The following is a 144,179-nucleotide window of genomic DNA, read 5'->3' on the forward strand; positions in this document are numbered from 1 at the left end:
CAATTATCTGGATATAGTGAGACGTGTCGTTTCTCTGCCTGTAATATGGGTGCGGCATCAACCAATTAATGTCAGCAACTTTTTTTGAAAGGAATGAAAGTTAACATCATGCATTATTACAATGTTAGGGTGCCCAAAGCAATTTTCAGCCTATGATTTACTTCTGTAGTGTAGTGAGTTTTGTAGGGAAAATGGTTACCAATTTGTTTTCAACAAGATTTGATACACCATAATTGTTAGATCAACTACTTTTAAGGTTTTATTTGAAAAGTTAATTCTTCTCAGGCAGGTTCTTGGGATTGCTTTGAACTCTGGTTTTGTGGGTTCTGAGGTGGGACGTGTGGGTACCGCAGATTCTTCCACAGATAGTGAACGATGTGGATGTGTAGGTAGTTGGTGAGGTAGTACACTGCTGCTACTGCTTACTCAGAGCTTCTACATGCTTCTGGTGCATGACCTAGTGATTCTCAGCAACATCCTGAATGCTCCTGCACTTTGAATGGTCATGGGTTAGAAGTTCCCTGGAGTCAGAAGGGATGTTGCACCTTATGCACATCCCTAAATCTTTTCTTCTGTCCACCTGGTGAAATCCCATAACAGAGCTTGGAATAGAGTGTCTGTTTTAGGGGTCTGGCGTTAGGCATGTAAATTATATGATCTGCCCAACATTGCCAACTGATGTCAGTGCTGGGGATGTTGGCCTGGGAGAAGGTACTGACGTTGATTCACGTAGCCTTGCAGTAAATTTGGAGGAACTTGCATAGATAGCATTGATGGCATTTTTAAATACTGCCAACATTTAGGGATAAATACCAGAGAGGAAAACCCCCCTACTGTTTGAGTAGTGTTGTGGGATCTTTTATGCCCAGTTGAGAGGGGGAATGGGGTGCTCAATATAGTCCCATTGGAGAGGTGGCAAGTAGGAAGGTGCAACATCCTTGCAATCAATACTATATTGAGGTGTCACTTTATGCATTGACAAGCGTGTCCCGAATTTATGACCTTCTGGCTCCTTGAATAGCAGGGTGATAGAAGTGGTGGGGAAGGGGAAAGAGGGTGAGTTGTGTCATTTGTAGCTGCTGGAAGTGCTATGGGGCTGGAAGGAACATTCTTGTCTGGAGCATCTGCAGTTTCTCGTGTCTCCATTCCCTTTTTTCTGGATCTACAAGAATTCAAGTGAAGTTATTTGAACTCACCTTCTGATATCCGGCAGCTTACTATCCCACATTCAGATCCAGGAAAACAGAGTGAAATTAGGCCAATGATACCTGCTGACAGGAATTCTAAAGCAAATGTTGATTCTTTTATTAGCATATAACCCAAGTCCCATACTACCATGCCACGCTAGATGCCAAAAAATACATCCTGGGCCTATTTGGTACTGGGCATTTTTCAAACATCCATGCATGTTATAGTCGATCCCTGGCTCATTGCTCTCATTCACTTCCTCTTACATTCCTCCAGACAAAACAACTACAATTCCTTTCCCTCTTTGATGGCACAGAAATTGATTGTATCACCTGACAACCTTAGTTTACATATTATTATAAAGATTTCCTTTGTTCTTACCAACCGATCCACCTCCACCACTTAAAACATGCTTGAGTTCTCATGTTTCCAGTTATTAGTTAATCTGAAGTGTTCACTCTTTGGCTCTCCACAGATACTGCCTCATACACTCAGTATCCCCAAAGTTTTCTAATTTTTTTTCAAGTTTCCAGTATCTTTTTTTTGTACAGCCTACTATTGAAACATGAAGTGCGGCTCCTGAAAACAAAAGAATCAAATGTTATCAAGTGTGATTTATACCTCAGAATTTCCCACCTCCTTTAAAAAGATCAGTATCATCCTGGTGCCAAAGAAAAATAAGATAACATGCCTTAATGATTACTGCCTAGTGGCTCTGACATCTTTCATCATGAAGTGTTTCAAGAGTCTGGTCATGGCACACATCACTCCAGCCTCCCAGACCACCTTGACCCACAGTAATTTGCCTACCACTGAAATAGATCCATGGCAGATGCTATCTGCCTGGCCCTACACTCATCTCTGAAACATCTGGATAACAAAGACACCTACGTCAGGCTCCTATTTATTGACTATAGTTCCACCTTCAATACCATTATTCCAAACTCCTTGACCTAAGACTAGGCACGTCCCTTTGCAACAGGATCCTCAACTTCTTGACCAAAAGTAAGGATAGGCAGCAACACCTTCACTATGATTATCCTCAACATTGGTGCCCTGTAAGGCTGCATCCTCAGCCCCTTGCTTTACTATCTATACATTCATGACTGCATGGCCAGATTCTGCTCTAACTCCATCTACAAGTTTGCAGATGACACCACCATAGTGGGCCAGATCTCAAACAATGACCAGACAGAGTACAGGAAGGAGATAGCCTAGTGGCATGGTGTCAAGACAACAACTTTTCCCTCAATGTCAGCAAAACAAAAGAGCTGGTCATTGACTTCAGGAATTGGGGCAGAATACATGCCCATGTCTGTATCAATAGTGCTGAGGTGGAGATGATTGAGAGCTTCAAATTCCTAGGTGCAAATATCACCAATAACTCATCCTGGTCCAACTACATAGATGCTATGACCATTAAAGCACACCAGCACCTCTGCTTCCTCAGAAAGCTAAGAAAATTCAGCATATCCCCAATGGCCCTCACCATTTTTTTTTACAGATGCACAATAGAAAGCATCCTATCCAGATGCATCACAGCTTGGTATGGCAACTGCTCTGCCCCAGACCATGATAAAACGCAGAAAGTTGTGAACACAGCCCAGTATATCATGAAAATCAACTTCCCCTCCATTGACCCTGTCTACACTTCCCGCTGCCTCGTGAAAGCAGCCAGCAATATTACAGACCCTTCCCACCCCAGTCATTTTCTCTTCTTCCCCCGTCCCATCAGGCAGAAGATACAAAACCTTGAGGACGTATACCACCAGGCTCAAGGACAGCTTTATCCCGCTGTTATAAGACTCCAGAATAGACCTCTTGTGTGATAGAGAACTCCTGATCTTTCAATCTACCTTGACATGGTCCTTGCACCTTATTTGGCTACCTGCACTATACTTTCTCGGTAAATGACACTATATTCTGCATTCTGTTATTTTTCCTTCTGTCCTACCTCCATTTACTTATGTATGAAATGATCTGTCCGGATGGCATGCAAACAAAGCTTTTCAGTACCTGTGACAATAATAATAAACCAACAAATTATTAAGCAATACTTAGTTGACCACCCACTGGAGCATTAATTGTACTTTCCAATGAGATAGTTCCTAAATCTTGTTGTTTGCAGAATTTTTTTTTATTTGGAGATACAGCATTTATGGAATAAGGTATAAAAAAAAGTAACAAATGCTTCACAGACAGTAATTTGAACACTCACAGTAACACAATGGTTTAAGCATGACACAAACCGAGTAGCAGATACAAAGGGAAAAAGTTACTTTCATTATGGTATTGTATTTTTCCTGTAAATGAAAATTCATAAAATGGATTTTATTCTTTTTGGAGACAGGTTCTTGCATGTGAAACTGAGGGATTCTAGGGTAAAACAAGTCGGGAATACAACAAACTGTCGCAGTGAAGAACAGTACTTGTAGAGCATGAACAGGGAGGAAGTGTGACCAGCTTTCTAATTTAGGAGAGTGTCGTCTGAGATGTGTGAACAGCTAGCTTTTGAGAGAAAAAAAAACACTTAGCTTTTTTTGCCAATTTTTCTGAAAGGCTTCTATATTTTAATGGTCGGATTTCAGGGACAGATAACTGGCAGATCCCTAATTTCATGCAATATCCATGATTACAGGAGACAGTTTGGGTCAACTATGCCTGTGCTGCTCTCAATATCTTCAGTAATACAGTTGAGCTTGTGCCCTGCCCAAATGTTTCACCTATTGTCCTTTTCCACAACCAACCCAGCCTATAACTTGTTGCAATACAGTCTTGGCAATTTGGATTTTGGACCAAAGGGAACAATGACAAGCAACGACATGTTTCTCCAACTAATCACATTGAAGACTCCTTACTGATGAATGCAGAGTCTAAACCGGGTATTGAAAGTATTTAATTCAATCGGAAACCTTGCATAGACTGAATTACAAGATAGAAAGATAGGATTAAAGAAGAGGTTAAAAAAGATAAAGAAAAGGAAAGTCCCCAACTATAATCGAAGTCTGAAAGAATGAGAATCCATCTTTATCAAAGTTAATTTTTAGAGCCAGCAAAGCTTGAGTAGCCGCAACTAATTCATCACGTCATCTGGGGCTTTTACTGGGTTATTATTGCTACTTCATGAACTTCATGTTACAAGAGACAAGAGAAATACCACCGTGGCACAGTTTCTATGTTTCACTGCACTGTTTCTAATAAATGTTGAAACTAGTGTAGCAGTACTTGGCTGAGAGACACAGCACCGCATTGTTTTTAATCCCACACTCCCGAGGAAAAGTCAAGATTTGTCCATTGACAGTCTTTGTAATTGTTCTAACATTGTGACTACGGAAAAGTAGCTTTTTGCAAGTTTTATTTCTTTATAATCATAGTTTTTGAAGATATATTCTTTTCATCATTCATCGCACTTTTATACCAACCCATTCTTTCTCTCTCCATGATGCTGTGTGTGCCTGATTTGATATGCAAAGACTATTCTAACTGACACTTTCTAATTCAAACTCTCGCTATGGTTAATAACGATTCAACCAGTCAAGGGCTATAAAATGGATCGCCCTGTTCACACAAGTGCCAGATACTCTGCAAAAAGTAATGCCTGTCCAATTTCTTGCAGCTTGGTGCAAAATCCCATAGAATGTATCTGGATCCCTGGAAGTATTTAAGTGCAGAATGCAAAACCTGGTCTTTAAAAAAATAAAATCAAACAATGAGATGGATTATTTTGAATTGATCCGTGAACCACAGATTTAAACAGCTTTAGACGACTGTTTCGTTACGAGCTGGTATTTTACTGATAAGTAATTTCCCTTGCGGAACTGAAGAACGATTTCTTCTGATGAAAAAGCCACGCACTTTTACCCTGAAGGTTCTCATTTTAGCCACCATGCCGTCCCTGGCTACGAAATAAATGAATGGATCAATGCAGCTGTTTAAACTAGTCAGCCCCCTGGTAATCTGGTAGAACAAGTAAACCGATCTGGTATTGCGAGTACAGAGACCTTTCCATTGAACATGTCTGGACATTAAATTGAGATATCGTAAAACATGATAAGGTGCAAAACAAACCGAAAATAAAAGCATAATAATGATCGCAAGGTTCCGGGATCGTTCCTTCGGACCTGTGTCGAGGCTGTGTTTTTTGCTGAGGACCACAGCGATTCGACAGTAACACCCTATGATGAGGAGGAAAGGGATCAAAAATCCAGTCACAGAAACGGCCCGAACATACAATAGGTAAGAGGTTAATTCTTCACTCCTTGTAGTATCGTAGCACTTTGAGCTATCGGCGTTAGTTTTGGTGAAATATAAATCCGCCCCGGTTTGAATCAGGACCAGCGCCCAGACCAGAAGACTGATCAGTGCTGAGTGACGCGTCTTCCACCTGCCCAACACCTTCATGGGATGCACGATGCCAAGGTAACGCTGGACGCTGATGCAAGTGAGGAACCCGATGCTGCCGTACAAGTTCAGATGGAAAGCGAGCCTGCTTATTCGGCAAACGCCTTTCCCAAAAATCCAGCGACCGTGGCCGGCATAATAGACCACAAAGAACGGCAGGGTGATGACATACAGCAGGTCAGCCAGAGCCAGGTTAAAAACGAACAGATTCCCGCTGACCCATTTCCTCCGCCTCAAACACAAACAGGCCAGCACCAAGGAATTCGTGGAGAAACCCACCAGGAACACAACAGCGTATGTAATTGAGAGGAACTTGTACTGAAAGATCTTATTGACTTCACATTCGGCAGTTTGGTTCAGTTGTATGGAGGCAGGTACCAACGAAACTGCGCTCAGAGAGCTCATCTCCGTCATGAGGACTGAAACACCAGGTGGCTCGACTTGGCCCGAAGCAACCGCCACATTAAAACTTCCAAATCAGTTGTCCCGTGAACCAGAAACAAACGTCTAAATCCGAAATCCCCGCAATTACAGGGGTTAAACGCTATTCACTGGATAGGTCAATATGCCAGGGCTCAGAATGTAGGAGTGGGCGGAGAAGTCATACTACTCACTAAGGATTAAAGCCACACCCCAATTGCTAAAACTTGCAAGATCTTGTTACAGAAACATGAACATGCAATCTGTAAATGATACTTAATCCTTCCTAATTACAAATGCCACTGTGCACGTAAACAACGCGCCGAATCTGGGGCCTCCCGGGGAATCGGCACCCACGGGCTCCTCACAGCCGAGATGTGGAGAACCTACCTTGCAGGGCATTTAACGGCACACCGAAGAACGGGCTCGAAGATCTTAAGAGCCGGGAAAGCCCAAGCTGTGACATCCAGATACATTTGCAAACTATTAAAAAGTCAAATGTATTTAAAATATCCATTTAAATAAAATTAAATTATTATCCATAAATAATGAAACATTTTACATAAATAATGATAAGAAAACTTGCCTTTTTCTTTCCCTTATGTCCAATTCCCCTATATCTCCATTGAAATCAATGTAGTGTTTGATCCTGATGCAAGATTTGAGAACTGATTCACTGGTGTAGAGGCTGAGGAATCTCAGCATGAGGAAGCTCCATTGCCACTCTCCCAACTTTGGCACTTCCAAATTTGACAACCTAACTGCCGGAGTCCAGACTTCCTTTAATGGCCAAATATGGAACCACCAATAATTCCGATTGGAACTGCCGGTATAAACCTGGAGCTTTCACCCCTTTCCTTTCCACCGATCCGGACCCAAAAAGTCTTTGCGGGTGAAGCAACAATTCACTCACACTTCTTCCAGTGCTCACATTGTGAGCTTCTCTACATCAGAGAACCCAAATCCAGAGTGGGTGACTGCTTCGCAGGGTACCCTTTGCTCACTCCACCAGGGTAATCCTAAGATTCCAGTTGCCTATCACTTTAATTTTCCATCCCACTTCCTCCAGTTTACATTGACCTCAAAAGAACAGAGCAGGAAATCTCAGAGACATATCTGTCTGTGGCTTCCTGCACTGTTCCACTGAGATTAATGTAAATTGGAGGAAGAAAACATCATCTTGCATCTGGGCATGTCGCAGCCTTTGGGGCTCAATATCAAACTCAACAATTTCAGGCAACCCACTTTCTCTGTACCAAAACTGGTCAATTCTGCTGTAAGGTCAACCATCTGTAATATTAACTCTGCTTTTACCTCCCTGCCTAATCAATTGGTCATGTCCAACATTCTCCTTTTGGCTTCAGTCCTCAGCAACAGCTCTAACCTGTAAGCTTTACTTGTCCTTTTGTTTGTGTTCTCACTCTCTCTCTTTAACTGCCCTTATTAATTTGTTAACCAAATAGTTTTGTAAACAGTGTTATCACCAAGGCAAACCCATCCTCATCCCATGATAAATGCTCCCTTTGTCCTATCTCCCACCACCACCCACTCTGCAACCTAAAACTCACTTGCATTCTTACTTTTCCTGTTCTGAGGAAGGGTCTTTGACATGAAGCATTACCTCTTTTTCTCTTTCCACTGATGCTGAATAAGCTGCCGTTTACACTTCTTTTTTAGTTTTGAGCCCATTGTGTATAATTGTTGGATATATCCATAACCACATCCAGAAGCTGGTCATGAAGCACACCTTCATTCAATTTCCCATTCTTTTTTCCTTTCGGTACACTTTCTTAATATTCTGCAGTCAGGACTTCAATAATTGTGTGTACAAACAGGCAGTTTAACTTCTGAGCTTTTGGAATAAGATTACAATAGGGAGATATTGCATATTTCACTGCAATATAATTCACAGAAAGTTCAGCACCCATAGTGAGAAATGGCTTCCAAACAGCTGATGTTTGGTTTCAAAGCTATGCACATAGTCAGTGCTGTGCAACCTGCTGCATTTTCTTTTGCAGCATATTCCCAGTGATCTGTAAAACCCATTAATCAGACAAGGACCATCAGTCATGCTTCATTACAGTGTTTCAATCGGAATCCATAAAAAAATCTTGATGTGCTCAAATAATGGTCTGTATGAGTAGTAATGTAGAAAAATGATTCATACAGTACTATTGTTTAAGTGAAACAAGTTCTTGTACTGAAGGCTCAAATTCTTCAATAGATCTCAAAGCTATAGCCTGTTTCAGGATATGATGCTGCTGGAGATAATACTATTGTCAGAAACAACTTGCTGTTATGTAAGTTTTATTATATTTTATCAATTAATGATTTCATTTATAGACTTCTAAATAGAAATCTGAATGACTGTCCTCAGTTAATTAAACTAAGAATTTACATTGTGTCATTTTTATGGCTGACAGTAGTGCAGCTGATAAAACATAGAACAATGCAGGAAGAGGCCCTTCAGCCCATGGTGTCTACATTGAACACAATGCTGAAATAAACTAAATTTCTTCTGCCTATACATGATCCAGATGTTATTAAAATAAACTAATGATATGCAAATGTTGCCATGTTATTAATGTGTAAATCAGACAGAAACTGTGGGTGAAGAAAAGTACAAGGCCTATTGCCATGTTGCCTTTAGCTTCATGAAGATGCTACAATTGCCCAGAAAATGAACAATTAAAACTGTACTAGGGATTAAGGATGCAGGAAAATGTAATAAATGCACACATCATGAAATGGTTGACTTCAGCAAGATTTGATTGAATGTTTTAATCCTAAGGTACGTAAGGTTTCTGATGTTCATGCAGCCACTAAGCAATGAATTCCTAAAGAGCACTGTGGCAAGTTGATTCTGTTTAAAATATGTGCAGGGCAATTGATTCAGTAAGTATCAAAGAAAACAGAAAACCTTACACCATTTATTGCTAAAATATAAAGTTACCAAAGAACTTTCCACATGTAAAGACATGTGTTAAGAAGTATTTACAGATATTAATTTGTGAAAAGATCAAAAATCATTTTAGAATAAGTTCGTATTGCAATCTATTTGTTACTTCCTAAATTCCATTTCAAAAGTTCTACACTTGCACATACAAGACAGATAATGAATGAAAAACTAAAAAAAAACTTAAGCTTGAAATAAAATTAAAAGACGGTGGAGATAATTATACAATAGGATGCAGTTGGCACATTTGTGCCACAAGTGCAAGAATATTGGAAACTCCTTTACATATATTCTGTGCTCACATCAGAAAAATTGATCATAAATTTAAATTCAGTAGTTCGAGGCTTCTACATACCACACATGCTGAATATCTCCCAAAATTAGATGCAAAGAAGGAAGCACAATGCTGCAGGCTGGTGTCACGAACCAGCAACAAAAGAAACACACTAAGCATGATTTAGTGTTAAAAACTATTTTATTAATCACTACTTATGATAATACGTAAAATAAAAGTAAAAATGTTAGTATGTTAGAATTCAAAAATGTTAAACCTCGAATGTTAACCCCAAAACTAAACTCGTCGTGTGTGTGTGTGACAAAGTCCAAAACTCCCAGTTCCGGAATGGTTCTTAAAGTTCAGTTCCGCAAGCCATAAGGTGAAACATGAGCAAGGGCTTCTTCAACAACCACCGTTGTCTGAAGATAAGATGTAGATGTAGAAAAACATAGAGAGAGTACATACGAAATCCAAATGTTCCACAATGGAACCCAAACGACACTTCAGTGTTTACTCGGTAGTGACTTCCTCACCCCGAAAAGCATCCGAACCGTGGTCGTCCACATACAAATACCTGTTTCCTTCTACAGGTCAGCAACAAAGTGAACTCCACCGGATTACTTCCAACTTCCATACATGGATTTCAGTGGCAAACACAGTTATTGTTTCTCATCCATCGATAGAGAAAACAAGCAGGCTGGTGTCTCTCTCCCTTCTCTCTCTCTCTCTCTTTCTTCTTCTTCTTACTTCTTCAACAACGTCATTACGTCCTTTATCTTCTATTGACGTAAGCACGCCCCACACACACATACACACACACTCTCTATCTTAAAGGGACTTTCACTGAGTCCGTAACACCTCCCACCTAAAAAAAAATTTTTCCCAAGAAAAATTTAACCGCGCATACAGTTAGTAATGTTAATAATTATCAAGCTACACAACTACAGACTATCAGATTAGTACAGATACATGTTTCCCATTTAACATCGGGAAAGACAATCAGCAATCACATTATCTTTGCCTTTAATGTGAGTTATCATGTGATCAAACTCTTGCAAAATTAAACTCCAGTTTAACAGCCTTCTGTTCTTGTTTTTGACTCGGCTCAGAAACACCAATGGGTTATGATCTGTATATACAGTCAATGGTTTCTGAGCGGTGCAAACATATACACTGAAATGTTGCAAGGCTAAAACAAGCGACAGTAATTCTTTCTCTATGGTGGAATAATTCTTTTGATGCTCATTAAATTTCTTTGAAAAGTAAGCTACAGGATGGTCAATATCATCAAGGTCACCCTTCTGCAACAACACAGCTCCTGCAGCTTCATCACTGGCATCTACTGCTAATGAAAATGGCTTTTCAAAGTCAGGTGTTTTGAGCACAGGATGGTAGCATAAAATGGCTTTCAGCTTCTCAAATGCTTCTTGACAAGAATCTGTCCAAACAAACTTTACTCCCTTTTTCAGAAGATTAGTTAGGGGAAGAGCAATATCAGCAAAGTTTTTACAAAATTTTCGATAATATCCAACCATTCCCAAAAACCTTCTAACAGTCCTCGTACCTGTGGGAATAGGGAACTCAGATATTGCTTGAACTTTTGCCTGAACAGGAGCTTGCTTGCCTTGACCTACAACATAACCAAGATACGTCACAGTGGCATGGCCAAGTTCAATTTTAGCCAAGTTAACTGTAAGGTTAGCCTTGGAAAGTCTTTCAAACAACCTTTCTAACGCAGAGATGTGATCCTCCCATGTATCATTCCCAGTCACTAAGTCGTCAATGTAGGCATCTGTATGTTTTAACCCATGAATCACTGAATTAATCATTCTTTGAAATGTTGCCGGAGCATTTTTCATTCCAAATGGCAAAACATTGTATTCATACAATCCAGAAGGGGTTACAAAGGCTGAAATCTCCCTTCCTCTATCTGTTAATGGAACACACCAGTACCCTTTTAATAGGTCAATCTTTGTAAGAAATTTTGCCTTTCCCACTCTATCTATGCAGTCATCCACCCTAGGAATAGGGTAAGCATCTGACTTTGTTACAGCATTCACTTTCCTGTAATCTGTGCAAAATCTAACAGTTCCATCAGGTTTAGGTACAATAACACAGGGCGAACTCCAATTTGAAGTAGAATGTCTAATAATATCATTTTCCAACATGTATTTTATTTCCTGATCAACAAGTTTACTTTTTTCCACATTCATTCGATATGGGTGTTGTTTGATTGGTTTTGCATCCCCAACATCAACATCATGGGTAATTATCGATGTTCTGTTTGGAACATCTGGGAACAGATTTTTAAATTTTAAAATTAATTCTCTCATCTGTTGTTTTTGTGAAACTTGTAAATGGTCCAACTTCGTTTCAAGGTTCTCCAGGATATTTTGGTTTTTTAGTTTTGATGGAACAATATTTGGTCTAAATTGGCCTTCCTCAACATCAACATCAGGCATTCTAGAAACAACCTTTACACCATCCACCAAGGCCACAACTGAATCCCTCTCATAATAAGGTTTTAGCATGTTTACATGACAGAGTTGTGTTTTCTTGCGTCTATCTGGTGTTTTGATTATATATATTAAATCAGTCACTCGAGATTCAATAACATAGGGTCCAGAAAAACGAGCTTGCAAGGGATTATTTTGGCTAGGGAAAAATACCAACACCTTTTGCCCCACTGCGAATGTCCTAGGCCGAGCACGTCTATCAAAATATGTCTTCATTCTTATCTGGCTTGTTTTCAGATTCTCTCTCGCTAGCTGGCAGACTCTTTCCAACCGAGTTTTAAATTTTTTGGACATGGGGAGGTCTCCATTTCCTCCTTAACACTCCATTTTTGACATAATATCCACTTGGCACTTTCTCAATCTCCTCACATGAGAGAGCTTTTTCTTTCAATTCTGTCAACTCAGGGTCCTTTGTCTGTTCCACCATAAAATCCTTCCTCGACAAAGACAAATCTTTAAATTCAGGCTCACTATAAGGATGTTGATCCTCCAGTGAAGACAGAAAAGTCTCAGATAAGGCATCATAATTTTCTTCCTGTTTAGGACTGTCACAAGGAACCACATCAGACTGCACCGGACTGTCTGTCTTGGCTAATTCTCTAGCTCTAGCTCGAGTCACCGCACATGATGGGTAAACATCTGGATCATTCTCAGACTCATCAATCCTTGGTTTGGTTGTTAACCGTACCACAGGATCACTTTCTCCATCTGCAAGGTCATTTCCCAATAACAAAGAAACTCCTTCCACTGGCAAACTAGGTCTTATCCCTATCTCGACTGGTCCTTCTACGAACTTTGACTTTAAAATCACCCTGTGTAAAGGGACAGACATGGTCTCACCTGTAATGCCTCGTACTAGATTTACTTCACCAGTGTCACTTTCTTCACCAAAATTTAAAACACTGTCCAGCAAGAGAGATTGACTAGCCCCAGTATCTCTAAGAATTTTCACTGGCACCTGGGGTGACTCATCATTCAGTGAAACAAAACCCTCTGATACATACGAACGGAATTCTTTTCTCACCTCCTCCAACTTTTCCGCTTTTCCCTCTTGCAAGGACTGATCTTTAACAGCATCTCCTAAACCTTTTTGATTTTTAATTGCCTGAAAGCAAGCATTGGGCACAGCTTCCTTCTTTTTCTTCAAAAGGGCACAATTAGATATCACGTGGCCAGGTTTCCTACAGTAATAACAAGTACGCTCAACAGGTTTCTCCAGCCCTGGCTTCTTTTCATCTTTTCCTTTTTGATTACCTCCCAATTTAATCTCTGGTTTACCTGGATTGTCTTTGTAACTCTTTTGAAAGGTTTTAGGTTGTCCCCATTTGGATTTATGGGTTAAAGCATAATCATCTGCCAACCTAGCAGTTTCTTGTAAAGTTTCCACTGCCTTTTCATTTAAATATGTTGTTAATTCAGCTGGAACACATCTTTTAAAGTCTTCCACTAATATCAATTCTTTCAATTTATCAAAATCCCCATCTACATTTTTAGCCAGGCACCATCGTTCAAAACATATTCTCTTTCCATTGGCAAATTCCATATAAGTCTGATCTGCAGATTTCCTCAAGTCTCTAAATTTTTGTCTGTAAGCTTCAGGTACCAATTCATAGGCCTTCAATATAGCTTGTTTTACCTTGGTATAATCAGCTGCATCCTCAGCAGACAAAGCAGAATAAGCTTTTTGAGCTTTACCTTTAATCACACTCTGTACCATAAGAGCCCATCCTTTCCTTGGCCAGTTTGAACTCACAGCAACCTTTTCAAAATGTTGGAAATACTGATCAACCTGATCTTCTTCAAAAGGAGGGACTAATCGAACCTCCCTGCTGGCTGAAAAACCATCATCAGAATCAGATTCCACACTCTTTTGCATCATTTGTAAATCATGCTGCCTCTGTTTCTCCTTCTCCTCACTATCCAGCTCCATCCTCTTCAATTCCATCTGCTTCATTGCTAGATCAGCCTCTATCTTCATCCGAGTTATCTTTTGTTCTCGTTCAGCTTCTAATTTCTTTTGTTCTCGTTCAGCCTCTATCTTTAACTGGGTTTGTTCTCGTTCAGCCTCTATCTTTAACTGAGTTTGCTCTCGTTCAGCCTCTAATCTCTTTTGTTCTCGTTCAGCTTCTAATTTATTTTGCTCTCGTTCAGCCTCTATCTTTGCCAGCTGCACCTGTGCCTCAGAAATTGCTATTTCACTGCCAGGAAACTGTTTTAACACTTCCTTCTCAAACACCTTCTTTTCCACATAATGGCCAGCTATCAGTCTCTGAATATCTGCCTTCCTCATAAATCGCGTTACTGCCTCAAGATGTAACTCTGCAGCAATTTTCACCAAATCAAGCTTCCTCATCCCCTGCAATCCTCCAGGAGAGGGTTTTTTCAAAAATGTATCCATTGTTGCTGGTTTCCACACACACAAGCCAATTAGAAAGAATTTATCAGACCTCCCTCAACAATCTCTGGATTGAATCCCGAACGAATCTCGTCAATCTGGGGAACGATCCCAGATGACACTCGTTAATCTTTGGATTGGATCCCGGACGAGCCCCCAATTTTGTCACGAACCAGCAACAAAAGAAACACACTGAGCATGATTTAGTGTTAAAAACTATTTTATTAATCACTACTTATGATAATACGTAAAATAAAAGTAAAAATGTTAGTATGTTAGAATTCAAAAATGTTAAACCTCGAACGTTAACCCCAAAACTAAACTCGTCGTGTGTGTGTGTGACAAAGTCCAAAACTCCCAGTTCCGGAATGGTTCTTAAAGTTCAGTTCCGCAAGCCATAAGGTGAAACATGAGCAAGGGCTTCTTCAACAACCACCGTTGTCTGAAGATAAGATGTAGATGTAGAAAAACATAGAGAGAGTACATACGAAATCCAAATGTTCCACGATGGAACCCAAACGACACTTCAGTGTTTACTCGGTAGTGACTTCCTCACCCCGAAAAGCATCCGAACCGTGGTCGTCCACATACAAATACCTGTTTCCTTCTACAGGTCAGCAACAAAGTGAACTCCACCGGATTACTTCCAACTTCCATACATGGATTTCAGTGGCAAACACAGTTATTGTTTCTCATCCATCGATAGAGAAAACAAGCAGGCTGGTGTCTCTCTCCCTTCTCTCTCTCTCTCTCTTTCTTCTTCTTCTTACTTCTTCAACAACGTCATTACGTCCTTTATCTTCTATTGACGTAAGCACGCCCCACACACACATACACACACACTCTCTATCTTAAAGGGACTTTCACTGAGTCCGTAACACTGGTATGTTGTTTCAGAACTTGCATAGCGTGCGATAGTGATCCCTGGAACAAGGCAGAGCAGGCAGATTATGAGGTTAATTAGCAGTCACATTTTGAAAGTCAATGCTCTAGATGAAGGCTTCTCCTCTGCTTGCACAACCTGAACATGCCTTTGAATTCATAAAGGACTACCAAAAGCATTATTTAAAGGGAAAAAAATCAATTATTTTGAGTTGGGTTGGTGATTGATTATTAATGACTGTTGTTGTGATTATACAAGTAGTTGCCAGTTTCTAGCAACTTTGCTAGTTTAGTTCTAGCAAACTAGAACTAGAATTTAAAATTCCTAAATTGTGGAAAGAGTGGTCTGGCAGGTGCTGAAGGGTTTAACAAGCTATCAGCACAACTCAGTTGTTTCCAGATAAGGGAGTAAAGCATAAGCAGGAGAATGAGTAAAGCATGATAAATTCTCAGGGAGTGAAGAGGAACAGGAGGGATGAGAAGGACTCCCGATAGAATCCACATCTGCTCAGGGTGTTCATGCTGAAGGATCTATTTTCGCAGCTGAACTTCAGTGGGGAACAATGCTTAAACATTTGTGAAAAACTGAAAAAAAACTGCAGCTGCTGGAAATCTGAAATAAAGTAGAAAATACTGGAAATACTCAGCAGTCCGGTGGCATCTGGAATCTGACTAATATCTGGGATATTTGACTACTCTAAAGGCTGCTGTTGTTATATTCAAGCATTTAACATGGAAAATATTCAAGCTGCATGACAAATGGAAGATGACATGTTTTGCATTTAAAGTTCTAATTTTAAAGTGGAGTATTAGATGTGACAAATGAGTCCGTTGGCTAAGAAAATGGAGCATGCAATGCCATATCTTTCTCAGCACTGTAGCTGCTCCTTTGATTGTAAGCTTGTTTGTCAATCATGAGTGCATATTTGCAGCATGACACTACTTTTCAAATTGAGTAGTATGATCCCATGTGTGCTACACAGGTTTAGAAAAGAATACAATTGGTGAAGTGAGTCGTCAGGCACGTCTGGTCTCTCAAACTGGGTTGTGTCCATCTGGCCAAATGGGAAATTTAGTCTAAGAAGCATGAAGAAAATTCCTACCTGCAGTACTTGAAGGGGTCCTCAATCACCTGTGGTTTCATTGGGTACTGAGTAGAGCGCCAGGACATTTATTAGATCTGTGATGACTGTGCAAGACAACTTGAGGTGTAAGGGTGCCCTTTCTATCCAAGAAATAAACATTTTACTTGCACCTCTGCTGACCCTCAAACATGATTTTGGTGAGATGGAGAGAACCTGAAGACAAGAATATATTTCCAGAAGAGGCAAGAGGAGGGTCAGAAGGGTTCTGGCTAGTGGAGCCTACCCTCCAACAAGGTTCAGGGAGCACTGGTCACAGTGCCACAGAGGTTGGAGCTGGGGAGTCGATCTTTGACAATATATGTAAAAGACCTGGATGAGCATTCTGTAGCTTCCATATCTTTGTGATCTGGGTTTGATTTTGACCTTGGGTGCTGTGTGTGTACAGTCTGCAGGTTCTTTCTGTGTCTGCGTGGATTTCCCCCAGATGCTTTGGTTTCTTTCCAGGCACGTGCTGGTTGGCTACTAAATTGTCCCTTGGTATAGGTGGGTGGCAACAGAATCAGTTGGTTGGGGGGGTGGTGTGGGGTCATACAAGGGGAGTTGATGGGGATGTGGGAGGGAAAAGTGATCGGTATAAATGAATGCTTAATAATTGGTGTGGACAGTGTGCACAGAAGAGTTCTTTCCATGCTGCATAACTCTGTGGCAGTGAAAACAAAATCCCTAAATATTTTTAAGGCCGTTGTAGATAAGGTTCTTGATAAGCAAGGGAGTGAAGGGTTACTGCAGGGAATGAGGAGTTGAGGTTACATGTTTTTAGTAAATGGCAGAACAAGCCCAAGGATCTGAGTGGTTCACTTCTGCTGCTAATTCATATATTTGTAGGTAACAAAGATGCCAGTGTCCTGAGGCTAAGGGTCAGTGATCTGCTACATGTTACAAGCAGAACCCCAGCCACAGAGCTCCATTTCCTTGCTGTGGCCTCTGCTACAAGGGATCAGCCTTCCTTTCCCTTGCCACTTCCCACTGAGTAAAGTGGGAATCTTTTTCTGAAGTTTGTGGCAAGACAGAAAATTTGCCTCCCCTATGTGATGCAGGTTGCCAGCAAATGTGAAAAATAAAACCTAAAACCAGCAGTATTAATTTGGATTAAATGTATACCTCCTAGTGGGTCTTGCCGATTGCAAAACTTTGTCACGCGAACTGACCACTTGGTAGAACTTAAAGTAAGTGATCCAGTAGTTCAGCATTACTTGTAGTTCAGCTTTTAACATAACCACAGATGACTCTTTTCTCTAATCCATCCAGATTCTCATCAATGTAAACATTGGAAGAAGATATTTAAGTGGAAATGAAAAAGATTTTTAAGTGATGTTTCAACTTCAGCTCTGGAGTAGGGGTTGCCTTGTTAAAGATGCTCTTTCATTTTTTTCATGGTCACAATAATCCTATGTAACACAACCTAGCATTAGAGCAATACTTGAGATAAAGTTCATTCAAATCTGTCTTTAAGGAATCTGCCAAATTCAGGGTCCATGCAACTTTGCACAAGCTTTCTTAGGTCAACTGACAATTTTTTCTGACAATTGATATCTCAGTGCTCTACTGTAAAAACTGAACAGCTCAAATTCTGTCTTTTTTGCATTATTGTCTTTCAGGATTTTCAAACATGTTTTTCCCAATAGGCAATGATGTTTTCTTGTCTGCAGTGTGTCGTTTTTGTGACTGGTATAAGGGAAAGTATAAGAGAAGGTCATCATGTTGGTGTTTGACTTATTAAGTCTACTCACTCCAACTTAAGAAATTCAAAAGTCTCCCTTAAGTTTCCTGCTCTGAAACTGAAAAGCAGCTGAAAATCTTGATAAACAATCTTCACATGAAAGATCATTATCAGTAGCAACTTTAGCAGAGTCAAGGACTTTTTTTTGGCAGCTGTTAGCCCAGTATTTACTTATTTAACCAACTGATAGACTGAATGGTGTTTTCCATAATTCACACTGGCATGTCATCACAGTGGGGAAAGTGAGGATACAAGTTAAGGCTGTTGATTTCTAGCACATTTATTACCTTTGAAGTTCCAACGGGTGAATCATCATAGTCAATATGAAAATCCATTATCTATTAAGCTATCAACCAGCACTTCTCTGGCAAATGCTACATGATACTCCATGATATTTAATGGAATTGTTTTTTTAGGCATAAGATCTATGCTTCAAAAAATTATCCAGGCAGCATCTTGGCAAGCCTCTTCTGCACCGTCTCCAATGCTTCCACATCCTTCCAATAGTGTAGCAACCAGAGCTGTACCCAGTACTATAAATGTGGCCAAACCAAAGGTCTATACAGCTGCAACATGATTTCTTGACTTTTATACGCGATGCCCCGATTGATGAGGGCAAGCTTGGCGTGCACCTCCTTTACCACCCTATCCGTGTGTTGCCACTTTCAGGGAGCAATGCACTTACACCCCAAGATCCCTCTGAACATTAATGTCCTAAGGGCCCTGCCATTTACTATATACTTTCCTCTTGCATTTCACCTCCCAAAATGCATCACCTCACATTTGTCTGGATTAAACTCCATTTGCCATTTCAACGCCCAAATTTCCAATTGATTTATATTTGGCTGAGATCTTTTCCTTACCACTGATGTAAGGCTCACTGACCTATAATTTCCTGGATTATCCCTGTTGCCTTTCTTAAACAAAGGAACATCATTGGCTTTTCTCCAGTCTTCTTGGACCTTGCCCATGGCTAAAGAGGATACAAAGATCTCTGTCAAAGCTTAGCAATCTCCTCCCTTGCTTTCCTCTATATCCTGGGATAGGTTCCATCGGGCCCTGGGGACTTATAGCCCACACCTCTTCTTAATATCAACATGCCCTAGAATATCAACATATCACTCCCTAATCTCACAATCATCTATTGCCTTTTCCTGGACAAATACTGATGTAAAGTACACATTTAAGACCTTGCCCACTTCCTCTGACTCCATGCATAAATTCCTTCCTTTGTTCTTGGAGTGGACCTACCCTTTCCCTTGCAACCCTCTTGATCCTAATATTTGTATAAAATGTTTTGGGATTTTCCTTAATCATAATTGCAAAGGGGAGATTTCATGGCCCCTTTTAGCCCTCTCAATTTGTTGTTTAAGTTCTTTCCTGCTTCCTTTATATTCCTCAAGGATCTTATCTGATTTCAGCTTCCTAAACTTTATATTTACTTCCTTTTGACTAATCGTACAATATCTCATGTCATTCATCATTCCAGAATTGTGGATTTTGTATTCACAGGAATATGCTATCCTGAACTCTTAGCTGGCCTTTAAAAGACTCCCACTTGTCAGATGCGAATTTGCCTTCAAACGACCATCCAAAATCTACTCCCCTGTTCCTGCCTAACACTGTTCTAATTAGCCTTGCCCCAATTTATTACTTTCACCAAGGACCAGTCTTATCCTTGTCCATAACTATCATAAAACCTGTGGAATTATGGTTCTCAAAATGTGTATGTGACAACATGTTTGCATGATACTTCATTGTCAGATCTGAACTGATAAGTAGCCTGTTTGTGAAATCTAAAAATCTATAAGAATGTGCATATTGGCTTATGCAATACAGTACAGCTAACTCTGTTGCTGTACATCTGCCTGATATCTGGACAAACATTTGCTTTGCATTTTGCCTACTCTGAACGCTTCTTGAAATCTTCACCATCTCATCCAAAATCCAATACCTTTTCTGTATAAACTGCACAATGCTTTAATCGGATCTACATATTTCCAAACCCACACATATGATCTTTTTGAATTTATACAGGTGCTTACCTTCTTTTCCTTGGTGGAAGTATAAGAACCAATGGCCCTTCTTTCTCCAATTCTGATATGTCACCAACAAGTATTTCCTTCAATTTTGGAGATTTCAATTGTACATAACAATAGAACAACATTTAATTGAAATCAAATAATGACATCACCACCACCAGTGATTCATACCTTATTTTCTAGTTCTGCATGTTTCTTCAGCCTCCTGGGAGTATGTGGGAACTGTAAAAAGTCACATTATATAGGGTAACTGAGATGATGTTATATTGGTGGCATGAACCTACATCATGTGTTATTCATTCTGGGGCATTTGAAACTGAAATGTTTCAGTGGTAATTATGGAAGATGTGTGTACCCGACTCCAGCAGATTTCTGCCATTTGCAGGCAGGAAGAAATGTTAAACGTCTCTCGGCGATCTTACTGGAACTTATGAGATGCTGAAGGGCCTTGAGAAGATAGATGTGGGAGAATGTTTTCCCTTGTGGGCGTCTAAAATTAGGGGACATGGTTTTAGAATTAAAAGTCACCCACTGAGATAAGGAGGAATTTCTATTCTTTGTATCTTAGGAATTTGCTACCCCAGGGTGCAGCAGAGGCTGAATCATTGAAGATACTCAGAACATTTTTGGTCTACAGGAGAGTCGAATGTTGTGGGGAAGAGGTAGGAAAATGGAGCAGAAGTCAAGATCAGAATTAGATTTACTGTGATCTTATTGAATTGCAGAGCAGACTGGAAGGTCTCTGTGGCTCACTTCTGCTCTCATGTTCCTAGGAGTGGGACTTTGTGCTCTGCTCTTCTGTCCTACTGATCAGCTTTGACAGCTAAGGCATGTTTATCACCAAAATGAACATACCACAAGATATGAAAATCCACAGATGCTCCCTGACCTGATGAGTGTTTCCAACATTGTCTGTTTAGATTTCAGATTTCCAGCACCTGCAGTATTTGTGCAGAGGGAGAACTGGGAACCTTTGGGAGCAGTGCCATGTTATGTGTTAAGAGAGATTCCATCATTTTCAGCTTTAACACTAAAGGATATAATTGAATATAAGTACACTAAATCAATTTTATTAAATTACATGACACATGCAAACATTATAGGCATTCACAGCTGGCTAGCGATATTTAAAACTTCTGTCTGCCTACAAATGACAGGAATCTGATGCATCATGTAACATTAACACAACTGCTCCCAATAGTTCACACTGTTTCCTCTGCACCTGCATACTCAACTAGCATGGGAAATGGATGGCAGAAGCCACCTTCACCAACACTAGCATCCTAATTTTGGAATTGGACATGGAGATGAAAATGATATCAAGAAATATTCAGAGTCACAAAGCAAATGTTGGTTCCGATACCAGGCAGACACTGGTTGGCCTTTACTGGAAAATAAATGACACAACTTAAAAAAGAAATGCTCAGCAACAGAGTTAGCTATGATTTACTACACAGTCTAATGAATTCTTAGACTGCACAAACTTGCTAGTAAGCACCAGTTAATCAGTTCAATGAAATATAATGAGTGGGCACCTGTAAGCCAATCAGTGGGAGCACTTCTGCATTACGGCCAGCAAGTTGGAATTTGAAAGCAACTGGACTTACACAAACTGGAGAGGTTCTGTCAGGGCTCAGTTTTACAGAAAAAATTCTGTCCTGGAGTTATTGTATTGGTTCAAGCTCATCCCAAATGTATTCTAGTCCCAGCTGGGATGAGAACAAATTCATAACTAGCTTGAACTAATAAAAGTGGTAGGTCACCCCACTGGTGTTTGGTAGCCAGTACTGTCAGGTTCAGACCAATCTGTGTACGTGTATTTTTTCTCTCCTTAATGACTGCACACGCTCTCCCTTCCCAATTTCATGCACTGTCTCCAGAAACCAATGGCATCTCCTCCAGAATATGCTCTGCAGCCTGACTATCAAGCAATAAACTGCAACATTTCTCACAGATTTCTTATCATTTTGAAGGCCATTTGCTGTCCACAAAACAATACTCTTTCCATGGAGTTGTATATTGATCCTGAACAACATTAAAGGGCAATGGGCTGGATCATGCTGGATCTGTTCCTTGCCTTTGTCCCTGTGCTTCTCCTGTTACTGCATCTAATTTTGTGTCCTACCTCCGCCAACTGGCTGCTGTCAAAGGCCTTTGAACTAGTTTCATCAGAAATACTTACAACCAGATTTAAGTAGTTCTACAAATTTATTACAAATCATAAAAAAATGCTTACTTGTAGAATCATGGAAAATTCACAACACTGAAGAGAGGGTAGGGAAGGACAACAAATACTGGTCTTGCCAGCAACTCTCAGATCCTTGAAAGTGAACAAATTGAAGAAAGGAGATTTAGCTGCATCAAAAACCAACACTGTTATTGAGTCCCTATGACTCATAATGATTGTAACATGATTTCAAGCAAATTGTCCCAGTTCCCTAAGTTTTAAATCTGAGATTGATAATTTTTGATAACCAAAGGTGATAAGGAAGAGAGCAAAATGAATTTGGTCATCAACAGCCACTGAATGGTGAAACGGGTTTGAGGGATTAAAAGTCTAACTCTATCCATATATCCAGATGTAGTATCCTGTTCTAGATGCTGTGTACAGCCAGCAAAACGGAATGTACACAGTGAGTTCTCCGGTGTTTTCATAAACCTGGAGCACTAATATTGCATGATCAGTGTAAGTCTGGAGTCCTTGACTAATGCAGCTGAGTAATATGTTGTGAATGATTTTCTGTTGGGTTTGTGGAGAAGACTTAATTTTTCCTTTTCAGTAAAGATAATTGTTTGGCACAAGCTTGTGAACAGTGTTCGTGAAATTTAAATTCCAAATTTTCCTTAATTTATTGAATGGTTTGCATCTGTAATAAAGTGTGGCATTTATATTATAGGTGGCATATGGTGTGTAATGTTTGGAATGTGCCATCTGAGTGTGAAAGACATGCACTAGACACAAGATGTTTATAGACTCACTAGCTGATCTGCCATGATGCTACTCCCAGAAAAATTCAGATGAATGTTTTGCTCTCTCTCAGCAGAGGATTCCCTATCTCCCTCTCTTCCACCTCCCAAACCTGCCCTTGATGCCTCCTCTCATACTGCCAACACCACCACCCCCACCTCCCCGTTCCTCCTCTCCAGCTACTTTGTGAATTTGAATCGTTAAATTTGGAGGGGAAAGGGATGGTGTTAGTAATGAAGGAAAAGGGTCAAATGCAAGACTCAAAGGCAGAATGTGGTTAATACTGGCCATAACACAACAGCTACGTGAGCAAAGTGATCGGAAAATGCCCAACTAACTGAGACTTTCATGATCTAGCAGGTTTAAGTGGGGGACTGGAACATTAAAGACCAAAATGTGAGAGATGATGGATGAGGAAAACCTGTAAGGGGGCCTGAGTTAGGAAAATATAGAGATTCAGAAGTGAAAAATAAGGAACATTTAAAAAAAATTCCTTTTCTTTCTTTTTCAATCTTTTTATTAGTTTTCAAATTAATACAGATTAATATATCAATGTTTATACATGTAATACAAAGAGATCAGGAGAACAATCATGACATGGATAATAATAAAGAACAATAAAGTATAAAAAAAATCTGTAAATCCAATGATCTGTTAGTGAATGAATATAATATAAAAGAAAAAGATTTATTATAAAATATAAAAGAAAGAAAAAAATCCCAAAACAATAAGAAAAATTATAAATGATATATCAAACCAAACTAAGCAAAAGAAAATTTTTTTTAAAAAAACAGAAAAAAAACTGGACTAAAATTTCTCAATAGAAACAGAGCAATATTATGTCGTCAATTCCGTTCCTCTAAATCGAAAGGTTATTATAAGGGGATCTATATCATATGAAAATATTGAATAAATGGACTCCAAACTTCCTCAAATTTAAGCGAAGGATCAACAGTACCACTCCTAATTTTTTCCAAGTTTAAACATGATATTAGTTTGAGAGAACCATTGAAGAGTAGTAGGGGGTATTGGATCCTTCCATTTAAGCAAAATGGATCGTTTGGCCATTAATGTAACAAAGACAATCATACGGTTAGTGGACGCAGATAGATGGCCAGACTCTATCCTTGGTAATCCAAAAATTGCAGTGATAGGATGAGGTTGTAAATCAATCTTCAATACATTTGAAATAATGTTAAAAATATCTTTCCAATATTTTTCCAAAAGAGGACAGGACCAAAACATATGTGTCAAAGAAGCCACATTCGATTTACATCGGTCACATATAGGATTTATATGTTGATAAAAACGAGCTAGCTTATCTTTTGACAGATGGGTCCTGTGAACTACCTTAAACTGTATCAAAGAATGTCTGGCACACATTGAAGATGTATTAACTAAATGAAGAATTTTCTTCCAAGTCTCTGTAGGTATAGATGTCTGGAGTTCATTTTCCCATTCATTCTTAGTTTTGTCCAGAGGGTCTGAACGAATTTTCATAATTAAATCATAAATTATTGCTATCAAGCCCTTCTGACAAGCATTAACACCAAAAATTTTTTCCGTAATTTCAATTTTCTAAGGTGTGGGAAAAGAGGGTATAGTAGTTTTTTAAAAATTTCTAATTTGCAAACATCGAAAAAAGTGTGATCTAGGCAAATTGTATTTGTTAGACAATTGTTCAAAAGATGAAAAACAGTTATCAATGAGTAAATCACGAAAACATAAAAATTTCCTTTTCATGTTTCCTTTTCATGCCATATCAATATTGAAAATCCAGTGATTTTCAGATGATCAGTTTATTTTCAATAGGCTATGACAGGAAATGTAGCTGCTGTGCAGATGGATGACTCATAGATTTTGTTGCAGCAGAACTTCCAGAGTTGTTTGCTGTTAGTTACACATGAACCGTTTCTCTTCATCTCAAAAGCTTGTTTGTGCAGGAAGCTGCTGTAAGGGTTAGCTGGTATTGGTAAGCAAGTAGCACATGGGATGATAGTGATCAGACCACCATTAAACTATCTCCTATCAAATGAGATTAAATAAATCGCAGATAAATGCCGGAAGGATAATGGTTTATGGGGGGGGGGGGGGAAGAGGGGGGGTGCGGATTTCAATGAAACTGAAGTGCAGGAAAAGAGATTGAACAAGAGATAGAAAGAGAAAGAGTGACTGGATTAAGGGTGATGAAAAAAATGGCAAGAAAATTAAGCAAAAACATAAAAATAAGATATTTATAAAATCTTCTCAAATTCAATACCTGTAAGAATGAGAGTGCACATTTGTAATAGTTAAATGTCAGTGCCAGAGAAGTTAGCTCATTCAACAAGTGACCTGCCCTTGTCATGTGCAATATTTTCATCAATTTTTCTTGCAACAGTATGTAGATAGTCCAACTAGAGGAGAGGCCATACTGAACCATGTGCTGGGAAATGAGCCTGAGCAGGCGATTGGGGTTTTCAATAGGAGAGCATTTTGGGAACAGTGATCACAACTCCTTAAGTTTCAAGATAGTTATGAATAGGATAGTTCTGGACCTCGGGGGAAAGCACTAAACAGGGCATATTTCAACGTTATTAGGCAGGAGCTAGGCAGAGTAGATTTGGAGCAGCTGTTATTGGGTAACCACATCTGGCATGTGGGAGTCATTTAAAGACCAGCTGGTCAGAAATCAGACCAGCATGTTCAAGCAAGGAGGAAAGACATGGACGGCAAAATTTAGGAACCTTGGATGATGAGAGATGTTGTAAATTTAGTCAAAATGGAAGCATATTTAGGGAGCAGAAATCAGACATGACCCTGAAGGAATATAAAGAAAGCTGGAAAGAACTCAAGCAGGCGATTAGGAGGGCCAAAAGGGGACATGAAATTCCTTGGTGAGTATGATTAAGGAACATCCAAAGGCATTTTATACATACATTAAAAACTAGAGGGTAGCAAGGGAGAGAATAGGACCACTCAAGGGTAAAGGAGCGAATTTATGCCTGGAGCCAGAGGATGTGGGCAAGGTATTAAACAAATACTTCGTATCAGTATTCACCAAGGAGAAGGACATGGAGGATAGTGAGATCAGTGTAGGGAATGTTGAGATCAAGAAGGAGGCAGTGTTGGGTCTATTGCAGAACATTAGTCCCCAGGGCCTGATGATATCTATCCCAGATTAGCAAGAGAGGGAAGAGAGGAGACACAAGAGACTGCAGATGCTGGAATCTGGAGCAACAAACAATCTGCAGGAGGAACTCAGCTGGTTGACCCAGGAGATTGCTGGGGCCTTGACAAAGACCTTTGTATCTCCTTTAGCCACAGGTGAGGTTGCAGAGGACTGGACAGTAGCCAATGTTGTTCCTTTGTTTAAAAAGGGCAATCCAGGACATTCTAAGCCAGTGAATCTCACATCAGAGGTAGGCATTGGAGAGGATTCTTAGGGATAGGATTTACTCACATTTAAAAAAGCATGGCTTTGTGTGGGGCAGGTAATGTATTACAAATGATTAAGTTTTTTTTTGAAGAGGTGACAAAGATGATTGATGAGGGTAGGGCAGTGGATATTATCTACATGGACTTTAGTAATGCATTTGACAAGGTCCCTCACAATAGGCTTACCCAGAAGATTAAGATACATGGGAACTATGCTCACTTGGTAGATTGAATTCAAAACTGGCTTGACAATAGAAGACAGAGGGTAGTGGTGGAGGAGTGTTATTCTGACTGGAGGTCTGTGACCAGTGTGGTATTCCACACTGATCAATGCTAATATCTCTGTTGTTTGTGATATATACAAATGATTGTGGTTATGAGAGGCCAGTAACAGGAGGGAGCTTCAGTCCGGGGAATTTGTGATATTTGGGACCTTGAGGGTCAGATCTGAGAGAAGAGTTGCAATCAGCCAGTGAGCAATGTTCTTGGTGGCAATCGGCTGTGGGAAGATAGGGTTTGGGCATTGGGTCAGGGCACATTGTTGGAGGACCTACAGAACACCTACAGTGAGGTGAAGAGTAAGTAGAATCCTACAAGTAGACTAACCTTTAGGAGGATCTGCAGACTCCACAGCCAGTGACCTGGTGGCTCAGCAGAAAGAGACTGTGTGAGTGACCTGTGCCATCTATTGCCCGTTAATGCACAAGTGTCATCAAAAAGCTTACTGCCTGCTCTGTGTTGCTTACACCTTCATATGTATGCACAATATATGAACAGACAGACTGTAACAATATGGCCTTCTACAAGAGCTACCCGGCATGCCCACTCATGTTTAGAAATTAGTTTTTTTGCACAAAAACGCTGCATTATGCAAAAGAATTTCTAGGCTTCCTTTTTCTAAGTTAAGCTTAAAAGTGTTGTAGAGGCATTGCCACCTGCTGGCAATATTTTACAAAGCAGCCTTAATGTACTCCGGAGGGATGTCTGATATCTCCAGGTCGCTACAGGGGGCCTTGGAAGACCAAGGTGGTGTTGTTGATAAATCCAATACACAATCCATATACTGCTAGTGTGCATAGGATAAAGCCAAGAAAGCACAGGAGAACCGCTGGGGACAGGTATATCAATGATTTGAATGAGAATGTACAAAGCATGGTTGTAAGTTTGCAGATGACACTAAAATAGGCAGTGTCATAGACAGTGAAAATGGTTATCAGGATTTACAGAGGGATCTTGATCAGCTGGGTAAGTGGGCTGAGGAATGGCAAATGGAGTTTAATTTGGATAAGTGTGAGGTGTTGCACTTTGGGAAGACAAATGAGGGTAGGACTTTCACAGTGAATGGTAGGGCCCTGGGGAGCGTTATAGAACAGAGGGGCCTAGGAGTACAAGTACATGGTTCCCTGAAAGTGGCGTCACGGGTAGACAGGGTGGTGAAGAAGGCTTTTGGCACACTGGCCTTCATCAGTCAGGGTATTCAATATAGAAGCTGGGATGTTATTTTGCAGTTCTACAAGGCCGAGGCTACATTTGGAATACTGTGTTCAGTTCTGGTCACCCTGCTATAGGGAAGATGCCATTAAGCTGGAAAGAGTGCAGAGGAGATTTACAAGGATAATGCTGGGACTTGAAAGATTGGATTATGGAGAGAGGTTGAGCAGGTTGAGATTTTATTCACTGGAGTGTAGGAGAATGAGGGGTGATCTTATTGAGGTGCATAAAATCATGAGGGGCATAGATAGGGTGAATGCACTCAGTCATTTTACCAAGGTTGGAAAATCAAGGACATAGGTTTAAGGTGAGAGGGGAAAAATTTAGTCGGAGCCTGAGGGGCAACCTTGTCACCCAGAGAGTTATCAGTATATGGAATGATCTGCCAGAGGTAGCTAGTTGAGGCAGTTACATTAACAACACTTAAAAGACACTTGGACAGGTACATGGATAGAAAAGGTTTAGAGGAATGTGGGTCAAACATGGACAAATGGGACTTACTTAGATGGGAATATTGGTCAGCATGGACCAGTTGGGCCAAAGGGCCTGTTTCTGTGCTGTATGACTCTTTATGCCTCCATAATGTGACAGATCGGGTGTCAATATTCACGGTGTCTGCTACATGCTTCACAATTGTACAATCACGAGGGTCAGCCTTTGCTGCTATCTATACAGTGGGCAGCTGGATAGGGAGGAGTAGGAGGGACAGAAGGAGAAGGAAGTGGAGGATAGAGAAGGCAAAAGGTGAGCTCGTCAGCCTGATTTTGCCTGCAATGTCTGTGAAGAGTGTATCTGAGTGTGATTCCAGTACCCCATCTGTAATCGGCATTCATCAGTATGTCCACACTGTGCTTCTCCTCTGTCACTGACCATTACAGTCCATCTGGTTACCCTGCAAAAATAAAGGCCACCACAAAATAAACATTTAACTCCCATTGACAGATGAAATCATGCCATACTCACTACAAAGCCAAACAAATCACTATCTGAGAACCCTTCTCTCCCATGTTCCTGTGCACTGCTCCTTCAGTGGCTTCTGCATCGCTGGTGGAAGATTACTGACTTTCAGTGGAAGAGGCCGCAAACGATTTTGGAGAACTAACTCCAGCCCGGCTTTAGATTTCAATATCCCAGCAGACTGCTGGATCAACAGAGTGGCAGGATTGAAAGGACAGATGCTGCCTTCCTAAGTGAATTGTAATACATTGAGCCATGGCCACTGCACTGGGGGCCACCTCAGTCATCCTAGAAATCAGTTTGAGGAGACTTGTGTATGGTATTATACATAATGGGCAAGGATTAAACATGTATCTCCATTTTCAGGCATCCAATTACTTATTGGTCGGGTTAGGGTTGTATGAAACTATTATCCCACTAAATGGGGTAGTTTCAGAATGAATCTAGCACCTCATAACAGAAGTGATGTGTGTCTTCTGCAGCAGGAGAATTATAATCCACCATAACCTGTAATCTTGTGGCCCAGCATATCTCTGTAATAACACTCTGCCATCATCTCCAAGTCAGGACCCAACTAATTTAAAGATCTTATGTGAAAGAACATGCCGGGACAGCCAGTGCACCTATAAATAAGTTACCAACTTGGTGAAGCTATGACACAAAACTGCATGATTGCTAAACAGTAAAGACAGTTATAGAGAGAACTAAGCAAACCCACAACCAAAAGATCATATAAAGCTCTCCACAGTTGTTCTGAATGGTAACGGCCAAGTAAACAACAAATGAGAAGAGCAGGATGATTCATAAACATCCCCATCCTCAGTGATGAGGGAGTACAATACATGAGTATAAAAGATAAGACTGAACTATTTGCAATATCTTTAGGCTAAGCACACGATTGATCTCGACCTCCTAAGATCCTCACCCTCAGAGAGGCCACCCACTTAATCTATTCATGATTATCAATAAGACAGTTAAGCACACCAAATACAGCAAAGGTTATGGACCTTGACAAGATCATGGTTTTAGTGCTGAAGACTTGTGCTTCAGAATTGGCTATGCCTCTGACAAGCTCTTCTTGTACAACTACAGTATTGGCTGTGGAGTGGAACATTCTCCAAACCTACAAACTAATGGCAGCCCACACACCTCTTGGCTGACTGTAGTCATCGCCAATCACACCCTGGTAACTGACCTGAGCAATCAAGTGTCAGGTTTCAAACTTCCTATGTACCCTGGGCAGACCTCAATTGCAGGAAGACAGGAAAGAGAGGCCTCTTGCTCCACAAGTGGAAATGATGAACAACCCAAATCTTGCCTTCGGCTACCCAAGGCTATTACTGGACACATACCGAACTCCTGCCTGAAAGATTCACTTCTTAGCGTCTCAGCCCTTCACACTGCCTTACCTGAGGCAACTGAATGGATTGTTAAACTTGACATTGAACAGTGATTGCTTCCCCAGCTGTGCAATTATGGATGGATGAAACTTGATGCTAACACACATTGTTAAGCTTTTCTTTTATTACTTTTTATACTAAATGAGTGGCATCAATTTTAGGGAACATCTTTCCATTCTGTTCAGTGCCTTACAGAATACCAACCCCTCCATGTTTTATCTGACAATACATTTTAATCCCAGACTTAAAAGACCACCTCCTTCTGATCTAGTATGACATTTCCATTTCTGCATTAGCTCCACCCCAACCTAATACTGAACCAAACTGCTTCTCCCTGTAGCTTCTATACTGAAATTTTGAAGAAGTCTTCAAGACGGCATCATACTGAAGTTGTGCTAAGTGTAGCGTAAGTACTGCCATTTGTCTCCTTGTGTATTATGGAAACAATTTAGTATGTTTGAAAGTGTTAAGATATTGCCAACTCTCTCATGTAGAGTAGATAAAATGCACAGAATGTTCTTTTGGCAAATTTTCCATTTTGCAAATACCAGTTTCCATTTGATTGTCTGCAGTTTAATTCAACAAGACTTGAAGAAAAATAAGGGAAATAAAATGTTCCTATTCTGGTTCAAAAACATATCAATGAATTTAGTTTCCCTTTCCGAGTAGATTAGATGATTCCTTTCCATGATTAGATATCTCACTTAAAAATATAATCTGGTTCGTAAGTACCATGTGGGAAAGAGATATGAAGTTCATACTGGTTTCAGACAAATCCATTAAAATATGTCAAGCTCTTGGTAGTCTTTTCTCACATAACTTACATTTATTTTTAAACTGTTCTCTTCAGCTACTTAACACTAATTCCATTTATGGCATTATGACATTTGTGGAATATATCATTTGCATTTGCATCAACACCTCCCTAAGATATATTTTGTACTTTTGAAGAATAGTGGGATAATTGCACTTATTTTGTAGAAAATAATCATTTTGCTTTCAGTTGTTTTTCTGGAATACATTAGGCTGAGCAATATAAAATCAGATAACATCTGAAAATCAGATAAGTAAGTCTGTAATTCATATTCATTTCTTAAACATTTCATTGTCAACTAAACTGTGCAGATCATGAATCATTTGTAGATCCAGATAAAATGTGCCAAAATCAAAGTGCTGAAGGAACTTAGAAAGCCGACTTTAATGATTACAACATATCAATCCTTAGTGAATTGTACTACGAAAATTCTTTAGCAAATGCCCTAGGAACATACTCTAGACTCCAAAGCTTCCCCAACCAGTTCAATTTACGGTCAGCCCTTTCCCGGACCTGGAAGGAATTGACCATAGATTGCTCCAATTTGTACAAGAGAATTTTTATGACTTGTAAAGTTTCATGACTTTAAGGAAGGAATTTAAGGATAAAAGAAATGTTTGTAAGTGAATTTCACACTTTTGCAAGTTTGTGATTGCTCATTTGACCCCTTGCATCTAATTTTTAAATTAAATGTTACCTTCAGAGATTGTACATGATGTGAAAATAGAACTGCCTGATGTTCAGAGAGAAGATTACACATCCCTTTCTGATGCATAAATAGAATTGAATTTTTTCACAAACGATTGGAGTATTTTTAAAAGAAAGTTATGGTACTTGTGTCCAGGTTTTACATGGAAAAAAGACCTTTGGCACTAAAAACTTATTTTTCATTCCTTTGTGTAAGAAAGTACTGGCTGTTCAGTTTAGGGAAGGAATCCGGAATATGACATAGTTCTCTGTACCCGTAGTGAAATTCCTTGTGGTTGTAAACATCTGGAAGGCTTTCATTTTCCAGCCAGCAAATCATTTATTTAAGGTTACCCTGTGTATAACATTGTTTTTTCAATATTTATCAGCAACAACAAAATGATTGTTTGAAGAGGAAATCATTGCATTCCATGTATTCTGCATCTAGCTGTAGACCATTTGGGAATGGATTTTATTTTTATGTCATCTTTCATGCAGTCTTGCTGGCTACCACCTTCTGAGTAAATATGTAGCTCCTAATCCATTTGTAGTGATATGGATTGCGTAGATGTTTAATGGGCACGGTAGCGTAGCGGTTAGCGCGACGCTATTACAGCGCCAGCAATTGAGGTTCAATTCCCGTCACTGCCTGTAAGGAGTTTGTACATTCTCCTGTGTCTGTGTGGGTTTCCACCGGGTGCTCCGGTTCCCTCCTACATTCTAAAGACATACGGGTAGGTTAATTTGGGGTTTAAAATGGGCGGCGCGGACTCGTTGAGCCGGAAGGGCCTGTTACCACGCTGTAAATAAAATTTTTTAAAAATTAAAAAAAAATTAATTAAAAAAAATTATTTTGAATCTTAGATGGTTGCCCAGAGCATGGATAACGATCTGAGCCCCACGGAAAGGTGCTTCATATTAGGAATATCATGAATCACAGGATTAAGTACCAAACTACCATAGGGCACCTAAACTTGAAGTATCAAAATGAAAATACAACAAATAAAAATTGAACATGGAAAATTATTTCGAGCTACATGCCTCTAAAGTGAACAATTTTACATGGAATGCAGACGGTTTTTGTTCAGCACAATTTTCTTCACTAGTTTCCCTCACCAATGCTTTTAAGGTGTTAACCCTTTATGAAGATACAGTTTTGACAGCACCAGTCACCCTCCAGTTCTTTCTTGTCTTATTTTGTTAGTATTAGGAGATTATTTAACCACAAAGACATCACAACTGACTCTAATCCTGGATTTAAGTAATATTTGCATTCCAAAGAGCCCTAATAGATTTTCTCTCCTCTGTGAAACTGAAGCTAACTGCAAGTTAAAATTTGGGCAGTCACCAGGAATACCACATTTTATCATGTTCAGGGGTTTCTTCATATTCAGGTATTCATGTAATCGTGGTTAATATTGGGCCTGATGCTACTAGACCCAGCCCATTGCCTGGAATTGCCAGTTGAGATCCCTGTGCTCACCTTGGGCTGACCTCGTTGACCCTCTGCATTCTGGACTTCAGGCAGTAAGGTTTGGCAGTAGAAAGGCCTCAAGCAGCACAGTCCAGAGGCTCCTCCCCCCAGAACACCCCTGACAGACTCTGGCAAAGACAGAGCTGATGGTGGAGCTTTGTCTTCTGTCAATTCTGTGAAGCACTTTAACAGTCTTTTAAATTTCTCTGACATTTAGGGAAGTTTAAAATCCATTAAATTAATATTATTAATCAAGGACTAAAATTAATAATTGTTTAAGTAATAAATAAAGTTGATTTAAATAATTAAAACATTAATCTAAAGCAATTTTGCCTCCTAATCTGCAGGCCTAGAATACTTATTGAAATGTATGGTGTCTTAAATCCTATACTGTATATGACCAGATCTGGAGTAGGATCTGAGTGGCAATTCTCTAATATAAATGCATACATTTTCTATTCCCTTCTGCTGTAATTTCTTCTACATCTAGGGATCAATACCTTAAGAACAAAAGTGAGGAAAACTGGCAGAGAAAATTGTAAAAGCTGCAAGCCTTGCAAATTATTCACTTTAGTGACATTTGTCTAGAAAGGATTCTCTGGTCAGGATCATTATAAGGCTTCTCCGTACTTCTACTGCTTGGTAAGGCAGGAATCTCGTAGGTTAGGTCAAAATTCAGAAGGTCACAAAACTCGTGAATTCCCCTCAGTCACTCACTGAGAATTCAGGGTTCCTGCATTGAAACACCTGTTGAAAAGTTTTTATGTTTGGGCACTGGATGCAGACAATTAGGTGTAGTTGTACTTCTCAAGCCCAAATAATCCACTAATACCACGAGCCTAGCATACACAAAAGAGCCCATAAAATCATATGCAGGCATGAGTTAGTGCCTTCATGCAGAAGAATTGTGCGGCAGGATTATACTGGACCATTGCCTACAGTCGGCCCCTATGCTAATACCACTTCTGCACCTACCAAAAGACACCCACAGGATGAGCCTTGCTTCAGACCTCTGATCCTTTCACAGGTGGGAGCAGGCATCACGTGGTGACCAGACCTCAACAGAGAAACGTGATGCCCTGCCCCCAGTAGCCCTGACTGCCTTGACAATTTACTGCTCTGAATGTTTTCTTTCACTGTTTTAAATGTGCTTAATGTTCAGAAACATTTGGCAATAATTGAAATGGATTCAAAATAATAATATAAAACATATGAAATAATTAAAAATAAAGTAACAAATTTAGTTTATAGCACTTTATGTAACTGGTAATTAATGAAAAACCAAGCATATAGCAAAATAAAAGGAAATAAAAAGTTAGCTGAACTTACCTTTTTACTTAAAGTATGTGAGTCCAGTCCTTCTGGTATAAAGTTGAAAGGTTAGGTGCAAAGTGCATCCAGCCCCTCAGCTCAATATGTCATGAGCTGCTGGGCAGACTCAGAGGTGAGTCCAGAGGTTGACTGGAAGTTCAGATGCACCTGCATCTACTGAACTGGTCCCCACTATGAAACACGATCTGGCCCTTTGATTGTGAAGGAATCATTGCATTAAATGAAACTTAATAGAAGCAAAACTTTAAATCTATTGCACACGCCTAACGACAAGAACATAAGAAACAGGAGCAGGACGAAGCCAGCTGGCCCCTCGAGTCTGTTCAACCATTCAATGATCATGGCCCATTTAACCTTGGCCTCAAAGCCATTTTCCCACTCTCTCCCCATTCCTCTTAACTCCCTTGTTGTTCAACTATCCATCAGTCTCCACCTTGAATATATTCAATTACTCTGCCTCTGGGGTACAGTTTCAATGAATCATAATCTTCTGAGAGAGGAAATTCCTCCTTATCTCTGACTTAAATTGGCAGCTCCCCATTCTGAAACCATGCCCCCTAGTTCTAGAACACACACTGTTAGACCCTCTCAGAATTTTACGTTTCAGTAAGATCATGTCTCACAGAAATAAACATAACAAATAGGAGCAGGAGTATGTCAATCAGCCCCTTGAGCTTTCTTCACCACTCAATGCAATTATGGCTGATCATCTATCTCAATACCATACTCCTGTTCTCTCCCACTGTCCCCTGATGCTTTTGTGCCTGGAAAATTATCTAACCCCTTCTAAAAATATTCAGTGACTTGATCTCTATAGCCCTCTGTGAAAGTGAATTCCATAGGTTCACTACTCTCTGAAGAAATTCTTCCTAAAAATCTTGTCCTGTAGCCTGAGATTGTAACCCCTCATTCTAAACATCTCAGACAGGAAAAACATCCTCCCCACATCCAGTGTGTCTAGCCCTGTCAGAATTTTGCAAGATTCATTTTGATCTCCTCGCTTCTTCTAAACTATAGAGTAGAAACCTAGGCGACCTAATCTCTCCTAATACAGCAGAACTGACATTCCAGGAATCAACCTGGTGAACCTTTGTTGCACTCCCTCTGTGACAAATATATGCTTTCTGAGGGAAAGAGACCAAAACAGCACACAGGACTCCAAGTGTGGTTTCACTAAGGCCCTGTATAATGGTAGCTAGATACTCTTGCTCCTGCAATCCTCTTGCTATGAGGACTAACACACTATTTGCTTTCTTAACTGTGCTTCACCTGCATGTTTGCTGGTATAATAGGACACCCAGGTCTCTGTGCATCAACACTTCTTAATCTAAAACCAGATATAATACTCATTCTTCTAAACACCAAATAATATAAGACCAATTTGCTTAATCCCTCTTCATACATCAGGCCTGGAATCAACTCAGTGAAACGTCTCTGCACTGCCTCCAGTTCAAGTATATCTTTCCTTACGTATGAAAACCAAAAGTGTAAGCAGTACTCCACGTGCGGTCTCACCAGTACCATGTACAGTTGCATAATGATTTCCCTATTTTACTACTCGACACTCTTTACAATAAAGGTCAACAAACACATTAGTTGAATGACCTAAGTGTGAAAGTACATAGCAGACTTTTCATTTGTCACTACTCAAATGGCCATTCCCATAATATTATAACATGGCCTTAAGTAGTCACTTTTCATTGATGTTGAAACAAACAGACCTATCCATTTGAAAGCCAACTTGTCAGGTTAGCAGTGTCAAATTCATAAACTTCCTTTTCAGTTCTAAACTATGCACACTCTGAAGATAATGGCAGATATCTTGCATTTTACAAACATTTGAGAGACATTATCATTTTTCCCCTGTTTTTGAATCAATGGTTTAGAAATATTTTCCAAGGTTGCAATGACAGGTAAAACATCTGAAGCAAATCTGGCTTCAAGATCATTCTTTCAGTGCACTTCACATGTTAAATCTCAAATGCCTTTACCAAGTTTGCTTGGCACTTGGAACTCTATACATCAATATCAAACACATTCCATAGTTTCTCTCCTCTCACAACACAGCAACTCATCTTGGGAGTTGTTTCCATTGATTCCAGTTGTATTCCCCCAACAATTACTCTTCCCAGGAGGAGCTAGTGAGGCTGGTCACCATGCTACTTACCAGCAGTCCCTTGTGACCAACATACACTTGCACTTACACAAGAGATCACAGGACAGTGATGATAAATAAGAACCTGCACCAATGTTTTCCTCCATAATGAAGCTATTTCTGAGACAGTTACAGCTACTGCAGCTGAGATGAACTAACTCTGAAAAATGACTGAACAGAAGAAAACACAGTGGAAGGAGAGGTTATCCAGCCACTTCGGGTAGCTCATTCCAAGAAGTGCACACAATCTATCACATGCTCTACCTACGTAAACCTCAAAGGTGCATGAAACTAATCATCAGTTTTGAAATATATCACTGATTTTTCATTGTTACTGGGTATAAATCTTGGAACTCTATCCATCGTCACTGTGCGGTTACCTTCACCATGGCTATAGCAGTTCAAGAAAATGGCTCACCACCACCTTCTCAGGAGCAAATGGAAATAATAACTCCCCTTTTCCCAGATCTTGAAAATGAATTTAAAAAAGGTTAACAGCAGGTGATTGGGAAAATCCCTGTAGAGCTTCTGGCCACAACTATATTTTCACAGATTCATTAGAATTTGCAAATAGCAAACTGAATATTCATTTTCTATGTGAAATCCTGAGGAGAGAAAAATAGTCTTTTCGACTGTATTGATAATTCAGTCATTGATGTAAGTTGGTGGACTGAGTGAACTGATCCCTAAGAAAGACAGAGAGAAATTAAAAGTTAACTTTCTCCAGTTTGTAACTGTTCTGAACAGAAAGGATCGGTGATGATGCTACTTCAATATCCTTTAGTGATAAACTAATCAGTCCCATTCATTTCCCAAGATATATTTATGCACTATTGGTTATCAATAAGGTGTCATTGATCACAAATCAAAATACTGCAGCTCCTGGAAATTTGAATTAAAATGAGAAAATGCTGTAAACTGGTCAGGCAGCATCTGTGTGGAGAGAAAAACATTTCATGTTGGTGACCTCTCATCATAACCGGGAAAAGTTAGAGATTAAACAAGTCTTAAATTTCAGATGAAAGGGTAAGGGGAAGAGAGAACAAGAGGGAAGGTATGTGATAAGGTGAGCCAAGGTGATTGTTCACAGCGGTGGCCCTGAACTTCCAGTTACCTGTCACTTACAATCTCCGTCCCAATCCTGTTTTGGCTTCTCTGTCTTTGTTATCCTACACAGTTCCAATAATTCTCAAGTAGACTCAAGGACCTGCACCTCATCTGCTGACCTTCAGGACTCAACATTGAATTCGTAGATTCAGATTTTCATCCAAAACGGTATTAAGTTTCACATTTCCAACATTCAGGATTTTTCTGCTCTTCTCTTTTGCTACTTCACATTTCATTCACTGCTTCCTACATACGCCTCCTCTAGACATACCTTCCCCACTATTATTCACCTGACACCACCATGGCTACCTGGGTTATTCATTGTCTCCTGATCTCCTCCCTATCGCCTCTCTTTCTTTTTGTTTACTCTGCTAGCACCCCTCCCAACACCTCACCACTACCACCAGCAAATTTCTCAGCAACTTAGAACTTGTTTCATTTCTAACTTTTCCTCTTCTGTTTTTCTCTGCAGATGCTGCATATTTCTAGCATGTTTTGTTTTATTTAAGAGGCCATAAGTGATACCGACAGCACATTGAGGAGCCACACCCTATGCCTTCTACTGTGCTGCAATTTACTTTAGATGTTAAATTTGGGTGCTTAAAAATTATTTAACATTTAAGCTACAGCTCCTGTCTTGCCAATGATCACACCAAAAATGGTTGAATCCTCATCTATGATGCAGAAGATGGTATGTTTGCAAAAAAAAAATCCAAAGGAGAATAAATGTGAGGAGTTTCAATTTTATGGGTCCTCTTGGAGACTCACCTGCTCCAATCTCCTCAATCCCTTCCCATCCACAGGAGTAAGGAAAAATTATCAGACATTAATGATTCCCAAACTATGCGCCGATTCTGGGATCCAAGTCAATAAAGTGTCTAGTTGCACTGAAGCTGAATTGTGGAAGGTGAAATAGGGTCTGTGTTGAGAACAAAATCTGGAAATGTCAGTGGAGATGGCTTGGAACTAGTTCATAGTTGATTTTTGAAGTGCAAGACAGATGGCCAGAATATTGACTTTGGTTAGCCTGTCTGTATCTTAGCATGAAGCTTAATGCCTTTGGCCATGGTATTCTCCAGGGATTTCTTTGCACTATCCAGGAAAATAGCATCTCATCAGCACGAGAAGACTGATGGATCCATGTTGTGCAACTTGGAAATAAATACATTCTTTCACAGTTATTCTCACATATTCTGCATAGCATGAGACACTGCAGTTATTAAACCAAACCTCATTTTTCATAGATCAGAGACAAAGTAAGACAAGTATCAGTTTAGCTTGTTTTATAATAAAATACTGCATTTGATTTGAAACGTATGAAGGCCGACAGCTCGTTACAGCTTAACTTACCTCAGACCAGCATTGCAAATGTGACAGATTTGCAGCAGCCCAGCACAGCATGTGGTCAGAAGCCAATGAGCCAGCCATTATCTGGTAGCATGGAACCATCATGATTAAATGACTGGACCAGGGTCAGAGTTCTGGATCAGTGATCTAGAAGCATGAGTTTGCATTCCTCCTCGGCAGATGGGGAATTTAGATTCAAATAATTAAATGAATATGGAATTTAAAGAAATATCTATGATACCACAGGATTGTAGCAAAAACTCAGCCAGTTCAAGACAAGACAAGATTTCTTTACTAGTCACACGTACATTGAAACACACAGTGAAATGCATCTTTTGTGTAGAGTGTTCCCAGGGCAGCCTGCAAGTGTCACCACACTTCCGATGCCAACATAGCACGCCCACAACTTCCTAGCCCGTACGTCTTTGGAATGTGGGAGGAAACCAGAGCACCCGGAGGAAACCCACACAGACACGGGGAGAACGTACAAACTCCTTACAGACAGCGGCCAGAATTGAACTCGAGTCACTGGCGCTGTAATAGCGTTACGCTAACCGCTACACTACCTGTGCCTGCCCTTAGGAATAGCAAAGGGAAAAAATAACTGGTGGGAGTTGTCTATAGGCCACCAAATAATAACATTACAGTGGCACAGGCAATAAACCAAGAAGTAGATGTAGCAGATGATGCAGAGAGTCTACAGAGAGATATAGATAGGTTAAGTGAGTGGGCAAGGGTCTGGCATGTTGGTAAATGTGAGGTCATCCACTTTGGAAGGAAAAATAGAAGGTCAGATTATTATTTAAATGGTGAAAGATTGCAGCATGCTGTTCATTAATGTTCAGGAAATCTGCTATCCTTAACCAGTCTGGCCCATATGTGATTCCCTAGCTACTGCCCCAAATGTTCCTTGAAAATTTGGCTTGGACAATAAATGCTGATATTCCCAGTGATGTCCACATCCTGTGAATAAAAAAAGCCAGAACCCCTTCCTTAATACATGAAGTTTAACTGAGAGCTGCTGCAGCTCAGTGACTTATCGTTCTCCAATTGCTTCTTATACAATCAGCTGGAGTTATTCCTCCTCATACTTTAAATTTTGGGCTCTTTGTTCATAGTGCTTGTTGCTAAAAGATATTTACTGCCAATATACTGTTCTGTACCAAAGGCTCTGGATAGGAGTCCCTGCCTCTATCACAGGGTACAGATCTAAACTATGATGCAGAAGATGGTATGTTTTCAAAACAAAAACTGGATAGAATAACTGTGAGCAGTTTCAATTTTATGGGTGCTCTTGGGACTCATCTGCTCCAATCTCCTCAATCCCTTTCCATCCACAGGACTAAGGAAAAGGGTACAGAAGCCTGCAGAGCACAGACTGCTTTGAATACAAGATCCACGTGTGGTGTCACTAAGTCTGAGTCGCAGGTCTTAATGAGAAGGTAAGTAGAAGATGGGAAGTTTGATGAGCTTCACACTGATATTTGACCATTCTTGCAGAATTTGAAGGAAGTTCTACGCCAGAACAGGATAGGTTGGGTGTTAAGTCAAAATGGTTAATATGATATGACTCAAATCCTATGGGAACTTCTGTACTTCTGCTTTAATGGTGGTGCATTTGCTGGTCCCTCCCTGCCAACTCCCCTGTGGTATTCAGACAACCTGAGATCTTCAGAGCCCTTGCAACCTGCATCCTGCAACACACCCTTATGATCTTGATCTTCTGGATAATATTCATTTCTTTATCAACTTAAAAAAAGATATAGATCTGAAATAAGAGAAGATACAACAAAAATAATCCATTGCCTGACATACGTATATAGGATGCTTGTATTAAAAGTAGGGTCTGCAAGTTCTGTGTAATGAAGTTATTCAGCTAAGACTAGCTACACAGAGACACAAGAGATTCTGCAGATGCTGGAATCTGAAGCAATGCACACAAAGCGCTGGAGGAACTCAGCAGGTCAGGCAGCATCTGTGGAGGGAAATAAACAGTCGACGTTTCGCGTCAAGACCCTTCATCAGGACTGGAAAGGAAGAGGGCAGAAGCCAGGATATAAAAGTAAGGGGAGGGGGAGGAGCACAAGCTGACAGGTGATAGGTGAGTTCAAGTGAGGGGGGAAGATAGGGGGGAGGGGGAGAATTAAGAAGCTGAGATGTGATAGGTAGAAGAGGCAAAGGGCTGATCAAGACGGAATCTGGTAGGAGAGGACAGTAGACCATGGAATAAAGGGACGGAGGTGCAGAATGAGAGGGAGGTGAGGGCGGGTCGTGAGGGTGGGGGAGGGGAAAGAGAAGGAGTGAGGGGACCATAGGCATGAGGGAAAAAGAGGGAAAACGAAGGAGGGGGAAGGGGGAAAACAGTATTGCAAGGGGAGGGCTTACAGGAAATTAGAGAAATTGATGTTGATGCCATCAGGTTGGAGACTACCAAGGTAGAATATGAGGTGTTGTTCCTCCAACCTGCGTCTGGCCTCAATGTGGCAGTAGAGGAGGCTGTGGATAGTCAGTATGGGAATGGGCAGTGGAATTGAAGTAGCTGACGACTGGGAGATCCTGCCTGTTGTGCAGATGGAGCGAAGGTGGTCGAAGGAGCAAACCCCCAATCTATGTCGGGTCGGGTAGAGGAGGCCGCTCCAGGAGCACCAAATGCAATAAACGACACCCTCAGATTTACAGGTGAAGCGCTGCCTCACCTGGAAGGACTGTCTAGGGCCCCGAATGGTGGTGAGGGAGGAGGTGTAGGGACAGGTGTAACACTTTGCACGGTTGCAGGGATAAGTGCCGGGAGGGTCATTGGTGGGGAGGGATGAGTGGACAAGGGAGCCATGGAGAGAGCAATCCCTGCAGAAAGCGGGGTGGGGGAGCTGTGGAGGGGAAGACGTGCCTGGTGGTGGGATCCCCTTGGAGGCGGCAGAAGTTCCAGAGAATGACGTGTTGGATGCAGAAGCTCATGGGGTGTCCCTGTTATGTCGGAGGTGGGGGGTAATGGGGTGAGGGCAGATGTATGGGGAATGGAGGAGATGCGGGTGAGGGCAGTATTGATGGTGGTGGAAGGAAACCCCGTTCACTGAAAAAGGAGGACATCTCGGATGTCCTGGAATGGAAAGCCTCATCACAAGAACAGATGCAGCTGAGGCGGAGAAACTGGGAGAAGGGAATAGCATCCTTACAATTGACAATGTGGGGAGAGGTGTAGTCAAGGTAACTGTGAGAGTTGGTGGGTTTGTAGAAGATGTTTGTGGATAATCTGTCTCTGGAGATGGAGACAGAGAGATCCAGAAAGGGGAGAGAGGTGTCAGAGACGGACCAAGTGAATCTGAGGGCAGGGTGGAAGTTGGAGACAAAGATGATAAAATTGACGAGTTCAGCACGGGTGCAGGAAGTGGCCTCAATGCAGTCGTCAATACAGCAGAGAAAGAGTTGGAGAGTGTTACCAGTGTAGGCTTGGAACATGGACTGTTCCACGCAGCCGGTGAAAAGGCAGGCACAGCTGGGGCCCACGTGGATGCCCATGGCTACACCTTTGGTTTGGAGAAAGTGGGAGGAGCTGAAAGAGAAGTCGTTGAGGGTGAGTACCAGTTCTGCCAGACGGAGGAGGGTGGCAGTGGAGGGGAACTGGTTGGGTCTGTTGTCGAGAAAGAAGTGGAGAGCCTTAAGGCCTTCCTGATGGGAGATGTAAATGTACAGGAACTTGACATTCATTGTGAAAATGAGGTGGTCAGGGCCAGGGAACTGAAAGTTGTTGAAGTGATGGAGAACATGCAAAGTGTCACGGACGTAGGTGGGAAGGGACTGGACCAAGGGGGACAAAATGGAGTCAAGATATGAGAACACGAGTTCAGTGGGGCAGGAGCAGGCAGAAACAATGGGCCTACCAGGGCAGTTGGTTTGTGGATCTTAGGTAGAAGGTAGAAATGGGCAGTACGGGGTAGGGGGACTATGAGGTTGGAGGCAGTAGAGGGGAGATCTCCAGAGGTGATGAGGATGATGACTGCGTGGGGGACAATGGTTTGATGCTCCTTGGTGGGGTCCTGGTTGAGGGGTAAGTAAGAGGAGGTATCCGAGAGTTGACATCTGGCCTTGGTAAGGTAGAGGTCAGTCCGCCAGACTACAACAGCACCGCCCTTGTCTGCAGGTTTGATGGTAAGATTAGAATTAGTCAGAGAGAGTGGAGGGCAGTGCGTTCAGAGGGAGTGAGGTTGGAATAGGTAATGGGAGTGGTGAAGTTGAGACGGTTAATGTCCCATCGGCAGTTAGAGATGAAAAGATTTAGAGCGGGCAGAAGGCCAGAGCGGGATGTCCAGGAGGCTTAAGGCAGGAGACAGGATCATCAGTGGCGGGTGGGGAATCCTTGCCGAAGAAGTAGGCCCGGAGACAGAGGCGACAGAAGAAGAGCTTGGCGTCATGGTAGCCAGGAAACTCTTTGAGGTGCAGGCGCCGGGGGACAAAGGTAAGGCCCCTGCTGAGGACAGGATGTTCCGCCTCAGAGAGGGGAAGGTTGGGGGGGGTGGGATAGTGGCCAGGGTTGCAGCTGGGGTCAAGGGAGGGTAGAGGGTTGGAGGGGTCAGAGGAGGGTTGGAGGGGTCAGGGTAAGTGGGGTGAGAGGAAGATAGGGACAGTGAAGGGGGGATGAGGGGCAGGGGGACACTTGAGAGTCCAGGGGTGGGTGGGGAGCGGTGGTGGAAGAACAGGAACAGTAGGACCCAGCGGCTGTGTGAGAGGTCTCGACCCGGAGGTGGCGGGGGCCGAGGTCGGAGCCGGAGGCAGCGGGGGCTGAGGTCGCAGCAGGAGGCAGCGGGGGCCGAGGTCGGAGCCGGAGGCGGCGGGGCCATGACCTGGAGGCAGCTGGGGCTGAGGTTGCTACATCCTGCTTTGCTTTTTGCTCTGCAGATGACTTGGTGCAGTTATCTTCGGCTAACTGACATTCTCCACGGTTGAATGCATTTGAAGTGATGTCTGGCAGAGGCAGGTTGATTGATGGTACATGCAGTGAATGCATAAAACTCTTAAGCAGATGAGGTTGGCAGCATTTATTCTTCCTCTGCTGCTTCTTCTGACTGTCTGACTTCAAAATGGAAGAAGAATGATCATGAAGGATTTCAGAGCAGCACAGTTTACATGTGACTCGCATAGTCTTGAAATTCGCTGATACAAAGTCTGAGAAGTTACATGCAGCCCAAAGCATGAACGAGAAGAGAAGCAATTTAGAAAAATAAACTGCTGCTGGGTTATGGTTTCCAACTTCCCTTTCCTTAATTCCTCCTTAGCTTCTCTGGCATTTTTGGTATGAACGAGGCTTGAGAGAGGTGGTGATAGATTCTTCTTCAATAACTTTTCAATTTAGAGGAAGGGAGTTGACATAATATTGCTCTGTTTCATTGAGAAATTTCAGTCCAGTTTTTTTTCTTTTTTTTTGTCTTTTTTTTGTCTTTTTTTTTGAAAGTTTCTTTTTAGTTTGGTTTGATTATTTACAATTTTTTATTGATTTGGGGATTTTTTTTCTTTTCTTTTATATACACAATAAATCTTTCTCTTTCCTTTCTTTTACACTATATTCATCTACTAGAGATCGTGAGATCTAAAGATTTCTTTATATATTTTATTATTCTTTATGATTATCTATGCCATGATTGTTCTCTTGATCTCTTTGTATTACATGTACAATCATCGATGTTATATATTAATCTGTTGTAGCCGAACGTGACGCATTCCCAAAAGGAAAACTCGGAGACGTTGTGGCTGAATTGGAGCAGTTTACTGTGTGAAGCAAAACGCGCACGCGCACAAAGATACCTGAGAGCGCCTCTGGTGGATGTGGCGTCAGGATCCCGCCAGAAGGCCAGCCCCATGGTTAGCTCGCGACGCGCTACTGCGCGTCCTCCCGCAGCCGCCGATGGCGGTTCAAATCCTGTAAGGACGGGCCGCTACACCACCCCCCCAGAAGCGTCCATCGGGGGCGTTGGACCCCCAGTCTGTGTGTCCCTCTTGGGTGGCCTGCCCCGTCGGCGCGGTGAGGGAACATTCACCAGCTGTTCAATGTCCAAATGCGCCAGTTTGAGGCGGTCCACCGTAAAAGTCTCTTCGCAGCTACCCACCTCCACAACACACATAGATCCATTGTGTCGGAGCAACCTGAAGGGTCCCTTGTACAACCTCTGCAGCAGTGACTTGTGTATGTCCCTGCAGATGAAAACGTACTCACAGTCTTGGAGGTCCTTAGGGATAAAGGACGGTGTAGTGCCATGTCTGGAGGTGGGAACTGGTGCCAGGGTCCCCACCTTATCCCATAGCCTTGTCAGCACTTCCGCCGGCATCCCTGCTGGACCTTGGGCCTCTGGCACGAACTCGCCTGGGACTGTCAGGGGAGTGCCGTAGACTAACTCTGTTGAGGAGGTGCCCAGGTCCTCCTTGGGGGCTGTGCGGATGCCCAGTAAAACCCAGGGGAGCTTATCTGTCCAGTTGGGCCCCCTGAGGCGTGCCATCAGGGCTGATTTGAGATGCCTGTGGAACCGCTTGACCAAACCGTTGGACTGGGGATGGTACGCCATGGTGTGATGAAACCGAGTGCCCAAGAGCTGCGCCAGTGCTATCCACAGGCCTGACGTGAAGTGCCCCTCTGTCGGAGGTGATGTCCGCTGGGAGTCTGAACCTGGCGATCCAGTTTGCGATGAGCGTCCTGGCGCAGGATTCGGCAGATGTGTCTGTTAGCGGCATGGCCTCCGGCCATCTGGTGAACCTGTCGACCATGGTAAAGATATACCTGGCGCCCCCGGAGACGGGCAGGGGGCCGACGACGTCCACATGGATGTGCTGAAACCTCCCGAGCATCGGCTGGAACTGCTGGAGGGGGGCCTTCACATGCCGCTGGACTTTGGCGGTCTGGCAGTGTATGCAGGTCCAGGCCCAGTGTCCGACCTGCTTGCGCAAACCATGCCAAATGAATTTGTCCACTACCAATTTGATAGATGCCCAGATGGACGGGTGGGCCAAGCCACGTAGTGTGTCGAAAACCCGTCGCCTCCATGCTGCTGGTACCACAGGCCGGGGTCTGCCGGTAGACGTGTCGCACAGGAGCCGAACCACAGTTGGGCGGACGGGGACATCCTCCAACTGGAGTCCCGAAGTGGCGGAGCGGTAGGCCAGGATCTCTGAGTCCGCCTGTTGCGCCTGTGCCAGCGCCGTGCAGTTGACCCCTGGGGATGAGGTGGTCACTGAGTGGATGTGGGGGCGGGACAGCGTGTCGGCGACCACATTGCTCTTCCCTGCGATGTGGCAGACATCCATGGTGAACTCCGAAATAAAGGAGAGGTGCCTTTGCTGCTGAGCCGACCATGGGTCCGATACTTTTGCAAGGGCGAAGGTGAGGGGCTTGTGATCTGTATATACGGTGAAATCCCTTCCTTCGAGGAAATACGGGAAGTGTCGGATAGCCAGGTAGAGCGCTAGCAACTCCCTGTCGAAAGCTCTGTACTTAACCTCCGGTGGTCGCAGGGGCCGGCTGAAAAAGGCAAGCCGTTGCCACTGGCCCTCGACGAGCTGCTCCAGGATTCCGCCGACCGCCGTGTCGAAAGTGTCGACTGTGAGCGCCATGGGCACGTCAATTCTCGGGTGTACCAGGAGGGTCGCTTTCGCCAACGCTTCTTTGGTCCGCTCGAAAGCCTCGGTGGACTCCGCGTCCCATGCCACCTCTTTGGCTTTGCCGGCCATTAGACCGAACAAAGGCCTCATGATGCGCGCTGCCGCCGGCAAGAACCGATGATAGACATTTACCATCCCCACAAATTCCTGTGGGCCCTTGACCGTGCTGGGTCTGGGGAACTGGCGGATGGCCTGGACTTTGTCTGGTAGTGGGGCGGCACCATGCTGGTTGACCCTGTGGCCTAAGAAGTCAATTTCTGTCAGCCCGAATTGGCACTTCGCCGGGTTGATTGCCAGTCCGTGGTCGCTCAGGCGCTGGCAGAGTTGGCGCAAATGTGCCACGTGCTCTTGGCGTGACTTGCTGGCCACCAGGATATCGTCTAGGTAGGTGAAGATGAAATCCAGGCCTCGCCCTACCGAGTCCATAAGCCTCTGGAAAGTCTGGGTGGCATTCTTGAGGCCGAAAGGCATCCTTAGGAATTCGAACAACCTGAAGGGGGTGATGAGGGCTGTCTTGGGCACATCGTCTGGGTGTACAGGGATCTGATGGTACCCCCGGACCAGGTCTATTTTTGAAAAGATGGCCGCCCCGTGCAGGTTTGCCGTGAAATCTTGGATGTGAGGCACTGGGTATCGGTCGGCGGTTGTGGTGTCATTGAGTCTCCTGTAGTCCCCGCAGGGTCTCCACCCTCCTGCGGACTTGGGTACCAGGTGTAGCGGAGATGCCCACGGGCTGTCCGAGAGACAGATGATCCCCATCTCCTCCATCTTCCAAAACTCCTCCTTGGCAAGGTGGAGCTTGTCGGGTGGGAACCTACGGGCTCGGGCGTGCCCTGTGTGGGAATGTGGTGTTGCACTGGTAGTGGAGAACTGCGGGGTGATGATGGAGGGGAAATCTGCCAGCACCCTGGTGAACTCATTGCCCGAAAGTGTGACTGAGTCCAGGTGGAGGGCTGGGAAGTGGGCTTCTCCGAGCTGGAAGGTCTGGAAGGTCTCGGCGTGGACCAAACGCCGGCCCTTCAGGTCGACCAGTAGGCGGTTGGCCCGTAGGAAATCCGCCCCTAGTAACGGCCGCGATACTGCTGCTACCGTGAAGGTCCAGGTGAAGGAGCTGGGTCAAAAATGCAGTGGAATGGTGCGCGTGCCATATGTTCGGATGGTGGTACCATTTGCGGTGGTGAGGTCTAGGCCTGGGGCCGCGTTATGGGTGTCCATGTTGGAGGGGGGAAGAATGCTGATTTCGGCCCCGGTGTCCACCAGGAAACGTCGCCCGGAGCGTCGGTCCCAGAGGAATAGGAGGCTGTCTCGATGGCCAGCCGTCGAAGCCACTAGCGACGGCTGGCCCCGGCATTTCCCGGGAAGGCACATGGTGGGCGGCAGCGGCGTGCGTTTGACCCCCATCTCTGATGGTAAAAGTACCATCGGTCCGAACCTTCATCCTTGTCCCCTGCAGGCCTCTGTGGCTTCGGTTGTGGGGTTTTGGCCTTGGGCTGCGCAGTCGTGGTTAGGTAGATGGAAGCCACTCCCCGCTGCTTACTCTGCCACAGAATGTTCGCCCTGGCTGCAAGTCTGCGCGGGTCGCTGAAATCTTCACCCGCGAGGAGGAGGCGAATGTCCTCCGGCAGTTGCTCAAGGAACAACTGCTCGAATAAAAGGCACGACCTATGGCTATCCATAAGCGCCAGCCTGTCATTCATCAGCTCGGATGGCTTGTGGTCGCCCAGGCCGTGTGCAGAAGCCGCGCGGCTTGTTCGCGGCGGGAGAGTCCAAAAGTACGGATTAGGAGCGCCTTGATGCTGGCGTACCTATCCTCCGTTGGTGGTTGGTGCAGGAAGTCGATGATCCGGCCTGCCATGTCTTGGTCGAGTGCGCTGACCACGTGGTGATACCACGTGGCATCGGCTGTAATGCCTCTGATGCTGAACTGGGCCTCAGCCCGCTCAAACCAGACCTGGGGCTGAGCGGCCCAGAAAGTCGGGAGCTTGTGTGAGTCGTTGGAATTCATGTCGCGGGTTCCAGATACCGTCTGGAAGCGTCGGGGTCACCAAATGCAGCCGAATGCGACGTGTTCCCGAAAGGAAAACTCGGAGACGTTGTGGCTGAATCAGAGCACACTTTACTGTGTGAAGCAAAACGCGCACGTGCACAAAGATACCTGAGAACCTCTCCGGCGGACGTGACGTCAGGATCCCGCTAGAAGGCCCGGCCCGTGGTTAGCTCGTGACGTGCTGCCGCGCATCTGCCCGCAGCCGCCAATGGCGGTTCGAGTCCCGTAAGTACGGGCCGCTACACTGTATTAATCTGGAAACTAATAAAAAGATTGATAAAGAAAGAAAAGAGATTCAGAGGTGGTTGGTTGGAGGGAGGGATGGCAAACATTGCCATGATTACTATTCTCCCTGTATTATGAATCATTTTCTCCATTGGTGCAGGCAACAGTAGGCTGCATGCTGGCTGTGAGAGAAGGAATATCTCTAGGTGAAGGTTATTAGTCTCAGGGAAACATTAATGATAAACTCTAAAACACTGTGACACAATGAAGGCAAGCATGTGGCGGTCATACTCACAACAGAGCAGTTTGGAAGGAATGATTGATTGTTCCTGCTTTGCCAGAGCAGATCAGTTTATTCCATTTATCAGTATGATGGGGGTATTTACTGCCAAAACATCCTCCTTTCAATATGCCCAGATTATGTCTTAACTAAAACAACACCATAAAATTCACTTTGGTCAGGGCTGATTCAGTCATGTGGTTAGAAGTCTTCCAGCAATCACATTGGTCAGGAAACTCAATGCCTGATGCCAGGAGTCTAATTAACTGTTAAGATAAATAGGATATAGAAGTCTTTTGGCTGCAAATTATCTGATGATTAAATGACAGTAACCAGAATAACACTGCTGTGTCAGTCTATATAACTTCTATGTATTGCCAGCGTGGTTGTGAAACAAAGAAACTTTCAACATGGAGCTGTAACAACCTTAGTTCAGGTTTGACTCTGCACTTTGCAGACTCTGCACAGATTAGGAAAACACTCCTTTGGGTATTTTTCCAGTCTTACATGAAGAGAGCGATTTTGTGTAGACATTGTTTTGCTCATCAGCAATTAAGTGAAAGCTTCCATATTTCATTTCCAAAGAGGACATTTAAATGCTAACCACAAACAGGAATTCAGGAATCGCAACCAGCACTGAACTAGCAATATACCTCTACAGTTTTCCTAACATAGTTAAACTGCGTGCATCACTACTGGCTGTGAAACCGCATTTTATAGTTTACAAGAATATGTTGCTTTGATAGAAATTTATGGAATCCAGGTATCATTTCTTTCTTTTACTTCAAAACATTTGGCTGATTATTGGCATTAATCCAAAAGGCAGAAAGCCAATATCAATTCCAAACATCTGGTGACCAGCTGTTCTAATACATCCATTTGCTGAACTAAAAAAAACAAAAAATAAATACAAAAATTCAAAATGAAGATTTAAAAAAATCTTTGCAATAGGAAATGTTATAATGTTTAATTTGGATACATTAAGGAATGCATGAGTGGCAGTTTCCTTTATGTTGTGAGTGAAAATTTCAAATGCAGAGAGTAGGAGTAGCCATACCATGTAATTCACTCTTCTACTTTTCTAAGATCAGCCATGATCTGATTGGAAGGCAGGGCAGGAGCAAGGGGCTGGATGGTCAACACCTAGTTGGAACAAAATTGCATCTAAACAAAACTGAACAAACTTCATTTGCCTGAACAAATATATTCTGACTAAAGATTGATTTCAGACCAAACCTTACAGAAAACTTCAAGGGAGCATGACAACAGAATGTTTAAAACTTAATTTAAAAGGGCAGCCATCTAATAAGTTTCTTTCTTTAAAAGTATTCATGATAGCTTTTGACATTCCTGGAATGGCATTCTTTTACACCTTGCCCATTTTAAATTCTTTAAATTACAAGCCCATCAATACAACTGACTGAAGTGGAAAGTTGCCTTAAAATTTCAAATTGGTTGTCAGATGAACTGGAAGGAGAATATTACATGTATCACACCCACCCAGCCTGACCCTGTGCCGATTTCCAGTGATAGCATCACTTGCAAAATGAAGGGGAGCTTGCATCATGAAGCATCCTTGTCATTAGAAAGTTACCTGTAACTTAAATATCAAAACAATTTGTCACGTCATTTTTCACTGAAAGCTTTTATTTTAAGACTACTCACAAAGGCAATACAACATTTACCTTGTCTTCCTACTGTAGTACATTTAAGAGTTAGTGTATTTTTAAGAACTGGGTATACCATGTGGTATGACTTTTGATACATTGTTGTACCAGCCACTGTTTTGAGCTGGGAGTTGACTGCTTTCAATAAAGGGTTCTATTTTGTAATGTTACTTCTGGTATTTGCCTTAGTAAAGAGACAAGCACTTGAAATACCAAGTCTTGGTAAATGGGATTAATATAGATGGATAATAATGGTTGGCATGGACATGATGAAAGACTCTGTGTTTCTTCCGAAACTCTATTGGAAACTGCGATGGCCATCCAATTCCAAGCAAGCCAGCTCTTTTCAGAATAATGTCCACATACCAAAAACAAAGATGAATTAGCTACTGTAAATTACCCCCCATGTAATGATGGCAGTAGGAATATCAGAGGGCATTTGTTGGGTATGTAAGTGGGTATAGGTTATGGGGAAATAAGTGGCAGAATGGGATGGATGGGAATGCTATGAGAACTAGCATAGACTCAATGGGCTGAATGGCCTCCATCTATGTCATGAGAGAATGAGAGATATGAGAAACTGAGCAGGCAACATCTGCCCCTCCTCTACCAACAGGTGTCCCGTCTTGTGAACCTTTGGTAACAATCTGAGGCAGGCTTTGAATTGAACCATACAACTACATAGCCATAAAGCTATAGGTCTAATTAAATGTGCCAGTGAATAATTACCTCTCACTGTGATGGGACGAAATTATGGCATGAAGCCCTGGTGTGAAAGTGTCAACAGGTGTATAAGCATCAATTTGGTGCGACGTTCCCCAATTTTAGAATTTTAACCCCTCTCTCACCCACCTATTTTGCAGGTTTAATATCAAAGTCAGTGTGTACTGGCTAAAACAAAAATCAGCATTAAGCATAAACTGATAGAGGTAACAGAATAGTCTTCAGTCTCATTCCACAGAGAACCTTACAAATTTAGTGATTGCTGGGCCTCTACTTAAAATGCTGTATACTAAGCTTCGAAGTCTTAACAATCATGCCAAATAGCCACCTGCAGATGACATCCCCAAGCAGACATGAGCTATTTGCTTGTGTGCAGCTTTACAATGACAATTTTGCAACATTGCAGTGTATCATGGAGGAAATGGCAAATCCAAGGATATCTGAAGCAGAACCAAGCTGCAAAGTCCCACATTTCTGAAGACCCAGGAGGAACATTTCCAATGGTTGTTGTATTGGAGGGTTTGGATTCCAGAAAGTTAACAAAATGTATTTTCAAGCTTTGGTAGACTTGGAGATCAGTTAGAATGAACTACTACACACAGTTTCATTGATTTCATTGTTGCTATTGAGTCTGTATCAAGCTAATTAATTTTGGGGCAGCATCTTAAGAGATAAAAAGAAAGAGATAAAGTGATTTGGAGAATAAATTTTAGAGCTTCGGGCCTAAGGTGATGATGGATGCAGAAATGGGAAAAACTGTGGACACTCAAGAACCCAGAATGGAGGAACACAGATTGGAAGACTATAGCACTAGAGTGATCTATGGATGCATTTATAAATAAGGAAGACAATTTTTAAAGCACGATGTTGCAACTCTGGGATGCAATGTAGATCAGTACATACAGGAGTGAATGAGTGAATGGGACTTAGTGTTATTAGGATATGAGCAGCAAAATTCTGGTTCTCATGGAGGGTGCAAAGCGTTACGCTGGCTGGGAGACACTGGAAAAGTTGAGTCTAAAGATAACAAAGGCATGAACCTGGGTTTCAGCAGCAGGTTAGCTAAAGATAGGGGTAGAAATAGAAATGGAAGTACATGCCACTAATAACAGAGTTTCCCTGTTCTTCAAACATGACAACTAGTTTGCAAACATTCTAGCTTGAGACAATGAACAGGGGGATGGATGGAGTTTGTGGCAGTAATTGAAGATAATGTCTTGCTCTTCTAAATATTGAATTTTAAGGTATTCTTGTTCATTCAATGTAGGTAAAGTGTCAAGAGCTGAGTTGCCCCCTTACAAAGCTTTGCCCATTATTTCTTAGTCAAACGCTATTACTTGGATAAGACTTCTGTAGTCTTTCAAAGACCTTCACAATTTTTGACAGATAATTGATATTCATTTTTAATTATCACCATCCCTTTACTTATATGTAATTTTCTGGTTCTGTACACTTGCCATCTGTCTGAATCTGCTCCTGATGCTATGATATTGGATGAAGAAGGCACATTGAAGAAAATGGCATACTTCAATTTGAATTAGCTTAAAACCTGCCAATAACCATTCAGGTTTAAATTATGTCAATATCTAAAATTCTGTGCCATGTTTTCCAGAACCACATAATAGAACAGAGGAAGCAATAGAGAGGGGATGAATTGCCTCACTGTTTCCAGTACATAATCAAGGAAGCCAATTTTTGTGGCAGAAAACTGAACAGAAGCCATTGCCACTAACTTTCCACCATTAAACCACTTTTCACTAATTCACTCATGCACTTTGGCCCTTCCTGCAATCAAATTGCTGATCCCTGAAAGGTTTATTTAAGTATTTAGTAACATAGACCAGTGCTGCTGTATCTCAAAGTTTGTTGCTATTATATTTGAGATACTCAGATTAATGTAAACTGAGATAACTGAGATTTATAAAGTGAGCTGTTGTCAGGGTCAACAAAATAGAAAGATTTCAAGAATCTGACAAGCAACTTTCTCCAGTGATTTTTTTTTGGCAACTTTGCCTGTGCACCTGGATGTGTTTCTCATTGCTACTGAAAAGATCAAACCACTGGCAGTTTTTCAGATTCCCACCTGCACTTGAGGTCTGTGCAAAAGGCAAAGGATTATTGTTTAAAATTATTATGGTGAACCATGTTCTGATTTCTATTGCCAGCTAACATTCTTAAAATAAAAACAGAAAATGTTGGAAACACTCAGGCCAGGCAGCATCTGTGGTCAAAGAAACAGAGTTAACATTTGAGATCAAAGACCCTTCAGCAGAAAAACTTCTTTTAAAATAATATAACATTTCAGTTTCCACCTTAACATGTGCATGTTCAAATCATCTTTTCACTCTCTTTAGAAGTGCTTAAAGTACTAATTTAAAACAATGCTTTCTACTTCCTTGCTAACTATCTGTAAGAATTCTGGGGAGCTCCAGGAGGGTTAGATGTCTTGCATATCATTGCATGACATTATCAAAGAGAAGAAGCTCAATACAAATTGCAGCAACGGAGAGTCAGACCACATAAAAGTGGAATGCAGCTCAATAGCTACCATCTCACCAAGAATATCCAGATAGCAGTCAGATGCTGATCTTAGTCAGATGGTCCTCTGCAGTATATTCCAGATCATGTGTCAAGAACACATGTAGTGTAATGTTTTCCTCATAATAAACTCATTCAGGATGGTGAAGAATGTTACCACACTTGTCTCCCAGATGGCCCAAAGCTGTTTTGCACACAACCATTCTTAACTAAACAGCATTCATTCCACGTTACTTATCATTCCAACACCCTAAGAAATATTGTTAGACAATCATTTCCTCATCTTGGAAGACAATTTTGACCTTTTATCAAAAATCAATCAATTAATGCTTTGAAGGCTTTTAAAACGTTTATTTTGGCAACAGCTTTATTAAAAGACTATTTAAGCAGCAGGGGAGCTCATTTTTAAAAGTTATGCATCTCTGCACCCAAACAATCCAATAACAGCCAGTGGATATAAATCCCATTGTGTACTAATTTTTAAAAGAAGGTTTATTAATAAGATTATTGAAATAAATACTTTCAACATATAGCAAGCAATAAGCACCCTCAGGGCTAACACAGTCAAGATTTATTGGAGCTGACACAAAGGAAATCTGTACTTGATTATTTTTCACCTTTTTACCCCATTCTCTTTTCAGTTTCTTTGAGATCTTTTGTATCAATTGATTATTTGCACAAATGTATACTCTTATTAAGTAACCAATACTTAAATGTTACTTTAATATTATTCTAGATTCCATAAACAATTTATATATTTTTCATTTTGATGTAACAACAATTATAAAAATGTTAAACATTAAAGCTAATGATATCAGAAACAATAAGCCTAAAAGATTTAATTTTCTTAAATTAGCACCGCTCAAGAAACTTAAAACGATGTCGATTTTTGTTTTAAAATATTGTGTTTTATCAGGATAGTACAATCAAGTTTTGATCTTCCTTTATTGTGGCTAGTACTAACCTTTTAAACCTTGATTCATAGAATAACATATCTTCTTTGATACAATTTAGTGCATCAACATCCTGGCCACGAACTATAGCTCACAGTTTTGCAAAGCTTTGCTGAGAGGAAAGTAATTAAACATCATCATTCCATGATATATGTTTTCACAGTGGGGCCTAGGTGCTGTGAAACTGCAACAATTGACTTTTAGATGATATTAAGTGAATAATAATTAGTATGCATAGATTTATGGTATCATTTAGATAACGTGGTCTATCTCATACTCCTAATATGGAAAACTACTTCATTCATGCCATTGTCATGTTACTGATTATATTTTTTTATTTATGTACAAATTATTAACATGCACTGAATACTGAAAAGTTGGTGTTCTTGCTTAGTAAACCTGGATTCAATCTGCCACCACCGGAGCAAGTAATTGGAAAGACGTGTGCTTTGAGATAATTGTTAACTCCTGCCAATACAATAGAATCAAATACAAATATAAATATTAATCTTTTAAGCAGTTCTCAAATTATAGAATCAAATAGAATCAAATACAAATATTAATCTTTTAAGCAGTTCTCAAATTATACAGGATTTTTCTAAACATAATCAAAAAGGATTTAGTACATATAAAAACAAAAAATCCTGATCTTTGATCTGTTCTAAAGGCAGGTCATGGATGTGGAACATTGACTTTGTTTCTCTCTCCACAGATGCTGCCTGACCAGTTCAGTATTTCCAGCAGCTTCTGTTTTGATTATAGGCCTTCAGCTCCTGCAGTATTCTTGCTTCAGCATTCTGTGCGATATCCTCTCCAGCCAACTTGAATCCATTGTTCCTGGTGTCAACAGATTTAAAATTTAAAGCAATCGTTCCCCATTTTTGCTATTTTTGCAGAACCAATAATTTTCAAATGAGCAGTTTAGTGTTTTCATCAAAATAGTGGAGAAAACAATGTCATACAAGTACGTTAAACATCTTTTTGTTAGAAATGCCAACAGTAGTTCTTAGTAAAGTTATGATCCGCCTTTTAATGGTTGCAATGCATACATGCAGATTATACTTTTGGTTAAATTCATGTGTATACATGATGTTGTTTATTTTATAGCAGATGTATATAGTTTTAAAAAAGGATCTCATGGTGGTTAAACACATAGAAACATGGACCATAGAAATATTTGCACTTCAGTCTAACTCTGCCATTTAATACAATTGTGGATGATCCTCCAGCTCAGTTTCTTAAATTCCTGCTCTTTTTCCAGAGCCTGTGATGCTTTATATTTTGGTGAATTACAGATGATATTCATGGTAAAAGAATGCTTTTTTGTATCACATTGAAAGGGTTTTCCCTTCACCTCAGAGGGTTTTTGACATACAGATTGGTGATTGTCCTCCAGGGTAATTCATCAGTGTTGTGCTCCAAAGCTCTGTTTTGTACATTCAATTGGTTGTGCTTAAGAAAAGTTGTTAAATATAACTAGACTTACTTATGACTGCCAAATTCCTGGCATGACGCCCTGTCAAGAGAAGACTTGGAAACTGGAAGACTTTGATCTGCCAGTCTGGAATACATGCAACCTGTACTAAATTACCAGGATTCCTTTTTACCAATTTGTGTAATTTTAAATAAGTGCTTAGAATACATGAAAGACATGACGAAGGAGGAGACAGGGTAAATTTTGAAGAGTCAATTAAAACTGACATAGATAAAAAGTTCATATGAAAACAATACTGAAGGTTAAATTGACCTAGAATAAATGTTTGTTTAATACACACTGAATAGTTTGTATTGTACCAAAACCAGATTAATGTTTCCTTATTAACTTAAACAGACAAATTTAAAAGCATATAAAATTATATAATCTGAAGCTATATAGCACTGCAACATGGATGACATTACGATTGCAGTAGTGTGATTTCAGTAGAATGCTCAAATGAGATGCTGATGCCCATAGACTGAATATGTGTGCTTTGTGATTCATGTTGATGGAAAATAAAACATAATGAAAAGTCAGGGACATTTTGAATGGGACAATTTATAATTTCCTTCTGGCTTGTCTATGCACCTCACAAACTATTGCATAGAGAAGGCCAGGTATGCTCATTAGGGTCCAACAGAGAGTATTGCATGCTTGGATGCCACTTTGATAATCCTCACTCAAGTCTTCCTCATTTCCCACCCCCCAGACACCAAACTGCCAGTCTAACCCAACCCCTACTGGCACCAATCTGCCAGTCTGTCTGGAATTGCCCTCCAGTGATCTGCCAACCCAATCCAAATTCCCCCCCCCCCCCACAACCACCACTGATTAGCCAATCCAAGACTATCCCACCTGCCCCTGCAACACCAGAAACAAATTGTTCTTTGGCCCACTGCAAACTAATGGTTTGATACACCTAAGCTGGCAACGTCTGATTTCTTGATCTGGATCTTTCACTTTGCAATAACCTTCACAAGCTTCAGCCTGCATTAAAATCTTTCTGAAATTATTGCAATTTGTGTTGAATCTGCAAATAATGTCACTGCTCTCTCAATCTTAAGAATCATTAAAGAATTACACTCTCACTTTAGTGGAAAACTTTCCCTGGACGTGGTACAGAACCAGATATTGAAATCATAGTCGTAACAATGTTTTTTTTTAAATTGCTTTTTGTAGTGATTCCAACATTCCATTTGAGAAGGTGGCCATCATTTGATGATACATTGTGATTATACCTATTTAAATATCGTGGGAGTTATACCACTTTAGCTAACTACAATAGTTCAATTCATATACAAGACTGTTGGGGTTAGCAATTTCTATTCTCCAAAGAATTGTTGTGAACTACTTTATTGTTTTTGGCCCACATTATTCAGAATACATCAAACTCAATTTAATAAACTGTCATGTTGCAAATTTGACCTAGGGCTGTTGTAGAGTGGTAGGTGGGGTTTAATCTAATACCATAACCAGCACACTTCTGGATTCAGTGGAGAAGCAGGATGACAATAACTGAAGATAACAGCTGTGCTATGGTCAACAAGACAGCTTCTAATACTAAACTGAGACTAACTTCTGGTCCGTAGAAAAGTACTAGATAATTGGTATTGTGTTCAGGCAAATGAAGGTATTAACTAATGAATAACAGGAGGTAAGAATATCACTATTTTCCCCAAAAGACTCATCATATAATATTGGGTGACATGAATTAGAAGTTCTATGACTACACCTGTGTTTCAGGCTAGAAGTACTGCTCTTGTACTCTCTACTCCTAGCTCCACTCTCTTTACCTTCAATCAATATTTAGCTCTCTCTTTATTCTCCTCTAATCATTCCCAGTTTTCTCCACTTTCTTCTTCTTATACTCAAAGCGGTACAACAGCGCACCACTCAGAGATTATACACCAGCTATTCTACTATGATAGGCATTCTTTCCAAATTTAGGGGCAGCATTGAATCAAGAATAGATCAGATCCTTGAGAAACTCAAGATAATTGTGCAGGAATGTAACAAGAAGTTTTAAAGGAGATCTGAAATAAAAGCAGAAAATGCTGGAAATATTCAGCAGATTAGACTGCATCTGTGAGAAGAGAAACAGAGCTGATGTATCAAGTCAAAGACTCTTCGTCAGAACTGGGAAGGAGACAAAAGAAGCTTCTTTATTTCAGATTTCCAGCATCTGCAGTTGTTTTGATTGTTACAGGAGATACTCTGGCTGTGACTGGTTAAGAATGGAACCAGTTGAAGGTGTGCTACTCAATTAGATAACTAGAGGAAGGCATGTCATCAACTGTGTCAGATGATCCAGGGAGGTTGAGGAGGACAGCAAGATAGTCGACCTTGGCCACAGCTACATATGATATCATTATAACTAATACAATCCTTTCCATATACTATCCAAGTTTTCTCCATGGCCACATTTTAGCTTTGAGTTAGATGATTGTGGGTTCATGACACTGTACAAGATATTAGTATGCAATTTATACTGATATGTCTATGTTATTCTTAGAGAATGCTGTTGGCCAGATGTAAGGTAAGACTTATGTCCTCCTGTTAAGAACAATTCAGAAGATTCTGCACCACTATGTTTTAGTACAGCAGGAAGTTCTCCTTGTGTACTGTGCAACGTTCTACTTTCAACTAATTGCACCTAAATCAGATTAGTAGGTGATCGATCTTGTTTTCTGTTTGTAAGACTTTGTTAACTGGAAATTGACTTCAATGTGTTCCTGAATGATATCTTTACATTAAAATGTCTTAGATTGGTATCACAAGCATAGGAAAATAATAAGGTGCAACCCAATTTCAAATTATTTCTTTCATCTCAGTAAATTTTAGGATTTTCATTTGGGGAAAATAGGAATAAATCATTTTTGCAAATAAAGGCTTCCAGATTTGGCAATAGAACTTGGATGAAATTCTAGGAAGGCAATTGTTCAAGACTACTTACAAGTTACTGCTAAAGTTGTTTACAATAATTTAAGTACAATGAATTTTGTTTGTCACCATACAAGTTAATCACTGACAATGATTCTAGGGACATTTCTACTCTTCAAAGGGAGAGGAATGCAAAACTAGGGAACATTTTCTACAGCTGCATGGGGCTAATTGAGACCACACTTGTTGTACTGCATGCAGTTTTGGTCTCCATATTTAAGGAAGGATATGTCTGTACTGCAGGCAATTCAGCAATAAAGGGGTCATCATATGAGCCATGACTGAGCAAGTTGGGCCTAATCTCTTTGGAGACTGGAAAAATGAGAGATAATCTTATTGAGACATAAAGATCCTGAGAGTAATTGACAGTGTAGATGGAAATGTATCCCCTCATGAAAGAATCTAGAACTGGAAACATTGCTTCAGAATAAGGAGTTGCCCATTTAAGACAGACATGAGAAGAACTTCCCTCAGAGGATTGTGCATCTTCCTTACCCAAGAGAGCTGCGGAGGCTGAGTCAGTGAACACATTAAATCTGAGCTGGGCAGATTTTTGCATTACATAAGGATTAACACTGGCTCTGCTTCTTTTCTCAGGGTTAGATTGGCACCCAGGCCACTGAGAACCTTTCTTGGGTGCAGATCAACTCATTCTATCTTCAATTCATAGGAGCAGTTTGGGTGTGGCCATATGGAGTGTTGCTATGGCTATCTGGCATAATTCTATACAATGCTTGCTGGTACATCAATACTAGTTGATATAACAGGGTGTAGAATCCGGGGTCTCTTATTACTCTTATGATTTAAACAAGGAATCTGCTTTGGGTTTATATGCATTTGATTGACATCTAAACTGTTCTACTTAGTTTGGCATCAAGCTGGGGGTTTGTGCCTCTGTTGATAGTCAAACATGAAATAGGCAGCAGGTTATTCTTGAAATCCTGACTCGACGTTCAGAACAAGTACTTCATTCTGCGTAAGGCGCACAGATCGATTTGCAATCAAATGCAATTCGTAAATGACGTTACCAGGCAGAATGATATATTATTTAACACCCCGGGCACCGGTAAGTGTAGGGAAACCGCGCAACTTTCTATTTGGGTCTTTAACTGTTATTCAATAACAAATTGGACCACATGTTAGCGAATGTCAAAATGTCAGAAGGTATCCGGAATTCGGACAAACTTGGTGGTGTTCCAGGGTTGTCTCTGTTTGCCGTCCAGCCTGTGATTAACGTCACTACTTCCTATAAATACAGCTACTTCCCGGCTCGCAAGAGGCTGCAAAGTTTAAAACAAGCAGCTTTGCTGAAATCTTCACTTTACTGATTCGCACAGAAATACAATGAGGAATCACTGGGTTAATACCGCGTTAACGCTTTATATCCTTTGCAATGCATACAAGGTGAGAAAACTGATTGTGTTCCTATTCTGCACTTGAGTGGGTTCTGTGTTAGGAAAACATGACCGTCTATTTAGACTATTGCTTCCATGTCAATAGATTTTCAGTAAAGTTTGTGGGGGCTGTTAATAGTTTGTAGTTCTCGGCCTGGACAAGATCGACAGTTCTGCATTTTTATAATGACAGGGAACTACCTCAGCAGAGGAATCCTTGGTGATTAGCCCTGGTTTACCAGATGATTTAACATACAGCTATGGTTCAATTCTAATTCACGATACACTCACGCTTTGTGCGATCTGTGTGGATCTGACACTAACAAAACCTTCTCCTCTCTCCTCTTTCTTTCACGGATGTCTCGACAAACATTTCTGCTGTTGCTCACACACAGCACTCCATCTGTAACCGCGACCGTCCATTCCCAGCCGCGCATCCTGTGGTGCCCGCGCCACACTCTTCCACGGCTGATGATATATTGATAAGTGTTGCCCTCTTCTGCAGGTTGATGCCCAGCTTTGCCCTTACCCCTGTCGCTGTCCCCGGATGCCGCCCCGCTGCGCCCCGGGATCCTCGCTGGTTGTGGACCCTTGCGGCTGCTGCCGGGTTTGTGCGAAGCAGTTAGGAGAGCAGTGTACCAGATCGGACGTGTGTGACCCCGAACAGGATCTGTTCTGTGACTACACCGTCAGCTACTCCTGGAACAGAGGGATCTGTACCTGTAAGTCGAAGGATACTGGGTGTGTGTGAGAGAGAGTAACACGCAAGGTGCGGAAGGAAGGTATTTCAACCCATGGAGCAACAGACTGCCGGGGGAAATCAGCGGGCGAGGCAGCATCTGTGGCAGGAAAGGAATTGTTCTGTTGCAGTCCTGATGCAGGGTTTCGAGCCGAAACGTCGACAATTCCACCCCCCCCCCCCCCTCACCCCCACAGATGCTGCTCGACCTGCTGAGTTCTTCCAGCAGAGTGTTTGTTGCTCCAGATTCCAACACTTGCACTCCCCCGTGTCTCTATTTCTGCCCTATGTGTCGCATCCTTCCAAAATGTAAACGCTCGGGCCACGAGTTCAGTGGCCAGCCAACGTTTAAAGTGATTGCTTTGTTTGACAGGACTTCTCCATGTAGATCAGGAGCCTTTCGTCAGAATTTCTTAAAATCTGTCAAAGTTTAGTTCTTATGTGAGCCATTAGATTATCCTCCTTGGGGGAGATGGGGTAGCCTCTGTTGAAGTATCTCCAAAGAGGCCATTCCACAAGCCAGTCATCCGCAATTCGCTCAGTGATCCAATATTTACTGGCGAGTAATGGATTGACAGACAATGGATTGGCCGGAATGGGAATTGCTAATCATGGAAGCTTCCAAAGGAAAATAGGGGCAGGTTTCATGAGCAACATTGCAACATTAGCTACACATTACACAGGCAAATAAACTTGATCTGTTTTAACTGCCCTTTAACTGCCACATTCTTCCGTCCGATCAAAGAAACTCCCCTTGTCCCACTCATCGCCCTCCTCCACTTTCCCTGCCGCCTGGAATAACTTCCTCTTTTCCTCTGTTCTGATGAAGGGTTCAGGACCTGAAACATTATTTCTCTTTCCACAGATGCTGCCTGACCTGCTGAGTGCTTCCAGCATCTTCTGGTTTTATACGATTGAAAGCAGGAACTGAAGTCCACTGAGAAGTAGACAGGTCAAGATCACACTAATGAGAGAATGGGGGCAGCCGATCTGTGCTTGGTTTCCCCAACACAGACTGCAAGACAAAGCACATTAACTCTGCTGGAAATCTGAAATAAACCAGAAAATGCTGGAAACACTCAGCAAGTCAGGCAGCATCTGTGGAAAGAGAAACAGACAGTGTTGTAGGTCAAAGACTCTTTGTCAAGCCCTTATTTCTGGCAAAGGGTTTTTGACGTGAAAAGTTAACCAAAGACTCTTCAAAGAGCGTGCTGCGTGGCTCAATCCATCATACTCTTGTCGGTACGTATTGCCTGGCACAGCCAAATAAAACCTGCAGACTTCAAATAGCTAAAAAAGCTCAAGATGCTGGAAATCCAAAACAGAAACAGAAAATGCTGCAAGCGATCAGCAGACCAGGCAGCATCTGTTAGGGGAGAAACCAAGTCAGTATTCAGATCTAAGAACTACAAAGTGAGAAAACAAGCATGTTTTAAGTTGCAGGGGATAGTGGTGAGAGAATAGGGAATGTTTGTGATAGGGTGCAAACCAAAGTTGTCAAGCTAACAATTACTTGAAAAGCTGGCAGTTAGATATTAATTGTCTGCCTTCAGTCCTCTGTATTGCTCCAACTATGTCCAAAGTAACCTCAAGAAACAATAGCTCATCTCCCATATGGGCACATTGCAGCCCTCAGGAGTTATGTTGAACTTATCTATTTCCTTTTCTCTCTAGCTCCTCTTTCAATTAGTTTCTTTCTTATATTGTATCATAGAGTCACTTAGCAAGGAAACAAGATCTTTGGCACACTGAATCTGCACAGACCACCAAGCATCCATTTACACTAATCCTACACTAAATTTATTCTCCCCACATTTCCATCAATTCCCTCAGATTCTATTACTCATCTAGGGGCAATTCACAGCAGCCAGTTAAACTACCAACCCTCACAGCTTTGGGATGTGAGAGGAAACCGGAGCACCCAGAGGAAAGCCACATGATCACAGAATGAATGGGTAAACTCCACACAGGCAGCACCAGAAGTCAGGATTGAAATTGGGTTGCGAGCTGTGATGGAACAGCTACACTGGCTGTACATTACTGTGATTTCTCTACTATCTCTAACTGCCAGCTTTTAAAGTAATTGATAACCTTGGTACATCCTACCTCAGACATTTCATTTATTCTCTCCACCAGCTGTCCCCCCCCCCCAACATCCCACACCCCCTCCCTGTAATTTAAGACACATCTGTTTCCACACTTTTCCAATTCTGATATAATCATAGAGTAATGCAGTGTGTACCAACCAAATAAATCCAACCATGGTGCCTATCTAAGCTAATCCCATTTGCCCAGATTTGGCCCATATCCCTCTAAACCTTTCCTATCCATGTACTTATCCAAATGTCTTTTAAGAGTTGTTACTGTATCTGCCTTAGCTACTTTCTCTGGCAGCTCATTCCATATACGCACCATCCTCTGTGTGAAGAAGTTGCCCCTCAGGTCCCTTTTAACTCTTTCCCCTCTCACCTTGAATCTATGCCCTCTAGTTTTTGATTCCCTTTCCCTGGGAAAAAGGCTGTGTGCATTCACCCTATCAATGCCAAAAGGTAGATGAAGGGTTCTTGATTGGAAATGGTGACTGTTTCTCTTCCATGGATACTTCTTAATATGCTGGGTGCATCCAGCATTCTCTGTTTTTGTTATAAATATTCATGATTTAGGTGTAACTAAAACCTGCATCAGTCTCTACCTTGTGATCTAATCCATGGTCAGTTATTACAGAGCCCTTGTTTAAATTTATGTTACATCAATCTTTATTTATTTAAAATCATATTCAATGAAACAATTGTGATAAAATGTAATAGGATCTTAATGCCTAGTTTTAAAGAAGGCAGACAAATGACAACTCTTGTTATTTTTCTGCCTGTATCAGTGGTTAATCTGGAACTTCCATTAAAAATTATAATTATATGAGCTTTCTCCACCATTCATCAAGATCATAGCAGGTCTTCCAACTCAACACTATTTTCTTTCATTGTTCCAAATTCCCTTAATATCCAAAATTCTATCAATGTGCATATTTTAGATTTTAACAATGTCCAAAATATATAAACATCATTAACATTAATAATGCTATGCTAAATAAAGTTCATTCTTTCCTAAATCTATCCATACACAAAGACAAGACTACATTTAAAAGAAAAATACTTAATTAGTTATGAAGCACCTTGGGACACTTAGACATTATGAAAATTCATTACAGAAATGCAATTTCCTTCTTCTTTCCATATACTACAAAGACACTTTGATTGTGATCAAGGTTTGCAGATGTGCAGGTGATGACAACTTCATCTCAAAAACCTGGATTTGAATAAGTAGTAGCATAATGTCCAACCATGTAGAATATATGCTGGAACACAGGATCGTTAGGTGACAATGTAATCATTTGGGGAGCCCATTTCATTCTGAAAGCTCCTGGTCAAACAGTGCAATCATTTGTTGAAACTAAGCTATTTCAAATATGGCTTAGGTAATGTACTGTTCTACTTTTTGAAATTATTTGTATAATCTATTATTGTGATTAAATTGACAGGTAGTTATGAAGGTAAAGTTTCATATTATACTCTTCAAGTTATTAACATAACTGATGAGTAATATGTTTTATAATAATATGATGGACTGAATTTGCGCTCAGCAGAGAATAGACGATGTTTACCTTTAATAATGTTTACAGATGCCCGAAGGTTTTATGTGGGTTTTTGAGCAAAAATTTACTGGCATTGGAAACACTACATGCTCTCTTCAGGAAATCTGAAACTGTTTAAATAGGACAATCAACTGCATGTATTTTCAATCAATCAAACTAAAGAATCCTCATGACAGACACAGGAGGGTAAACTGCAGAGAGACAAGCACAGGTGATGTGAGATCAATTCAATTCATGCTTTCAGCTTAGTATATTGATCTCAATATCCAGCCAACGGTAACTATTGCTGTTTGGCTTATTGCATCTGCAAGTCCCACAAATTCATGTGCACTTCTTTAGATAACACCTTGATGAGGCTGGAGCATTGTGGGAGTGATTATGACTTTCAGGAAGACATATGGCACAACATAGAAATGAAGGAACGCCACAGTTTCCAAATCTAATGCTGGAAGTCTTGAAGGAGGAGGTGGAGGGAGGAGAGATGTCCCATTTCACTAGGAGGTCATGAGGCGCTCAGGGGACACTGGGAGGAGACAGCTGTAGTAGTCAATGCCAGGAGACAAGCCTCAAGGACATGGATGCTGTCCTGCAAAATGTTCAGTGACCTTATGAGTAGTCAGGATTAGTGAATACATCTTCAAATAGTTTAATCCAGCAGGTATTCTATTCGTCCCACACATACAGCACCTTTAATGCACCACACCCTCTTCAGTCCTCAACCAGTAATTTCTATTAGTCAGGATTTCAGATCCAACATTCATACATGTTCAATCACAGTCTCATACTTAACACTGCCCCAAGTCTCACACTGGCATTCCGTAGCTTGCAGACAATGCCAGTTATTTAGACATATTAGGCTCAAAAACCAAATATATTCTATGCTACTCACTGGCACTTCTCTATCTTGCAAGTCAGATTGGCACATAATCGCAGGCACTAGCAACAACTAACCAGTGGCGGACAAGCACAGCTTCATTAACATAACTTAGAAAAAAGAGAATGCTCTCTATTATTGGACTGGACACTGTAGAATGGCTATGCAGACACCATAGAAGAAGAAGGGTCCTGACCCAAAACATTGACCGCCTGCTTTTCTACATGGATGCTGCCTGGCCTGCTGAGTTCCTCCAGCATCATAGTGTTTTTCATAGGCATCATAGAAGAAGAGGTTTTACTCATACCTAGCCCTACTTTTTCACATTTCACCATCTCTTCATCATGCTGTCTGTTCTGAAATAACAATGATCCACAAAACAGATTGAGCTGTGACTACTAATTAGATTTCACTGTACCATACGCAGATGGCAAATGTTGTAAAACTTTCTCCATTATAACTATGAATGCTGATTTCCTCATCACAAAATCAGGCTGTTGTCTTATGGAAGAATATTAAGAAATATATTAGCCCAGATTTGAAATAACAGCAGCAAGAGTAAAAGTGCTCACTGGTTATAAAAACTAAATGGGACTGGATGCACAGATCAGACATTTAAATGCAATTATCAGAAAGCTGTTGTCCTGCCGCACTAGCAGGCTCATAGTATTGTATCTTTCTCAGAGTTCAGGGATTTTGCCACTGGAACATGTGGAACACAAATTCTGCATGGACTTATTCAGTGGATGCTCACTAATCTGTGGAGTAAAATTAGGTCTTTTTCATTCTCATGCGGGCTGATTTTTTGCAATTTATAATTTTAAATTGCTCCTGAACAATCTCGCTAACTTAGAGCAATTTACTTTTATAAGTGTGGAATCTCCTTCCTTCAGGGTTTTAAACTTTTTCTTTATTTCTACCTCCTCTATCCCTCCCTCTGGTAGTTTTCCTTCTATTTTTTTATTTACGTGATTTGACAATGAGTATTGTTTCCAACATACATCTCCTGGTTTAATTAGGAGGTGCCCAGTTGCATGTTCTATTCACACAAGTTGCTTATCTCCAGCAGAAGATCCTGCCCTGGTTTGGATTTCCAGATCAAAAGCCCACAGAAAATCTGGGAAAACCTTGTTGCTCACTACAAAATCATGCAAACTGTTACAATATATACTAGTGAAATTACATTGTTTTTATGGTATCTTTTAACATGTTGAGATGCACTACAATGAAGATCAGAGTATATGAGATATGAATGATGAACATTTTTAAATTGTGCCTAGCGCTTGAATCTGGAACATGTGAATTCAATGGGGTGCTCTATAAGGATGGTGATGTATTCCAGCCCAGCTGTAAATATCACTGTTGGTGCTCAGATGGAGGAATTGGTTGCATTCCACGCTGTAGTGAAGATATCCGCCTACCCGGTCCAGACTGTCCTTATCCAAAACGTGTGGAGATCCCAGGAGAATGCTGTCCTCGATGGATATGTGAGAAGCAGGACAATGGTATCTTTGGCGATGCTTTGGCAGGTATGTACTCTGACTTAATTTAGAAGTAACATCCTTGTTTGGTCCCTCATGCATTGTCAGAACAGTAAAAAATGGTGTCAGTGATTGGCAGCCCAAATAATCAATACAGACGTGCCTGAAATCTTCTAAACTACTCTCTAATGGTTTAAAGCATACTTTGCCAGTTCAATCTGTTATTTAAACAATCCAACATTTAGTCTAAAATGAAAGAAAATTCTTCACCCATCTCTAACATGTGGAGCAGAAATGGGAAAGGATGAAAATGATCTCTGCATTTGAAAGCAATATGATTGGAAAAGCTATGGAAGAGGAAATAGGAGCTTATTCCTTAATGAAGTAGCTTATTTCATTGATAATCCTTCCATACAGTGTAACATTTGCAGACAACTCCAGGACAATACTGTAACATTTAATATTTTTAGCAAATATTTCATAAGAGGAATAATCTGATAAAGAATCCTATTGAGGTAAAGGAGACATTAGGAGAGGTTCTGACAAGTGAAAGCCTTATCGGAGGAGGTGGAAGGTGAGAGGGGAAGACCGTGGGACCTAAACATCTAAGCTTGGAGATGATAATGCACAGGGAAGCAAAGTTCTTGGTGGGGTTGAGGTGAAGAGATAGATACGTTTGTAGGTAATTGATAAGATACTCTGTACTGATATAGAAGATAAAGGGAAAAGGACTCACTTGTGTAGACAGGAAGAAAAGCCATTGCTAGAACTGCTGAGGGAATCAGATCAGATTGGTGAAAGTAATACTCTACGAAATCAGTGTCACTTTGGCAATACGTCACCATGTTATTAAATCAGCATTTTGGAACGGTTGGATGCCAATAAGCCCAGGTCCAGTAAGGCACTAGTCTTCTGCAGTTCAATCATAGTTTCCAAAGCTGGCACTTTACTCCAGGTCAGAAATCCTGAATTCGCAAAGGTGACCACATACTCTATGGAAGACTGCTTGTAGCACTAGCCTGACTTCCCACATGCTGGAATGGAACACATTCTCAAGCTATGAAAGCTCCTCAGCAAGTTGTCCAATGCCATTAACAATTCCTGGCATCTGGTCATTTCCAAATCTTTGGGTTCTCTTTCTGTTCCCACCTGCTGAGTAATGATTTTCAAAGCATTCTCTCTGCTGTACACTATTGCCTATTCCAAACCTCTGAGCTGACATCTGGAAAATATTGTGCAAGTGGTAAATTGGTAAATTGGTTCATTATTGTCACATGTACCAAGGTACAGTACTAAACTTTGTTTTGCATGCCATCCAGACAGATCATTTCATTACAACAGTGCATTGAGGTAGTGCAAAGGAAACAATAACAGAATTCAGAATAAAGTGTTACAGTTACAGAGAAAGTGCAGTGCACGCGGACAATAAGGTGCAAGGCCATAATAAGGTAGATTGTGAGGTCAAGAATCCATCTTATCATGCTAGGGGACTGTTCAATAGTCTTATAACAGCAGGATAGAAGCTGCATTTGAGCCTGGTGGTACGTGCTTTCAGGCTTTTGTATCTTCTTCCTGATGGAAGGGGAGAGAAAAGACAATGTCTGGGCTGGGTGGAGTCATTGATTATGTTGGCTGCTTTACCAAGGCAGCGAGAAATATAGACAGAGTCCATGGAAGGGAGGTTGATTTCTGTGATGTGCTGAACAGTGTCCACAACTCTCTGCAGTTTCTTGCGGTTTCAGGCAGAGCTGTTGCCATGCCAAGCCACAGTGCATCTGGATAGGATGCTTTCTATGGTGCATCGATAAAAATTGGTGAGGGTCAAAGGGGACATGCCAAATTTCTTCAGCCTCCTGAAGAAGTAGAGGTGCTGGTGAGCTTTCTTGCCCATGGTCTCCACGTGGTTGGACAAGGATAGACTATTAGTGATTTTCACTCCTAGGAATTTGAAGCCTCAACCCTCTCGACCTCAGCACCATTGATGTAAACAGGATCCTGTGCACCGCCCCCCCCTTCCTGAAGTCAATGACCAGCTCTTTTGTTTTGTTGGCATTGAGGGAAAGGTTGTTGTTATGACAACATGCCATGAGGCTCTCTATCTCCTTCCTGTACTCCGACTCATCATTATTTGAGATTCTGCCAGTGATGTCATCTGCAAACTTGTAGATGGAGTTAGAGCAGAATATGGCCATGCAGTCGTGAGTGTGTAGGGAGTAGAGTAGGGGGCTGAGGACACAGCCTTGTGGGGCACAAGTGTTGAGAATAATTGTAGTGGAGGTGTTGCAGCCTATCCTTACTGATTGTGGTCTGTTGGTCAGGAAGCCAAGGATCCAATTGCAATGGGAGGTGTTGAGTCCCAGATCTAGGAGTTTGGAGATGAGTTTGCTGGGAATTGTCGTATTGAAGGTGGAGCGGTAGTCAATAAACAATAGTCTAACATAGGTGTCTTTACTGTCCAAATGCTCCAGAGATGAGTGTAGGGCCAGGATGATGGCGTCTGTAATAGACCTGTTTCAGCGGTAGGCGAAATGCAGTGGGTCGAGGTTGTCTGGGAGGCTGGAGTTAATGTGTGCCATGACCAGCCTCTCAAAGCACTTCACGATTGTGGATGTCAGCGCCACCGGGCAGTAGTCATTCAGGCACGTTACCTTGTTTTTCTTTGGCACCGGGATGACAGTGGTCTTCTTAAAGCAGGTGGGAAACTCAGAGTGAAGCAGGGAGAAGTTAAGTATGTCTGCAAGTACCCCTGCCAACTGATCTGTGTAGGATCTAAGGACATGGGTGGTGACATTCCAATCCCTTTCTGTTCAAAACGTGCATAGAATGCATTAAGCTCATCAGAAAGGGATGCGCTGTTGTCGGAGATGCTGCCCAACTTTGTTTTATAGCCCATTCTAGCATGTAAGCCCTGCCACAACTGACAGCTGGCCTGAGACTCTATATTGGACTGGTATTGTCTCTTGGCATGCCTGATAACTTTACGGGGGTTGTATCTCGATTCTTCTACAGTGTTTCTGTAGGTGGGGAAATTTCCTCCAAATCTTAACTTCCCCCTGTTGTGTGAAATAAAGAGTACATAGAGAAGGGGAGAAGGATAAAGGATTATAATGGGCAAGACAGTTAACAAAGATGCTGACATTAATCAGTGTTAGGTAGTGCTGATGTGTCAGTATTGTGGGAGAAAGAGATGATTGCAGTAAATAAGCAGATATCAGTTTTTGGATTGTGCCAAAATTATTTTCATCAATGAGTCCAGCAGTGCTGTCATCCAAAATGTAGATGATTTCCTCTCCCATCAGACTGTGTGGTTGGGGTACAGACAAACCTCCCTGCACTACAATCCCACCTCCCCTTCCCACCTCAGATCTGGTCCTTTATCGACCTTGCTCCATCTTTCTCAATTGCAGAACGTCTCTTTTTTCTTACCTGCTATTTTATCTGGGGAGAGACAGCAATGGGAAGTGGCTACAGAAAGAAAGGGTGGGAGCAATTAGCAAGAGTGAAAGGACTTCATTTTGAGAACGGAACTCAGTTGTTTGAGGGCATAAACAGCAGGTGTTTGTAAGATGCTGAGATCTGGTGGAGAGAAAAGGGGAGAAAACAATGAGTTGCATATAAGGGCTGGTGCATGCACAAAAGCTGCCACCAAAAGATGTGACTCATCTAAATGAAGATCTGCACTCCACCTTTGGTGTCATGGCTGGCCATTTAAACCTCTTCCTGCTCTGCAGTTTTATCCATGGGGTGATGCAGTGGGCAGTCGCCACCTCAGCAACAGCTCCCTTCAGGACCACGCTGGGTGCTTCTCACTTTCACACCTGCCCACCTTCCTTACATTGTCTCTGAAGGTCTCTCACTTGGAACTTGCCAAGATGGCAAGCAAGTAGAGTAACAGTATTGACACCTTGAGGGATGTAGAATGTTGATAAATCGCAGAAGCGAGAAACAGAACTTACAATACTGGGTATCTGCCAATCAATAAATGTTAATATAAAATCAAATAAGGTCAACAGACAACACTTTTTCAGATGATTGTACACCTTTCTTTTAAAGATGCATTCACTCTCTTAAGTATTGGAGTTCTGAACAAAAACTTTCTTTCCAATCAATTGGCTGTCTGTCAGTGTTCCCATTGGCTGGACAGCCCAGCAAAGGAATGCAAAATTAAATCCATCCTTTAAAATCATTTGTGAACACATCTATTGGTTTAACTCCAGCTATGGTTTGGACCTGGCCAACGCAGCTATTCTTGTAGAGGAAATGAATAAAGGTTTTTGGAAAAGGGTGGAAAGCAGAACTATCATTCTGCTTTCTTTATTGTTTGTGTATCATTTGCCTATGCAAAATGTTCAAACGAAATTCACCGTCACTTTCAGCGATAGTATAGCTGTTGGTAAAAGTACTTATTCTAAATGTATCATTATTTATAACCTTATTTGACTGGCTAAATATATCTTTGAATTATTGATGTATTCATTTTGTTACGGTTGGAAACAACTAAGCTTATTGATTATTTCATCTTCAGCATTCAGATCAGATGTATTCGCCAGAAGATATCCCTCCCATGTGCCTTTCAATTGCCTGGAGCAAAGCAGCGAGTGGTCTGCCTGCTCCAGGAGCTGTGGGATAGGAGTCTCAACCCGAATTTCAAACAAAAATCACCGTTGTATTTTGGAAACACAGAGCCAGCTATGTATAGTGAAGCCATGCCAACAGGATCATGTAAGACAAGCTCACATGGTGAGTAATGGTAGATCTTTTATCAGCCAATAATCTCGTCACGAGTGAGGTTGGTGTTAAGTGCATCATAACAAGTTTAAAAAATATAAGATTTTATAACATTACATTGATGGTTGAAAGTGTTTCATTTATTGCTGTGGTATTCCATGTAAATATGCATTGAAAGAGCGACTGTTGACCTGAACAGGGATAACAATAGAAAGATGAAGGCTTGCTACATAAACAAAGAATTCAGACAAGATTGTAAATAATAATCTACTGGAAGAGGACTTCTTTGAGTATCGAATAAAGTTAGCATTGACGCATTTGTGAAGATCTTATTTATAATTGTAGACCAGAGGTGCAATGTCCCAGTTTACAGAACAACTATGGGAGCTTGCCATTGTTAAAGAATGGATCCTACAGTATCTTTTAGTGACCATGCACAAATGCAAAATTTAGGGCGCTGTCTCATAGAACAGTACAGCACAATACAGGCCCTTCGGCCCACAATGTTGTGCCAACCTTTAAACCTCAGCTAAGACTATCTAACCCCTTCCTCCCACATATCCCCCTAATTTAAATTCCTCCATATGCTTATCTAACAATCTCCTGAATTTGACTAATGTACCTGCCTCCACCACCACCCCAGGCAGAGCATTCTATGCCCCAACCACTCTCTGGGTTAAGAACCTCCCTCTGATATCTCCCTTGAACTTCCCACCCATTACTTTAAAGTGAATTTCCTTGCTTTTCCAAAGGGCATTGCAGATAGTTCAATGTAGTTAAATGTCATTGTTTCTGTTCTTGCAAGATAATTATGCACAGAACTCAGAAGGGAATTGAGAAAAAGTCAGGGAGTGAGGAGATGTCCCGGGAGGCATAGGTAGTGATCATAGGGGGAGTTCGGGAGGTGATGTGGGGCCAAGCAGATGATTGTGGGGAGACAGGTTGAGCTGGGGAACTGAGCAGATTATGGGAGATGCAAGGAAATGATTGGAAAGGCTGATGAGAAGAGTTTGGTGGGGACATGAGGACTTGAGAAGGAAAGAAGAATCTACCGTGAGGAGGATGGACACCTCTGGTATCCTGGCAGAAGGACAGATAGGGTGAGGCCCTGTAACACATAAGCAGGTATAACCCTGTGGTTAAAAGCTGCTTTAGTTTTTGGTCTGTGTGCGACTTACAAGCTGATATGCACAGCAGACTTTGATGTAAATAACATTCATTGAACAATGTCTGCTGATCAACATTATAGCACATGCCCAGTGGCCTACACCTTGTCCTGACTGTATTTCCAGAATTGTTCACTTGCATAGCAAAACGTTGCACACTATAAGGAAGGAAATTGGAGAATTTCTAGGCTGTATGTCTTAACAAGGTTTCTTCAGTCCACTTGTTAAGGAGATAAACAGGTGCTTGTGCAGTTTACTCAGATTCAAGGTTCCTGCAGTTGGCGTCATACTGTTTTGGATTTCTCAACGCCACAACTTCCAGTGCAAAAGCCCACAGCAAATCTACGGAAAGTGTAAATGCAATGAATGGCCAGTGCCATTTGTTTTTTTTTTGCTGACAAGATTAGGCTCATTGTAAGAGGATTGTTTTCATGGACTCCCAATGTCTTATCACAATGCCCCATTATGACAAAGGTGGTGTTGATATCCAAATCATGTCTGAAGGTGAACATATATAAGATAAGATATCTTTATTTGTCACATGTACATCAAAACACAGTGAAATACATCCTTTTGCGTAGTGTTCTGAGGGCAGCCCGCAAGTGTCGCCACACTTCTGGCGCCAACATAGCATGCCCAAAACTGCCTAACCTGTACATCTTTGGAATGTGGGAGGAAACTGGAGCACCCGGAGGAAACCCATGCAGACACGGGGAGAACATACAAACTCCTTACAGACAGTGGCCGGATTTGAACCCGGGTTGCTGGCGCTGTAAAGTGTTACGCTAACCGCTAAACTACCTGGCCGTTACAATCAGTCTTGGATAAATTCAATTACAGTAGCATTTTTGAATCTGAGAGATTGGGAAATTACACAATTACTAGAGATTATAATGAACTAAAAACTACATGAGGTCTATTTCAAACAATTGTTGTGTTCTGACTGCATTATACAAAACTTGTCCCTTTTTTCAGGGAAGGAATATTTGCCAGCCGACAACAAGAGCACTTCGACCAATTCACTTTGAATACAACAACTGCATCAGTGTTAAGACTTACAGACCCATCTACTGTGGTTCATGCTCTGACAGTCGCTGCTGCACTCCATACAAAACCAGAACAGAGAGCATAGAGTTCAAGTGCAAGCATGGCAGGATTGTGAAACAGCAGATGATGTTTATCATCACCTGCGCATGTCATTATAACTGCTCACATGCTTACAAATAATTGGAACCCTCTCACATATTGCAGCAGTAAGAGCAGCTTATTTCTAAACAAGATTGTACAGTGTAAAAAACAAAGTCACCATATTGAAGATTTAAAGATGACGCCTGTTTCCAAACAATTCAAATGGAAACATTTGTCTTTGAACTACTCCTGTTTAATGCACAGTTCAGCTATTTTAATATTGTTTTTAGCTCTAAATAGCACATTATCTTCATAACAAAAAAGGTTGGTGAACGCTTTAAATTACTGCATGTCAATAATTAATTGCTTTGCAGAAATTATCTAAAGCATTTGTTACTAGAGTCTGAGGTCGCATGTCACACAGCTGTTCTATTGCAAGAAACATACACAGATCATCACTTAGAGCCTTGCGCCTCAAAAGTCATTGGCGGTGGTAAAAGTGAGAGCACAAGGTTCAGTAGAGCACAAGGCTGAAGAGATTGGGGTGGGGCTGGTGGGGGCAGAGAGTTGTGGATCTGAAGGCGTACCAGGGCCAATTATTGTTTAAGAGCTTTGATGGAGAGGGGATATTTGGTCGTGAGGTGGGGCTGTTTGTAGCCATGGGGCCTTTGGGTGAGTTGGAAGTCTGGGATCAGTGGGTGGGGGGAGTGTTGGGTTTGGTTTCTGCTGGCAGATGACGGGATCGGGGAGGAGAGTAGGTTTGAGACCTTGATGGCAGGGATGTAATCATCATGAACTGGAGGGTGGGATGGACTTACTGTCCCCTCCCACATCCGCTGTTAAGAATGTGGGAGGGGACAGTAAGTCTGCCCAAGGAGAGCCAGGTAAGTACAATACTTAAACAGTACCTCCTGGGGTTGGGTTCCCAGTGCTGGACTGCACAAGCTGGGAGATGCTTAGGGAGGCCTTCCCTGAGTCACACTGAAGCAGTGCTGAATGTTACTGTGCATATCCGGGCACTTGAAAGTCAGGTGCTTGGCAGAAAAATCAGGAAGGAAAATCTCGGACTATGTGACTCAGAGTAAGGTACCAAGTGTTCCATTCTGTCTATTTCTCATTGGGGTTAAATTGCGTAGTTGCCAGGCATGGATTCAATAGCAAAATATGACAATGATAGAAATTAGAAATCAATGAAAATCCCAGAAAATGCAGGAAGTAGCAGATCAAGCAGCATCTGTGGAGAAAGAAGCAGTTATCATTTCAGGACTGTCACATTTCATTGGAACTGCTCTGATGAAGTGTCACTGACCCGAAATTCTAAATCTGTTTCCCTCTCCACAGATGCTCCCTGGTGCGCTGAGTATTCCCAGCACTTCTTTTTATGTGAGGTGTGGGTGTTAACAGACAATCACAGTTAGGCATTTGGGAGAACAATGAACCCATCCCAAAAATATATTTATTGAACTGTGAGCTCCCTCTGCTGACAAGACTAGATTGCACCATTTACAGAGCAGGGTCCAGCAGTAGCATCGGTCCGAGGAGAAAGTGAATCTCAGCCATGGGATATGTCACAATATAAAGAAGAAAAAACAGCCGCAGCGTTGCCGAATATTTGACAATTTCTTTTGATGCAAACAAGAGCAATAAAATATTTTGTTATATCTTTAGTTAAATGTAATGTCACATATATTACCAATCAGAGAATGTATATTCTAAAGCCTTTTGCTTGAAAAATGTATTGTAAATGTAAATTTCTGTATATGTCAGTACACATTTCCATGCACTTTGTTTTAGTAATTGTACCTTTTCATTATTTCTAACTATGTATGTTACAAGGTGTGAGAAGATAATTAACTTTGTAAACAAAATCACTGTGCTGTCATTTATAGCTGCATTTTCATCAAAGAACAAGTTCTTATTTCCCATTATGTTCAAATCTTTAAAAAGAGCTTATTTATTAATTACATGTTTTCACTCAGCTTGGGAGAAATGCTCTTGATTTTCACCCCACTCTAAGGTTAATAGAGGATTACACACCAAAGCCTTCAAGAATCTTGCTGCATAACCACCAACAGCACAGGTTTGAGTCTCAATAGCAGGAAATGCACAAGAATGGATCAATGAGTCTTCCACTCGTTACTCTTTCTCCCAGCATATGTTGCTTGGACTTATCTCAGCTTAATTTCAACAGAGACTTCATTTTGAAGGTGTAAGGCTCACAGCTCAGAGCATCAGTGAAGAACATATGAATTAGGAGCAGGAATTGGTGACATGGCCCTTCAAGCTTGTGTTAGTTAGGTCATGGTTGAGCTCATTAAAAATAGTAAAAGAAATAAAAATCAAGTAAACTGCAGATGCTGGAAATCTGAAATAAAAGTAGAAAATGCTGGAAGCACTTCGCGTGTCAGGCAGCATCCGTGGAAAGAGAAACTGTTAACACTTCAGACGGTTCTGATGAAGAGTCCCGGACCTGAAGTGTTAATTGTTTCTCCTTCCACAGATGCTGCCTGACCCATTGAGTGGCTCTGGTTTTATTTTAGTAAAAGACATGAACAGTTAAATCAAGAACTAATTGATGGGTGGAGTAAATTATGTCTTTAAAAAGCTTCTAGATAGTAAGAGAAAACATGTGATTGGTCAGGGTTTTTAACCTCTAAGTGGTCTTAGGGAAGAATTAACTAGAGTAGGTGGTTGAGCAACGAGCTTTAAAATTAACATAGCATGAAATTTAAGTGAGAATGATAAGTCTGGAGCTTTAAAGAACTCAGAGGAGAACTTATGGTAGTAACATTAACATAATAGTCAAGGATGGCTAATTAATATACTATCTGACAACTCTTGGTAGATTGAAACTGGTAGAGAAACAAGGGGCAAAAATATTATGGATAAATCCAGAGGTCTGGGCTAATGAATCAGGGATGTGAGTTTAAATTCCACCAGGACAGTTAAGAAACTTAAACACTCTATAATCAATTGTTGTACAGTTTATTGGGGAAGGAAATCTTCCAAATTACCTGGTTTGGCCTGATTGCTACTCCACAGTAATCTGGTTGGCTCTTAACTCTTAGCAAGCCACGCACAAGGGCGATTAGGGATGTGCAATAAATGCTGTGAAAGAATACTTTAAATATTACTGAGGCAGGATATCTGCACTTAACTCCCAAAAGGATGCTGTGCCTTTTAGAGGGGGAAAGCAGTGTAATTTTCACATCATTCAATGAGAAAGGTAATGGAATAAGACCACGGGGTGAGAGACTTGTTCACACAACTGCAAAAAACTGGTACTTTGTTGTTGAAGATTGGATTAACTTGGAGTAGGGCAATATTCTACACATTGCTGGGTGCCTCTCAGAAAATTTGTCTCCTTGATTTTGGCAGGATTTCCCTGGCACTTTTTTCCCAGTATAAATTACATAAATGGGTGCAACATGCAAAATTTGTCTTCAGTGAGACTTTGAATCTCACTTGAAAAACAAGGGTTCTAATGGAAGGAAACTGATCTGAAATGTTCACACACAGGGCAACTAGGGCTGACTAAACTTGTTTCCTTTCAAACCATGCTATTTAAAGGGTGAGTACTCAAACCACAATCTTTGACCTGACTGAGATCATTGATTTCCTTTGATCTCAAATATAACTACACACATGTGCAATGGAGATCAGGGTCACAGTCAAGGTCAGCTTCTTAGCCTCAAGAACCTTCTCGGCTCTCTTGCTGGTCTCTGCCATATTTCATAGTTTGCTCACTATTGCTGCATTAGGGAGGTCACCCAAAAGTCATACTCGAGGATAAAGGAGGTGACTTTATCTACTTTTCCTTCCACCTGCAGGGACAAGCAAAGTGCTCAGGGAAATGTGTCTGTATTACGGGTTTTCCCAAGTGCAGGCGTTCAGATGCCACACTCCGCCTTATGGAGAGCTCTCTGGCAATTTCCTGCTTGGAGCGCCTGGATGGAGTTCTGGAGGGTCTCTACAGACTCCCTGCACTAAGAAACTTGCGTCTTTCAGGCACTGTTCTTCACCAACCTCAATGAGTCCATTTGAATCCCTGGGAGCAGTTCACTACCCCATCACACTCTTACCACTGCAGACTCCATTTATTCAGTAGCAGTACTACTCTGTAGTTTTGTCTCCTTAATGTTGGTCACAGAGATCACACCTGCTAGGCTAACTGCTGACAGCTGTGAGGGAACTGCAAGCTGAAACCAACAGTGTCGGTGTCAGCATGGTGTTATACTGGGAAATCCAACAAAACTGTTCTGCGAGCCTCCTAGTTAAAGTTCTTGCGCTTTATGCAGTGTTCATAAACAACATTAGTGTGACTCATGATGTTGTTTTAATGATGTGCAGCAATTTTTCAGTCCTTATTTCTTGGTACTATTGGTCCAGGTGCAACTAGGAATGTCTTGCCTCCGTATGCAGTCAGTGATCATATCCCTTTACACAAAACTATTCAAAATAAATGGAAGAATGTGGCTGAAGAAGTGACTAAACGTAGCTTCATATCAGAAGGCATCAAATTTAGGTACCTCTAGTGGCTGACAAGGTACCTATCTCCAGTTCTCCCCACATAAACTATTTGGCTAGAGAGGTTATTCTAAAAGCAGGGCAGTACTCAAAGCATTCAGGTAACCATTCAACTCTGAAATAAATTTTTTTGGTACATAATTCTCAGAAGTCATGCTCACAAAGCATCATTACAAAGAAATACAAGTATATCTTGCCTGCTCATTTATTCACGCAGTGTCATGGATTCCGTAGCAAGAATAATGGTAAGACTTGCATCACTCATCATTTCTGCAGAGAAAGTCAGCAACTAATTGTCTCTGCATGTGTAGGATGCAGAAGTCAGGGAGTTGTTGTTAAATTTCCACAACTTTATGCTGTATAACTTGACTTAATAAGTGTTTTGGTAAAGATGTTGGTTAGGAGTAAATATGTATACTTGTTTTGTTTACACTGCTCCCTTGAAGGGGTTGATTCTTCACTCCCTATTGACTGAAGGTTGCAGAATAAAAGTTCATGGATCTTCTGCAGCCATCTCTCTCCCTCTCTTCCCCCCCCCCCACACACACACACACACGCACGCACGCACGCGCGCACACACACACACACGCACGCACACATGAATCAGCTAAGCGTGGTTAAAGACAGAATTTGTTTATCATTTTTATTCCATTGAGCTGTTTATTCTATAGGTAGGGAGCAAGAACAATCTCAAAAACAGGTATTTTCTCAGTATGCCAAAAATCATAGATAAGAACACAAGAAATGGGAGCAGGAGTAGGCTGCTTGGCTCATCAAGCCTCCTCAGCTATTCATCAAATTTAGGGTGATCTTCAGTCTCAGAGCCATTTTTCTGCAGTCTCAATTTCTTTCAGTCTCTTAATGTCCAGAAACCTATCGATTTATGTGCTGAAGATTTAATAATATCTTGTTTATCTCCTGAATGGAAATATATTTTCATACATTTCGAAGTGAATTAACAAACCTATTTACAAAAACTGGAACAGAAGGCTGATCTAGTGGACTAGAGAGAAGGTTTATATAGTGAAAATTCAACAAATCAAAACAAAAACATTTGAAATTTACTGATGCTTCTTTGGCAACATTTCTATGAACAGGGTCCAAATTCCATGTCATGCAGACAATTGCTTGAAAGGACCTTTAACTAGAAAAAAGGAACTCCCCTTACGTTTTTAATAAAAGATTGATTAGAATATATTATCAGTAAAAGCCTTTAACATGACACATTAGCACATAATCTACAGAAAAATATATGAATCATTATAATAAGGTGGGTGCTGAAATGAATAACAACATAAAATGCAGTAGGAATCAGGAGTCAAGGTGAAATCCACCTACAATGAAGATAATGTTATCATAGAACAAAGGCCAAATGCATTTCTAAAATCCAATTCTTATCTATAGCAGTTCTGTTGCATTAATAGATATGACAGAGGTAATTTAAATAATTTTAAATTGAAAACAAGTTTTTCAGATAAAATTTATTTCCATATAAAGTATGATTTTGCTAGAGTCCGACTACAATTTGGCATTAGACAAAACTAGTATTACAGTATTTAACAACACAAATCTGCTAATAAAGATAGTCTAATGACATTAGCACTTGGGCGGTGATACACCATGTTACCCTTAATTTGCATCAGTACTTGAACTTTTACTATCCTTCTTAACAAGAATGATTGTTGAAAGTTTTCCCTTTTAAGTGGATTTACTGCATTTATGTCATGAACTTTGGAAGCAGGATTATTAGTACTCTCATGACTAATAATTCTGTTCATGTCATGACTAACATTATGTAATGATGTGACCATAAGCACTTAAAGATTGATGTTTACTATCAGTTTGGTCTATAATTATGGATGTTTCCCTTACGGTGTAGGGCAATTGTATCACGCATATATTTAGAGCTAATAATTGATCATGCTGCACTCATTTTCTGGAATAATACTCTAGTGGTAGCTTGAGTCTCACAGCTCACAAAAGACCCCCTCACACTTAACTCAAATGATAAGAGGGTATGTGTCGTGGAATCTAAATATTTCCAAGGGGATTTGGATCTCCTGTGATGATTTAAATGAATTTCCTCTTTATCCCCCTCCTTTGATGAATAAATACCACTGTAAGGGAAAAGTCAGAAAACTGAAAAAGTTGGAAATCTGGTGGAAAATGCTCGAACCACTTAGAAGGTCAGGTAGCATAGTTTACATTTATACCACATAAATGTACCACATTTTTCTTTGGAATGAATGTCTTAATTACAAATATAACCAGGATCTTCCAGTATAAATAAAGACAGAATAAATCCTTAAAATCTCAAAATCAGCCCCTCCTCAGCTGCTACCTCATTTCCTTTTGTTTTATTTCTGAGTGGATCTTAAGATGCAAATGTTGGAATTTAGGATATGACATCATCAAACATAAACCCATTACTTCAAGTCTGCACATTAGCTAGAGTGGATTTAGCAAGTACTTTCCCAAATCTTCAACTCAATGTGGGGTTGAACTTAAGGCTAGTGTGACCTGTATCCCAAATTCCAACGCGTATATCCCATGTCTCTGCCCCACCAAACAACTGGAACTTTAGACCTATATATTGGACACCAATATATTGCTAATAGATATATATGCTAGTAATCAACAAAAATTAGACATGAATATCCTAACGCTCAATACTATGCCACCAATTTGCTTACTTAAGCAATATATATAATAATACATATCAGCTGGTAAATAGGGGAGATAAATATTTATATCAACACAGGACTAGTGTAAGCTTCCATTCACATGACTCCAACATAAACAAAGAAAAATAAAAAAAAACTGCAGACACTATACATTGGAAACAAATACAGACAATGCTGGAAGCAGTAAGCTGGCCAAAGCTCCATCTCTACCCAAAACGTTAAATTGTCCATTTTTTCCACAGACGCTGACTAGCCTGCTACCAGTATTTTCTGGTTTCATTTCTGGCTTCTATCATTGCTTGAGACAAATAGGATACTGTATGAATGAAAATTGAGTATTTCTGTGCTTTCTGAGTTTATGTTAGAAATAAAGTATACTCGGTTAAGTGAACGACTGAAACTGCGCTTCCTATCATGAGTCTAAAAGGCTATCAATGCGATAAATACAAAGCCAGTCTTTTCTATTTTCCCACAAACAATGATGAAACAGTATTACTGATTACATTGATTCTAACACTAAGAGTCAGATAATATGACTAGAAGTTGAGTCTGGCCAGGGTTCATCACATTCTGAAGTCAATGTGAGTCGTATTGTCAAAATACAAGACAGTATGTTTTGAAGAATGGTCATCTGGCCTGTCACAAACAACCTACAGTCAAACTTGTCATGATTCTGCCTAATCGACCTTGTGAGGTGAAGTGAACAATTCTGTACAAACATTTATTAATCCACAAAGAAGGGGAGCCATAAAGCAAAACTGATTAAAATCATTCTAAGAATTCAGGAAAGTGCAAGCATCTTAATTGCACTGTGTACTTAAAATCACCTAAGTTCAAAAAAGTTGAAAAAAATATAGATTGATGTTGAGATAAGTCAGGTGAGAGGTCATACTTAAATGTGTCTTGGATGCCTTTTTCAAACAAACCCACCCCTTTTACTCACAGGAGAAATATGATTGCACTGGAAAGGGTGCAAATGAATGCAAGGATGTTACAAAGACCAGAAATCTTTACCCATAAGGAACGAATGGATAAGCTAGTTTTTTCTTGTAGGGATTGGACAGAGGATACTGAATGGAGACACAGTTGTGTTCTATCAAAATATGAAGGCGGGGCCTAGCTAGAGTAGATGGAGTCAAACAACAGAGGACATGATTTAAAGTAACTGTTAGAAGGATTAGAGGGAAAATGAGGATAGTTGGGTCAGGAAACCACTTCCTGAAAGGGTGGTAGAGGCAGAAACACTTGTCAGATTTAAAACGTATTTGGATGTGTACTTTAAGTGCGGTGACCTGCAGGGCTATACACCCAGTGCTGAAAAGTGGGATTAGGCTGGGCCACTCTTTTATAACTATCACAGCCATGATGGGCAGAATGGCCTCCTTCTGTGGCATAAATATTCTATGATACGATCCCAGCAACATGACAATATTTATTTAATCTAATTCGCCTCATTCTTATGGTCCAGCTCCAAATCAAATATTTACCTTCCTCTGTGTATGAATCAATTGACGTAACATTGAATGCAGGTGTCTTTAGTCTGTTCTCCACGTGGTCTTATCACTATTTTACAGTATGTTTCTTTTTTTTCAAATCTCTTGCATCCTTTGAGTCTTATTAATTTTAACATGCCTTCTGTGTTATGCTCACATTTCAAGTTTGGTTACATCAGAAACATGTATGCATGTCAGCATTCCAAAGTCCCAAACTGGATTTTTAAACTGAATTCCTCTAATAAAAATGTGTTCAACAAAAATAACATCAGCAAGTTTACTTATATTTCTTCAGTGTGGAAAATGTCCCAGCCTGCTTCACAAGAGGCCAGATGGAAAACAGTGGATAACATTGGTAATGTGCACCAGCAAAACTAATGGGCCGGCAAAGCAACCAGGAACAGTTGGAGTGAAATCTCGGAATTATGAGTGGTTGAACACAGTACTGTATTCCAAATTATTGTTGCCAACCATTTACTGTTTCTAAGTCAGATTCTATCACCCAAGAGTTGTTTGAACAGCTAATGGAAAAGAACACAAAGCGTCCAAAGTAGCAGATTAATTCTCCCAAATCCTCAAGTGGGATCACCCTTTGATTGATTCATTCACTCTGATTTTAACTTCTGTAGTTGTGTGGGTGTGGGCAGGGTTGATCAAGTTGGGTGTTGAGACACACATCTCTATAATTGTGTAGGAGGGTTTTCAGGAGAGCACGGTTGTTGGTGTAGCGGTTGGGACCACGGCACGACAAACATTTCTTTGATAAGTCCTAGTCCACAAGGAAACAGGTTATCCCTCTGGCCCGGGTTTTCTTTACAGCCAAGTTGCCCTGATGTCTGGCTTCTTTATACACGCACATCTGGTTAACTTGTTACTTTTCCCCTGCTTCAACGGGCAAATTAAAATGTGCAGGAAGGCAACACGTTCCAAGTGGGTGACTTTGTGTGACCGTTTTAACCGCATTCCGCGCACGTTTGTTCGCCACCGGGCGAGCAGGGTTAAAATTGCTGTTGCAGCCTCCCTCACTGCCGGAGTGTGAGCTGCACGTAGGTTCAAGTTTATTATTACATACACAGGATGTACATGACATGACAATTAGCTTTTTTGCAGCACACTACAGTACATTACACATCACGGAGGTAATGTATCCAGGTCCCATCGGCTGGTGGTGGGGTGGAGAAAGGGAAACAAATGGCTACAGGACCATTTGCTCACCGGGGGCAAAGCCTGTGTGGCCAGTGGAATGAAGCATGAGTTTCAAGCATGCCCTAGCGTTACTCGCGGTGAATCGGCCTGAGCTGTTAAACACTGACATAAGCAGATTCACCCTCTGATGATGTAACAGTGGTAGCCAGGGATACATTTCCTGCTAGTCCTTTAATTCCAATAGTGAACCAGCTTTAGCTTCAGTTTTACCCTCGGCTTGTACTCGCTGGAAGCCGTGTACAACTATTCCCATTTGTTAATTGCACTGTTAGCGTGTCCGCGGGAAACAACGGGGCACTGGAATTCCGGGTGGCAGATCCTGGCATTGGATCAGTAGGCGGAACCAAGGCGGGACTAAGGTCCATAAAATGGCCCCAGGTGACTGGAAGCTGGTTAGTTGGTTGTCCAACAAGTAAGAGGAAATAACTGCACTTTGCGCCTCCGAAACTGTCAGACTCACAGGGGAAACATGAGCCTCAGCATGGCACAGAACTCGACAAACAACATGCAGAAATTTAACAAAGCCAGGGTAAGACGAGCAGACTTTATCTCGTTGCTTTGCCAGCGAGGCGGTTGCATGTTGTTACCGTAAACCTTTTTTGTATCAAAACGCGTTACCGAAATGCGAGTGTAACAATAGATACTGTGCTAAAGAGGAAAATTCCCATCAGCAATGACTCCTGGCTTTGGCTATGCATTATTTTCATTTACTTATCTGCTAAATTCAACTTGTTTCGATTGTTCGGACCTGCTTCAGGGCGATTTAAAGCAAATGTTCTAATGGTTAGATTGGCTTGTTTGGTCTCAGAACAGGACAGATTATTAGTGCTGTAATCCTAATGGAGATTAATGTTCAAAATAGAAACGATTAACATTTTTGGGATTATTGCCATTATAAAATTGCATGTTTTGGTGATAGTATAAAACAAGCTGAAGTGATGCATAAGATCTTGAGAACCTTTTGCAATTGCTGCTGTAAAGCCTAAAATAAAATTTGGTTTGTAGTTGGGGGAGCAAGAGTAACCCTGCGATAAATTGTAGTTTCCACACTGTGCTGAATATATTCCACATCTAAGGTAAATCCACCTCAGTCTCATTTATCGACTCCTGGTTCCTGCACTCTCTCTAAACTGTAAGATTGCTTGTCGAACAGCTGGTACTGAATGATGGAGCCAAAGAAATATACATGTGAAAAAATAAGGTCCTTTGATGCATAATTTACAAAAAAGGTAGAGTATTTGTCAAATGTTGGGAGATTGGGTGGTGTTGATTTTAAAAAGGACCCAGTTGTGCTTGCATACATGTCGCAGATACCAACAGGTGGATACAACAAGCAAATGGGAGGGCAAATAATATTGGTTTATTATTGTCACTTGTACCAAGGCACAGTGAAAAGCTTGCCTTACGTACCGATGGTACAGGTCAATTCATTACATGGTGCAGTTACATGGGGTTAGTACAGATTGCATTGATGTAGTACAGGTATAAACAATAACAGTATGGAGTAAAGTGTCACAGCTACAGAGACATTGCAGTGCAATAAGGTGCAAGGTCACAACAAGGTAGATCATGAGGTCATAGTCCATCTCATTGTATAAGGGAACTGTTCAATAGTCTTATCACAGTGGGGTAGAAGTTGTCCTTAAGTCTGGTGGTGCGTGGCTTCAGGCTCCTGTATCTTCTACCTGATGGAAGAGGAGAGAAGAGAGAATGTCCCGGGTGGGTGGGGTCTTTGATTATGCTGGCTGCCTCACCAAGACAGTGAGAGGTAAAGACAGAGTCCAAGGAGGGGAGGCTGGTGTCCATGATGCGTTGGGCTGTGTCCACAGCTCTCTGCAGTTTCTTGTGGCCCTGGGCAGAGCAGTTGCCGTACCAAGCTGTGATACATCCAGATAGGATCCTTTCTATAGTACATCAATAAAAGTTGGTGATGTCAGCTTTGTTACAAAAGTAAGGAAGTCTTAAAGCAATAATGGAGAGTCTGCATGAGGAGCAATGTGTACAGTTTTGGTGGTTTTCCCTAAGGAAAGATGTACTTGTCATAGAGAGAATATAGTGAAGATTTGCTTGACTGTTTCCGGGGATGGTCGGTTGCAGTCTGATGAAAGATTGCAAAAACTGGGACTGTATTCTTTAGTTTAGAAGAATGAGAGGAGCTTTCAGCAAAACACAAAATTCTTAAAGGACTTGTCAGGCTACATGTAATGAGGAGCTTACCCTGACTGAGGAGTCTAAGACTGGGATACAGTTTTAGGATAAGGGGTAAGCTTTATAGGAGTGACATGAGGAAAAATCCCTTTACTGAGACAGTGGTGAACTTTTGGAATTCTGTACTATGGAAGCTTGGTCATTGTATTCATTCAAAACTGAGATCAGTAGATTTCAGGGTGTTGAGGGAATCAAAGTATATGGATTTAGCACTGGAATATGGTGCCGGGATAGAACATCATACATGATCTTAATAGATGGTGGAGCAGGTTCAAAGGGTTCCTCCTAATTATTTTCATATGCATAAATTCTTGTATTTGTATGTTTATAAAAGCAAAAATGACATCCAAATAACCAAGGGAGAAACTGAAGCCATTTCCTTCAGTCCCTGCCAGAAATCGTTCTCCTAGGCATTGGTTCCATTCATCTCCTTGGGAATAAGGTGAGGCTGAAGCACACTGTAATTGTGATGGTATACCTGGCCCTGAGATGGTCTACAAAGCATGTCTCCTCATATCAATATCAGTCATCCAACTGCTTGAGCTTATTTCTGACTGAGATGCACACACCCTTGTTATTCCTAGAATTTGTCAGTTTTATAAGCTTGAAATCATCCAAAACTTGGATCATATCCAATTGCCCATTTGGCCAGAAACTGGAGTTGACCTATGTTAGGAGTACTAAATGCACATTGTGCTAATGCCAAATCAGGGGTCACCAAAAAAATTGTGAAATCAGTACCGCATACTTTAAGAAAACTTCACCCCTATTTTCAATTGCACCATCCCCTACCCCTCTTCACATACATTTTTTTCTCTGTTCTCTAGCTGTAGTGTCCATCTCTCTCTCTTGCAACTGTTTGAAGCTGAAGCAGGCTGTTTGTAATCTTGATGTCATACTTAATCACAAGATGATCTACAGAGCACATCTCTTCAACATTACCCAATTCCACTTAACTAACCTTATTTCTGACTGAGATCCTGATTCACACTGGTGTTGCTCAAAGATTTGAACATGCCCTTTCTCCCTTGGCTAGCTTCCATCAATCCACTCGTATTATACTTGAAGTTATCCAAAACTGGTGATGAGTTGGTGATGATAGGTTGGAGAACTTATTTGAAAGATGTGACAGGATAGGTTCTGGCTAACGTATAAGGAACAAATGCAGCAATGTTCCTTTTTAGCCCAATTAAAATAGTTAAGGATAGTATTTGTATCTAAAAAGGAGTCATATGAAGTTGCTTGGGAAAAAAAGTATTAAGGCTGAAGATTGGGAGCAGTTTAAAATTTGGCAAAAATAGATCATGAGAATAAACTTGCAAGAAGCAAAAAATTTGGTCATAGATTCTAAAGGTATGTTAAAAAGAAAAAAAAAGTCAGTAATGACAAACGTGGGTTGCTTTCAGTTAGAAACAAATGAATTTATAATGGAGAACAAAGAAACAGAAGAGCAATTCAACAAATTTTTTTCCGTCTTCGTAGCAGAGGACAGACAACTTTCCAGAAATGTTAGGGAACTATGAGACTAATGAAAAGGAGGAATTAGAAGAAAATAGTATTAGTGAAAAAAATAGTGCTGGAGAATTTAATGGGGCTGAAAAGTGATGATCTGCACCCCAGCATAGCTAGTATGGAAATAATGGATGCATTGGTGGTATGGCCCAACATTCCACAGACTTGGAACGATCACTGACGATTGGATGGTGACAAATGTAATCTCACTTTTTTTAAAAAAGAAAGAGGACATGAAAGAGAAAATGGGGGAACAAAATAACTGGGTAGCCTGATGCCAGTAAGAGGGAAAATGCTGGTCTATTTTAAGATGTGTTAATAGGATGCTTAGATGATATATGGAATTAGACATACTCAATGTCAATTTATGAAAGGGAAATTATATTTAAAAGATGTACTTGAATATTTGAGGATGTGGGTGGTAGAATAGCTAAGGAAAACCCAGTGGGTTTTCTGAAGGCCTTTGATGAGTGCCACGTAGAGGTTAGTGTGCAAAACTAAAACACTTAGGATTGGGAGTAATATATTTACTGGATTGATACCTGGTTAACACGGAGCAGTGAATCATTTTGGGGTGACATGTGATGCAAGGGGTAGCTCAGAGATCGGTGCTTGGGGTCCAAGTTATTCACAATATGTATTAGTAATTTTGATGATGGAACTAAATGTAATATTTCTAAGTTTGCTGAACACACAAAACTGGGTGGGATTGTACATTATGAGGAGTACAAAGACTGACCTGCAGATGAGGGAAAGGTGAGTTGGGGAGGGAGAAACAGGGTGTGTGTGGTGGGGGGGGGGGGGGCTGCGAAGATGGTGTCCTGGGTTCCATATGGAGCAGCTGATCATATACCATGCTGGGAATGGACGTGTGAGTGGGTGCAAACCACCCAAATTGCTGCATGGTTTGCACTTTTTATGACAATGAGTGAAAACTTGTTTTTGCATTCATTGCTCCTTCTGTTGAACAAGGAGTAATGCGTGCCAACAGATCACCACGTGCAGCCAATGCTGGGGAAATGGCACAGGCACTAGTGTGAATTCTGTTGGGAAGTTCTTGGTCCAAAATACAGATGAATGGGATTTTTCCCAAAAATGGACGCGAACACTTAAGACCAGGCACAAATGATTTTTTTATTTGCATTGACGCAAAAAATAAAGGCACAAATTGATAAGAATCTTAAGATCACCGATCAGCTCTGCATTCAGAGATGTACTCTGAGTTCTAGTTAAGCAATGTCTCAATTTTAAAATTTTCACCCATCCTTTGAATTGCTCCACGTCTCACTCTTTTCCAGACACAGAGACAGACACAGACCTCTATCACTATTCTGTGGCCTTTCATTCCATTCCTTTTCTTCTGTGGTATCTGCACTCCTCCAATTCTGGTCTCTTGAGCATTCCCAATTATATTGCTTCCACCCCCCACCCCCGCCCCTCCCAAACCCCAAACTGATGAACTTCCCCAAGGAGCTGATCTTGAGACATCTCAAGCTAAAAGCTCCAGCTGTTGCATGCGTGGCCTCCTGATGTCATGTGGAATGGACTGAAGGGAGTGAGTGAGCTACCAGGCTGAAGTTTGGATGTGCCTACTGGGGCTTGACTTTCAGCACACAAAGTCAAGCTCAACTTCTTCAGGTGACCTGGAATTCCCAAGCAAGTCTCTGGAACTCCAGGAATTTTCATAAATTACCAGACTCCAGGTCAAACCACAGAGAGTCTCCTGATATATTGATGGCTTTAAGGTCTGGAATTCCATACGTAAAAATTCCTAACTCCATCAATTGTAACTTGTTTCAGCTAATCATTAAAAACTTACTGCTCTCAAATCTTTGCCCATCTTCCCCATCCTTGTATGGATCAGATTTTGCTATATTAAAGACATGTTATAATGATTGCTTTTATTTTGAAATGCTGCTTTTAGCTCTATGTTAAAGTACAATAATAATCTCATGTTCTACTGCCAGGTCAAGTACTTGGGTGTCTGTACTTGCATAGAACTCCCCACATTGTGTGTAAATTTAAATGTTTTTCCAAAGGAGATTAATTAATTCAAGGTAAATTTAAGAAGGTTTGCATATCTTGCGGTTAATGCCTCTCTAGGAGTGGGATCTTGCGTGCTTCCTTCTTGGGCATGTGTTTGCCTGTTAATTTGAATTATACATTGGCTAGCACTGCAACATCAGAGTCGTATTGTGTATTTATGTTAATCCAGGCATATATTGTTCCATGCTTTCATCTCCGTACAATGATAAAATTGTTTTAAGGTGTTATGGTAGGGGCAAAATTTGCTTAAACTGGCCTTGGATCAGGATTTGTGCATAGCAGTTGCTTTAAGCAAGTGAATATGGGGGGTGTCAGAAACCCAAGTGATTTTAAAATGCTTGACCCTTATTTGATTGCAGTAGGTGAATTGCCGGTGCTATTGGTGATTTGGTTGCTTGTTCAATTTGACAGGAGAATCTGGCCTCCTTGACTCAATCTAAACACAACTTGTGTTTCAAAGGGCAAGTACTTAAGTAGGGTTGCCAAGTTTGGTTGGCCATATGCCTGAAGGCTTTCCTGCTGGTAGAACGGCCTTTTATTCCCTCTCCAGTGCTTTTGAATGAAAGTATTCAAAAAAAATTGTAGAAAGAAAAAGCTTACTTTTTTTTTGAAACCCATTTGTCTCCTAGGGGTATGCTCCAGTAACTACAGAATTAATCTTGATTCCTGGAGACTCCCAGGTAATCCTTGAGGATTGGCAACATGAGGGAAGATGCAAAAGGAAGGAATTCAATTACATTTGCTTTACAGTGGTCAAAATGGCAGAGAGAACTGCAGGTCCAAATGGATACAGGAAGAGCTGACCCTGCGCCTCTCTCCCAATTATCTATTGTTGGTGATTTTGAAGCATAAGCACTATTTACATTGTCCAGACATGTCGTGGAGGGACCAGATGGGTGTCCTACTATACCTTCGCAAGCTGTGGTCTTCCACTATAAAGTTAACTCAGCTACCAGTAAGTTAAGTATGTATTTGGGTGAGAGGTCGGGGGCAGGGAAGGGCTGTAGAAGGGATTTGGAGGGTCAGGATGGCAGTGAATCAAATTTTTTTGAAGTTTGGAGAACAAGAACAGCAGAAAATTATTTGCAAACTTGCTTGGTTGGGACTCCAGTACATCATCAGTGGTTGTAAGTGTCCATTAGCAGAAGATATCTAGCATTAGGCTCTCTTCATCACATCATTGATGTTCTGGTTAGTGTTACTGGGCCACCATAGTTATGAGCCTTTTTTTCTTAGACATAGCTCATAGTCGTACAGCATGGAAATGAGCCTTCTAGCCTATGGTATTTGTGCTCACCAACAAATACCCATGTACGCTAATCCTATTTTTCACACACACGCACAAACACACACACACTCCTGCCAACCACTTGAGGCAATTTACAGTGGCCAATTGACCAACAAACCAGCATGTCTTTGGGATGTGGGAGAAAACTGGAGCTCCTAGAGGAAATCCTGTAGTCACAGGGCGAACATGTTAAATTCTACACAGAGCACTCAGGGCTCCTGGGTCTCTGGAATTCTGAGGAAGCAGCATATATTGTGCACCACGGTGCTCCCTCAGTTACTATTCTTTTAATGCCAGTTGATGAAAGAACTCAACAACATAAAAATAGTAGAGGTAGGCCCTTCAGCCCCTTGCATCTGCTCTGTTGTACAATAAGGTCATGGCAGATTTGCTACCTTGGCACCACTTTCCTGGACTTTGTGAATTGTGTTTGAAGATATCTGGATGCCTCTGAACACAGCACCTTTCAATTTCTTGCCATTAAGAAATACCCTGTCTATATATTTTTTTACCAAAGTGGATGATCTCTCAGTTTTTTCCCCATCTGCCACGTCTTTGTCTTTCTCTATCCTCTTGAAGCCTCTGCATCCTTCTCACAAGGCACAATATTGTATCATCAACAACCCTAGGATATATTACACTTGTCCCCTCATCTAAATCATTGACATAGATTGAACGGCTGAGGTTTGAGCACCTATCCAAGCAGCAGCCCATTAGTCACAGCTTCACAACCCAAAAATGACCCATTACTCTCTATTTTCTGTCAATTGACTAATCCCAGATCTGTGCCAGCAAATTATTCCTAATTCCACGTGGTCTAATTTTGTTCAGTAACCTCTCTTGTGGCACCTTTTCTTTAGTTTTGGAAGTCCAAGTACACCATATCCATTGATTTCTCTTTGAATATCCTGCATGTTACAAGATCAAAATATTTTGCAGATCAGCTAAACTTGCATCAGTCTTGAATCCATTTGACCTTTCCTAATTCTATTATAATTTTCTGAATGCTACACTTCCACTTCATTAATAATAGATTTCAGCATTTCCTTACTACTGATGTCAGGTTAACTTCTGTTGTTTCCTCCTTTCTCCTCGCCCCCCCCCCCCCCCACTTTTTAAATAATGGGCTTATAGCTGCTACCTTCTGCTTTGTGGGAACTGTTTGAGAATTGTATGAAATTTGATGGAAGACAGCCAGTGCATGCACTGTCTTCATAGCTATCCGTTTCAAAATCTGTGGATTCTGATCATTAGGTCCTGGGTCTTTTATTCGCATTCAGTTCCATTGATTACTCCAATACTAGTTTTTTTTTTGCTTGTGAATTTCCTTCAACTCCTCATTCCCACTGGACACACTGTTCTCCCCTGTTTCCAGGAAGTTTTATAAGTCTTCTGTGAAGTTGGCCACTAAATCTACTTCTATTTCCTTATTCTTCATTATAATTTGTCTCAGTCTGTAAGGGACCGAAATTAATGCCTGCTAATTTTTTTTACTTGCATAGTATTTTACAGTTTGTTTTCATTTTTTTTTAACTAGATTCCAAGTTAATCTCCAGCCTCGTGAAGATTCCTTTAATCCTGGCATATAACTCTCAGGACACACATCTGTGCCTGTAGAGAACAGTACAGAAGTAATTTCCTCTATCACTATTACATGACTTTTCACTCCCCCCACCTTGAACGGTCCCCTTGTGCTATGGTGAGGTGGTCAGTTTGCTGATCCTTTCAGCAGTGCCTGCTCTTGGCCACACAGGCTGCAGGAGTTGCATTCCTGTTGGACAACTGCAAGGGCTCAGGCTGTCCAATTTTACCTTCTCTATCTCTGTATCTGCCTCACTTGTTGCACCTTTCTGTCCCTCTTGACTGACCATTTCTGCAGTACTTTGTTGCCAATTAAAGGCAGCACATGATAAAATACACTAGAAAATGACTTTGTCTATTATACTTTGTTTGCGATTAGTTCCAACAACTCAAAGATTCACTATGTAATTCCAAACAATTACTTAACTCTTGAGTTTACCTTCACAACCCTCTTAGTTGCACAACACTTTAGTTTACTTTGAAAGCTTCCAAAACCCACTACTTGTATTCAGATATTACCCACTCTTGATGAACCTGGCTGGAGTTCACTCTTGGCAAGTTCTTCTCTGAGTCCCTGACTCAGGTTCTTCTTCAGTGGTTGATCTCCAGAGTGACTGCTGTTGGTTATCTCACAAGGCACCTTGTTATACATTTCTTTGCATATTTTACAAACGTTGCTTCATTCTTTAATGCCAATTATACAGCTATAAGTTCAGTCCTTGTCCATATAAGAAGGCATTAAAGAAACGCATACAAGTTCCTGCTGGCACTATTCCACACTTATCCCAACCACAAGTTCTTTCATTATCAGAGAAGCTGTTTGTGCTTTTGCAGTTTATCAGACTGATCCTTTCGCAAGATGTCAGTTCTCAAAACTTCCCCATCTGCTTTTTCTGTTCTGCAGATGGTTCACAGTGGAATAGCTCACGATGAGAAGCTATTTCAGCTGTGTTTTCACAATCCCACTGACCGGAGTGTTGTTCATGTGACCTTCCTTCACTCTGTTCTTGGTTCACAACCTCTCCTTCTAGCCAGCAGAGTGTCCTCCTAGAGTCTGAGATGCTTGACATCTGTCTGGCTGCTATAACTTAATCTAGGGGATATAATTGCCACCTGCATCAAAGTGTCCAGGTAACTTTACCATTCCATGGCAGTTTTGGTCTTGGACTCTAGTCATTAGCTCTGCGTTGAAATTCCTCGAGCTGCAGACATTTACTGCAGTTGTAGTGGCCTTGGATCACACTGGTTTTCCACAGCTCCCATGTATCTACACATCATTTGCCCTGCTGTGTTTGCCTTGATTTAACTAATACACAAAAAAAATCTAATGTACTCAGCAAACAATAAGGTGGATGGGATGTTGGCCTTTTATACAAAGAATCTGGAGTTCAAAAGGCAAGGTGTGTTGTAATTGGACAAGTAACACCATTTCCTTGGTACTTTGTGTAATCTTGATACCTCTACTTGAGGTGATACAGATGTAGATTCACTAGAGTGGATTCTGGAATGAGAGGTTTATATTAATGAGAAGAGATTGATTAAAATTAATCTGCAGTGAAGTGTAGAAGAATGAGAAGTGATTTCATTAGACCACATACATGTTTCTGAGACCACTTTATGGGATTAGTTCACTGAAAAGCTTTTCATTCCAGCTGGATTGTTTCAGGACTGGTGGAGCCCTTAGGGCTGACAAAAGGAGAAATTTCTTCATTCTAAATCTTTGACATAATTGTAGAGGACAGTAGATGCTCAGTTACTGCAAGTTTATTCAAAGTAGAATTTGACACATCTTTGGTCTCTCGAGGAAACTAAAGAATATTGGGATTGGGCAGGAAAGTGAATGGGATAAAGGAGTTACCAAGTTCCATATTTATTAGAATTGTATAGGAATTGTATAACTAACATGACATTTTCATGTCTTTTTATTACAGATAGAAATTCACCTTCATCTCGATGGGGCTATAAAACCTGAAACAATTTTGTACTTTAGCAAGTAAGTTGATGTGTGGTCTATTGTTGAAATGTCAAATCAGACATGTTGTCATTTGCATTGAAAAAGGTCCAAGCATGCTGGATCCATGCTTATACCATACACTTCAGACACAAATAAGAAGTGTTAACTATTTTCATGTTCTGGAAAGAAGAAAACAGTCTGCGAATCAGTGAATTATTTATTGTGGAATAATTTTTGAGTGTCTTAATGGCATTTTAAGAGTATTTCAAAGCTTTTGAACTAAGGCATAGTTAATATCCTTCCTAAGGTACATTGTTTGTATCTTTGTAATAATTATGGATGAGGATGTGGTAATTAGTAAGTGTCATGATTCTAACAAAAGTGAAATGTGCCCATTAGAAAATTTTAGCTAAATGCTAAAATTAAGCTTTATCTGTATTTTTGGAATAAACAGTGGGCTGATTCACAGGTCATTTTTCAGATGAGAACTTGGTTGTTTGACAGATCATTCAGAATTTCTGGTTATAGACTTGGATTTCAAGGCAATTCGTTTCATACTTTTAAGTGCAAATATCCTTGGTATTTATGACCTAGGTCCTTTTGGCCTTTTGAAGTCTCTTTTCATTTGGTGTATGACTGGTCTCTGTCAAGGATTTCCAGCTCTGGTATGACGTACTCCTGAAGATTTGCTGTTCCGTTCCAACCTTCCCATCACCCGTCATCCATCGGGTCTGTTCTTTACCTGCACTACCTTCCCCCACCAACTGGAAAGTGAATAGACCCAAGTGGATGATCCTTCACTGTATTCATGATTTTGTTATTCATTCCAATTATTTTTAGATGCACAACAATTATCATAGTTACCAAGTTCCAATTCTCTTTGTGTTCCATGTTGCATGACTAATAAATGTGAGTTTGACAGAAATGTAATTTAAAGTAAAAGTCTTAATAATTTTTCTGGTGGCTTGCTCACAGCATTGACTTGCAATTTACTTTAATTCCTAGAAGGCTGTCAAACCTCAAATACAAAATCCCATTTACCTGCCTTTATTCCAGATCCTTAAATCTCCCTATCACAAAAAAGGTCAATTTTGGCCAAGAAAGTTTCATTCAACCCAACACTCATAGACGTTGAGGAAGAAATCCAGATTTTTTCCATATCCCCAATTTTGTTAAATGACTAAAGAGATGGCCTGCCAGCAATATCCATTGCTTATGGTAAAATACAAAAAAAATGACCCCAGGTCTGATTTTAAGATCATGCCCTTTTTTCTGAATCCCTATACAAGACTAAAGAGTTTTTTGATATCTACCATTACCATTTTAAGCATTTTGACCATCCACAGTCTCCTTAGCACAAGGGAATACAAACCAAGTTTATGTAACCCGTGTTCATTATTCAACCCTTCATGTCATTGCACGATTCTGAATTTTCTCAGTATCCCTTCACAAATCATCATTTCATTTCCTGAAACTTGGCCAAGGTTATGTGCAACTGAATCCCTTCTGTATTCCAGACCCCATGTAATAAAATGTAACATTTCATTAGCCTTTAGATTTTTAAAAACAAAAGTGCACTTAGGAATTTGTCTATCTGGGCACTTAATTCCCTTCCAGAATGCAAAATACTGCAGGTGGTAGGATAAAAACAGAAAATATTGGAAACATGCAAAAAATAAGGTAGCAGCAGATCTGATGGAAGATTATTGACCTGAAGCAGTCACTGATTTCCACTGATGCTGCCCGATCTGGTCAGTTTTTCAACAATTTTCTGTTTTTATTTTTAATTCCCTTTGTCTATGCACAACACCTGGTTACTAAATATTAAGAAAATGTCCAGAGGAAGTGGCTTTGCATATCTGTCTGTTGTCAGTTTTAAGACTCCCTGAGACTGTTTGTTTGTTTCTTTGTAACCACCTTCTCTCAACTGCTCATCAAAATTAGAATCAGGTTTATTATCACTGACATTTGTTGTGAAATCTGTTTTGTGACAGCAGCACAGTGCAAGATATAAAAATTACTATGAGTTAGAAAAATAAATAGTGCAAGAGAGGAATAATGAGGTAGTGTTCATGCATTTATGGACCGTTCGGAAGGGAGCAGTACAGTTTACAATTTTTGGTATGCAGCACCCTAGTCATCCAATTAAATAATGTGAGTGATGAAAAACTCTGGAGTAATTACAGACTGTTCGGAAACAGTGTTTGTAATGTTCTGCCAATTTGAATATAATCTTTTTATCTCCACCTCAATTAATGACCCATTTAACAAGGGTATTTCCAGTTCTGTTTCCTCCTCTTTTTCCAATAATATCTTGTGCAAAGCCTTATCAAATACCTTCTGGAAGTCCAGCAGGCAAGTTCCAAAGGCACTCATCTTTCCTTGTTTCTTTTGATGTTCTTGAATGGAAACAATCAACTCATGGAAATTTGTCCATCAAATCAATTATTTTCTCCATCTTTTTACTAAGTCGATTAATTTATGTCATTACTTATATGCCATTACTAATGCCTTCTGTAGTTTCCTTGGACTTCAGTACCATTCCTACTGTTTAGGACAGTCACTCACCAATAACCATAAAGTCATCTGATTGGATAAGTGGACAGATGGGAAAGAAACCATTAAAACTACTGAAATAACTCTAGTCCTGTCCTCTTTTGGAAAAATATTGGAAAGATATTTTTAACATTATTTCAAATGTATTGAAGATTGATTTACAACCTCATCCTATCACTGCAATTTTTGGTTTACCAAGGATAGAATCTGGCCATCTATCTGCTTCCGCTAACCGTATAATTGCCTTTGTTACATTAATGGCCAAACGATCCATTTTGCTTAAGTGGAAGGATCCAATACCCCCTACTACTTTTCAATGGTTCTCTCAAACTATATCATGTTTAAACTTGGAAAAATTTAGGAGTGGTACTGTTGATTCTTCACTTAAATTTGAGGGAGTTTGGAGTCCATTTATTCAATATTTTCACATGACATAGATCCCCTTTATAATAACCTTTCAACTTAGAGGAATGGAGTTGATGACATAATATTGCGCTCGTTCTATTGAGAAATTTTAGTCCAGTTTTTTTCCTGTTTTAAATTTTTTTTTTCTTTAGCTTAGTTTGGTTTGATATATTGTTTATAATTTTTCTTATTGTTTTGGGGATTTTTTTTCTTTTATATTTTATAATAAATCTTTTTCTTTTATAATATATTCATTCACTAACAGATCGTTGGATCTACAGATTTTTTATACTTTATTGTTCTTTATGATTATCCATGTCATGATTGTTCTCCTGATCTATTTGTATTACATGTATAAACATTGATATATTAATCTGTATTAATTTGAAAACTAATAAAAAGATTGAAAAAGAAAGAAATAACTTTAGATCAGTGTCACAAAGTTCAAGTTGTGTTTTTAGAGATTTTTGTCAACAGCTCATCTCGTCACAGTACTGAATGCCCTTTTTGTGGATAGGAAGATGAGTCAGGGATAACAAACATGAATCTTTGCCAGTTGTCAAAGCTGTCAGAGTTCTGGGGTGGGGCATCTCCAGTATGTTGTTTGATGTCCTTTAAACTGGCTGCATCAGCAAAAGGGCCCCTTCCTTTCCAGGCTAGGTAAGTTTGGACTTTGGGTGACCATGGGTGCTAATTATGGGTAGTGATCTCATGCCAAAAGGATGTAGTTCAATCTGTAAACAATTTTAAAAAAATGGAAACTATAGGGCAAATTTGGCAAGGGCATAAATTGGTTACATTAGTTATTTAAAAAGTTATCATATTCAGCTTTGTCTTGCAATTGGTTGAATCTGATGTTGCATTGGGTGGAGAGAGGATCTCTAAGCCAAGCAGTTCTATTTTCATCAGGGAACTTCTGCAATGGCCAAAATGCCTTGGGTAAATTGACGACACTGCTCTTGCCATATGGCCTCCATGTATTTGTGGTCATGTGCACTAGCAACCAATTAAATTTGCAGAATAGCACTGTGCCTGGAGAAAGTACCCAATCCTGTTTAGTGATTGGGTTTCAGATAAAATTGATCCTGGCAATGCTACAAAAAAGAATTTCTAGCCCATTGTTCATTCTCCACTTTTCAAGAGCCACTTGCTTCAATGAAAATCTATTTCATAATGTTCTTCTGGTGATATTAAATATTGTTTACTAACTTCAAATTATTTTTTTGCACTTGGCACAGAAAAGTATTGGTGAATAACATTCCTATTTTAAAATTTGTCTTTATAATCATTTTGATCTACAGCAGTAAAAATAGTTAAGCTCCCATGGTAGTCCCTTCCTCCTGAAATATTTACAAACTATCTATTCAGTTGAATTGAAATCATCCAAGAAATGCTTTTATTCGAAGGTGCGTTAATTTTGAATTAATAGAAGTAGACTGAATATAACATTGAGGGAAGTTATGTAAAGAATATTTAATAACTGAAAAAGCATAGTTGTGCATGTATACAGTTTAAAAATAGGATACTCGCGCTGAATGTTACTGCACATATGGTTAGAAATAATTCCCTAGATGTGTTGATTATTTTGCAGTGTCTATAATTGCAGATCTGACCTGTGGTGGTCTTCCATGACATCAGGTTTTGTTGCAGGTTTTGGATAGATACTTATCCAATAAGCTATCTTTTTGCACTTAAGATGAATCATTCTCTGGCCACACCAAAGTGCTTCAATTAAGTGTACATGATTCAACACATTTGATGCACTTGCATTATATCGGCAAGAGATATCCCATGGATTGATCATTGGATTGGGGAGCTAGATTGACTTTCACATTCGGTGCAAATCAGTAGGGTGGAGCAGTGAGACACCTGTCCAAAGATCCCAGTAAAGGCATAAATCATTTTTATGATTGGGTGTGATTTGAATATTCACACTCTGCTGCTCATGAGTTTTATGCATCGATGAACAGCTCGCAATTCATATGCTGGGGTTGGGGAATGGTGGGTTGCAGGAAATCAGATGGCTTCTTTACATCAGATTCAAAATGGTGCAGCGGGGAGGAGGAACAACAGTCATTGAAATGGCTGGCCACACATGGACGACTTTTGATTTGTATGCAAGGGCCTGATGCGTTTTCCACCTACAACAAACTTGATAATTCCGTTGTAGCATTTGACACTTTTAACTCCATTGTTGTCTTGCTTTTGATCTGGCCTCATTTGGTTCACCTTTGCCTATCAAGCCATGATCAGAATGTTTCCAGAGTAGATTCCCATCCTAGTAATGCCTCTGGAAATGCCAATGGATCTACGGCTCTCTCCTTTTCACATTACTACTTCAGCCTCAGCCATTCTTATCTTTATTTATGCCTTGACTATTTCAATTGTTCTCCTGTCCTGTTTTGTCCAATCCTGCATCAACTCAGCATTCTGGATGCTGAACGTGTCTTTACTGAACCATGTTGACTCGTGTTTCTCCTGGGTCTCCCAATTCTTCTTGTTTCTTAATTTCTTCATCCTGTGTGTCCCCATAGTCAACCATTGTCTCCACAACTACTTCTAGTCTGTGTACAGTTCCTCCTCCCCACCCCCCCCCCCCCCCCAGTCACTCCCCATCCCCTCACCACTCTTCCAACAGTTTTCTCAATCTTCTGCATTTTGGCATTGGAGTAAGACTATTTGCCAGAAAAGGGGCTGTACGACTGAAATTCCCACACCGGTTTCAAGATGTTACTGCCTTATTAGTGAAAGATTCATTTGCAAAATGCTGTAGTTGTCCCAAATTCTCTGCATGACATGTTTTACATTATATAACTTCAATAATGATTATGTATAATGAATATTATGGAATTCACTATAACCATTTGGTGTAATTGTCTATATCCTCTCTATAGAAAACGAGGAATTAAAATGCCAGCAGACACAGTGGAAGAACTTTTGTGCTACATTGGATATGATGAACCCCTCGATCTCACTCAGTTCCTTGAAAGATTTAGCTATTACATGCCAGCTATTGCGTAAGTGAAGCTACTACTTTATTATTTTGGTGTATTTATTGAAACCATGATTTGGTTTTACTTTTGACTTTCAAACCTTTTTAAGGCAAGTGATCAACTTGGTCTGAATTATATATTGTGTTCTCTAAAGAATATGGTTATATAAGTTTGGACTTGCAAGGTGACATCAAGGAACTGTTAAGAGGCAATAAGGAAAATAAAGCTCCAGTTTCAACCCCTGTCCAGCGTTCTGATGAGGCTGGTAAATATTAATTCCCCCTCCCCCCTCTGTTTGACCCATAACTCTCTTGTCTGACGGATGGGAGTAGGGAATCGCTGTTAGGTGGATGTTGCAGGGATCCTAAAGGAACTGTGCTCAACACCAGATTTAACTGTGTGGTTAGGATGACGTCAAAGTTGGTGGAGGAAGATGAAGACCAGGGTACAAGAACCACACTATTTGCCTGTGAGGTCGCATAGGAGCACTTCCACTTCTCCAGCTCCCTGCTCCTGGTTCTTCTGGCTATAGGAGGAAGGTGCCCTTGAGGAGATCTTGGGTTTAAATTACAGTGGAATAACACTGGAACCTCGAATGTAAAATTAGAAGAATCTATTCATTGCCTTCCAGCAGGTTACAAACCCAGTACAAGGGAAAGCATTGGTCAATCACTTCAGCCGCTTTAGTTGTACACCTAGACAGCCAAGGTTATAATTGGCCTTCAAATCTGAAAGGAGAGTGAAGGAAGATACTGGATGATCAAATTAAATAGGCTTCTGCAAACAGGGAGAGATGCGGTGATGTGGAGGGGTCAGGAAAGTGAGACCTGCACCACTGTTGTACGGTGAATACAGGCTCAGTTGATAAGAGAGCAAAAAGGGAGGAACGAAATAAGCTGGATGGAGTAGAAATGGCATGTTGAGATGGAGAAGGATGTGAGGCAAAGCTGTGGAGGGACTTGCAAGCAGAAGTTATGAAATGTCTATTGAGAAAATGGGCTTTTCTTGTGGTGAGGTGAAAGATTAACCAGGACAGAATGTGGGTAATTAGTCTGACCAAAACTGGGTTAATTTTGGGCAATGAAAAGAGAAATGAAGCCTGCTGGTGACCAACTCAGTTGCATTGGAAGCTCTAGGTATTTAGGCAGCTAATATAGCAAAGTTGAAGTAAACACCCTTGACATCTATGAAATTTGAAACTTGCTCAAGGTCAAGCAACATATCCTGCTCATTCGGTAACTTAGAGTGATACAGCACAAAAACAGGCCCTTCAGTCCACCATGTTCATGCCAACCATCAAATACCTATCTGTAGTAATCCTATTTACCAGCACTTGGTGCTAGCCGTCTATGCATTGCCAGTTCAAATGCTCATCCATGTGCTTCATAAATGCTGTAAGAGCATCTGCCTCCACCACCCAGTGATTCCAATCATACTCTGAGTGGAAAAAGTTCTTCCACAGATCTCTTCTAAACCTCTTGCCCCTGACCCTAAACCTGTGCCCTCTACTTTTAGAGACCTCTGCTATGGGGAAAAGTTTTCTACTATATATGCCCCTCATCATTTTGCATACCTCTGTTCCTAGTTTCTAAGGGAAACCAAACCAACTTAACTAGTCTCTCATAACCACTTCCCAGGCAACATCCTGGTGAATCTCCTCTGCACCCCTCTCCAGTGCAATCATGCTTTTCTAGAGAGTGTGGCAACCAGAAATCTACACAGTACTCCAGCTATATCCTGTCCTATGTAATGGCTAATGAAGGCAAGTATCCTGTAAGCTTTCTTCACCACCTTGTCTACCTGTGCTACATCCTTCAGGGATCCTTGGACTTGAATGCCAAGGTCCTTCAGTTCCTCAATACTTCCGAAGGCCTTACCATTTATTGTGTATGTCCTATCCTTGTTAGTCCTCCTAAAGTGCATCATCTTGCACTTTTTAGGATTAAATTTAATTTGCCATTGCTTTGTGCATCTAATGAACTCGCCAAAATCATTCTGTAGCCTACAACTGTCATCTTCACTATCAATATCATTGTTTTTTTTCATGTCATCTGCAAACTTGCTAGTCATACCTCCTGCATTCATACCCAAATCATGAATGTGTATAAGTAAGGGTCTCAGCACCAATCCTTGTGGTACACCACTGGTCTCAGGTTTCACAGAAACATCCGTGTACCATCACCCTCTGCCTCTTATTACCAAGCTAATTTTGGATCCAATTTTGGAACTAATGTCCTCTGACCTTTTTGGACCAGTCTCCCAGGTGTTATCTTTTCATAGGTCTTACTGAAGTCTACGTAGACTGCATCAACCATACTGTTCTCATCAATACATTTTGTAACCTCAGAAGAATTCAATCAAATTGATCAGGTGGGATCTCCCCTATCAACCTGTACTGACTATCTTTGATTAATCCTTGCCTTTTCAAATACAGATTAATCCTGTCTGTCAGAATGTTTTCTGGTAATTTCCCCACTGCTGATGATGGACTCTCAGGCCTGTAATTACCTAGCTTATTCTGTTGCCCTTCTTGAATAAGGGTACCACATTTGTTGCCCTTCTGTCAGTTGGCACCTCTTCTGTGGCAAGCAAAGATTTAAAATATCTTAGAACCCCAGAAATCTCCTCCCTTGCCCACCACCCCTCACTCCTTGCAGCAGCCTGTGATGCGTCTCATCAGGCCCTGGGGATTTATCCACCTTTAAGTATTGTTACGGACTCAGTGAAAGTCCCTTTAAGATAGAGAGTGTGTGTGTATGTGTGTGTGGGGCGTGCTTACGTCAATAGAAGATAAAGGACGTAATGACGTTGTTGAAGAAGTCAGAAGAAGAAGAAAGAGAGAGAGAGAAGGGAGAGAGACACCAGCCTGCTTGTTTTCTCTATCGATGGATGAGAAACAATAACTGTGTTTGCCACTGAAATCCATGTATGGAAGTTGGAAGTAATCCGGTGGAGTTCACTTTGTTGCTGACCTGTAGAAGGAAACAGGTATTTGTGTGTGGACGACCACGGTTCGGATGCTTTTCGGGGTGAGGAAGTCACTACCGAGTAAACACTGGAGTGTCGTTTGGGTTCCATCGTGGAACATTTGGATTTCGTATGTACTCTCTCTAAGTTTTTCTACATCTACATCTTATCTTCAGACAACGGTGGTTGTTGAAGAAGCCCTTGCTCATGTTTCACCTTATGGCTTGCGGAACTGAACTTTAAGAACCATTCAGGAACTGGGAGTTTTGGACTTTGTCACACACACACACACACACACGAAGAGTTTAGTTTTGGGGTTAACATTCGAGGTTTAACATTTTTGAATTCTAACATACTAACATTTTTACTTTTATTTTACGTATTATCATAAGTAGTGATTAATAAAATAGTTTTTAACACTGAATCATGCTCAGTGTGTTTCTTTTGTTGCTGGTTTGTGACAGTATGGTAAGACATTGAATACCTTCTCCCTTTCAATGTTGACATGTTCTAGAATTTTACCATTTTCCCATTTTCCCCTTGAATTCTTCAATGACAATGTCCTTCTCCTTATCAAAGAAGCTTCTGGGAAGGCAGATGAAGTTGTGGCTCAAGGTATAATTGTCCAGTCAAGTTGAATAAAATTGTTTAATCTTGCACGTTTAAACTGGAGGATGTATCAGCTCATTCATGACTTGACATCAGACAGCAAAGCACAAGTCATTGAACAGAAGGTGGAAGCAGCGTTTACCTGAAAAGCAGAAGGAATCTGGCAGTGAAATTTTGAAGCATAAAAAAAAAGTTGAATAATGGTATTGGTAAGTGTGCTGATGATGTCATGGGCAACAATTAATCTGCAAGAAATACGACATTAATAGTTCTGCCATGAAAAGTGATCACAGATAGACAGGGAAAAGATTCAAGGGTGTTCTCAAAGCTTCCTCGCATCAGGAGCACACAGCCCTGTGTGAGCAGCAGGAGAAGTGGACCATCTCACGATCTACTCATCTTTCCACACCATCTGAAGTTCAAACATTGGCCTCTTTAAGCACTTCAGAACCCACAAAACTGGAGTGGAAGAAAGTCATCCTTGATCCCAAGGGTTTACCTGGGAAGAAGAGGAATGGGCAACAATTAAATTTTCAGGAAGGACAACATTAATAACAGATAAAATGTGTACAATGCCTGACTTGTTGGGAAGAGGGCTGGAGACTGTGCTAGGTGCTTTGAAGTAACAAGAGTGACAGTAGAGCAAACCTTGTTTTAGCAAGGAGAAGGAAAAATTTAACATAATTTAAACTTTGCTATCACATACAAAGAGAATTGATGCCTTAGGTTATTAACCTTTTGTAGCATATTATTGTATTACCAATTTCTCAGTAATTTGTTGCTGATAAATGCTTGTTATTGGGATTTCTATAGATTCACAATGTCACATTACTTGAAGCAGTTTTACTACTTTATCTTGTCCCCTACATCATGCTAACTTTATGCATTCACCAGCACCAGCAAAATAGTTCAGTAGTGAAGGCAGAATGCTAAACTGATAATGCAGTGCTGAACTTGTGATTTTTAAAATGACAGACTTTGAGCTATTGATTTCTGAATTGCTCCATTTGGTTTACTATCTTTGAACCATCTGTTAAGTGCAATTTATGGTTGAAATCCATATCCAGGTGGACCTGTAGATATCACAGTATCTGGACTCTCGTGATTCTACAGAAGCACCCTGTTTTTTCCCCATTTCTAATCAAACATCATTGAGTACACAAAGTTCAATCAGATCCCATTTAGTGAGTAAACATGCATTTCAAGGTAAATATACTTTTACATACATCTGCTCCATTACAGATGCATTAATTCTTTGATGCATGGCTCACTCAACCAATTCACGCTGATGCACTGGGATCGCAGTTTTAGCTTGTGATCTCGGCATAATGGTGCAGGCACGTTTTCATTAGCTCTTTCTTACCTCTATTATAGTAGGCTCTCAGGAGAGGCAACAACAACTAGTGTTCCAAACTCAACATCAAGGGCATCAGAAGCAGTGGAGGAGGGAGGGCAGAATGAAGAGAAAGTGAAGGCAGAAGGGCATATTGTGTCATTGTGCCTGCTATCCCTCAGCATCAGTTCAGATATTGGCCCTACAAAGGGCAATGACTCTAGGGGTGTGCCTTTTTTTTTGTGACTGATCTGCAATCGGGCAGGAGGTGAGGCAAGTCCAGTATACTCCTCCTCCAGAAGGAGAGTCCTTGCATTAGCATTGTCCCAGAGGGCTTGGGTGAAGTCTGATAAGGAAGAATCCATGGGAAAGTTAGTGTAGATCGACGGTGAAATGTTTGATGTGTGGTCAAGAATGTCAAATAGATTGCACGCAATGGCAAAGAGCATGGAGAAGTTGATCTATAACCTCGTGCAGCAGATCATGTAGGGCCAAGAGGACATCATTCATTCTCTAGGGTTGATAGGCACATCTGTGCCAGCTGTTGATAGTTTTAAGAGGCTGATGGATCACATTTCTGTTTCCAGGCAGGCAAAATTGGTGGCCACTGAGTCTCTGTTCCTCTGTGTAGTCTCAGGTTTTAACTTGGGTTACAGCAGATCCAGTGCCAGGTTGTCTGGCCAGTTCCACAAGTTTGAATGGCTTTGCAAAGTGTGAAAGTGCTGTTCTCCCTCGAGTTCAGCATTTTGCTTCCAAGCAACATTTTGCAAGCAATGCCCTTGCTTTTTGCCTCTCAGCCAGCTGTGCCTGAGTGCAGACACTTGTGGTGGCATGCTCCAGCTGGAAGCTTGCCCTTCCAGGACAAGAGCTTGTTGTAACTGCTCACCACAAGTGAAAGGGAGTTCCCTTCTAGTAGCTAGAAGGTAAGTATAAAAAGAAAGCAACTGACCCTGCCTTATTGGCCCAGATCATACTGGAATTGACCCAGTGTTGTCACCCTCTCCCACTCATCTTGCCCAGAAGTGCAGAGCTGATTTTGCTAGCTCTTTTTCCTTGAGTCAAGTGGTGTGGTCTTGTTGGCAGCTTGGCCTCTGTAGCCCCATCCTGTCGCACTCTGATAGCTCTTAACAGAAGGCAATGCTTAGGTGGAGCTTTTTCTTCTATCAAAACCTGCTAGTGAGCTTAATGTTTTTTTAATATCAGGCAGCCAGAGACATTTATTAAAAAAAATTGTTTATATTGAATAAAATATTTTAATTACAAACATTGCTAATAAAAACACATTAAAACTTCCAGGAATAATTTAAATAAAAGATTACACACCTCCATGTTCAAAGTCAAAGTGGAGTTTATTGTCATGTGCACAGGTGGAATGAAAAACTTACTTGCAGCAGCATCACAGGCAAATAGCATCATAAAAGCAGCATTCACAAGAAAAAGATAAATCAACCATAAATTATACACAATTTTTACAAGAAGGAACACAATTAGAACAAAAAGAAAACAAAGTCTGTTTTAGTACAAAGTGATTAAAGTGGTCATGGTGTTGCTAAACTGTAGTGATTAGGGTTTTGCCGGTTGGTTCAAGACTGAATGATTGAAGGGAAGTAGCTGTTCTTGAATCTGGTGGTGTGGGACTTTAGGCTTCTGTACCTCCTGCCCAGTAGTAGCTGCAAAAAGGTGTATGGCCCAGATGGTGGGGATCTTTGATGGATGTTGCCATCCTGAAGCAGTGCCTCCTGTAGATACTAGCAATAGTAGGGAGGATGTGCCCATGATGAATTGGGCAGAGTCCACTACTCTTCTGCTTCTTGCATTCCTGGGGAATGTAATGGGGAATCTCTGTCTACCCACCTTACAGGCCAAGAATCCCCGTTAACGAGATGTATTATCACATACCATTCTGGTAAAAGTTGACTTTCCTGCTGAATAGTGTTGATAATGCCAGCAGCTCATGAATGAATTTCCAGGCAACTTTGTTATTCTAACAAATTAATTTATTTTCAGTTACAGTCATAAGTACAGAAATGGGGAGTTAAACAGACATTTGAATCAATGGTGAAACAACCTGAAAAGGAAATAACTTGCATTTATATAACACCTTTTTAACTTCTAAGCATTTCCAAAAGCAGGCAGTGTGCAAATGGTCAGGTCCATAAGGAACAAGTAAATTAATCTTCTTTTGAGGGTACAGAAAAATAGTGGTGAAAGGTCTAGGGACAAGATTTTTTTAAAACAGACCTGCTTAGAAGTTTGAATCAATTCTTTATTGGAGAAATAAAAGGGTGCTGCATTAAGTACTTATGCCCACTCCAGTTTTCTGAAAAAAGGCAAAATTCTGTGAAAATTAGCAGTGCAGCATTTACAACACAAGTTCATCCACTAAGCATGGGGCTCTGTGCTTTCCATCAGGAGCTGCATAAAGAGCTTGCTGTTGTCCTGTGATTGCTGCACTGACTGCTGGGATGTGAGTCAGTGTTTAAAGAGTTCTTGCTACTGAAGTCATAGTACAGTGTCAGAAAAGGCTGCCATGGATATGAGGAGACACTATTTGGAAGTTCCTAACTTCGTCCCCTCAACCAATAGCATGTGATAATTTAGTATATTTACCTCAAAACAGGAGCAATTTGAGTCATTCCTTTATACACAATGAGCCATTTGGTGCATGTGCATGTCACCATCACCCCACCATGCACATGCAATGAAATACCCTAATTGACACCTGTGCCATGAGTGACTCCAAACCACTGAACTGCAGGCTGGATCAACAGACCTATGATGACTTTATGCAGGGGGATTGTGAAAACAAAAGGAGGCTCTGAATGGAGGAAGTTCCAGTGAATTACATAACATTATATTGGCCATTGAAAAGCGTTGCCCAAACGATCCATTTTGCTTAAATGGAAGGATCCAATATCCCCTACTACTTTTCAATGGTTTTCTCAAACTATATCATGTCTAAACTTGGAAAAAATTAGGAGTGGTACTGTTGATCCTTCGCTTAAATTTGAAGACATTTGGAGTCTGTTTATTCAATACTTTCATATGATATAGATCCCTTTTCAATAACTTTTCAATTTAAAGGAATGGAATTGACGACATAATATTGCTCCATTTTTTATTGAGAAATTTCAGTCCAGTTTTTTCCTTTTTTTTGAAATTTTCTTTATAGTTTAGTTATATTATTTACAATTTTTTTTATTGATTTGGGGATTTTTTTAATATATACAATAAATCTTTTTCTTTCTCTTTTATTCTATATTCATCTACTAAGATCGTGAGATCTAAAGTTTTTATTTCTTTTACTTTTTATGATTATCTATGTCATAATTGCTCTCGATCTCTTTGTATTACATGTACAATCATTGATGCTATATATTAATCTGTATTAATTTGGAAACTAATAAAAAGATTGAAAAAGAAAAAAAAGTGAGGCTGGTGATCCTGTGCACAGGACGTGTGACCATGGTGTCTCACTCCTGAGCTTTACCCAGCTTCACTCCTGTTTTCTCTTTCTGAGTGAACAGAGAAGGGTATAGTTTTCCTAAAAAAGCTCCAATTTCTGCTTATTGTGGAGGGAAGGCGACCCTTCATGATCAATGACCTAAAAATCATTTTCTGGTTAGTCACTAATATACTCAGAAATGACCACCAGCCTGGTCTTATAGAACATAGAATGTAGAACAATACAGCACAGGAACAGGCCCTTCGGTCCATGATGTTGTGCCGAACTACTTAAGCTAATGATGCCTAATTAAACAAATCCATTCTGCTTTCACATGCGCCAAATGGCTCTTTTTGCATAAAGTAATGACTCGAGTAGGTCCTGCTTTGAGGTAAATATAGTAAATTATTGCGTTAAATGTCCCAAAGGTTTTTTTATATACAATTATTTCAAAGTAATCCCATATACCAACTGATGTGCAGACAACAATTGACCACAAATGGTGAATAATCAGATCCGATCAGATTTTAATACTACTGGTTGAGAGGAGGAAGTTAGGATCTTCCAAACAGTCCTGGGATTTCTAATATGCTTGTATTAACAATGAATCCAAATGCAGTGGCTCCTCATTATGTAGTGACATCTAGTTTATATATATATAAAAAAAAGAGAGAAACTATCTTTATTAGTCACATGTAGATTGAAACACTCCATGAAATGCATCCTTGCATAGAATGTGCTGGGGGCATCCCACAGGTGTCACCACGCTTCTGGCACCAACATAGCATGCCCACAACTTCCTAACCCGTACGTCTTTAGAATGTGGGAGGAAACCGGAGCATCCGGAGGAAACCCACGCAGACACGGGGAGTACGTACAAACTCCTTACAGACAGCGGCCGGAATTGAACCTGGGCCGCTGGTGCTGTAATTGTGTTATGCTAACTGCTACACTACCGTGCCTGCTGGGTTTCCAATTCAACATCTGGCCTGGAGGAAGGGCTGAAGTACTTGAGCCAAGCTGATATTCTTTGCCAATTGTCTAGCAACTTCCATCAGTATGTTACTTTCAAAATAAAGCCTTGCATTTGTTGCGGCCAATAACCTGTACAGAAAATATTTAACTGGCACAATGAGATTACTTGTCCAAGAAATAACATCATCCTGAAATATCTGTAGTAAGTGTAAAACTTTGCTGGAATAAATTTTCAATAACTACTTTAATCAGATTTAACTTGTGAAACAATGTTCTTCTCTTGATTGCTTAAGTGTTAAATACATTCAAAGCTATCAACTGAGGCCAAAAAGATCACTCGTTCCCTCATTATTTAGGAATTAAGCTTGCAGAATAAGGGCTTTACTGAAAGACCTCTTAATCAGCATTGATATAAGTACACAATAAAACGTGTGTGTGTGTGTATGTGCGCTTTTCTAAGTTCATTGAACCAACACCATCAGGGTTTTGCATTAACCATGAAGGTATTCTTCTATTAATAAACCTTATTGCCTCTACTTGTATAAAGAACATTGGTAATATATTTGAAAAAAGTTTCCTGGTTGGTCGGCCAAATGTTTGCTGAAACAGTTGAATTCATCCAGTTAGATTTGTTCTTGTATTCATGTTACTGCTATCTTTCTCCTCTCCAGGACACACACAGGCACAATACATCTAGCTGAAAAGACAGTAAGGCAAACTATTGAACAATACTATTAGTTGCTTTCATGTTCAATTACCCTCTCCTGTGGGAATAAGGCATTTTGCTTCTGTACAGTGGCTCAGATACTTATTGTATTATCAGAGGCACTCCACTCCTGTACTTTGTCACGCATTGACTTGTGCTTTAGTTATTAGTTGTATTGATGAATTGTACATAAGCATTCATGGGATATAAGATGTGCTTACTCTTCACACCCTACATTTGGCTCAAAGATTTTGGATTTAGTCCATTTGCATTCTAACCATAGTTGACATTAGAAGGTAAGAATCATCCATAATCATTGCTGCCAAGTATTTTCTATTGCTGCTCATGTTGCAAGATGTGACCTATTTTTATTGCTGAGTAATGGTGTAGAGTTAAGGTCTCGGGATAAAATTTTCCAATACCCTGTTTGGCACACTTGCTGGGCACCTACTTGGATACCTGTGGATCTTCAACACACCACCACCAACTCCCCCCGATTTATGGGGGCTATGCACCCGTAATTTTCTGTAAACCATCTCCTGCATTTAATGTCTTGTTAATTCTGTAGGATCATGAATGATTGGTTGTCTCCTATATCACTGTGTTTCAGACTACAAAGCAAGGTTTTTTTCATCGCTTCTGTGGCATTGCTAGTTGATCTCAGCCAGACAGATGATGCTTTTCGGTTACTGAAGAATTAGTCAGTTTGCTTCTTAATATGAAATTGCAAAGCCTATTTGAAAATGTATGTTTGTAGCTTCCTCGCACAGCAGATAGGCCATGTATTTTGCATTTCTAAAACAAGCTTTCTACAATTTATGCAAAGTGAAATCTAACCATGGTGGGGCCTAGCTTGACATTCACCAAAGAATGCAGTTATTTCCTTACAGCTGCTTTCATTGCTTCATAGCAAAAGAACCCACAGGACACATTAGAACAGTACTTGATGCAATGGCAGACTGTGAGTGCAGTGTGTTTACCGTCTACAAAATGCCACTTACTCTGCAAGTCTCCCCTGAAATCACCTCCCATTGAGAAGGACACGGTCAACATGGGAACACCACCGTCTGCAGGTTTCCTCTCCAATCTCATGCCATCCTGATTTGGAAATGTATTGCATTTCTTCCTCATCCTGGAACTGAATCCTGGCAATCCCTATCTAACAGTGCTGTGAGAGTACCTTCATTAGAAAGACTGTAGCAATGTCAGAAAGCAGACTACTACTATCTTCTTGGGGACGTTGGAAATGAACAATGCCTCCTAGCTTTGCTATGATGTTCCCATCCTGAAAGTGATTTTTTTTTAAAAAAAGCTCATCATTTACTGAGAGTGCAGGAGATACTTTTATTGGTTTTCTTGAACATTTCATCCCAGCCTGTTGTTATACCAGCTGTAAATTATTTACCTATTTATTGTATATTGACTAATAACATTTTCAAACATTACTTGAATAACATCTCAATTACATGTACTATTTGGTTTACATGTCAGTCTTCAAGTGTCCAAGACTTTGGTTCTTTTAAGGCTGAGGGTAACCATAATTTTTTTTTCTCCCTCCACCCCCCCCCCCCCTTCCATATACAGTGGAGACAGGGAAGCTGTGAAAAGAATAGCTTATGAGCTTGTAGAAATGAAAGCCAAAGAAGGCATTATATATTTTGAAGCAAGATACAGTCCGCATTTACTGGCTAACTCCAACGTTGATCCGATTCCTTGGAACCAAAAACCGTAAGTAATCTGAGTACAATCTTTGAGAATTATTTCACAATTATTTTGTTGTAGGGGTATTTTGGCATGAATGCTCAACTATTAGCTTTTTAAGAGCTGCTTACTCTGGTTCCCATTACTGGTTAAACTGCACAGGGATCTTGTCTATCAATAAATCAGTGTCAAAAGTATAACATAGCTTTGGGGAATTTATTATTTCTTCCACGAATCACATAGTCTTGCACCAAGAAGGGGCTGGAAAGAACAACATAATTCCCATTCCAGTGCAAACCAAAGCAAAAATTTAGCATAGATGGAAGGACACTGAACAGTAGCAGAAAGCTTTGTGTATTGAAATGTTTACATTTTGCCATTCATTTGAATACTGTTACGGAGGTGTAATTTCTTTAGCAAAGGAGTAATAATATAAGGAAGCTTACAGCAAAGAACAGCTTAAAAAATTTTAAATACACAATCACTTACATAAGCATGTATAAGACTTGAAAAGGCTCAGCAAACAGTCAGTCAAGAAATAATAATTCTCTCCATTAATTATCATTCAATTCCATCTGAAGGTTTTGCTGTAATATCTAGCACAATCTGTTCTCGAGATAGAATGGTTGTCCTTCCACCATCCAACGCATAAGTAGCTAAATATAAACTTTCTCTGTCATCCCTTTTCCAAGTTTGAGTAAGCTCCTCCAATTTTAGAACAATTGGCACTCTCAGATATTGTGTTGGAGATCCATAGAGTGGTACAGCAAGGAAATGGGCCCTTCAGCCCAACTTGTCCATGGCAACCAGGAAGCCAGTCTTCGATAATCCCATTTGCCTGTGTTTGGCCCACATCCCTCTAAACCAGTTATCCAGGTCCCACTCCAATCTTGACCTTTTGGTTTATATTCACACTGCTAATATTACTTCCCTTTCTATTCTACAACTGATGTGTTAAATTCAGTCCAATCTATTTGCACTTTCCCAACCATTTTTGTATATTAGCTTGTTCTTCTGTATTTTTACACATGCCAGCAGAGTCTAAATAACTTTCCTCAAAACTTGTTTGTCATAACCAGGTTGACTCATTTATCCTGTAACATGAACTATCTAGGTGCTTCATTATTGTCTCTGCCTTTTGACAAGATGACAAGAACCCATATTTGTCTTTTACAAGCTTTTTGGTTGATGGCCAAGGTCAACGTGATTCTAAATGCTGTTAGTAGCAGGTGACAGTTTGATAGTTACAGCCAGTGTATCTATTTAAAAACTAATGTTTCATTGGTTGCCCAATGTAGTGACCATGGGCCAGTGTTGTGATGTGACTTCACAAGATTGTGAAGTCAGAAAATCTACACAGCATAGCACTATCTTGAGATTCTGGTCTGAATTGACAGGTGTCTGTGGAGTGAAGACATCAGACTTTTACGTAGGCCAGTGATTGATGGTGCTGCTTTGATTGCCGGCTCTTATGTCAGAAGTTAATCATGTTACATTGTTGGGTATTGCTTGCATCTACTTCATTAATCAGTCCAAACAGAGGGACTGTAATAATAGTTCACCATAGAGGTCTCAGCAATTAAAATTATATTGAAAACAACTTGGTAAATTATCCTTGTACTTGAGGTCATCTTTGATACACTGAGAGTGGCAAAGATTATAAAGCACTACATATCCCGCAGTCAACAGCAGAGGTTTGTGCTAGCTGCTGACTGCAAAAAAAGCTCCTTTATAATCTAGCGACCACTGGAACATGAATCTCTTCTTTCCCAAAGTTGCATGAACTGGCTGTTTTCTGATGTTCTGCAACACCAATGTCACCAAGCATGCTAAGCAGCCAGTCACATGGAAGAATTTTCATAGACAGTAAACCAAGATGTAATTGTCACTTTAATCACCTCATGCAGAGAAAAGTAAAGATTTGAACTTACACTTGAGATTAAATTGAGTGAAATATCTTGAGAATTTTTAAAAAAAATACTTAAAAATAGCTTTGTATTATTTTAAAGAGTTTTAAAATAATTACCTGAGCGAATGACAGTCCAAATTTTTTTTTAGGGCCAGAGAGCTTAAACAAGGTGTAATATTTCTGCTTTTTGCTTTACAGAATAGTTTGTAAGTAATTGAAGTTCTTGTTAATTCACTGAATGTACCAGAGAAGACTGCAATTGTGTAATCTGTAGTGGTACAGAGATTCCCTGACAGAAGATTTTCATGTTTGTGTGTATTGCAGAAACTGCTAAAATATTTCTTCCATAAATATTGGTAGTGCCAATAATTCATTGTTATTATGTCAAGAAATTCTAGACTACTGTTTCCAGAGAAGATATTAACTGAAAAGGTGTCAGGAAAGAGGAATGACTTGTGTGGAGACAGTAAAGAAATTAAAAATTGTTTTCTTTGCAATGAAGCCAGGATCTCCTGATTCAAATTTTTGATGTGAATAGATAAGGATAAACTCCATTCCAAGGTGGACCAAAGAACATGGACAAGATGGTTGTCAAAAGAGCTGAGGAAATATGTTCTAGCATGCTGGATGCGTTCCCTAAAGAGTTGCGATTGCAGATTCAATAGTAACATGGACATAGACTTGAAAAGAAAAAACTTGGGGCTATGGGAAAGGACAGATGATTAGACCCAGTCAAATAGCTCTTTCAAGTAGCCATCACAAGCACAATGGACCAGATGGTCTTCTGAGTAGTAGAGCTCCATAATCAAGAAGTTTTAAGCACATATTACTGTTCTCCTTTCCCAGAATGGAATGTGATTATGATGGTTCCCAGATCAGTTCCTGCAAGCCCGGAATGTTCACTGAGCAGTTTCTGTCACAAATCAGCTGGATTCCACCTCACACGGAAATAGATTATTATGTTCATGTCCTACACAGATTTTATTTTAAAAAGAGCATTGCCAGGAGAAATTAGTTCACATTGTTCCAAAATGCACCTGACTTCAGGCACTCTCAGCACACCCGAGTTCTCTTTGTGCTGCTTACTCAGCAGTGGCATGACTTAAAGGCTTCCTGGCAGTTGGGAACCCACTGTTGTCCTGGACTTGGTTTTCCATCATAAGCTCTGCATTGATGTAGTCCACAAAGGAAACATCTTACCTCAGTGCAATTCCAATTCAGTTGCACCTTGAATACTGGTGAATTTGCAAGAGGCAGGCCCACAGCCAGAATGGTAAACCATACAGTCACTGATTTATGTGTCTCCATTGAAGAATTGCTAGGCCTATGTTTTTATATGGAATTACTTATCTATTTAATATAAAATAATGATTGATAAACTGTTCCTCAGTTGGATAAAGTGCATGTCAAGTTTGCCTACACTTTTATTTTCCTATTTTCACAGTCGCTCGTGAGTGGACTAACGATGTATCTTTATCCCCACTCCTCATCTTAATTTGTATGTTGGTCCTTGGCAATGCTATTCATACTTCTTACAGGGCTTTATAGGGTTGATGTTACTTCTGGTTGGGATATTGGAATTGGTTTATATTGTCACTTGTACCGAGGTACAGTGGAAAAACTTGTCTTGCATATTGTTCATACAGATCAATTCATTATACAGTGCATTGAGGTAGTACAAAGTAAAACAATACAGAATACAGAGTAAAACGTCACAGCTACAGAGAAAGTGCAGTGCAGGTAGACAATAAGGTGCAAGATTATAATGAGATAGATTGTGAGGTCAAGAGTCCATCTTATCGTACAAGGGAACCATTCAATAGTCTTATAACAGCGGGATGGAAGTTGTCCTTGAGCATGGTGGTATGTGCTTTCAGGCTTTCGTATCCTCTGCCCGAGGGGAGAAGAGAGAATGTCGGGTGGGCGGGGTCTTTGATTATGCCGGCTGCTTTACTGAGGCAGCGAGAAGTGTAGTCTACAGAGGAGAGGCTAGTTTCTGTGATGTGCTCAGCTGTGTCCACAACACTCTGCAGTTTCTTGTGGTCCCGGGCAGAGCAGTTGCCAGACCAAGCCCTGATGCATCCAGATAGGATGCTTTCTATAGATATCTAGATTCACAGGGCATAGTTTCGAAATGATGGCTTAGCTAGAGGATAGTGAATCTTGAAATCCTGTGGAAGGTTGGTTGCTGAATATATTCCAGACAGAGATTGACAGATTTATTGATTTTAAGGGAATCAAAATTTGTGGGGTTAGTATCAAAAGAGAAACTAAAGTGAAAGATTAACCATGATCTTATTGAATAGTGGAGTAGGTGTAAAGGGCTGAATGAACTACTCTTGCATCATTTCTTACTTTCTTACACAGTTGCTACGTTCATGTCATCCAGCTCCATCCCTCATCAGTTCTCCTACCATCCCACTGCCTGTGCAGTAAATTCATCCTTCACTGTAGGAAAAGCGTAAGAAACTCTGTACATGTGTCACTAAAATCTATACTCTCTTTGATAACTGTCACAAACTGAATCAGATGGTTCTTGACCTTGGTGCCCCGTTCTGTATTTCTGACCAAGGTTCACCTATTTCCAGTTTCATTAAAGTGCTTCAATCCTCCTTTCATCTATCCAGCACAGAAAGCTTCAATCACCCTTGTCAGATTCAGACAGAATTATTCCCATATCCTCCTGCCTGGCTTCATTTCCCATAAAACAGCTCATTCAGAATTCTAATGCAAATGCCCTAAATCAGACTATTTCCTCTTTTGACCTTCTCCACTCCACGTTTGCTTCTTTTAAGTATCTATTTATAACATCGTTCCTCCCTGTGGCCCAGAATCAATCATATTGAACATCGTCGGGCAGCATCTATGGAAAGAATTTATGTAACTCTGTTTCTCTTTCCCCAGATACTGCCTGACCTGCTGAATGTTTCCAGCATTTTCCTCTTTTATTTCAGATTTCCACCACTTGCAGTTTTCTGATTTCCATTTATGTTCCTCTTTTTAAAACTATCTGCATTCCTCACCTCCCTTTGCCACACCATTAATAGTTGTGCATTTGGTTACTTACACCTGTTCTCTGACATATCCTTTCTTCATCTTCCTTGCCTGCCTTAAGACAGTTCTAAATTTTTGATCGTTCCTCTGAATATTTTTTTTTGGAATTTTTTTCACACTTTTCATTATGCCTTTGGGTAAATTCCTTGGAATGTTTTTCTGTAAGCCCTCTCCAAGTCCCAATGATTGTCCCAAAATGTTCTTTTAACTGGGTCGGCTGTTGGTTCAATTTTACCTTGCCTGTTTAATCTCCATGGCATGTTACTGGAAGTGTGAGATGGAAATAACATGGCACCCTCTGCAGGGTGCTTGCAACACGTGTCAACTGGGCAAACAATAAACCACAATTATGGCTTGTAAAATGGACAATGCAAGGTTGGAACAAGGGTGTAAATTGAATGCCAAATGAGATATGAAAAGAGAAATAATGAGTGGAGAAAAAGGGCTGAATGTGGAAAGGGAGGAAAAATGAGTGATTCTTTTTGATTAAAAGGTGCCTTTAAAATAAAACCTGAATAGTTTGAAAGTGAACTTGTGCTAATTTTAAGTATCAAAGGCTGATTGGTAGTAATTAACTCATCATTTAAACAGGTTCCTACCCCACAGAACCATAGAACACTACAGCTCAGAAAACAGGCCATTTGGCCCTTCTAGTCTGTTCCAAAACTTTATTCCACTAGTCCCATTGACCTGCACCCGGTCCATAACCCTCCAGATCTCTCCCATCCATGTATCTATCCAACTTATTCTTAAAACTTAAGAGTGAGCCTGCATTTACCACGTCAGGTGGCAGCTCGTTCCACACTCCCACCACTCTCTGAGTGAAGAAGTTCCCCCTAATATTCCCCCTAAATCTTTCCCCTTTCACCCTAAAGCCATGTCCTCTCGTACTTATCTCTCTTAATCTAGGTGGAAAGAGCCTAATCACATTTACTCTGTCTATACCCCTCATAATTTTGTAAACCTCTATCAAATCTCCCCTCATTCTTCTCTGCTCCAAGGAAGAAAGTCCTAACCTGTTCAATCTTTCCCTGTAACTCAACTCCTGAAGACCCGGCAACATTCTAGTAAATCTTTTCTGCACTCTTTTAATCTTACTGATATCCTTCCTATAGTTAGGTGACCAGAACTGCACACAATACTCCAAATTTGGCCTCACCAATGTCTTATACAACCTCACCATAACATCCTAGCTCCTATACTCAATACTTTGATTTATGAATGCCAGGATGCCAAAAGCCTTCTTTACAACCCTGTCTACCTGTGACGCCACTTTCAGGGAATTATGTATCTGAACTCCCAGATCCCTTTGTTCCTCTGCACTCCTCAGTGCCCTACCATTTACTGTGTATGTCCTACCTTGATTTGTCCTTCCAAAATGCAACACCTCACACTTGTCTGCATTAAATTCCATTTGCCATTTTCTGGCCCATTCTTCCAGTTGGTCCAGATCCCTCTGCAAGCTTTGAAAGTCTTCCTCCCTGTCCACAACGCCTCCAATCTTAGTGTCATCAGCAAACTTGCTGATCCAATTTACCACATTATCATCTAGATCATTGATATAGACAACAAACAACGATGGACCCAGCACAGATCCCTGAGGCACACCACTAGTCACAGGCCTCCAGTTTGAGAAACAATCATCCACTACCACTCTATCTTCTCCCTCACAGCCAATTTCGAATCCAGTTTACGACCTCTCCATGGATACCTAGTGTCTGAACCTTCTGAACTAACCTCCCAAGTGGGACCTTGTCAAAGGCCTTACTAAAGTCCATGTAGACAACATCCACAGCCTTTCCTTCATCTACTTTCTTAGTAAACTCCTCGAAAAACTCTACAAGATTTGTTAAACACAATCTACCACACACAAAGCCATGCTGACTATCCTCAATCAGCCCTTGGCTGTTCAAGTACTTGTATACCTGATCTCTCAGAACACCTTCCAATAATTTATCTACTACTGATGTCAGGCTCACTGGCCTGTAATTACCTGGTTTACTTTTAGAGCCTTTTTTAAACAATGGAACAACATGAGTCTTAACTTCCTGTACATAATTTACTGTGAATCCACCTTTTGAGGTATCATTATCACAGGAAATTCACACTGATCAATGTAATGGGTGGGTGAGGGGAGTGGAAAACGCTAAGATGCTGTATGTCCAAAGGAGCGTCTCTGACAGACTGACTTAATTTGTGCTTTAAGTATCTCCCCTCACCTGAAATTGCTGTCAGATGTGCATAAACAACAATGAGGTTCACTAGCTGTGCCATTATTTTGAAAGCATTTTTTTTTTGTAATTATAGGCTAATCTCAATCTGATTTTGTGTATATTTACTCTGCCTAGTGACTGAAAATTTTTGAGTGGTATATGGTATATTCTGCTGGAAAAGTTATTTCTTCAGCTCCCAAATCTTGCTATTGTTAACCGCCAGCCATGAGGCAGTCAGAGAACCAGTTCACAGAGGATGTAAAATCCAATTACCACAATTGTGAGTCAAAACGAACTCTGGCAGAGAATTGCAGTGCATCAATAAAAAGTCTATCAATTGTTCCCTTTTAAAAAGGTCTAGGTTGATATTATTTGCTAAGAAATTGTTTACATTAAAATTTATATTTTGCAGTTATTCACGTGTGATTTTCTAAAAATAAAATCAAGGCTTTTCAATTGTTTCTGATCGACAATATTTGTCTACAATGGAATCAATGGCAAACCTACAATAAGTACAGTGGTTCTGTGAAGTTACTTACATGGGGATGTGGTATTTTGCTTTGGATTGTAACAGTATCAATGAAGAAGTCATTGGCTGTTTACAAAAATGGATGAATTGTAAATGCCTAAATCATAAATGCTCTTCTAAAATTACCATGTTAGTTGGTTTTATCCAGACTTGGTTGCTTAGGTATGTAAAAGATGTGTATGATCAATCTGCCTCTGGCTTTTACATCAACTGAGCATGTGTCCTTCTGTATCCAGAGGGGACTTGACTCCTGATGAAGTGGTTCAACTTGTCAACAAGGGCTTCCAGGAAGGAGAAAAGGATTTTAAAATTAAAGCAAGATCCATCCTTTGCTGCATGCGGCACATGCCAGGTAATGTATCATTGCACATGCAAATACAGTTTTTTTTACTTTGGCACACTGTTTTTAAATCTAATTTGCATATATTGGGAACTTTTGAGAATTGTTAGCATTGCTACCTGAAGCATTTGATAGATCTTTGCCAATGTTCAATTCCTTGTTCATTATTAAACAGAGTTGTAATCTGGTTCTCTAAGCTCAGTCCCCAAGCTAAATGGTGTTGTCATGCCAGTCTTTTCATTTAACCTATTTTTGGCTAATTAGACCATGGAGAACAACAGCCCTGTTCCTTCAACTCTGACATGCTGTATTTTTGCCACTGTTTTCCCTTGTGATTGATGCCACGGTTGTTTCTAGTTCCAATTGGAGCCTTCTGGGACTCCCTCATGATTATCTTCAGGCCTTTGTGCCATTTTAAATCTATTCATTTTTTAATGTTTTCATTGTTTTATACACACAAATCATTTCTTACTGCAATACTAAAGAACAGGCCAGAAGTCTGGGATTTAGGAGAGGAGTAATTTCTAGGAGCAAATTGGATGGAATGGAATTTCGTTTGGAATCTGCTACTGCCAGATCCTGGTCTATCACTTCCAGTTTCTCCATCTCCCCTCTGATCTCCCAAAGTCATTTTTCTTCCAGTCTGCTTCCAACTCTTTTTTTTGTAAACTATCTGCCAACCCAATTGGCAGCTCTCACTGGTGTGTTGTAGCTATATTAGCACATAATTGGAAAATCAGAGGAAAAACCATGGTATCACTAAGATTGATTTTCTGTATATCTCCAATATTCCCATCAGAATTTGGATTCTCCTTCTCAGTGCTGTTGAAACCCATGGCCACATCCTCAGTTCTTAAAGGTCTTTGAAGCTGGTTACAAATTTTCAGGATCCTAATTTCCTCCAGGATATTCTGGACCTCAAGAGGTCCACTTCTACATCCTTTTGACCTGGGATTGCCTTCCATCTACCAACAGAACTGAGATTCTCAGTGAAGTATTTTTGACTGAATCGCTTTCATCCAGTTCAACTGGACCCAAGTTCCATTCTCTCCCTTTGCACATCAAACCCAACTCTTTCATTAAAAGCAGCAGCTGAAGGTTTGCAAACAGCTTACAATTTGTAGATTTTAATAATTATTCTTTAAGTGTTCTACCTATGAATGACAATGATAAGGTGACAAAATTATGCTTTTGGTACTTTTCAGAATGGTCTGCTGAAGTTGTACACTTGTGCAAGAAATATCGCAATGAAGGTGTTGTGGGCATTGATTTGGCAGGTGATGAGTCTTTAAGTACTGATGTCCATTCAGGCCATGGCAAGGCCTTTGAGGTAGGTGCTTCCCATTCACATGATGAATTAACTTAATGGGAAACACTGGTTGGAAGCTAGATTCAAAAACAAAATTCAATCCCATTTGGTCTTTTGGAAACATGAACATCGCAACAGGCAGAGATGGTAACACAATGCATTGCTTGAACTGCTCTCCTCAGATTGCATTCAGCTTATTCTGCTGCACTCTGTGGGGGAGCCATTCACTACAGTATTACCAATGACTCACCTGATCAATGGATATGCTGGGTACGTCTCACAAACTTATTTTCCATTTGGCATCAGCTGAAGTCAAACGAGCGAAAGGGAGAACCCCTTGGACATCGTCTACCTGTGTGTCCATCTATAAAGCGGTAGGTTAGATTTTAAAAATCTATTATTTGGATAGGTTCCACAATTCTACACACATAAATATTCTCATTATGCCTTCTGAATTATTAACATAAGATATTCTTTCGAATGGGTGACATTTGGTTAATTCCATAGCGCTTTTGTTAAATGAATTGACTGCTATTAAATGTGTGGTAGGGCTGACTAAATGTGCATGGATGCTACCTGTTATCTGTGTGCTCTGAAACGTTCTTCAATATCATTGCTTATCACACGCAAGATATAATTCTCACCGTTTTCAAGTGTTCTGAAACATAGTAATCATTATCTGCCTTATTGAGGGAACCCAATATCATTAGTTTCAGGTTGAGTAAAATGCTGTGAATAAAAAAAAAACAGCAAAAGTAAAATTTTGTAATCTGCATATATATTTACGAAAGAAACAGTTAACTGATTAGGTGAAGAAAGGTCATTATCTGGATATCACAACTGTAATAACGACATGTAATATATTAGATCTGTAATGTTTAATATCTGCCTTATAAAAAAAATAATGCTAAGTGCTGTTGGCTCTGTGACAGACTGTCAGCATTTACCTGCGTAACTGCAGCAAGTTCAGGACTGGGGTGCACGTGGCAGTCCAAGACTTGCCAACAGATTCCTGCTGGTGAATTTGTTGCTGTGCTCCACTGCCAGCATTTGCACTGGCAGGACAGACTTGCACTGAAAACCCACAGCACCAACACTGGGGAGTGTGCTCACAGATCTAGGAGCTGAGAGTATTTAAATGGAGCTGCAAGAAAGAAAACTAAGAGTAAAGGAAGTTTTTTTTTGAATAATTTGTAAATGTTATGATGATTTTAAAGTGTTCGAGGTGAATTTATTTTTTGATAATTATTCAAACAATTTTAATTTATTTTTAATAGGTTTCAATGTTCCTGAATGTCAGAATAGTGTAAAGCATTGAGGGGAAAAACTTGATAGCTTTGATAGATGGCTTTTCTGCCTGTAGAACGTTTTCTCTGGAGTTTTGTGTGTGGGGCTTGCTTTGGTGCATTCCTGTGACTTTATTTCCTCACTGAGTGTACTGGGTCTTGCTGATCAGGTTCAGGAGGCTTTAATCCAGAAGCTGTCTTTAAGAATAAGCATAAGGTAAATGAGAAACCATTGCATACCTCGCCATTAAGTGCTGGTGGTGAGCTACATTGACCGATGAGGGTAAATCAATTTAAAACAGACCAATTAGCCTTTTTGGAGAACAGAGGAAACATGTATATCAACATTAACCTTAAATATGTTACAGCAAGATTGGGGAGAGGCTATTTGCATTATTCAAAGACAGGATGAAATACATATTGCTTTATTATTGTTTCAACTTGTGCACATCTCTCACACTTCTAATGCCAAAAAATACAAAATTATGATAGTCCACTGTCTTTACATGCTGCTGCTCCTGAGTTTCATAACCAGGTGTCACACCACTATCAGAAGGGATTGACACACAACAGTAAATCTACAATGATTTTAAGCATTTAGCTTCTAAGTGATCTTCCCCATAGAAATAACTAATGATCTTGAAAGAGAGAGCATGTTAAATATTACTGCAGCTTGATGCCGAATTATAACGTAGAGCAACTCCCATGAACAAATATTTCAGATATTTGGCTGGTATTGGAATAAACCTTTGGTATAGTCTGTTTGTAATGCTCTCTTATTGTCAACACAAATCACTAAATGGGAATATGCATCTATTATGTCAGTGTGTGTCCATGGATCTCTAATACAGTGCAAGTGTGATTTAAGGCCGTATGTTGATTAGCTATTCTCTATTCAGGGAAATTATGCCACAATATTAAATCTGAGATAAATAATATGAAGTTGCTATACTATTAGCATATTGGCTAATTTACCAAGATTATACTATAAAGGGCCACTGGACCTTTTAACCTAAAGCAAGTGACTTGTTCACTCATGGAGTCATTGATAGATTGGAAGCAAGTCTTGTTTTTAATCATAAGTTTCTGACATAGATCTTTGTCCATCAAATTCCTACCTCATTGGCAGATGTGGGATTATGCATTCCATGCTGTTCCTAACTTTACATCCCGGCTCCCTCACCCAGCTACATTTAATATATCCACCATATTTAAGCATATCCATTTGGTCAAATCAGGAAAATTCAGATTTGTTTCTTGCCATTTGTTTATTTAAAGGGTGAGACTAATAGACATCTGTTTACCTTGGGCATCCAACACTCTCATGGTACTGAAATGTTTATTTTTGGATCAGTCTCTTTGTACTTAGTGTGACCTTGCACAGGCAAAAGGGAAACCATAAAATTTAAAATAAGTTCTGGCAGTACTCCCTGATAGTACTTTTTGGGATCCTACTCCAAAATACCAAGGTCCCTAGTGATAGGACTAACATCATAGATGTATATTCATGATAGTGGAAGGGCTATCTTACTTGTTTATTACCACAGAAGCAAACCATTTGACCCATTGAGTCAACGCCAGCTCCCAAAAGAGCAATCCTGTCAGTCCTATTCCCACACACTTTATTTCTCTGTAACCTTGCAAATTATTCACTCTCTCATGTCAACTTTTGTCACTTAGCAACATTAAGGGGTAATTTACAGTAGTCAATTAAGTTTTTGGGAAGGAACTGGAGCATCTAGGGATAACTCACATGATCATATGGAGAATGTGCAAACTCCACAAGAACAGCACCCAAGACCAAGATCAAACGTGGGTCCCTGGAGCCGTGAGGATGGAACCAGATATTCTGTGAATTGTATAAAGCAGCAGCAGCACCTCAGGGGAAGGTGATGCAATTATACTTTAATGTGAATTGTCAGCAGAGGAAAAAAAAAATTCTCATATCAGTCTTAAGTGGTTGATCCCTTTTACACAAACTATGCCCTCTGGTCCTCAGTCAGGGGAAACATCCTCCCTGTATCTAGCCTGTCAAGTTTCTTAAGAATTTTGTATGAGCACTTTTAGATGAGTGCTCTTCTCATTCTTCTAATAGTCTCGGTCTACTCAATCTCTTGTCATGTGGCAGACCCGCCACCCCTAGAACCAGTTTAGTGAACCTTTACTGCATTCCTATTATGGCAAGTTCTTCTGTATTCACATTCCCACTTTGTTTATGATTGTTTGTGAACTTAGAAAAATGACGACATTTTGTACCCTCAAACAAATAATTGATAAAAATCACGAGCCCAATCACCAATCCACTAGTCAGTCTGCCAACTTGAAAAGTATCTATATATTCCCCATCTTTACTCTCTGTTCAATAACCAATTCTTAATCCAGGTCAATATAGTATCCTAATTCCATTTGCTAATCAACCAATAGATGAGGTGAAACAAGTGGATGAGGTGCATCTGAATCTCCAACAGGCTTATTGAAAGGCTTCTGGAAATTCAAATACACTGCATCCACTAATTCCTCCTTATCTTCTTTACTCATTGCATCTTCAAAGAACTGCAACACAATTTTCCTTTCATTGAATCCATGTCAACTCTCTGAAATTCTATCATTCTTTTCAGGCTATTCTGTTATAACAACCTTCATTATAGTTCGCAACTTTGTCCCTACCACTGACATCAGGCTAATGGTTTGGTACTTCCTTTATATTTTCCCTCTCTCTCCCTCTCTAAACTACTGGGGTCACATTTGATATCCTGTACACCCATAGGAACAATTCCAGGACCTACAGAAACTCCGATGATAATAACCAGAATATGTCTAAAGCTGCCTCTTTCAAAACTCTGGGATATGGATCCTCACATCCTTGCAAGTTCACCAACTTCTCTAGTACGATTTTTGGACTGATACCTTTTCTCACTAGACCCTTGATTTTGTAATATATTTGGCAGGTTTTGTGTATTTTCTTTTGTGAAGACAAACAGCAATCGTTTAATTTCTCTACCACTTCCTTATTTCCAGTATTAAGCTTCCCTGTCTTTATCTCCGTTTGCCCTCTCTTTTCCTTTGTATGTTCCTATGAAAGCTCTAAAAATCAGTTTTTTTTCTTACCAGTCTACACTCATATTCTATCTTGCTTTTATTAATTTCTTGGTCCTCTGATGCATTCTAAAATGCTCATCAGGCCTACTGATATTTCTGGCAACTCTATAAGCCATTTCCTTTGATTGAAAACTATCTTTAATTTCTCTGGTCAGCCATGGATGAATTGCTTTGGGTTTTCTGTGCCTTAATGAATTTTTTAAAATATAAATGTGTGCATTCTTTCTTTAAATGTTAACCATTTGCCCGTGTACTGTCATACCTTTAAATGTGTTTTCCCAATAAACCACAGCCAACTATTTTCTCATACCTTCATAGTTTCCTTTTTTTAGATTTTCACTTTCAAACTAAATGTAAAATTCTAACACATTATTCCACTTAACCCCTAAAAGCCCCTTGACAACAAGATTATCAATCAAACCCTTCTCATTGCACAAAGTGAGATCCAAAATGGCCTTTTCCCTAGATGGTTCCTCCTGTGAGAGAAAAGCATCTTGAACACATTCAGTAGATTCATCTTCCACCTTATTACAGACAACTTGATTTGCCCAGTCTTTATGGGTTAAAGTCTCCCATGAATACTGTACTGCTTCTGTTACACGTACCTCTAATTTTCTGATTTTTATGCCACACTCAATTTTACAATTGCTATTTAGTGGCTTATAAGTAACTCAGTATTTCCTAACCTTTTCTGTTTCTGAGCTCCACCCAAATCGATTCACATTCTGCATCATAATTGGTCATGCTGAGATTATTTCTGGACTAATCTCCTCCCTTATTGAGTGCTATAGCGCAGACTTTTTCTTTTCATCTGTCTTTCCTAAATGTCAAATATCATGGAATATTTAGTTCCTAACTATTTAGGTTTGGTCACTCTGTAACCATCTGTTCATAATTGCCATTAGATCATATCTATCTACTTGCACTGTACCATTGATTCATTTCTGATGGAGTACGATCAACCTGAAAAATTAACTTTGTTTCTTTCTCAACAGATGCTGAATATTTGCGGGATTTTTGACTTTTATTTTAGATATTAAACATTTTCAGCTTTTAGCTTTTTCACTTGATAAGTAGATTATTTTATTGAAGGAGTGAAAAAGCACTTAACAATCCATTAATTATCAACTGAACCCTCCATTTGCAACTTTTAAAAATTTCTTGCCCGTTTTAGTTGGTATACAGAATCAGAAAAGATGGTGGGCTTTGGAAATCCAAATTCACTTTTTGCAAAGAATATAATTGATATTTGCGGATTTGTTCTTGGAATGGATACGTTGAATGGAAAATTATTCTCACCTACTTCATCAATAAAACAATTAATTTATCAGGTGCCAACTTAAATGACTGTTTAATAATCTAAAGCGTTACGTTCAATAATTAGGGATGAAAGTCCATCATTGATAAATCATAATAGGGAGAAACTGTTATTGGAAGACTAGATAGATCCTCTTAGCAGTAAGGGCATCTGAAACCATGTAATGAAAATAGTTTACCGACATGTGAAAAAAATTGTGAACAAATAAAATTGTTAAACTTTGGATTGCTACTCCATGAACAAAGTTCAAAGATTAGAGTAGCAATTTCTCTACTTATTATATATATATATAAAAAAAGACAAAATGGTTGGTATCCAAAAAAATTAAATATTAGTGGTGAATGACTTGTTCCACGAATTGCATCATGAAGCAGAAGTTTACAAAATTGTAATAGTCTCTCTGGTCAATGCAAAACAGGTTTCCAAGTTATTTCTCAAAGTATAATGAGACAAAAAAAAAAGACGACAAAGTATTTGGATTGATGACCAAAGGGTTGGTCAATGAGGGTGGCCTTGATTGGTAAGGGGTTAAGAGTTTTGAGGAGAAGGCAGGAGAACGTTGAAAAAAAAAATCAGCCATGATTGAATGGTGGAGCAGACTCGATGGGCCAAAATGACCAGATTCTGCTCTTGTATCTTATGGTCGAAGAAAGAGACAGGGATAGACAGAGTGAAGTTCAGCACAGCACCTTCTGGTGTGCAAATTGGTAATCGTGCTTTGCCTGAAGTACCAGTGACTGAATTTAAAGATATTTAATTGTAAAGTATACTGGGCTGTTATGAGGTCTGAGGTCATGAAAGGGAACAATGCAAGTTGTTAGTACTCTAGAGGTGACGCTACTGTTGGGCTAACCATCCAACTCGCTGCTCATCAGTCATTTTAGTGGCAGGCATGACTAGAACACCCACCTGATGGAGTTTGGCGATCTTTGGACACTGGGTCCAGCAAGCAGGCTCTGCATTCAGCATTTGAGCTGGTTTGTTCTGGTTATATACCTGTGTCAATAACTTTTTTTTTGTTACTTTCTCAGGAAGCTGTTCAGTGTGGCATCCATCGAACCGTACATGCTGGCGAAGTTGGAGGACCTTCGACAGTCAAAGAGGTGAAGCGGTATTTATGGTTCTTTGTATCTTGTGTGTTTAATATTTTACAGAAGTGATGAACTTGGATCTGAGTGCACTCTGACTAACCAGATCAGCTTCTCTTTTAGTTCTCACTGTCATAAAGACACTGTTTTGTGCTGGAAAATGCATTACCTTCTGGGTGGGGTGAAATGAGTAATGAAGGATAATTGTAAAACTCACACCAAATGACATTGACATTGAAGAGAATGCTATTCAAATTAACTTCTTGTTTGACATTGGTCTGAATGGAAGTAACATGGAGTTGAAACACAACAAATAGGGATTTGAAGCAGCATCAAAAATCTGAACATAAGAAAAATATGAAATTCAGAAATGTCCAATGTTAAGCTAGCATTACATGTTTTTTCTGTTTTTAATTTTGACCGAATTAACTGCAAATTGTATAACTTTGTTGGCTTTCACTAATTTAAGTTATTGATTTCAACAGATAATTAGTTGACATTTATTTATTGATAGGCCGTAGATGTTTTGAAGGCTGAACGGATTGGACATGGGTATCACACAATTAAAGACCCTCATCTCTACAACCAATTGTTAAAACAAAATATGCATTTTGAGGTAAGCAATTCCTGGATTTATACCTAACATTCAATGTTTTGGAAAAAAAATTGAACAAGTTATTTGTTTTTTGCTACACCAAGATCAATGATTTGATTTTGAATGGACCATACTATTTCTGACTCCTTCAGATGTGACAGTCAATTTTCATTTTTGTTTCTCCCCCCACCCCCCAACCCCCAGACCTGTCCTTGGTCTAGCTATCTCACTGGAGCATGTGACCCAGATTTTACAAAGCATCCAATCAAAAGGTAACTCCTGTTCTTTTTTTTATTTACTGGGGGAATGAGATGTCTTTCAAGGGAAAGAACTTTGGTTTAAAGTGTCACCTTATTACTGAGGAGTACCTACCTTGCAAATTACCACCGTTTTGGTTGGCTGGAGAAAGTGCATGCCACAGCAAACATTAAACTCGCTGAATGATAACGGTTACAGAACCTATTTATTAAATTTGTGCAGCCAGCAGCAGGCATTGAACATATCATTTTAAATCGGTGCAAACATGTTGGAGAAATTCTGTAGCAGATAGGAAAACTGAAAACAAAAGGTCTGGTAGTCTCAAACATGGCTGCAGCATGATTATGGTGCAGCAGTATCAGCTAATTATAAATTATTCATCCAAATTCTTGGTCATCAAGATGCTTGAAGGTTCAAAGTAAATTAGCAGGCAGATGAAACAATTAATACAAATTACCCAGTTGAATTTAAGTAGCAGAATATCTACTGACATCCAAAGATACTTTGACCATCTAATAAACTTATGTACATGATTAGCAAATACAAGTGTGCATGGAATCATAGAATCATAAAGATTAATGGTATAGAAGGGACCATTTGGCCCACATTTGGGCGCTATCAGGGATGATGTCAGGAATGTAGAACTGAAAATTGGTTTCGAGGTAGTAGAAGGTTGTTTGACACAGATTGTGTTGTGTAGTGATCTGTTTGTCTCACCATGTGGCTTGAATGAAGAAATGCAGAGTTGCTAACCTCAGTTGGCAGATGCTGTCAAATTAGGAAGAGCAATAGAAAGTTAGAAAAGGGAGAAAAATTAAGAAAAGGAGTAATGGGCTGCTGGAGTACCAAGTGGGAATATGAGATCCTAGAAAGATCCATTGAAATATTTTGGGCGACTAGAAACTATGGAGGATTAAAACATTTTTGTGTCGAGGCACATGAATCACAAAAAGCTAGTGCACAGCAGAAGGACAATGATCAAAAAAGCTTATTATGGAAAAGATTAGCATTTATCTTGAGGACAAGGACATAAGGAAGATGTTCTGCTTCAGTTGTACAGTTGAGGCAGTTTCCCAGTGTTCAATCTGGGAAGCACATCTCAAAATGTATTGGTTAGCCCAGGAGGCTACAACACAAATTTACTTAAGATGTATGTGGGTTAAAAGGGTTAAAATTATCTTTTAGAACTGAATAGGTACCACTCATGGCTTCCCACATATGTTAATTCCTCCCAACATTCTATATTCACAGGTTTAGAGAAGATGAAGCAAACTATTCACTGAATACTGATGATCCATTGATATTCAAATCCACGCTCGATAAAGATTATAACATTGCATCAAAATACATGGGTTTCACAGAAGAAGAATTCAAGAGAGTGGTGAGTTGATGTTAAGCTTTAGCAAAAAAAAATTATTTTCTTATAACATTTTCTGGTTATTCTTAGAAAATTGACTTCATAAGAGCAAAATTGTTGCTTATTTAATGAACCCGAGGACCAGATTAAGATTTTTTGGAAAATAATATTTGTAAATAGAAAAATACCACAGCAGTTTTATTTAGAGTATTGGTTATTGTTTAATACTGATATAAACTCAGAGGTATTGGAACTGGAATCTAATATGGAGAAAGCCCAGCAAATAACGTGGTTACAAAAGTGTGGAGCGGATCATATACATCATATAGACCAGGGGCATTAAATTCAATTTAGAGAGAGTATCTAATGTAACATCTTGGTGATTGATATGGGTCACATTCAGCAAATGTTATGAAGACAAATTGGGTAATATTCATTCTGAACTTCCATCTTGTACAGCTGTAACATAACATCCTAACTCTTGTACTCAGTGCTCTGACTGATGAAGGAAGCATGCCAAATGCTGCCTTCCCCACCTGTTGCCACTTTCAGGGAACTATGTACTTGTACCCCTAGGTCTCTCTGTTCTACAACACTCTCCAAGGCCCTACCACTTACCGTGAAAGTCTTGCCTTGGTTTAAAGTCCCAAAATGCAACACTTCACACATGTCAGAGTTAAATTCCATCTACCATTTCTTGGCCCATTTTCCCAGTTGATCTAGATCCTGTTGTAATCTTATATCCTTCATTGTCCATTGTTCATACCACCAATTTTAGTGTCATCCGCAAGCTTATCAGCCATGCCCACTACATTCTCATCTAGATTGATAATATGAATTGACAACAATGGACCCAACGCTGATCCCTGCAGCACACCATGACCACCCTCTCTCCTTCCACCAAGCCAATTTTGTATCCAGTTGGCTAGCTCACCCCATGTCCCACATGATCTAACCTTCTGGACCAGCCTACCATACGAGACCTTGTCAAAGACCTTGCTAAAGTCTACATAGACAATGTCTAGCACCATGCGCTCATCAATTCAATTGGTCACCTCTTCAAAAAAAATTCAATCAAACTCGAGAGCCATGATTTCCCACGCACAAAACCTTGCTGACTATTCCTAATCAGATCAACCATAATCTTAATTGACTGTGTAGGCTCAAGGGGCTGAGTGGCCTACTGCTCCTAATTCTTATGTTAATAGCTATTCTGCAATTGATGACCAATCTGCTAATTGGGGCTCAATCTTCTGATTTGGCCTCTCCAATCCAATTCCCAACCTTGGTCTACACTGCATTACCCATTCCTCCAACCAATATGCCACCCAATCCTAGCTCGGTTTTACTCACCCTGCCACATCTGATGTTTCAGTTTACTTCTCCTTACCCCTAATTCCCCAAGTCTCAACTGCTTCTCACGTCTTCCAGCAGAGTCCTGCTCTATCTCAAATCTTTTCTGCAACAGCTGATTGCATTTCCAGTCATCCCCAAGGAGTGCAGTATTTATGAAATTTGAAACATTGGGCAATTCATGGCCCATTCCAGGACTTGCAGCACAGTAGACAATGGGCTTTCTAATGAAGATTAGACATTCTTTATTCATTCTGACAATAGGTTTGTCTATCTGGAAAAAGAACAAAACTGGCTTTTAACTGTTTACATGCAGCAAAATGCTTGGAGTTCTAACAACAATAAGCACAGCAGTTAAATTACTGAAATTTCACTATGACAGCAGTGAAGTTTAAAATTCAGTCCATAATCTGGAATTTGGAAAAATAATGACAATTGGTCTTGGTAATGATGACCAGAAAAACCACCAATTGTTCTTTAGTGAACCGGATGTTTTGTTTTAAATGTCCTTTTAAGTTCAGGAAATCTGTCATCACCTGGTTGACTGACTCTTAAATACTCTCTGAATTGGCCTAGGAAGGTACTAAATAGTTCACCATCACCTTCTAAAGGTCAGGTAATGATGGACAATAAATGCTGGCCTTGCCAGTGAAGCTCAGATCCCTAAAAAAAATGGATAAAACAGCATGTCCTGCTAAGGTAAATTAGAATAAAAATACCAGGCTAGGGTGCTTTAGGCTGTCTGAAGTTAGGATTTCAAATTGGCTAATTTATCCAGAGACTTATAAACATGATGTTAGTTGTAAATTGGGGAATTGTCACAAACATCCAGGTTCCAGAATCCTGTTGGGTGATGATCATATTTTGTCTTTCCTGTTCCTAAATAAAAAAACAATGAAAAATTGCAGTTGGGGAAACATCCTTTGGCCCACTGAAGATCATTGTTTATTTAAATCCAAGAATCTTTAATAGCAATTAGATATTCTTAGATGAAGCTGTAGAAGATGGGCTTATTATATTTTCTTGAACAGTGGAGCCCCTAGTCATAGCAAGGGTATCAAAACGTTTGCCAACTGGAGAATATATGTAGACTTCATTATAATAGTCGCATTGTAGAAATGGAAGGGGTTTGTAATTCTTGCTTTACATTTTACTAACTTGTCCTGAAATTAGGAAGAAATCAGAGTTATTTCGAAAATGTGTCATGAAAATTTCTATCTAAGCAATTGGTTGTATTTTTCCACATTAATCTGCAGAATATTAATGCAGCCAAGTCCAGTTTTCTCCCTAAGAAAGAAAAAGAAGAACTTCTATGCACATTATACAAGGCATACGGGATGATGCAGAACAATGTTTTTTAAATTGCTACTGATAAATCAACACCAACAACAGGAAATTCTCTCCAAAGTGACTGCCTGAAGTATCCAATTAATGCACCAGTTTTTGTTTTCAGAATATTCCATTGTTAACTGTTCACATTGTGACAACTATAAACAGCTTTCCTTGCAGCCTTTGATTTTAAGTATTATATAATCAATTTGATTTTAATTTTGTTTTTAAGGAGCAATGTTTAGGCAATGGCTTTGCAGAATCATTTAAGATACAAGAGAACATTTCATGTTTTACATGAAAGCAGAATTTTATAAAGCAGCACCTTGCCTACAACTGTCCCAAAGGATCACTAAACCACAGCAAATAAAGGACATTTGATGTGGCTGATTTAGTCAATTATATTAACTCCAATAGTATACAGAATTTTAGGATGATAATTTGTGAACTACAAATTTCACACCTATCAGCAGCTGAAGATTGATATTGTCTGGTGAAATGAGGTGGGGAAGAGAGAGGCCTGACTTGCTCAAGTGATACATTGCTGGAAATGAGAGCAAGGGGCCCCACAGGAGTTTAAGGAATGAGCTTGTATTACAGAGGATGGTTAGAACTAGGCTGATACTGTTTGAAAGAAAATAGTTGAGAATGGTCTCATCCACAATTTAGTGACAACATAACATTTGAACTATTGCTGTTGGAAAATAGAACCATCTAATTTTTCCCAACTTGTGATTTGAGTAGATTCATCATGTTTTGTAGATGTTTCAGTATTTCCCTGACATGGTCCTTTAAGTTTACACAATTGGGTATTGCTGATATAGTGTTCAATAGTTAAAGATTAAATTTAAATATATTATTACTGAGAAATTTTCATTTGATGTAGCTGGTTGATTGTACAAGTATTTAGAATATACGCCTGTACATCTCCTATCTATTACGCAAGTCTCTTAATTAACTCTTGTGCTGAATTTCAGCTTGCACCTCTGCCATCAGCAAATGCTTACATATGATCATTTTCAGAAATGGAGACTAAGTAATATTTTGACTGCAGAGTTTATTTCAACTGTAAACATAAGGGATGTTCTAATTAACATTTCACATCCTGTACTGGCACACTGATAAACCATCTTTCACACATTTTTTGTTAATTTTTGATCCAAACAGTGCCACCAGTGACTTGTATCTAATACAGTGCACTACCAAAAGTTACACATTGGCACTATCATTTGATTCAGCAAATTACTTAAATGTCTTTCCCAAAGTTTACAATGATATAAAGGAGAATATCAAAGTTTATATGAAACAGATTGTTGGCAGACAACTTTTATAACTCACTCCTGCATAAAATATGGCTTTGTACCTGGACTGAATTCAGATGTATAGATAAATCTTTTTCAGAGGTAATTTGTATATGGCAAATTTGTAAAATGTTTAAAAATAAACTTTAAAAATAAAGGATTTTCCAGAACTGTTTCAAACCATTTATTTTGTCTTAAATGTGTTTTTAAATCTCCATTTCTATACTGTTGTTGATGCTCTGTCAAATAAGAAAATGTAGCTAAAAGTTTTATAAATGACCCTCCACCATAATCAAAAAAACCAATTCAAAATCTTGAAGGGTACTCATTTTATTTTAGAAGTTGAACTGATGCATTAGACAAAAAAATTAGATTTGAGATTACATTTTAAAATGTACTCTTTTTATTTATCACAACTGAACACCCAAAATATCAAATCATTGGGGGGAAAACTCTTCCAGAATTTTTTTTAAAGATAGTAAGCACTGTTTATGTAATCCCACTTTTAAATTTGTGCATAATTCCTTTGTTGCTGGTGGAGTGGGGATTAGTGCTTGGAAGGTTGAAAAAGATCAAGTTGAAACATCATAATACTAATGTTCAGTACTGGCTATCCATTAGAGGCAATGTACTGTGATAGATAACTTCCATTGCAATTGGTAATTTACACTAATTAGAAAGAGCTAATGCCTGAAGTTGCGCACTTTCTTCAGAAATGTGTTGTGTAACAGGATCAGTCCCAGCAAGCCTGCTGGCAAGTTTATGCAACATGGCAGAGAAACTTCAGATTCCATTAGACAGGGAAAGTGATTAATAAAAAACAATTTCCTGAAATACCTTGGTGACTGGACCCCAGGATTCCTGTTTTATGTAATGATTAATTTGACTTTTGCTTCCATAGACAGGTGTAGCAATAGCTTTTAATTTGATTCTATATTAAAATTCAACACCTACTAAACATTGATGTGTATTTCGACCAGTATTTCAAACCCCGTTTTTTGATGTTGGATATTTTATCAAAGAGCTGAAACCAAGGGCTAGAACTTCAATGCCAAGAAAGCCACGTTAAATCTGCAGCATGCGAGCCCAGCGGATATTTCCCTGGCCAAAGACTTGTTGCCACAAACTACGACCAAGTACAAGCCTATTACAAAATATGCAATCTGACAAACCTCACATTTTTAACATGAAGGGAGTAGAACTGGGATAGGGAAATGGGTTCTGAGGGAGGAATTGCTGCAAGCAAATTTGTTTACTTGCAATGGTCCCCTGAAGTTAGTTTCCAGTTCCCACACTTAACCAAGACTCTAGTGTCCTTTTACAGGAGTGCCTGCACTGTTTGCATTGCAAACATGCATCCACACTGCAACTGTGGAGGAAGCTGGATGCCACACACACCATCCCAGGAATACAACTTTGGCTGAACTTCTGCAGCACCGCTTTCCCATTCTATTGCCATATCCCCGAGTATGTGAAAATCTACTGATCTGAACTTTGGTGCTCAGTTGTGTACACTCAGTGTGGTAAAGAATTCCAATAGACTCACAACCTTCTCAGTAAACAAATGCATCTCCAGCTGAATCCAAATTGAGACACACACACACACACTCCTGGGCATATGGCTCCAGGTTCCAGACTCTACTGCCAGGGGAAAAACAGAGTCTTATTTAAATAAGACATTCAATTTTTAGAAGTAAAAGAAATATAGGGGCCTTTCTACTCAATATAGACTAGTCCTCCCTCTTATTTTGGTGGGGGGGGGATGGTGGTGAGGATTCAATATTTCCTTTTCCAATACATCATTTCCTCTGCCCATAGAGCAAAACATGTTTTTCTATTTTCTGTAATTGCAAATTTGCATGTATCCAAAACTACTCGAGAACATACTCAGAAATCATTTACTTGATTGATAAGCTACTTGCAAGTGGGCATCTTCAAGGCAAATATGTAAATATACATGCTGACTGAAAGGCAAGAAAGTAATCTTGAAAGGATCTGTTCAGTTAAAGCATTCAATTTCAAAACATTTATGGAAGGTATGACATTTTGTCCTTATTTCACTGCACACTTGGCTTCAGCTTGATGTGATTCCAGACATAGAACTTAACCCTGTTGCAAAGCATTAAATTCAGCTTGATAGGAAAAGGTAGCCAGAAAGGTTATCAAGTACACATAACTTTGGCTCAGTGTTATTGCAACAGTTAACTCAAAAGAATACAAGAACACTGTAACGTTATGGCCACTTCTGTGGTTCATCAGAGGGTATGAAATATTTAATGGCCAGTTAAATCAATGAAGAATGCTCCATTCAAGTACCTGCTATATATAGCAGTGCGAGTGTAATACCCAACTGCTTGTTTGCAGCTCCAACACACCTCTTAACTGGAAAATAGTATCAGACCATTCAGTAGTTACTTTTTCATTATTTAAACTCTTTCCCAAACATGAAATTACAAACAATTGAATAAATAGTACTTTAAAGATAAATTGTACAAATAACTTTATTAAATGGCAAATGCATTTACACAAATTGCTTTAAGCAGAAAGTAGCAGTCCCTAAGATTCTCTTTTTGTCAATATTTGAATATTTTTTCAATGTGCATTACATGATGATAGAAAATAAATAAACAATGGAATTCTCAACTTCCCAATGTGCTTGGTTAATTATGAAGTTTATGTGCATAAAGGCACTATTAACAATCAGTTTATAATATAGCTTTATGAATAATTTAAGTGTAATTTTTGAACGGTCTATCAATTTAAAAATTCTCATACTGAAATATTCTCTCATTATAACTATCAATGCAAAGCCTATTTAAACAGAAGTTTTTAATTTGGTACATTGAGAATATGAACCAAATATATAAAACATAATAAAGTCATCCTCTAATGGTGAATAAAAATTTGAACTCTGCTGCTGTAGCTGTTTAGAACAAAATCGCCTAGACATACTGGACAGCTCTGGCATGTACATAAGTTGGCAATGCTCCAACTTAATCATGGTTAAAGGTATCTAATGAATTGTCATGCCATCATGGCAGCAAAAAAAAAACAGCATTGTAGCATGCATATTAACGTGGTCCTCTATAGATTTGTAAAACACCAGTAAATATAAACGAGCTCTGAATCGTGAAACACATACAAACAACCAATTGTTTACCTTGCAATAGTAACTTTAATACTTAGAGTAAAATCAAATACTGAAAAACATACCAAAGTAACGATGAATGATTATAGTTTTGCAATACTTGTCCTCTTGTGTAGAATTCCATTGGAAGAAAATATCACAACAGGCTGTAATGTTAATACATTATGGTCCATGCGGAATGTACATTTTTGTTGTAGCAGTTATCAGGAAATTGGCCAAGTGCCAAGAGACAGAGTAGGGATAAAGAGCTGATACTCTAACTGGCATCACGTGATTAGTGGTATCCTGTAACTACATGATTAGTGGGCCTGAACTAATCTCAACAATTATAAACAGATTAGATGATGAGGTAGAAAATTTCTCAATAACACATAGGTAGGTAACATTATAAACTGTGTAAGTGGAAGCAGGGGATTACAAAGTGATATCAATAGATAGGCCAATGGGCGGAACTGTGGCAAGTCAACTTCAATATAGGTAAATGTAAGGACTTAAAGATAGAACAGGCATTCTAAACTAAAAACCTAGAAATTGTGATGGCCCAAAAGAGACTTCGTAGTACCTTCACAAAGATCAATAAAATGACATGCACAAGTACAGAAAATAATTAGAAATGTTAATGTAACACTGTCCTTTATATCTAAAGGATAATAATAAAAGAACAGATGTTATGCTGCAGATATACAAAGACCTGGTTGGACCATACCTGAAAGATTGAGCATTTCTGGACTCTGCTCCCTCCAAGAGCAGCAAGTCCTAGAGGTGTATAGATTTATCAGAATGATACCTAGATTCTAAATGATTAATCGTAAGGATGGATTACACGAGGGTGATGCAGCTTGTAGAGCTGCTGCCTTGCAGCTTCAGTGATCAGGATTCAACCCTGACCTCTGGTGTTGTTAGTGTGCAATTTCTCCCTATAATGTGTGGGGTTTCTCCTTGGAGCTCCAGTTTCCTCCCAGTTCCTAAAGTTATGCAGGTTGATAAGTTCATTGACCACTAAACTGCCCCAGTATGTAGTTTAGTAGGTGAATTTGGGGGGGGGGGGGGGGGGGGAAATGTGGGTAAGAGCAAGTCACACATCCTCCCCAAATTACAAACACTCAACTTATGGACAGTTTGTACATATGAACAAGCATCTGGGAGACTGGTGGGATGGATTTGCTGGCTGCTGTGGAGCTGCAAGCACCTTCTCCCAGGTGGAAATGGTGCAATTCCACACGTCTTCTCTCTCCATCCCCGCACTTCATCTGAGCTGCAACAATTGGGAGCTAGGTTGAGCTGAGCAGAGCCAAGAGCCCGAGGCAGACTTACTAGCTCACTCACTTGAGTCAGTGAGGATGGCTGGCAGCCACTGTTCCCGAGCCTGCTCACTCTCCTGTCATAACTGTTTCTGTGATCCTCTTCCACATACTATTTTTTTTCATTTCTGACTTACAAACAGTTGTCAGAAACTGAACCCAGTCATAACCTGGGGACTAGCTGTACTTGGAAAATTAGAGGGGAAATTGGTTTGTTCTGTAAACCAGCATGAATTTGATGGGCTGAAGTGGCCCCCTATGTCACAAGAACATGTGAAAGCAAAATAGGTTTATGTTCCCTGAAATTTTGATGGTTAAGGATGGCTAAGGATTAGTTGCATTTTATTTTAAAGATATTACACGTATTTCTCCATCTTCAATTGGTTATGGCATCTGGGAATGGGAGATAAAACTAGAGGGCTATGTAATTTGGGAGTGATGGAAGAAGTTTCTGCAAGTGACTTGGTTGAGTGTTAATTACAAGACTGAGACTAATGTACTTTCACTAAGATATTGAGGGATGTGTGGCAAATACAGGTGTATAGATCTTTAGTCACTGTTGGTAATAATCTCACAGAATCGCAGAACAGACTTACAAGGGATAAATCATCTACTCATTCAATTCCTCAGTTTAAATAATGCAATTATATGAAGGCACAATCAGATTTTCCCCATATTTCCACATCTACCCATTCATCCTCCATGTTAACAAAGGCCTAGCATTTCCTCAGAGCTATTCTCACCCGTGACGTTGGTGGCAATAGAGGAAATTCACCTCGCATTAATGCTAGTAATGTTTCTGGTGCAATGCTTAAGAATCATCCCCAAAGCAACAGCTTTAAAGGAAATCCTGGCTAAATTGATACCATTTATACTGGAAATGAATCTTAACATCGCATGTCTTTGTGCAACAGGATTCCTCTTCTCTATTCCACGTCTGCCACATTTAGTCTTGCCTCTTTGGTCACTCGTTCTAAAATCCTCCACTGTAAACCTTTAGAAACCTGAACCATCCCTTTCATAATTTTAAATGTTTTCATTATATCATTCATTGTGCCAATGAATAAAAGGCCAAATTGCTCCATAGACTGGTTGAAGACAGCGGCTTACTGCCTTGCATTTCCACCTGTCAGGCATAATCAGCACGCTTTGCTAAAATCCATGGTATTTGCCCCAATCTTCTGCCATATCTTGATAGAAACTTCAATAATGCTCTGTGAACAGGAATTCCACTGATCTTTTGGTAAATAATATTAGCCTCGTCATATCTAATTAAGTGCTGTTGCCTGACATCATCATCTGAAAACACAGGACAAAATTCCTTCCAAATGAACATGGACCATGTGACTATCATTAAGCATTAGAAAGACTGGTGCCAGAACCTTCAATTTCCACTAGAATCCTCTTTCCCCAGCTACACAATGGCATGACATTTATCTGGTAACAAAACATACTGTTCACAACCCCATCACATTTGATCCTGAGATTTGGATCTCATAGTCGTGTTATCACTAAGACCACCTACCTCGACCCCCACAATATCATATATCACTGTCCCTGCCTCAACTCATCTGTCTCTGATGCCCTCATTTATAATTTTGTTACCTTTGAATTCAACAAATCCAGTTCTCTCCTAGCTGGTGTTCCCATTTTACTTTCCTTATGCTTCAAGTCAATCAAAACTCTGCTGCCTATATCCTAACTCATAGCAAGTCTGATCCAACCATCTCCCCTGTACTTAATGACCTATGCTGGCTCCCAATTATGCATGAACTTAAAATTCTCATCCTGGTTTTGAAATCCCTCCAAAGTCAAATCCCTCAGTATGTGTAATCTCCCTCAGCTCTACAACTTTCAGAGATGTTTGCATTCCTCCAATTCTACTCTCTTTAACATCCTAAATTTTAATCACACTGTCACTGATGACTGGCAAGGGCCTGAGCTCTGGAAATTTTCCCATATTTACCTCAAGAAAGTCCTCAAAACCCATTGTTCTGATTATTCTTTTGGTCCTCCTTCTTAGTAATTTCTTTATAGTATCAGTATCAATTTTTTTTTATTTGTTAATGCTCCAATGAAGTGAATTGGGATATTTTTGTTTTGTTAAATGTGCAACATAAATGGAAGCTGTTGGGCAATTTCAAGAACTGAGTGGAAAAAAATCTCCAGTGAAGAGTCTAAACCAACAAGGGGATGTGGGGAGAATTAAATGGGTTAGGGTGGAATGTGTGTAAAACTGAATGCTTGATGGTTGGTGTGGACTTGATTGACCAGTGGGCCTGCTTCTATGCTGCATCTCTCAGTGACTCATTTAAAAAGTTAAGGTCAAAATTTTTTTTTTATTTAGGATCATTTTCACATTTTAGCTTGTATATAACCCAAAAGTTCCCTTTTCAAACATTTAGCAATCAAAGAGGCTGCCTTTATTGCTCTGTGAAAATAAACATCCAAGTTTATTTTTCCATAGCACTGAATGCACTTCCATTCCAAGAAGAGTGGCTATTAATTGTTGCCCAACCAAAGTGCTTTATTTTGTACTTACTGACATTGAATTTCATCTTTTTAAGTCTATTCCTGCATCTCAATAACACTCCTTTGGCCACCTGAAGGATTAAATGTCTTCTATTTTATTATAGTCCTCAAATTTCAACACCAGTTCCTTAGTTTTTAAATATCCAAACCTTTGATGTACAAACTGAAGAGAAGGGACCTCAGAAAAATATCCACTTCTTCAATGGAGACAAAAAAATCTTTTGCAAGATGACCAAGTAATCAGCAACTGGTTTTGGGAGGGGTTATATTCAATGAAAGCAGGGTTGTATTCAATTTAACCACGAGCTAGATGTGTAGAACTTGTTTCACAGCAACTCTGAATCACCAAGTGTGGATTAAAACTTTTGATTCTGATTGTATTTATTGATTTTCATGCAATTATACCAAGTCAAATTTAAGGTTTCTAGAATACAAAACACTTTGATGTATATACAGGAGTTAATTTATATTATGTTTTTGCAAGTCAGTGGAGACTAGGTCGACTGGATTTTGTTGTAGTAATAAGTGAAACTGTTAGGACTCATTATTAATAAAGTTTAAATCAGACAGAAACTTCCAGTTATCTCACATGCTTAGTTACATGCAGCAATCAGAAAGTAGCCAACAGAGTAGCCCTGTTCCTCTAGAATCTGTTATACTGCCGTCTAGACATGCAGCATTAAAATACAAAAAGAGAATGAAATTCCATAACAAATACCCAGAAATGGGCAAATTGTAAAGGTTGATGATATCTGTAATACCTTTGACTACAAAATACCATCTATCATTTTTATTTTAAATGAAGAATTAAATCATGTAGTGGAATATCTACCAAGAATTGTGTGTGTTCTGGTGCCCAATTGATGATATGAAGCCTCTTTGATAATAATTTTGTAACAAATTAATGACCTGTTTTAATGAAACAAGGGATCCAAAAGGAACCAAATAAGCTGTACAGATATTGAATGTTATTCAACTAAATGCAACAACTTCAAATTTTATTTATACTCTCCAGAAACCAGTTATCATGTACCTTAGCTGTAGTAACAAATATACCAGAGTTTAGAACACAAATGAAAAATGCTAATCAGTGTAAATAAATTAAATCCAATCAAATATACCATTTCCTTTGAATTACATTGCTCTTTGAATTATCCTTTCGGTAATGGAATGGATTATATTTTCTCAGAGATTCTTACATATGGCATGATCAAAACCAGATTCACATCCGTCATGGCTTTCTCAATCATCCTTGCACTGAGTGGGTGTCTTCTGGTTCCCTGTTTGACCAGGAGCCTGTGCTTCTGTACCAGTATTTGTATCTTCTATAGATAAAAAAATGCAAGTGTTAAAATACAATATAGACACCAATTTCTGACAGTTGGCACACAAGAAGTCTATAAGGCAACATTGAACAGAACAGATAATGACAAAACATAAAAGAAAAATAAGGCAGTGTCCTATGTGAGATTTTTAAAAATATGGGCACGTCAGTCCTTGGGTGTGGTTAGTTTACTTAGCACGAATTGTGGCAGATTCTGCAATCTTCTGTATGTTTCTTTTTTGTTAAAAAGGATTCAAAATGTTATACTGATAGAATGTCAAAAAGCCTGGTCGGAGAAATAAATAGTTAATGCAAAATGTATTTCAATAAATAATGTAATGTATTTTCTCAAATACATTTTTTAAGATGCTGTCATATTCATTTAACAGCCATGGCTAGTGATGCCAAAAGCCATTATGACATGCTAACTCAGTTCTTAATCAAAAATATTTTTTTTACTGCCAGCTAGAGAAAAGCTTTCTTCCCTACTCCAAAATTCATCCTGGCAACAGAACAAAGAATACATTCTTGGATTTGAACAAGGTCTGCAGCCTAGGATATATGATACAAAAACACCTCGTGTCTTTATGATACATGATACCTTTG

General features: G+C 40.1%; 3 protein-coding genes across 4 annotated transcripts; 2 read left to right on the plus strand and 1 right to left on the minus strand.

Annotated features, from left to right (window-relative positions):
- Positions 1-3,367: 3,367 nt before the first annotated feature.
- On the minus strand, positions 3,368-6,493 carry LOC127578873 (P2Y purinoceptor 1-like). The gene has a single exon (XM_052031405.1). The coding sequence runs from the start codon at positions 6,001-6,003 to the stop codon at positions 4,948-4,950; it is 1,056 nt and encodes a 351-aa protein (XP_051887365.1). The 5' UTR covers positions 6,004-6,493; the 3' UTR covers positions 3,368-4,947.
- A 24,061-nt stretch (positions 6,494-30,554) lies between these two features.
- LOC127578724 (CCN family member 2-like) lies at positions 30,555-76,508 on the plus strand. Of its 2 annotated transcripts, XM_052031100.1 has the most exons (6): positions 30,555-30,581; positions 40,432-40,533; positions 61,482-61,698; positions 67,519-67,767; positions 72,245-72,459; positions 74,589-76,508. In XM_052031100.1, exons 3-6 carry the CDS (start codon positions 61,524-61,526, stop codon positions 74,838-74,840), a joined length of 891 nt encoding a protein of 296 aa, XP_051887060.1. In that variant the 5' UTR covers positions 30,555-30,581; positions 40,432-40,533; positions 61,482-61,523; the 3' UTR covers positions 74,841-76,508. The 2 variants fall into 2 exon arrangements, with proteins under 2 accessions (XP_051887060.1, XP_051887058.1); XM_052031098.1 differs by lacking the exons at positions 30,555-30,581; positions 40,432-40,533 and adding an exon at positions 60,870-60,986.
- An 8,495-nt stretch (positions 76,509-85,003) lies between these two features.
- Positions 85,004-135,450, plus strand: ada (adenosine deaminase). The gene is made up of 11 exons (XM_052031096.1): positions 85,004-85,180; positions 95,218-95,279; positions 101,096-101,218; positions 112,814-112,957; positions 120,872-120,987; positions 122,181-122,305; positions 129,019-129,090; positions 129,590-129,691; positions 129,875-129,942; positions 131,180-131,309; positions 133,895-135,450. Exons 1-11 carry the CDS (start codon positions 85,121-85,123, stop codon positions 133,997-133,999), a joined length of 1,107 nt encoding a protein of 368 aa, XP_051887056.1. The 5' UTR covers positions 85,004-85,120; the 3' UTR covers positions 134,000-135,450.
- The last annotated feature ends 8,729 nt before the right edge of the window (positions 135,451-144,179 follow it).

This window comes from Pristis pectinata, chromosome 16, assembly GCF_009764475.1.
Source record: "Pristis pectinata isolate sPriPec2 chromosome 16, sPriPec2.1.pri, whole genome shotgun sequence".
NCBI lineage: Eukaryota > Metazoa > Chordata > Chondrichthyes > Rhinopristiformes > Pristidae > Pristis > Pristis pectinata.

Bases quoted from the DNA above. Each gene is read 5' to 3' on its own strand.
- LOC127578873 (XM_052031405.1), bottom strand. From the start codon at position 6,003: ATGACGGAGATGAGCTCTCTGAGCGCAGTTTCGTTGGTACCTGCCTCC.
- LOC127578724 (XM_052031098.1), top strand. From the start codon at position 60,927: ATGAGGAATCACTGGGTTAATACCGCGTTAACGCTTTATATCCTTTGC. The intron at 67,768-72,244 runs GTATGTACTCTG...TTTCATCTTCAG, and splicing joins CTTTGGCGATGCTTTGGCAG to CATTCAGATCAGATGTATTC. The intron at 72,460-74,588 runs GTGAGTAATGGT...CCCTTTTTTCAG, and splicing joins ATGTAAGACAAGCTCACATG to GGAAGGAATATTTGCCAGCC.
- ada (XM_052031096.1), top strand. From the start codon at position 85,121: ATGAGCCTCAGCATGGCACAGAACTCGACAAACAACATGCAGAAATTT. The intron at 85,181-95,217 runs GTAAGACGAGCA...TTTTTATTACAG, and splicing joins AGAAATTTAACAAAGCCAGG to ATAGAAATTCACCTTCATCT. The intron at 122,306-129,018 runs GTAGGTGCTTCC...TTACTTTCTCAG, and splicing joins GCCATGGCAAGGCCTTTGAG to GAAGCTGTTCAGTGTGGCAT.